We start from the raw sequence: 144,179 nt of genomic DNA, 5'->3' as shown, positions 1-144,179 counted from the left end.
GCCACAATTTTGAGAACACATGGTGCCCTGCAAGTGAATCCTGCAGCTGTAGAACGAGCAGGCTGATATAGCCTGTGCCCACTTGTAGTCAGGCTCCTTATGAGGTGCCAGCAGCGGTGAGACTTTTTGGAAAGTCTCCACCTGAGAGAAATCACACTGCCAGTGGCAGGACCCTATGCCCCTGTTGGTTTAAAAACTATACCCCAGAACTTCTAATAACTCGAGAGTCTCACAGTGCTCTGGACTTTGGTTCCCTTGTGTGAGAGTGTAACAATGGAAGCAAACAGATGGATCCCTGACTATAGGAGTTAATACAAGAAATAGGCAGAGCCGAGCAACACAATGCTCCCCTGCCCCAGCTCCTGCATGGTTCTGGCACATCCCTGAGGCTAGAGCCCTGATCCCACAGCATTTTATGGGGGCCTGCCCCTTGCACAAAAAGTCCACAGTGGACTTATAGCCGGGTCTCTCTCACCTTCCCCTCTTTGGAGCTGATTTCTTAGCGGAGCCTGGGATGTGTCAGGGAGAGACCTTGTTTTTATAACCTCCTGTTATGGCTGGAGGTGATGCCTCTGCAGTGACAGCTGGGGAGCAGGCTTTGATCTGGTGCATCAATGCCTCCTCTGGGAATTCAAGCCTCTGAGTCTTATTTGCCCTGGGCAATAGTCAGGAGGATTTCCCCTAAATAAAGAGCCATCAAACCTCATCAGCTGTCTTGCTATTCCTGTGTCACCACTCTTTGAAGACAGCATCTGCCATGGAGAGGTTAGCCAGAGAAATCTCTGAGTAAAAGCCCAGTGTGCAGCCCAAAGCAGCTCAGAACTAAGGGGACATGTCCTGGCATTGGCTCAGCCCCACAGCACCCCAGCAGCTCAGGGACTAGCAGCCATCGGGCCAAGAGCCCAAGTCCCAGCTAACTCTCTGTGGTACCATCACTAGGGTACCATCAGCAGGGTTTACCAGCATCAACTGGATCTCACACACCCAGGAAAAAACCTATGCAGAGCCTGCCAAGTCCTGGCAATGGGGCAAGTTGGGCTGAGGGTGTGGGCAAGCAGTTGTTTGATGCTACAAGTGGTCCCTGGCACCCACTGAGGCTGGGCTGTCCTGCTGTGGTGGTGGAGAGAGCAGGGCTTGCTTTTAGGTTTTGCAGCTCTCATCACTGCAGCATCCCAGAAATCAGAGGAACAGGGGCTGATGGAGAAACAGGGTCAGGTCAAATTCTGCTTCTGGCTTTACTACATACCCTTACTTTCCCTAACTGTAGAAATGCTGATAACGCCTTTATGCTTTTCATGCCTGTTTGGTTTCTGAAGGGTTGACCATGATGTTTGGAGGTAAACCGCTGTGTTATAATGCTGTTACACATACAGGTTGTTTTTCCTCTTCAGAGAAGCTTATTTCCAAAGACAAGGGAGTGGCAGGATATTAAAGGCCCTGTAAACTGGTTCACATGGGGAGCTGCAGACCCTACACCCAGTCAGACTGCCTTGCTTGGAGCTGGCTGTATATGAGAAGTGCCTGCAGTTTTGGTTACTTCTTTTGCACATCTGCTCCTGCAGACTGCTCAAGGCTCTTCCATATTTCTTTCAATCAGAGCTATTCTTTCACTGACCCAGGCCTGTTATTCACTGATGAATTGGATGCTGTTCATTGCAGCTTGAAATACTATTTTGCTACTCTTAATGCTTCCCATTCATTTTCTGTGGCGATTGGATTCATAACAGCAGAGATGCAGCTTTCATTGATACTTGATGCAGCAGCAATACCCTCAGCAAAGGCTTTTTTGTACATAGGCCTCCAAACCTTTCAACCACGCTATGATGGAAAGTCATAATGTCCCTTTTCTGCAATGCCCCAAGCCACCTGCAGCCCCTGAAAGAGCACATTGTTTCCCCAGTTAAAGAAACAACACGGGCAGTGTCTGCACTGGTTGCAAGGGAGGGCTCTGGGTAATCTCTTTTTGCCCTGCCCCAATCCTTCACCTCCCACCTCCCCCCATCCTGTTTGAATCCAGTTGAATTTCAGACCCGCTGCTGTTTAAAACTAAATGGAAGGATGTTTGCAGGGTGGGTTATTTTAGCTGCTAAATGAGCCTCCTGGTATTATGCTCCCAGGTGGGGCTGGCTCTCCTGGGGTGGCAATCCTGCTAGGACTAATTCCTGGGTGCTGGGGTTTTATATGATCAGGCACAGTTTTATTCTTGCTGTCTCTGGAAAACCATATGCCTCTAAGCAACTGGGGTGGGGGGAGTGGAGGTGGTTTTCTTTCTCCTTTTCTTTTTTATTTTCCAAAAAAAGCACTTGTGTGGGGAGAAGATGCTGCACTACCTTTTGCTCAGAGAAAAGGAGTCTGACAGCTTAGCACTGCTCAGAGACAGGAAAATTACTTTGTCTACTGAATATTCCAAAGAGATAAAATAACAGGGCACAATCAAAATCCTCTGTTTAAAAGAAGAGCTGCCTCACTCCTGCTAAGCCAACAATTTATTTCACTCATCTTTTGCAGAATAACTTTAGAGAAGGAATGCTGGAAATGTCTGCAAATGATTTCTCCTAAAGAAAAGGAAGATTCAGACTGTAATCCATGCTGGCAACCAGATTAAAAGTCTCTGCCACGACAGATACTGTGGGCATATCCTTGTTGGCCCTTGCCTGTTTCACCTACCGGAAAAAGGAGTTGTCACCTGCAGCTCAGCGCTGTCAAGCGCCACCCAGCAGCAACACGGCTGCCATTTGGCATGGTGTGATACCAACCCTTGCTTGTTTTGAATAAACAGAGCTATGTTTTGAAGAGAATAGCAACGCTATTTAAGAAAAACAGAGTACTTAAAGAAAGATGGATTATAAACTGAGCTAGAAAAATGTCAGAGATAACAAAGATAATCTCCAAGATGGCACACAGCAGCCCCACGGAATTCGCGGTGACTGGAGAAGTGGCTGGTGCGTTGTTATCCCAAGAGATACAGGGAGGTGAGCATAGTGCTTTGAGTCATGGCTTTTTCTCTACCCCACATTTTGACTTTCCTCCTTGCAGTTGTCTTGGAGAGGCTGGAGTACTGTAATCACCTCTGCATCTCAGGAGCGAGAGAAAGTCACCTTATGTGCCCAGCCCTTGTAAATATTCCCTGCCTCCTTTCAAAACCCATTCCTGTATTTGTGTCCTGTTCAGTTTCAGAGAAACTGATGGCACAGAGTAGGCACAAGCTTGCTCCCCCTGTGGTGTGCAGGGCTTGCGGTGAGGGGCTCCAGTGAAGTCAGGGTCCAACAGCATTGTCCTCAGGCAGGGCTGCTGCAGGCAAGCAAGGGTTGAGGCCATCCTGGGATTCCCAGACACAGTTCCTACTAAAGCCCTGCAGAAAAAAAACAACCTGGCACGAGAACAGCTTGCCGGGATTCCCCTTTCCTGCTATTCCCCTCGAGGGCTGAGCCACTTGTTTATCTTGTGGGAGAAGTCCTCGGCCACAGTTAGCTTTGCATATTTGATCCTGTCTGAGGTCATTTCTTCTCCTATCTGCAATATTTCTATTGCAAGAGCCTATAAACGTTTCATTGAGGTAATGCTTACAATTACTCAATGAACATATTACCTCTATTGTCCACATGATCTCGAATACAAATGTTGTGGCAGTCACCAATTGTTTGTGGGCTTAGTGACAGAGGTGTCAAGAAGCAAGTGCCAGAGCTGGCCATGGCTGCCACTTCAGAGCCACTGTCTGCAGAAGCTGTGGGAGCCAGGCATGGTGCTACCACCCCTACACCAAAGGCAGGGTTAGTGCCAGTGTCCCCAGCATGCCTGCTGAGATGGCTGCAGCCAGTTTTGGGGCATAAACCACAGCAGCAAGTTCGATTTTTTAAAGGATGCGGGACCCAATGTCTTCAGTTCCTACCGAGCAACCTCAGGGTTGTGGGTGTGTGGCACTCCTGAAATTCAGGCTGTACTTGAATGGGAAAAGGCAGAGAGACGTATGACAGGAATGATCAGAGACGTGCAATGCTATCTGTATGAGAGGAGACTGAATCAGTCAACTTCAGCCTAGAAAAGGGAGAATTTGAAGCTGCAGGTTGCAGAGTCTGCAACGTGACAAACAGCAGGAGGAATGGAAGCAGTTGCTCATGAGGCAAGAGCCAAGGGATGTTAAATGAAATCATTGGGCAGATATTTTTTAAGGCATAGAAGAGGAAGTCTTTTTTTCACACAACCATAATTAATTGGTGGAACTCATTGCCATGGGATGCTTCAGGTGCTGAAACTATACATTGGTTCAAAAAGCAATTAGGCAAATTAATGGGAAAGCAGGCTATGGAGGCCTGTTAGAGCTGCTGCTGCAGATGCAGCCTGTAGCTTGGGAAGTCCCTGAGCTGCCTAGTCCTGGGATTTGCAGGGTTGCATCAGGCTCACCCCACTCTTCCCCCCATAACCCCTACGGGCCAGAGCTGCAGAACAACTGCAGCTGTAGTGTGTCTTCTTTTCCCAGGGCATGCCGTGCCAGACTGGAAATACTTCTTCTGTAAGGATTTTTCTCAAATGTAAAAAATCAAAGGAGTTCTGAATATCATTGTGAGGTACTGGGAGGGAGGAGAGCTTGGCAGCACTCACTTGTCTGAAGTGCATTACTGTGGGAGCATAAATTGTCCCTGTTTGGAGAGCTGTGTTTTTGCCTTCCTCCCCCTTCCTGACTTTCATATGGGCAGCAGTGTTGCCTGATGAAGGGCAAGCTGAGCCAATAGTGTAGGTACTGACACAGAAAATGCTAGGCTATGGGGGGCAGCAGGACAGAGAGGGAAAACAGGGACATATTAGCTGCCCTAGCTGTGCCTTCAGCTTTGCTTTCCTACACCTGGACACCTTGTCCTTCCCCCCAGCATGCTCTGGTTCATTGTGGCATGTGAGAGTGACACTAGATGCAGGTGTAACGTCAAGAAATTGCAAGGAAACAGCTACCATGTATACACAATTGGAGAGAGAGTGAGGGATAGTCTGCAGGCTGTGATTAAAGCTCAGTGCATTTACATTTTAAATGCTTCAGTACCCAGTCAGTTTAGATAGCTTAACCTCTGAGAATTAGATAGCTTAATCAGACAGAAATAGAAGCTGTACAAAGAAGGCTCTGTGAAACCTCAGGGCTCTGGGTACAGGAGCCCCAAGCTCAACTTCATTTTTGTTTAATGCAGCAGTTTGCTAGGAATTTTTTAGACAAGCATAAAAAGTACCGAACAGATATATGTAAAACAAGACCTGTGATTTGTTTATTACATTAAAGAACACAGAGCTTTAGGATAAAAGGGTATAAAATAAATGCCATGGGAACCCAAACAGCAGCACTTTTTGCCTGGCACAGAGAGAGGTAGAACATGGATTGTGTCAGGTTGCCTCATGTGAACCCGCCTGCCTGAGGTTAAGAGATGCTAACACTGGCCCTGGGTCTGCCCTACCCCAAGGTCTCCTGCTGCTTTGCAAGGAGTCACAGCTTTGGAGCAGCTCTGGTATGTGGCCATCCAGACCCTCTGCTGCATGCAGCGCATGGGAAACCTGATGGGGTGTTTGCTGTGGCTGCAGCAGGGATCCCTCAGGGGCTACAGGTCATAAGGACACCAACTGCCCTGATACGGGGACAGTCAGTGGAATTGATCTACAGAGAATAAATCCAGAGTGACTCCAAGGCTATCGCAAACAAAAAATTACCTTTGGAAACTGGTCTTGAAAAACAACAGAGGTGACAGCAGGGCTTACTTGTGGCACTGCATTCCTGGGCTTCCACGAAAATTTCTGAGCCCTGCTGTATAATCTGGTCTCTTACTCCTGATTATCCTATCTCGGTCACTTGGAAAAGCTGTATTCACCCAGGAAAAATGCACTCGCCCCAAGGTGTGCGCGCGTGGGATTATTTACCCGTGCTCCGGAAGGGCAGAGCTGCTCCGCACAGGGATGGGCAGTGCGCGCCCTGCAGGGAAACCCTGCGCAGGCTGTGAGGAGACCATGCTCAGCCTTTCCCCCATTGGAGAACAGGCACTTACTTCACAGAACGGAGAGCAGTGGTTGTAAGGAGGGATCTGCAAGGTGCATGGGCATCTCTTATGATCGTCATGCATCTCTTTGTTTTGTTTTTGTTTTTTGTTGTTGTTGTTGTTTAAACTCTCCATCCTTTTAATATTATACTTCTTCCTTCATTATCCTCTGTTTATTCTGGGTTTTTTCTCTCTCTTTCCTTTAGTGATGCTTGAGAAACACCACAGAAAGGCTCATTTCAGGCACTCTTCCCCCTTATTCTTCCTTGCCCAGTCCAAGTGCACTCAGCTAGGTTCCTCTCCTTCCATTTTGCCTGTTTTCTGCTTTGAGGCTGGCCACAGGGTTTGTCTCTGCAAACAAGCCACTCTCGGAAGGGTGGTGGGAGCTTCTTGGGATGCAGCATCACATCACTACCCCCCTGCCCTCTCCCTGAAGCTGTGCTTTAAGGCCTGAAGCAAAGCGAAAATCTCTGCAGTGTCTAGCCCTAGCCAGATAGCACAAGGCAGCAAGGAGGGAGAGGCTAATCTATTCAGGTCATTAAGACGTGGGTAGAACTCAGCCTGTCTTAATGATCCCCTTTGAAATCCTATACGTATATAATTCATCTTGTGCTCCAGTGGATCCTGCCTGAAACTGGTATTGCAATTTTGTTTCCATGCATCTGCTTTTGTATTCAGTACTTTGAGGTAGTTTACATAAATGGGTGGCTTTAATTTGCGTTCCCATTGTAACTGCCTTGCAGCTGTGTGGGGTTAGGCTCCCTCCACCCCATTTTTGACAGGGGCAGACTTACTGAGGGTGTAAGAAGCCCTGGCTCTCGCTCACAGGCCTCGGTGAGGTACCAGCAGGCATGTGCTCTATGGCAGGGGATGGGACATCCCTACAGTGTTGCCTGCTCCGCTCTCACACCCCTCCTGGCTGCTTGAAGGATTCTGTGCCACCCTGACCTTGCAAAGTGGGGCCACAAAGGCTGTGACAGTCTGCATCAGCCTGTGAGGGACACCAAGAGCTGGCTGGGATAGCTTTCAAAGCTAACTGGCTTTATTTGTACAAGAGTTTGTTTGGTTTCCTTTATGAGTGAGTCTGAAGGATCAGATTGTTCCCAGAACATGCTTTCCAGGCTGACTGAGTTGCCATTAGCCATGACCATCCCCACAGCCAGTTGTTGGCTCCTCAGTCCCATTCCACACCAGCATGGAAATTGTGGCAGGGTGTGGGACTTCCGCAACATCTACCACAGCCTCATCTCTGATCTTGATTTGGGGTCTTTGGATGTGACCACAACAGATAACCTGGGAGAGGCCAGACAGGCCACTTGTAGGCATGAGTATTTCTACTGTTGAGAGGCACCAGCTTCATTTTGGCAAACCAAATAAGGCTTTTGCATGTGAAGGCAGAGCAGCAAGAGGCCTCCCTGACAGCTGTCGTACTTTCATCGTTACCTCATGAAAGGGTCCTAGGAAAGAGACACCATGTTGCTACCTGCAGGGCACCTCACACTGCTCTGACCAGCTTTAATTTTAGCAGCTTGACAAAACTAGGTGTATGTCTTTTATGTCTCCCCTTGCAGTCTGTCTCTGGAGGCTTCACTGGAGCTTGTGGCCTGGAGCCTGTATGCACAGTAGACGAACATGAGGAAACGACAGGAAGATTTATATTAATTCTACACTTTCTCCAATACTTAAAACCATTGCATTGATCTCAGCTCAAAGCTGAAACTTTCACTGTAAACAACAACTAACAGATGCTGGACTTCAAAACAATCTCTTGTCTGTCCTAAGAGGACACACAACATCTTGGTAAGTGCAGGAACCGGTCCTGGGGGTTACAGGCAGAGAAGAAGAGGCAGGGAGGAAAAAACATCATCACCATGTTTAGTGCTAAACCTGTGGTGAGCAGTGTCAATGGTAATATACATACAGAGAACACACATCTTTCTTAGCTAGATGTTAAAATCATCGTTAGAGCTGGCTGAAGAATTGATTTTGGAGTTTGGTGGATAAAGAGAAAACCTGAGACAAAAAAATGTTGTTTCTGGCAGACCCAAAAACCAAGGGGTCATTCTGTCTCCAGGCTATTCAGCTCTCCTCAGTGTCACCTGTAAGCTCAGCAGCAGAGTCGAAACAAAACTTTGACATTTCATCCTGGTGAATCTTCTCATGTGATGGCAGTTTTTAGACAGATTTTCCTCTCCCCCAGACAGGGAGCAGTGCTTTTCCTATCTGAGCCCTGGTATCCAAGAGCACTGGCCTGGCAGCACACCTACCCATGTGCCTGGCTGGGCTCACAGTTTTGGCAAGCGACTACCATGGGGCAGAGGCTGTTTTTACAGCTCCCTGTCCAGCTGCCTGTGCTGGGAGTCTGTGCGTAGGTAGTGGTTGTAGGGTCACTGTGCCCCGGTTATCCCCATCAGTGCGTAGACTCAAGAGATGCCACCTGAGCCTAGGCATCAGTGTGGACCAGTGTAAGCCTGTCAGAGGACAAGGGATTTATTAGTCTCTTTTTTCCCTGCATCACCTAGTGGGCAATTTCAGCCTTTCTGTTAGCAAGGAAGAGCAGTTTGCCCAATTCCCCAGCTAACTGGAAGATGCTGCTAACTGTGGCCATATGACAGAGATTTGGCAGTGTTAGCTGTCTTGCCCCCGCTGAAAGAGCCTCTCTTCCACCTTCTCCAGCACAAACCACTGTCTTTCAGTGAAAAAAGTTCCTTCCATTCAGCTTTCTGTATCAGTAAGTCCTGTACTCAGCTGTGCTCTGTTAGTGAGGGGCTCTGGGTGGAAACAGAGATACCAGCTCCCCTTGCGCAAAACCCCTGAACAGCAAAACTAATTTATGCTTGCTTTTTTTTATGCAGGGTCTCAGGGTAAGGTGTTGCAACTCATAGGCAGGATTGCCTCTGAAATGAAAGGTGATCTGAAACTGGCTGTGAGAAATCCTCCAATTGCTCTCTGCCATGTCTCTAGCACAGGTGACAAACCCCTCCTGCTCCCTTTTTATTTCTCTTTCCGCTTTCTTCTTTCATTTCTTGCACTGAGTTCCTTGACCACACTGTATGAACTTGTAGTAGGATTAATGTGAGTTGAAGCCTGAGGCTATATTCAGCTCGGATTTATGTCAAGAGGCATGGGGTCCATGGTACTGGAAAGCAGGCAGGCCAACAGCAGCTGAAAGTGCTCCTTGTTACCACGGGCAGCCTGGATGTGCAGGAGATAACATCAGTCTTGTGGGGTTGGGAGCTGGAGATCCCCAGACTGGACACTCACATGGCTTTGCCTCTGGGTCAATGCCATCCTGCCACCATCACCTTGTGTCTGCGAGAATGAGGGAGGATCTTCTTCATATGCACCATAAACCGAGGTTGAATTGAGCTTTAGGGCAACGTGCTGGCTGCTCCATAAACTCCTCCAGCCAGAGGAGGGCCCCCAAAAGTGCAAGGTGACCATGTGTTTCTTACAGGGCAGAGGCAAATATTGCAAACCCCTCGGGCCACGTCTGTGCTCAGGGCAGGCTTTGGCATGCTTAGCCCTGCCACCTGCATGCTCTTGCAGAGAGTCACCTGGACTGCCGGCTGCCCAGCCAGGGCACACGGGCTCAGTGCCATCTGTGTCCAGCTCCCTGAGCACTGTAGGCACAATGGTCTGGACTTGTATGAAGGTGCCTGAGTTTTCCCTCTCCCAAAGGTGCTCCAGCAGAAGTGGGAGTCCTGACCAGAAGCTGGTGTGCGAGCGTGCTGGGTGGCCGACGAGCCTCGGCAGGTCTCGAGGCAAACCTCCTTGGTGGCGCAGGCAGTGGTGCAATGTGGGGCCTGGGAAACGGAGCACTTCTGACAAGGAGGCTGTAATGTGACAGCGCCACACCGGAGCTCCCATTTGCTTAAGTCAGGTAGCACAGCTGAAGTTAAATGATGAATTACCTTTGTCTAAGGATGCCATCTAACTTCACCTAAAGCCCAAAAAGGTAGGGAAAAAAAAAGTTTTATTTTCCAGCTTCCCCAACATCAAATATCAGCTACAGTAGATACTGATTTGCTTTCTGAATTTAACTAACAAATTAGATTAGAAATAATTAAAAAGCTATCTCTGTTCATTACAGTGGGATAATATATGGCTAAACTCCTGAAAGTTATCAATCTCCTCACAACTGCTCACCAGGCACAGAAGGCCCATTTTTTAATCAGGCTATAATACTACATTTTCAGTCCTGTGTGCTCCTTGAGGCTTTCTGTAAAGCATTAGATGGTCACATCAAACTTTGGCGCCTGCATGTAGCAAGGCTCACTTATACTTCTGTTTATTAATAATGTGGCTACCAAAGGTCACCTGTCACAAGCAATTACGCAATGTGACACTGGTGACTCATCCCACGTTCCTGGGAACACCTTGGCCACAGACATGCTTTTGTGAGTGTACCACACCCTTTCTTGCAGGCTTTAACACACCTTGACTGCAAAGCATCTTAGTATTGTTGGCTTGAAAAAAGTGGTCCTCCAACTGGTTAGCCACTTGGCTACCATTATAGGAACCTACTAGTGTAGCATCTGCTTTGCATAATGTACCGCTACAACATCTCAATAGTGTCTGCCTGCAGACATTTGCCACCTTACAGAGCTGGGATGCAGAAAGCATTCATTTTGTAATAATCTTAAACTGAGGTTCCCATAATATGACACACTCATGGAATAAAGAAATTAAGAGATTGCTGTATCTCTATCTCTGTAAATATATCCACTTGATTAGGTAAATACAAAAATAGGCTTATTTTGGATAATACATTTAGACTTGAACAGAAACAGTATATTTGCAGATTCATTCCATGATTTGTTAATGACTTTTTTTCTCACATGCCCATGTAATTTGTTTGAGTGCATTGCAAAGGTTAAGATTTTATTCTGTTTTTACACTGGTTTCTCCGAAGTTTATATTGGACCCACTCTAATGCAGATTTAGCTAATCCCTATTCCCATTTCAACATATAACCTAAATAACGTTATGTTACAAGCTATGGTTGTGTTTGCATTCTGCTCCCAGCTCATTGAAGTCCACTGTATTTGTCAACAGATAATATGAAAATTCAGGTTGACAATATGCATCCTAAAATTTTTTTAGATATTGTAATTACCTGATTTGCTAATATATTTTATTTTTACCTTTCTCCCACTTTTTTTTATCTCCTCTGCTTGTAGCATCTTAAAAAAATTAGAAGCAGATTTCCTGCCACCATATTTGTTTAGCTATGGAAGCATTTTGTAAACAAGACCTGGCAGTGTCACTTCTCTCAAATGGGGTGTGCCAGGGCTGTGTGTTTCCACTGAGCCAGTTTTCAGCCTCTGAGCACCACTACCCATGCAAGATGAGAGTGACAGTTGTTTTGCCTGCATTATGATTGTTTCCCTGAAACTTCTGCTCTGTCTGGACCATAAGGCTGAGGGTTTATTTTATGATTGCTTTTCCCTGTATTTCTTTCTCTCTGTTGCACTACCCCTTACCAAGGAAGACAGGCAGTTTCGTGTCTAGTTTGCTGTCATTGGATCATTTGAAAGGCTGGAGAGGCAACCACAGGGAAAACAGAGATGCTTCCCACCTGTCTCCCAGGCTCTCAGGAGGCTGTTGATGAGCAAAAGTGTTTCACTAAAAGACCAAGAGCTGCCAGACTCTCTGTTCCCTAGATAATCAAAAGAAGGCATTACAGAGGAGATTTTTCCACCATAAACTGTGGAGCATGCAGAAGCCCTTCCTTTCATTTCCCAAACTCCTTTCTGGCTGCCAAATCTACACGGACTGACATCATCCTCTGCTAAGGGTGAATCAGCGTGGTTGAGAAGTACGGTTTTGCAATCTCTTAATGACAATTCGCCACAGCTTGTCCCTGTATCAACTGGCCAGGGAAATATTAGTGCCCAGTAAGCAAGAAACAAGTCGCAACCTGCGACTTGGGCAATGCCGCTGATGCTGCAGCTGTGCACATGGCCTGGGAGGAATTTTGTTGCTCAGCTCCATCTAGTGGCACTGGCTTGGGAAGGACGGCGGTGGCCGTGGGAGGGGACACGGCCCGTGGGGACGGTGAGAGTCCGTCAGGCGGATTTAATTACAGCTTTTCTCCCTTTGGGTAGATGCATGTGTAAGCGTGCATATCGCTGTGGATCTCTATTGTAATACATACACAAAACGGTGCAGAAGAGTTCAAATTATGCAGAATCACCAAAATTATGCACAAAGCCGCTCTATGTAACTCCTTGTTCTCCCGTAACTCTTTTGTTTTCTTTAGGGGATGTTTTGTGCAGTTGCTGCATCTTGTCTCAGCCAGAAGATGAGCTCTGGGACCACTAGTGGGTGTGCCTGAGTGTCACCTCATGAGACAGGTCCTAGATCCTGGGCTAGGGTGCTCCCTTCCCCTGAAATGCAGTAAATAATAATCCAAAAGGGGTGGTAAGGTATGAAAGCAACTAAAGCAAGCATGATCCTAAGTAGCAGTTAGGATCTGGAATCTGTTGGGGAATGTTTGGGCTGGGTCTCAGCTTCGATCCCAGAAATGCTGGATATGGAGTCACAAAATGCCATTTATTCCCGGCCAGGGATGGGTTGGGCTTCAGGGAATCTTGGAAAGTCAATTCAGCTTCAGGAGCCAGAATGGCTAAGATTCATGTCAAGCTGTTGGCAGGTTGTAACACTTTTTCTTTGAATTTTTGTATTTCCCATGGCAACTTAACATAAGAGAACCAGAAAGTGAGAGTGACTCAAAGCAATGGAGAAGGGATAATGCCAAAATCAGCAGGATTGTGAAAAGCCTATTTGCATTTTTCCCTAGGGATGCTTGTTTTTAATATAGAGAGGTGCTAAAACTAAAGATATTTGCTTATAATGACATGGGTTTTCTTAATGACATCCTCAAATAGGAATTTCTTGGACATACCACTCCATTTGGAGATCGGAGTGCATAGCAGGAATTCGCACTCCGCACTTCGCTGAGTAGAGGCATGTTTTGAGTAGCTTCGTGAGTCCTCAAGATCAACAAATCCATATGAAAGCAATGCTCAGCTTTTACACACTGCAGAACCTTTCAACTTCAAAGTGCTTTGCACACATTAACTCATCTGAGATGCGTTCCGTCATGAAACTGTTATGCCTTTGTTTTTTTGTACCACACTATTATTATATATATTAACCTGGTGCCTAGAGGCCCAGCTGAGCTCAGGGCTCTGCTGTTCATAGACAGAATAAGAAAACAGCTTCTCTCTGTATGAGCTCATGATCTAAAAGAGTGGCAATGGATGGGAAAGGAGAGAGAGGCACAGGGAAGTGAAGTACGTCTTGTGTCAATCAACCAGCAGCTTGCAGGGCTCAGGCTTTCTCACTTCAAGGCCGGCACGCAATCCCTTGGCTTCCCTGCCTCCTGTTAATGTCAAAGTTGGCAAGAAAGCCTGACAGCCATTTTGCCTCCAGATCCGAACAGGCTAATACAGACAAAGTTGTGTGTGACACTCTCTCAAATACTCTTTTGCCTGGGTTGTTTCCTTGTGGTCTCTTAATCCAAACTAAAGGTTAGTCTTATTGAAATCACTCTTTACACATCATATATAACTGCTCCCCCCCAGTTATAGTGTCCACTGTTTGTGACCTCAGCTGGACGACTCACACATCTACCTTAAAGGGCTTTGTATACACACACGTGTGCTGAAGTGGAGGTTAAGTCAGGTCTGACATTTCTCTGCTATAGGTTACCATTGCATCTGCACTGCAGTCTTGAGAGTTTGGGCACAGAGTAAATGGGTGGCTTTGTGAAATCTGAAATGCTGCTACAGAAAAGCTTTTCTAGCAGCTTAGATAGTTAATTTAACATTTTGAAGATAGAAAAGAACAGAAAAATAGCAAATATTATTACTAGCATTACTTAACATAAAGAATTTGCCCATGCCAGTGAGGAGCAGTCCCATGCACCAGTAAATTCAGAAATGTGCATCTAAAATGCTAGAATGCTGTGCAACCTGGGGCATATTTGGGTGGGCAAAATTTAAAAAAAAAAAAAGACACAGAGAGAAAAGAAAATCCAAGGAAGCCGCAAAATACAAATAAATTGATTGCAAACTGTATGTTGCAAATAATACTCCGGAGTCAACAGGTACAAGAGCATATGTCCAGATGCCGGGTATTAAACTGCCTACCGGTTTGGAGACTTGCTACCAGGACCCTTGAAGAAGGGGGACCATTACCTTCCCAGGTAATTCTGTGGAAAATCAACCCTGAGAATCAGGCAGGTCCTAGGGGTTTACTACAGACTGCAGACCTTCCTGTGGGATTTGACACTGACTAGTACTTCTGTGGCAGATCTCTGGAGGACGGCTCTGGGGCAGTATGAAAAGGTTGGCATTTTGAACTACCTAGGCAGACACTTTCCTCCTAGAATAATTTCCAGCATGTTTTGGAGTATTATCTTAAAATTCCTTTGAAACCTAGTTCATTGAGCTTATATTTTATCCTTGTACAAGGAAATATACTTGTATAAGGCTTTTTGGGGCAGAGGCTTGTTCTGCTTTTACCTGCCTAACATAATAAGGCCCCACCTTGAGGGGCCCTAGGCGCTGTCCTAATAAATAACCTCGAATTAATTGCACATTCATCTCCTTTAACCGTGTGGGAGGAATAATGCTAGTGGACCTTTTTCGTCTGTTGTCACTTTTCCAAAGTTTGCTTTGGACGTTCATGATAATTGAGGCATGTGCCATAGAACTTGCCCATGCAATCTATCTTGGTGAAGAGCTTCACTCCTGTGGCTTTTCTGGGGCATGACACCAATTTTAAAAGCAATCTTCTGCTCTGGTAACTCAGGTCATTCTGAAAGCTATCTGTCCCTCTGACTATCTGTCACACTGGCTTGTCAATTGAACAGACAAACAGCAAATACACAAATTATCTAAATTCTGGAGAAGCAAATAAATACTTGTAAAGATTTTGCTTCATTTGCACTTTGCCTTTATGTAATTTATCACCTTTCAACGTCTTGCCTGCACTTTTTAATTACTGCAACCCTTCCATCATTTTTGTAATTTTAAAAAAGCCAATTATATGACAATCTTGATTGCCTAAGAGTTCTAGTAAAACGTACACATGTGTATGTAAGAATGATTGTTCTTTCTTGCTTGTTTTTGTACCATTCACCTTTCAGATATCTGGGTTATATAATTGTTCCCTTTGGCTCAAGATCAAGTTTTCAGATTAATGATGGCTCTGCTGTAGTGCACTGGGGAGTTGACATATGGCTAATCCACCTGACAGGCTCTGGCTCCTCATTCCTTAAAAGCATGTGGATGGAGGATTTTCATGTTAAAACGGCACTGTCAGTCATGTATTAAGTGAAATCAAGATCCCGATCTCCATCTCTAAACCAGCATTAAGAACAAGTTCAGGGCTGGAACACAGTGCTACTGCTCTTGCAGACGGGCTTGCAGATATGTAGGAGTCTCAGCTTCCTCTGGCTACACTTAGGAATTCTGAAAATCAGACATGTATAAAACTCAAACCCACCTTTGTTTTCCACAAAGTAATCATAATCGAAAAACACCTTTTCAAGCCTTCTCTTTTCACCCTTTCTCTTATGTATGTAGGACATGATATTTTGTGTCCTACCTCCAGTGAAACCTTACCCGTCAGGCTTCCATGCCTAAATTTATTACTTACTGTTGCTTAATGTGTACTGAGACAGTATCCAGCAGAACCCTCCAGCACCAAAGTGACAACCACTGAATGAGTGGTCAATACTCTTTAAGGGGTGGAAAACTGAGACAAAAAAATCAGCTGAAATGTACGCTTATCTCAAGTGTGTCTTAATACAACACCTAAGTGTAAGGATGTGACTAGGTTGTGCCCTCAAGTATTTGCAGGAATACAGGCTCAGGTCCACCCACACAGCCCACCAAGCAATATTTCATGTGGGTATAAGGTATGTGTGCCCATTAACAGCAATTTGCAAGGGAGAGACCTGAATGCTCCTTTGCCAGTTGTTGTTGGGTCATTGATGCAAAAAAGCTAATAGAAAAATAGCTATTCAAAAAATGCTTCACAGATACCCCTGGTGGTGTCCCTTGAGATGGACAAAAGAAGACTATTCTGGAACATGTATTTTCATTCCCCTCTTCAAAGGGAAAATACTTGCAGAGTTCAAAAGACAAGTAGTAAACAGAAATGCTAAGAAAAATGCTATTTTCAGGATTTAGAAAGAGGATTCTAAAAAGCCAAAGGCTTTGAGAAGGTCTGAGGAAAATAATACAATTAAATTATCAGATCGTTTTGCAGGTAACCAAAAAAAAATACCTTGTCATAAAAAAATTACAGGACATATGAAACAAAAGAACTGGTAAACACTGAGATGCTGTTTTCCATGTGAATAACTATCAGTTCATTGCTATCAAAACAAGACATAAACAAAACTATGCCAAAGTGATGCTGTAGCATAAGATGGTAGAAGTATGTAGTGGTGGGGAGAAATAAGAGCAGGAAGTAAGGGTTTGACTTACTGGTGCTGCAGGTGGGGAAGCAGCATGGGGGCTGAGAATGCTCCAGGAAGGGACAGGGGGAATGGTGCACTTTTTGAGTGGAAAAGACAGAGAACAGGAGTCCATTTAGACCAAGATTGAAGTCTGCAGGTTAGCCATCATTAGATTTTATAGCTTAGTTCCTTCAGGTGTTGAGACTCAAGGGCTTGAGACATTGCATTAAAAACTGAGTTAGTTCACCTACTGTGAGCAGCAGCTCTGTGATATAAAAAAACCACATATGCTTTCATTTAGCTCATTATATCAGTTAAGTGGTTAAAGGAGGCAATGCATCCAAGGACATCTGAAGATACTATTGTGTCTCTTTGGTGCACCCACTTCAGTGTGGTCCTACCACTAAGCTTTGGCAGCAATTCTTAGAATAAAACTGCATTTATTTTTTTTTTTAATTAATAGCAAATTCGCAGGTCTAGATCTCACAGCTGGGGGTAGAGGAGAGGCTGCCTTTGACTTTTTTGTCAAAGTCGGGTTGCGGGCTAGAACTAAAAATGTTTTCCCTCAATGAATATTTGCTCTGTGGATTGATTTGACAGAAGGGGGAATCTGGGGAAAAAAACCCCAAACCCACACACAAAAAACCCAACCCCTCCCCAACCAAAACAAAACCCAAACAAACAACCCAACCAACCAAACAAAAAACAAAACAAAACAAAACAAAAACAACAACAACAACAACACACAAAACAAAAAACCCAAAACAAAACAAAACAAAAAAACAACTTGGGTTGGTTACTTTAGGCTTAGCAACACGCAGACTTTGCAACCTGCATCCCGCAAACACAACCCCGTTAGCCGCCCTGGCACCGATGCCCTGACGAGCCGCGATGGGCGACTGTAGCCTGGGCAATGAGAAAGGTCACGAAAAGCCAGCAAAGGCGGCCATTTCGCATCGCTTCCCGCTAGCAGACTGCATTCACGGAGCTCTTTAGAGAACACATTAGAGCTTTTTCTCCTCTTGCTCGTTAAGGGGAGAGAGGAGCCCGGAGAAGGGTTAATTAACCCACCCGGAGAAGGGTGGGGGTGGCAGGGGGCTGCAGGGATGCAGCTGAGCTCTATCCCCGCTGGCCTTGGGCAGCGAGTGGGGCTTTGCCGCTGTGGTATAAATGCGTCCAAAGGGGATTTAGTCGGCTGTTGGGGAGGTACTGCGAAGAAAACGCTGTTTGTTTGTGGCGGGGCGGGGGGAAAGCCCGGGGACCCCCTCACGGCCCGGGGCGGCGGCGGCCCCAGGGCGCCGCTGGGTGGCGCCAGAGGCCTCTCGCGGGCCAAGGGCCGCGGCGGTGCCCGGGGGCCATTTTCGCTTTGGCCGCGGCCGGGCCGTGTGAGGGCAGCTGGGCGCAGGGGTTTCACTGAGAGGCAGCGAGTGTGGGGCACACGGGTTGGCATGGCACGGGCTGTGTGTCTTTTAATATCAGAGTAAGAGATGAGGCTGGGATTGAGCGCGGATAAGAATCTGTGTTACAGCTGTTCGTCACGTGGTTCATGTGCCTTTCCCTGGGGTTTTGGATTTCTGCTTGAAAATGTTAGTTTTTTTCTCTCGTTATATGCATTAAAAAATGGTCATGCCTACTCACCAACCTGCTTAAAGGAGAAGGTATAAAGAAACCCGAGACTTGGTGGTGAGAGAAGATGAATGTTAGGGAGTATTGGTGACTGATAAAAGACCTGGATCTCGGCACTGTGAGCGAGATCCTGCAACTTCTGAAGTAAACTACAGGTGTGCACCACAGGCTGAAAACTGGTGCTTTTGGCAGAATTTCAATTTTGTTTTCCCCTTGATCTGAAGAATCAGACTAAAGCTTCTGTTCTCCATGAAGACATCCAGTCTTGGTTTGGAAACACCAAGCAAAGATTAAAAGTCTTCCCCCAGGGTACTTTACTTTTCTGGTTAATCACCTTGTAGATTACAATTTTGTCTGATTTCACAAATTAATTTTCTTAGCTTGAACCAGTGGGGTTTTGTGTGTGCGCATGTCTTTCTTTGCCATGTTAATCATCTCTCTAATAATTTTTATTTTCTCGTTTTGGAGGATTTATATCCTGTAGCCAAGTAATTTCTTTGTCTTCCTTTTGATAGCCCAAACAGCTGGAGCTCCATAGGCCTCTCCTGAAAAGTATTTTCTTGAGCTCTCACCTTTTCTTTGTGTCTCTTTCTACCTCCTCCCAAGTTCTTAATCAAAGACCTGAGAAACAAGCTTCTCTTCTCCTGCTCCCCTCCCCTACAGCACAGTGCAAAAATACAGACTGTACATGCTCGTTTTATTTCCTCAGATATGTATATAGTCTTATTTTTTTGTATAAACCCAAATTTTTTCAAGTTCTTTGTTTTATAGAATACACTGTTGTCTTGTGAGGCTGGTGTTTGCTGTTCTTACATTTATTGCATTGTGTTTGCTTGAGTGCTATGTGTTACTTGAGTTGAATTTAGTTATTATCAAGTTCTACCCTTTGTCAGTCTCAGTATGATACACATGTGTATGTATCACACATACAAACATGTACATGTGTTATGTACAGTTCTGTTTCACAGAAGAGGGAGGAAAAAACCGATTTTATGGTCTGTGTACCCAGAATGAAACCTTGCAGAACCCCGCTAGAAACTTAATTGATCAAGTTTCCCCACTATCTTTGTGAGTTTGACAGTTAGCCAATTTTTAATCCATATGTTGTGCTTTCATTGGTGTTGGATAAGCGCTGCCTTTTAAAGTGGAGTACCCTGCAGCACTGTGTCGAGTGCTCTATGGAAGTTTTTACACTTTTATGATAATCATTAATAATCAATCTCACAGGCTCAGAGAGTGCAATCAGGTTTGTGAGTTGGTGTCTATTTTCCATATAAGCGGATAGGCCAGCCCTACTTATGTTTCCATCCTTTCATCCTTTATTGATTGCATTGCATGTTTTTTACCATTATCTTACCACACATTGAGGGTTATAATTACTGAGGTCAACCCAATCTCTTCTTCAGTGAGTATCAGTACAATGCTGCAGTCTTCTGGCACATTCCCAGTTGTTTGAAGGGGAATCTCTTTTCAGCATAATCGGAAGAGGTATGAAATTAGATACTGCTCAGTGCCTAAGTCTCATGAGCAGCTTGATGCCAAAGGCCTGGATAAATAAAAAGTAATCATGACACTGATACTGTTCTGTCAAAGGTCCTAGGATTTGTTGATCCTCCAGAACGTGTCCTTAAACCTCCATTTGACCTTCATGTTCCTGTAAATTTTATACTCTTTAAAGCTGTAGTGTGGAAGGGTGAATACTGTACAGCAGTGTTTTGCACAGTCCCTAGCATGTATTGAAACTCCATTTTCATTCTTAGCAATTTATTTTATTTTTTGTGAAGAGTAACTGAAGGACTGTCTGTATCATTTTACCAGACTGTAATCTTTAACTGGGTTGTAACCAATTAATCTGACTAAGAGCAGACACAGTTATCAGTGCAAACAGCCATCTGTTCATATCCTCCCTTTTAGCCACTGTACAAAGTAGTCTGAAAAATGTAGAGCAGGAAAGAGAATGGGCAGATAAACTGGTCTCCAGAATGATCCTCTAAAGAATCTTATCTTTCTTTCCAACGAGAAAGGGATATTAATTGAATCCTCAAATTGCATTTGTGAAGAGGAGTTTTATAATTAATTTCTTTCTGTTTTGTCTAATTCTATGCAGTTGGAGCTGTAATTTTGCTAACTGGGAAACTTGAATTTGCCATTCCCCAACCCTACAGATAGATATAGGCAGCCATCTTAGATATCACAGTATGGTTAAACCATATCCATTAATATCTAAAAAATTATTCAAGAGTTTTGGAAGACAAAAGATCCACACATGCAAAGGTTTATTTAAATAGAGATTTTTTTTATTTTTTTTTTTTAAATTTGGATCAATTGTATTGCTAAACTGATGAGATTATACCCATACTGAGTCTCCTGAGCCATGTACCAGTGTGATGAGTGAGGGGGTTCCTCCCTCCTCATGGTTTTTCATGGCAAATGTACTTGTGGTTATACCTAGGAGTCTGGAACAGGAGCTGAAACCTTACTGACTGTAGACAGCAATTTAATTATTGATTGGAATGGAAAGCCACTTAACCATTGGTCTTCATAATGTGCTTGGTGAACAAGAGGAGGGGGCTCTGATTTCAGTCACACTGGTAATTTCTGGCTTTTTCATTTAATTCTGTGATACACACTGTGACTTTTGTGCTCCTGAAAAGAAAGAAGTGTTTTGTATGACAGGTGCTTTGTGAGCTCAAAGGAATAAAATCGTTCTTCATCCTCCCCTGATTTTCCTGTTATTCCAGTCCTAGCTTTAAGTCCTTCCCTGAAGCACAGACTCAGCAGCACTGTGGATGCAGAGCTGTGCGGTGACGTCAGTCAATTGTGTGTGCGTCAGAGCTCAGAAATGCAATATAAGCTATTAAATGAGGCTCTTGGCTAAATTTGTAGCTGCTCCCAGTCTATAGAACTGCAGCTGCTTTCTCTGGTGGTGATGTCCCTTTGGGCTTGCACCTGTACCCCAGGCGTGCTGCTGTCACTACTCTGCATGGAGCACCTATGGTGGTGGTTCCGCTCTGTCACCAGGTACAAAGCTGGTGTGCCCAGAGGTGTGTAATGAAGGGATAAGGGGCAACAGTGAAATGTTGCAAGGAGAGAAATTCCATTTTGATGTGGGGAAAAAAGTCCTCCCTGTGAGGGTGGCAGAACACTGGAAACAGAGCCAGAGACATGATCACTCAATCCACACTGAACCTCGAGTGGACAAGGCCCATGATCTCAATATCTACTGTGAAGTTGGCCCTGTGTGAAAAAGCATTTGGACTAAGTGACCTCCACATGTTGCTTTCAGCCAAAATATTTATTTATTTTTTTTTTAGTGATTCTTCTGCAGTCATTGGTACCCGTTCCTCATAACAAAGTTCATTTTTGCTATCTGGATGATACAAGTCAGTTTTTCACCCCAAGATGACTCAGAAGTGCCCTTATGTTTCTCCCTGAAATTTACCTTTTTTTTTTCAGGCTTCTCATCTTGGTGGCTCCATCTCAGAAGTTGCTCAGTAGTTGGATTCTTGTCTGCTTCCCCAGGTGTGGGGTAAGGCCTTACGCTGGAATACAAGCTATGGAGCATAAGGAATTGAAAACAACTGTTAAAAGAGGTGATTTTGAACGAATGAGTGTGTTCTTCACTAATGTGAATCTCCCATTTACTTCAAATTACAATTGTTGAATTAGAAACAGCAAACATTTCTTTAAGGTACCTAAGCAACAGCTGCTTTTCTGGTTTCCATGCTGGGAGTTAGTGGCTTAGGTAATTGGGTTCATTGCTATTTGGAGCATAATCAGCAAGCATTCAGCTTCCATACAGCTAGCATATAAAATTTGCGAGAACTGCATACCATGCATGTTCAATCAGTGTAAATCATTTAGCAGCCCACATAATGGATATCTGGCTGTTGGACTAAAAAATTCACTTGGTAATACAGGCAGATGAGTCATGAACAAATTTTCCAGTTTATAAAATTATTATATCCACAAGAGACTCAGAAAGCTGAACAGATGTTAGCTTTCCAGCCAGTAGAAGAGAAGATGAAATGCTGTTGCAGTATTTTCATGTATTCTGAGTATTTTTATTCGGTACCAAGGTGGCATTTTGCTGCATTTAATAATTATTACTGACAATAGCCCAGCTCTAATCACTTGAGGAACTGGACAATATTTTTCTGTTCACTGAAAGCTCATGGTAGTGGTGATCAGATGTAAACAGATCTGTCTTAGAAGTAAGTTTGCACCAGGGTTTTAGCAGACTCTCCACTGCCTGAATAGGAAGCTAGTGAATCTTATCTGTGCTTGAGGAACAGTGTACAGTTGCTGTGGAAGTCAGAGCCTTGCTAATAATTCCGCAGAGATTTCCTGGGATTAAACTGTCAGAGTATGGCCCTCATTTAGACCACTGACATTAGAATAGGAGTGTGTTGCCCAAGTATCAGCAGCTGCAAGGGATGCAGATGATGAACTTCCTCCTTGCCAACGGATGTCATGTCCCTAAACCTTTTCACTCAGTATCTCTTTGCCAGTCAGCAAATGCTATGAGCAGTGAAGCATAGATCTGAGCTCACTTTCTTTCCTTTCTTGAATAGCTCCTGAGTAACAGGAGAGGAAACACTGCCCCTTTCCATTGCATACCTCTCCTCTTACTTGCAATGTCACAACATTAAGGAATCAGCAGGGAAATCAAACATCTTACAACTTCTTATTTGAAATGAGACCTTGTTTAGCCCCTCTTCAGACAAAAACTCTCCTCACTATCAATTATCTTTCCTGAATTTCATCTAGATTCTCAGAAAATTTTTTTCTCTTTACATCTTTCCATCCACTCTCCCATGCTTGGATGTGTATCCGTATCACAGATGAAATGAGCGTGTCTTTGTAAGCAGGACCTTTAGCTGGTTTGTTGCAGAGAATAAAATGCCATGGGTCAAACTCACTGATTCTTAGTGTTTGCCTGGATTGAGTCATTAAGCAGAATTTGGCTCTGTAAATCCTAAGGAAAAAATGGTTAATTTTTTTTATGATATTTCAGTTGCAGGCATGGGGTTGTTGGGTTTTTCTTGTTTTGGGGTGGTTTTTTTTGCTTTTTGGGACACTGATAACTTTAAAACAAAAAGCACTTATCAGAGATTTTGAGTTATTCTTGAAAAGCTTTTGAAACTCTATCAGTTACATTAAAATAAGAGAAGAGTGTCTCTTGGGTTTTAAAATGTATATAGTGATACTCTGCACTTGTTTTCAGTCCAGACTCTCGAAGTACTCCATAATAATAGAGTTAGTGCTGCTGCTTCAGGAGAGGAATCCTGCTCCCACAGAAAAATGCAGTTATGGAAAGCTGCCTTTTTAATGCTGCCATGAAAGAGCAAAGCACTTTGCAAAGATCTGATCTCCCCAGACTCGAAGCTCTAGCTCCAAGTAAGATAAGAGATAACAGTTGCTCATGGATGTAAAAGGAGGAGGAGGAGGAATAAGAGAACAGGGATTATAGATCAAAGCTGTAACATTTTGCAAATCGTAATGTGAGAACCTTCTCTAGGTCATGGATCTTTTTCATTCCATTTGTCTCTTCTTCCTGACTAGCAGGTAGGGTTCTCTGTGCATAATTCTGTTTCTCCCTTCTCCCTCTACCCCTCCCTTCTCTTATGCTTAGAAACCCTTGTTGCAGGTCACGGTGATGTGAGCTGGCTGCTTAACTGCTGTACAGAATCAGGATAAAAAAAGTCCTTCCTGAAAGGGCTGAGGAGTGATTTGTGTGAATCTCACAAAATCTAGCCTCCAATTCAGTTATTCTTTAATGCTAATGGAAATAATTTCTCATTTACAGGGACAGACTTGACATGACAATCTGACTCAAAGTTGCCCTTTGGAAAAAAGGTAGGGTTTGTCCTGAGAACATTGGTATACCCAGCTGCTAAGAAAAGCCATCCTGGGGACTGACCTAGGCTGGTTGTAGAATCAGTTCATGCTGAAGTGTCTCTAGTATCTCTGCCCTGTCTTGCATTGTGCTACAGCTTCAAAGCACTGAGAAATAACAAACATGAAAGACTTTAGGGAGCTAGTGAAATTCAGCAAAGTTCACTAAAAATGGAGTAAAAAAAAAGTCTCTTGTAAAGCCATCGATTATATTAACAACCTAGCCATGTTTCTTCATTCTCTTTCTAGAGGCAGAACAAAGAAGTGGCATAGACTTTTATTCCAGAAAAAGTCATTCTCCAGCAAGACAAACAAATTCTTCCCAAACTTTGCTAGTGACAGAAGGCAAGGAAGGGTAATTGATGAACCATCGTGCAGATGTTTACAGAGCTGTTAAGATTTATGTGTGAAGTCTGTTCAACCCTGAAGATGCAGTATTTTCTGTAAGGAGGAAACTGACAGGTCAGTGGGAGAAAACCTTCTCAATTCCTCTTCCTGTCAGTGTAAGGTGGTTTGGGACCTAAGAGTGAACTGCAAATTACCCAGCTGCAGTTTGTCACTTCTTGGGGCAGTAGACTGCGACAGTTTTTTTCTATGGGATTTTTTTTTGTTAGAAATAACATGTCCAAGTCTATGACTGGACTGATACAGGAAGATAAAATCATCATGTACAATATACATGACATGAGTCCTGGGATCCACCATTTAAATATTGTGATGTTGAGGAATTACAATGTTTGTGTTGGTTAATTTGATGCTTTGTGTTTAGGTATTTGAGATTCCTGGTAGCACTACCAGGGACTCTGTTACCAGTCTAAAGATACCAATAGTCAGCATGAACTTTCAAGTATCAGGCACTACAGCTAAGGGATTTTTATGACTTTCTTCCTCTGAAGGTACTAAAGACCTTGAAGGAGCAATTTGTGGGAAGCCTTCAAATAAAAGGTAATAAAGTGAAAGGCTGTTTTACTTTCTATGAGCATGGGAAAAAAAAAAGGAGAAGAGTCTGTATTTTTAGGATACTAGAGAGAAACACAGTTGATAAGGTCTCAGTGTTTTAAATTAGTCTGGTGCTGAATATGTACCAGTTAAGTAAGGGAAAAGATATTATCTGTACTGAAGAAGAAAATCAAGCCACTCTTTAAATTTAGTGAATTTCTACAAAGTAGTTACATACCTAGTAAATCACTTTAATTTGTGACAGATAATGTTGTGCTAAAGAAAATGTAGTGGGGTTGTAATCGGGTTTGGAGGTTATAAACTTTGTGGGAAACCAGGCTATTAGGATAAACTTTTTAACTTGGCTCAACTTGTTACCCTGTGAGGCTCCTGTCATTAGACTGTGGTATACCAGGCTCCCTTGCTGAGTTGCCATCTTTTTACACCTGAAATGTGCCCTGCTCCTGTGCCTCCCTCTGCCAAGATATCCTATAGCTCTTTATTTGTAGACTTTTCCCTTTTTTAGACAAAAACAGGTTCATAAAGTTGACCAAAGTGGAGGGAAAACTTCCTGATGTTATGCCGTTATCGTAGTTTTTATTGATACATGACTGTCTTGAGACATTTTGTCATTTCTGTCCTGCTTTTTAAGGTTGCTACTTAACCAAGATAAACCAATATGCTAATTGAGTAGATGTTCTGACACCCAGATCAGCTTGCAGGATTCATGAGTTATTAGAGGACAGGTCCAAATCTGTCTGAAAAAGTCATTGAGATTAATTTGGAAGATGAAGCACAATTATTACACAGTACAAGCCAAAGCAAGGTGAGGTGCAGAGAGTTAGGCAGGGCTCTTACATCAGCAGTGAAACTGCCCACAGTGCAAGTGAGAGCACTTGCTGAGAAAGCAGCAGTATGCAAGTGCATTTCTTCTTGCACACAATTTGCAACTTCGTACTCAATGCTTTTCTAGGACATTCATTTAAAAGAAAAAATAGTTCGACCTAGCTTTGGGGGGGATCTTAATCTTTAGCGATTTTTCACTTGCTTGCAGGAGTTGTTTCTATGCAGATCTCTTATAATGGCACACTGGTTGCACACCTTGTGCAGCTCATGGCATATGGCCAACTCCACCTACTTTCAGGTCAACTTTGACTGTTCACATTATCCAGGAAATGGACTGCTGAATGGAGATTTTTTTTTGCTCTGTAAAGAGCAGAGGGTTGCATTTGAGTGTTAATCACATGTTCTGTTAAATTTGAAGGCAGGAGTTGAAGAGGAAAAAATGTGGTAGAAGGCTCAGCAATGTTGTTTAGCTGCTGCAGGATTCATACAGGATCAGAGTTCTGGCTGTATAGATCAGGCTAAAGGCCTAGACACCTTTTGGCCTTTCATATAGGCTGTGTTCCCCTCCTCACTCCTTCTGTTTCAGTCTCTCCTATTTTGTTTATTGCCAGCTAAGAAGTCTCACTTGCTATATATGCTGAATGCAGATTGTTTGAACCAAGATCTGCATCTCGACTAGTTCTATGAGATATCTAGGTCATGAAGTAATTAACAATTAAACCGACAATTCAAATAGAGAAGACCTCCTGGCATGAAGACATAATGCAAGTGTTAATAGTTCTTATTTCAAAAGCAGTGTTGTCTTAAAGCCATAACAGGGAATAGATGTCATTTAGGATACCTGAGTGGGGAAAAATTCTGAAAGTGAGACAAGAATTCAACTTAAAAGGCTCATTGCTGTATATGATAAGGGACCTGTACATGACACCTAGACGTTGCATACCTGACCTTTCAGGGGGGAAACTTCTGCCTCTGATCCTTGTACTTGGGTCACTCTAAATCAGTAAGTCTGTTCCCAGATGTATCAGTGCAAAATGAAAATAGGTGCCTATAGGATGGGAATTTACAGAATACTTTGAATGAATGATTTTTGTCTGAGCTGCTAATGCAGCTGTTTCAGTGAGGAGACTGGTTGGATTGTAAACCTTTTGGAGCAGAGGGTGTTTTCTTGTGTAAGAGGCTCCAGTGTTCTTCAAGGCCCCATAATCCTGTTGAAGAGTAACCTACAGTGTGTAACCTACCACATGCAAGTTGCTCACTTTTGTGGCAGTGACACACATGGAATTAGGATGTGGTGGTGGAGGAGAAGTAGTAGGGGAAGCACTAATGGCTTAACTTTTTACATGTACCTACTTTAGCTACTGATGATGTGATAACAAGGGAAAAAATGCATGAAGAAATATTTCTTCCTCTTTGTCTATAAATGTATATAACACACAAGATATATTTCTGCCTGCTTTTTTAAAATTCTCTGCAGCACTCTCTCCTCTGTGAGCATACAGGATTATGCATTAAGACAGAATTAATCCCTCATTGCGAAACACACAGGCTCAGCATTTGCCATGGCTTTGCTCTAAGAAAGGGATTCAGACATTGTGGTCTCTATCAAAGAATGGCAGATTCTTGGCAGAACTTTTTTCCATTTGTTTCTGCAAGTGAAACAGTTAATAAATCAATCATGCATCATTACTGGATTAGCAATCACACCCCCAAATACTAAGAACTGTTCACTCTTTCTCCTGAAGATTACCTTTAAATCCTATCAAGGGGCAAAATGCCTTTTGCCTTGCCTGGCATTAGCACCCTACTGACCTACAGGCAAAGTCAATAGTCAGTAAACTAGCTCTCTGTCATGGTGAAAGAACAGTGTGCCTTAACCAGATCCACCGTTTCTTAAGATGATTTGAGTTTCTCCTGTCAGTGCCTCCACTCTTTATTTTTTCCTTTGTTCTATTTTTTCCACCTCAGCAAGTCTGAAGCTGAACAGAAGGAAGTTTGCCACAATGAATCACTCAAGAGTCTGTTGTGGGGTCACACAGGCTGGGGGAGTTTTGCAAAGCTGAAGACTGCAGAGGAGCTGGAACCAAGAAAATGAGGAGAAGGTAGGCACTTAACAAGTTCTTTCTTTCTTGTTAATAAAGCTTATTTACCTCTTGTCTGCAGTGGAATGGGGTCTGTAAAACTGCCTGCTCCTCTTGGTCTGAAAGCTAAGAAACAGCACTGGAGAAAATTCATAAATTGATGAGAGAATTCACGGTCTGTGAGCTCTCCTTGTCTGCAGTTCCAAAGGAGAGTTACTTTAAGTAATTTAAACTTTTGGACGTACAAAATAATACTTTTATCTTTTGTTTTGAAATGCTCACCAATTAAATGGCTTAGCTCAGTAATGACTTCTTACTTTGCCTTATAAGCTACTTTGTGTTTATTTTCATGATGTTTGATTCGTTATCACTGGGATTCATTTACAAAAGCACTGGAGTATTATATGCAGAAAATATACAAAAAGTAAGATTGCACCTAAGTTATGATGTGTTTCATTTTTAAGGAGCAGATATTTTTAAAATATTTCGGTTTGAAACCTACAACATATAGATACCAAAATATTTTGAATAGTAATTTATATTCTTATAGTTTCATTATGTTTTACTGCATGGAGGATTCATGTTAATGTATCTGTTAAATATTTTTCTCATAGCCTCACAGGTTTTTTTGCTAACCTGTTATTAGATTCAAAGGATGGTCTGGAGATTTTAAATCTTCTTAGTATGCAGACAAAGATAACAGGATATAAACTGACAGGTATAAACAGTGATTTATCTTGAACACATACCCAATGATGCATGATTGTGCAAGTAACTTTTTCAAATGCCTCCTAGTAAATATGCAGCCACAGCATGTTTGCAGAGCTATGTTTTCTGATATGATCAGTGTGGTTATCTTTTGGAATGAACAGTTAGATAGATGAATGGGCTAGCATTCAGATCAGGGCTCACTATATCTGACTCTAAGGTGTCAGATTGTTTAATCCAGAACTGTTATTTCCTTGAATCACAGAATGAAGTCTTCACCAAAAGTTTAGTTTACAGTGTTTCTTTTCTAGAAATTGCAAACAAAAATAGTAGATGGAGCCAACATGAGAAAGCAAAGATGAGTGCAACTGGACAAAGAAGAGAGGTTAAGTGTTTGATCATTGAATTGAAAAGTAAGAGAAAATAATTATTTGAGTTGAATGGAACAACTAACTATGTGTAGGGAGAGAATCATGTAAAAAACAAAATCTGAGAGGCACCCAGATTAAAACCAAACTTTGGTTTGAACTAAGTCCTCCCTTAAATAAAGACCTAAATAGACCAACTTGCTACTATTTAGTCCTCCATCCTCACCTAGTACGTCTTCCTCTGTGGACAGTCTCAGCTCATAGACTGCATTGAAAATTCAGATTATGGGCTCATCATTGTGAATGGAATATTTTACTGGCTTTCAAACCAACTCTTCCCTTTCTGGTTTTCAAACTATATTTTTCTGGCTGCTTGAAACTCTGCTTCATGGTGTGTTCACTGACAGACCTGCTGCCTGTTTATGACTGATGATCTCCCAGCCCAGCAGACCATGCACAAGGTCCCTACTGCTGTCATGCCAAGCACAAAACGTGATGCAGGAGCCAGAGGGCTCATATGTTGTTTCTGTAATGCTGGGTTGCTTTCTTGCAGACTCAGATCACTTACTGCATGACATTTCATTTGTTCTCTTTGGGCTTCAGCTTCTCCTCAAATGAGGTAATAAAGTTTTGCTTACTATATAAAAAATGTGGAGGAAATGCAGTGTGAGTGCCAATATGACTATACGGCAGCTACTTGTGAAATGATGTGACTATTTTAGATGAAACATGATAAAGGAGATAGAAAGGTCTTAAGATAGTTTTCAGTCATTTTCTAAAGTTATGAAACCCTGTAGTGTTCAAGGCCTTGGAATTTTAATTTTTCTTTCCCAGGTGCTAAAACTTCTTGACTCATTTTAAAACGAAAGGGACGTTACACTATTTTTTTCCTAGCATAACTACTACTGTACGCTTGTCTTTTTAAAAAGGAAGGAATGAGATGTGCTGTGTAAACATTTGCATCTTGGCTTTGGATATGGCGTGCAAACATAGTGTGATGTAAGGAAAGGTCATTCAGAGAATAGTAGACTCTAAGCTCTGTGGTGACCAGGAAAATTTAAATTCAGTTCCTGCTTTGCCACAGGTGGTTTGTTGAGGTTTTTTTATCATCTTGGGCAAGCTGCTTTGTCAATAAGGTCTCTCAAGACCTAGGCTGCCTCATTACACAGGAGGCATTGTAATGATGAGTACATAATGAGGCAGCTCATGACGGTGAACTGCCTCAGGATTGCTCTGGTGGGAACCATTCGAGTACCTACAAGAGTCACCCCCTCTCCCTGCAGCAGGCCCTGCCCCGAGGAAGGTGGCTTCATATCTGGATAGATGATGAGTAGTATTTCATTCCCAGGCTAGCGTTCAGTGGGCAACAGGAAATCATGTGTCCACAAAGAACCAAATTTGAAATGCTGAGCCATGTTGGCAAGCTGGAGAAAGATTTAGTGCTTCCATCTTGTGACATATAGCGTGTACTCCATTATTTTTCTTCATTGTCAGTACAGCCTCAGGACACTAGAATCTTGAGCCATGACTAGGTTTTAGAGGTGCTCTAGTAATACAAACAATACTGCTGCCACTAACCAGCTTTTAATAGCGGTCTTCTCTGCAAAACCCCAAACCCAAGTTAATTACACAAGGCAGGGGAATGTGGAATTATTTCAATTAGACCAAGACATCAACCCTCTGTCCAGAAAAACAGCTTTAAGCACAACCATGCTAGAGAAAGTTCACTCTAGCTCATTAGAACCAATTGTTAAGATCACAGCCAGCTCCTGAACTGTCTTTTCAAAACTGTTTCTTCTGCTGGTTACTCTTGTCTGAAGAGCTGCTCTGCCTCTGCTTGATAGCATCTCTCTTTCCTCTCCAGCCAAGCTGAGACCAGTAGCTCTCACCTAATGGTGACTGCTCTCTGCACCGGCCCTGGCCTGGAAAATCAGAGTTTGTAAACCTTCTTTCATGCTCTTGAGATAATTGTGTGCTTATGTGCTGATTTGTTAGGATAAACATAGGTAGAGGAAAACATATGTGTGCCTTTCATTAGGGTTAGTAATTACAATTTATGGCACCTTCTAGTTCTTGAAATCTGTGGGACCAATATATATCTTATGTCCCAATAATATTTAAGTAAGCTCTGTCCGTAGAAACTGATTTTCCAGTTTTTCTCCTTTACTGGTTAGGAGTATTGAGCTGTTGACTTTGTTCTGCCTAGTGAGACCTGCTGGATTTTACACCTGCTACTCCCTCACCTGTTTTGAAATTAGTCTGGATATGACTGCTGTCACACTACCATAGCCAAGGACTCCTCACAGGACTGAGATTACACTTTTGAAACAAATGAAATTTGCAGTGACCCAAGTTACATCAATCAGAATGGAAAATTTTACTGCAGTTGTTCTAAAGGTCAGTACAGGATTAGTATTGATGAAATGTTGCCATCCACAATTTCTTAAATCTCCTAAGAGCAGGTTGTATCCGCAGTGGTATCTCCTTGGTCTCAAACAGCTGTGAGGTGGCAATTCTTGGGCTTTGAGTCAGTTATCACTTGTGATATCCCATTTCCTGAATGGATGCGAACTTTGAAGAAACAAGTACTGCCCAACTGTCCACAGCCTGTGGACACAAGAAACAATTTATCAGTTTGGCAGTGTTAGGAGCAGAGGAAGGTGATATAAGGCTGAAGAGGAAAATGACTGAAAGAAAAAAGAGACAGAACAACTTGACAGCTGCATGGAGATGAGGAGAGAAATAAACAACATGGATTTATTCCTTATGAAATGGGATAGATGGGATTAAAGAAATCCTAGGAAAGATATAGTGAGAAAATGTAAAATGTGCTTGTACGTAGTAAATATGTGCATAGAAGCAAGCGGGCCTGAGAGGAAAAAGAAAGCAAAAAAGAGAATATATCATGAAAAAGGTCTTGCTGAGCTGACAAAAGAATACCCCTGGAGGAGAGGAATGCAAAACTGTAAGGAATTGGATATTGTGACTAGCTTGAGGCAAAGCACAAAGCCTGGCAACAGGGGAAATGAAGCTCTTTGGAAGAAGGAAAAAGTATCTTTTCAAATAGAATACAAACTACATATATTTAGAGTTAATTTTAAGTCTTATTCTACTGAGAGTTGGTTGATCAGATATTATGCTAAATACTTATCTTTTCTTGGGTAGAAAAATAACGGAGAAGTTTAAAGTACTCCAGTTTTTTAATAGCTTTTTCTACAAGGTCTCATGTTTTTATTACCACCTCTGGATGGTACAGTGAATGATCCACATCTGCCACCCAAGAACTTGAATTTTCAGCAAGTCTGGCTTCCTTGATAAGGGTGTACCTGCAGTACAGAGGAAAGATGCCCCAGACAGCTTAAGGCAGGCTGAATGTAGTTATTGTTGCACTGTGGCTGAAACAGCACAAGCCTCAGTGTGTCCTGCATATGTCTAAGTAATGTTTGAGAGCTGAAACCTATGCTGTTGTCATTGCTCTTTTTTCATGTGTGCATCAGGTGCAGGACTATAGTGCAGATGTATCAGGACTGAACTTTGTAGATGTAAAAATGATGTCAACATTTATAAAAATGCATTCATTCATAATTAAGAACATTTAATGTTCTGTGTACTTGCTTCTGCTTTTCTACCCACTGATACAGCTTTGTGTCTCACTAGTCCTGATTACTGCCAGGAAACTATATGCCAGAGGAAAACATGCCATTTCAACAGGGCTGACCATGGAGGAAAACCTGAGCTCCTGAAAGTCTTCATTCACTTTAAATGGAACTCATAATCTGGGCAGTCTAATTTTTGTTGGCGGGAAAAAGAATATGGTAAAATGATCATCTTATTCTCCAGCGCAGTGAAGGTCGTAAAAAGAATGGGTTTGAAAATGGCTTCCTCTGTCTCTGTCTGAAGAATGACTTTTCTTTAGAAAAGGAGTTGCTTTATTCAACTAGGTTTTTCTTGAGACCAAAAAATTTATTTTCAGGTAGCTCAAACCTCTAGCATAATTGGTTCTAAAAATATCTGTTCAGAACAAGACTTGGAATATAACTTAATACTGTTTCAAGTAAAAGGGGTAAAACTCCAGTTTAGTCCTTCATTAATATAGCAAGTGGTGTTTTATGTTTTTAAAGTAAGTTTCTTAGAGTATTTTATCCTAATGCAGGCAGAATAAACTTTGTCAATTGAAACTGGTACATTTGCTAGGTCCAAAACACTACTGGAAAGTTACAAAGAGGAATACAACAAAAGCTAATTTTTTTTCAGGTCTTTGGAAAATCGAATTGTTACCTCTAAGGGTCATTGCTGGAATTTCAACCAAGTTAGAGAAAGGGTTATTTGTTCCTATTTCTGAGAAACCACATTTGATAAGCCTGTGGACTACTGTCCTCATAATAATCCCCTTATGTATTACTCTTGTATTTCTACAAAATAGCTCTTTAATGTATTGTCATGCCAACTTACTCCTTTCTATTGAGAAGATTTCCACATACAAATTATTCTTGCTCCTTTTGTTGAACAAACAAGCCCTGTGGTATAGCTTGTTTCATTTACTCACATTTACACATGCTCTGAAGGAGAAAAATCTCTAAGAGACACTGAGTTTGACCCTACCACTGCCTTTGTGTGATTGGTCTTAGAGACACAGGACTCTGTACTCAAAAGTGTTTGTCAAATCAGAATATTTAGCTAGAAGTGTTAATCTTCAGGCTCATTTTAAGAAATGCTAAATGCCTGCTGTGATGACAGGATTGTTCAGAGGAACACCACTACCTCTAATACTCAGTCTTTTCAATAGCTTAACTCTGGAACAAAAACATTAGGGCAGTCAAAGAAGCCATTTTAGACAAAAAGAAAAAGAAAAAAGAGTCTTATTTCTGTAGCACCTTAGTTCCCTTCAGTAGTGAAGTGCAACCAGTTTTTACCAGCCACCTTTGTAAACCCCTTTAAAATGAATGAATGGAAGTGTCTGAATAGCTGCTTTGTGTAGAACCTGATAGTAGCAAATGTTCCTACTGTGAGACTCCTACTACTAAAAGCAGTTTTAACGCACAGCCTGCTTGGAAGGCAAGTAGCAGGAATCTGGCCATTTGCAGTAGGCCAGACTGGAGATGCCTAAATATGCAAATTGGGATCCCCCCCATCTATGAGGAATATGGGTACAGCCTCCAGGTTGCATATGCACTGAAGATGGAAGAAAACTTGTTTCTCAGTACTTTTTCTGCAGGCCATTAGCATGGATCTGCTGCTGTCTTTTAGCCACCATTGGTATAGGATGTAGTGATTAAGGCTGGCAGGATATCAGAAAAGGGAACCCTAATTTTAATTCAACATTCTTGAAGACTGTGATGGCTCTGTTATTTGCTAGTCTGTAATATTTGTACAGTAGTGTAACAGTCATGGAGATGTTTGCAAATCCTAAAAAAATAGTCATGGAAATCCATTCTCTATTGTTTGCTATTGATTATTTTCCATGAAAGTTTCAGCCACCCACTCAGCAAAAAAAGGCAATGGTTGAAAAGCGTACACGTAACTCAGGCTGGTATGTCCATGAGCATCCAGCATCTGCAAAATGGGCCACCAGATTGTTTGGCAAAAGCATCCAGGGACAACATGTGTTCCTTGACAGTGAGAAATATTTGTGAATGACTGTGAATTGGAGAAGATCAAAACTGGTGTCAACTGGCAAATAGTATTCAGCCAGCTCCAACTTTGGCAATTAAAATCTCAAAGAAGCTAAGTTCCTGAAAGTGTGGAAATTAGTCTGCCTCTAGGGCACATGTTTGACATGAAAATAATGCCTCTTTTTAGTCAACCTTACATAGACATGCTAAGAACATTCAGTCCAACCAACATCAGAAGATAAAGTCTCATTTTCTGCTGCTGTGCAGCTTGTCCACTTGCAGACAAATGTCCAGCACTGTGAGACTGGAACATCAAAAGTAAACCTCACTATTCCCTGAAGGAATCCGTGGGGGAAAACATTAAAGCTACTTCAGTGTGGTTACAAGGTGCTTCATGTCAGTTGGATATTGAATCAGTGTAATGTTTCAGCAGTGAGGTGTAACAGAATCACAGAATCTTCAAGGTTGGAGGAGACCTTCAAGATCATCTAGTCCAACTATCAACCCAGCACCACTATAATCACTCCCAAGTCACATCCCCAAGTGCCATATCCGGATACCTCTTGGACACTTCCAGAGACAGTGATTCCACCACCTCTCTGGGCAATTTATTCCAATGCCTAACCACTCTTTCAGTGAAATATTTTTTCTGTTATCTAATCTGAACTTCCCTGGGCTCAACTTGAGGCTGTGTGCTCTTGTCCTTTCACTTGAGGCATGGCAGAAGAGACCAACCCTCACCTCACCACAACCTCCTTTCAGATAGTTGTAGAGAGTGATAAGATTTCCTCTGAGCCTCCTTTTTGCAAGTTAAACAACCTCAGCTCCCTCAGCTGCTCCTTACATGACTTACTCTCTAGACCCTTCACCAGCTTTATTGCCCTTCTCTGTTCAGGAAAAGTGATAAAAGCAAGAGGTTTTCTGTTTGTTTGTTTGTTTGTTTTCTTCCTGACAATGTAACTGCTGACAAATTAAAGACTGAGTAGAGTGTTGGAAAAAGGCATGTCATGTGCAGGAGGAGGTATAAGATGAAATCTCTGATAGACAAAGTTGGAGTTCTTCAGACATCTGAAATCATAGGGCTGAGGTAATGTGCAAGAAATGACACAAAGCCTGAAGAGTGGGATGCTTCTCAGCCTAATTATAAACAGCTTTATCTGTAGGCACATGAAGGCATCCATTTGCAGATTGAAGCTCCAGTGCTTATATTCATTACCAAAGAGAAAAAAACTTTCTGTGATGTTATGGCTTTTGTAATTCACTCACTTTTTTGTACAGAGACTGTCGAGGTGACCTGTTAGTAGGATATAAATAAGTACGCAGGTCTTGGGAGCTACAGTGCTTTTACCATACTGGATGTTCAGCACTGTGTAAGCACAGTATAAAAATCTGCATATCCCAGACAGGGCTGTTCTGTTTCTTCTTTGAATGTCTCATTGCTTGGCTAAGTTAATTTACACAAGCACAGCATGATCTTCCTTAGCTGCTTCCTTTCAAGCTAAGGGAAAACACTTGATAGAGGACAAAAAGTCTGATTTGCAGCAGATCAATCAAAGCAAATTCCATTTTAATTGGAAAATGTGGAGGCATTTCTTCTTATTTAGCCATCTTGCCTACCAAATTCGTGCCTTCTATCTCCAGCCATTTCAGCACAAGTCTCTTTTATGTTCTTTGTGTGTGTATGTTTAGAAATGGAAAAGTTTGTGTTTATTTTTCATACTACTGAACTGCTTTTGCTTAGATTTGATATCTTTTTAAAAACTAGCTGGAAATTACCAGCTTGAAGCATGAGTTTCAAAGCTCTTCATAACTGACACTGTAGAATTATCAGGAGATAAAGAGAGATGAAAGGAACTTTCAAGGGTAGTTATTAATTTTGCTTCTTACCTTTGAATATTAGTTACCTACGAGGACGACTGTTTCCATAAGGACTCCATGCTAGCTTTTTGGACATCAGACTGTTTCCCAGGATAGCATTCCATCAATAACTTCCTGTGGCTCACTTGTCTTTGTTTACCAGAAGCTACCTTACCCTCATTTGTGCTAGTGTGACTGACTTCAAACCTAGATCTGTGAAATGGTCCATTTAAAAAGGAAATAAAATACGTTTGTACTTCAGTAAGGCCAACACATTTTGCAGGTCTGTTTTGGAGTGCAGTCACACAAGTTGTTGCATTGTACAGGGTATAAACTTCTGCCAAGGGGCTGTGGCTGTGAGGAGCAGAACTAGGATATTCTGTTGAAGGAACAATGACAAGGAACAATGGCCTGAAAATACAAATTCTCTTTAGAGTTAAAAGGGCAGTATTCATGCCATTTCTGCAGGGAGTCCTCTGAGTATTTTCTCCTCTTACAATGAAGGAGATAGTCCCTGTCGTAGGTAATTCCAGTTTTGCTAAAAGTATGTTTCATGTACCTTTTAAATGTAGTAGAAAGTCATGACTGACTTCAGTGAACACTGAATCAAGTCCCAAACCTGTAACTCCTGTTCAACGATACAGGCACTGAAAGACTCTAATCAAGTGGATAGAAGCACTTTTGCAAAGGATTCCAATCATCATATAGCTCAGCCTGGTTCCTTATCCTGGGTCCCTCATCAGCATGACTGCTTTCATCTCTTTGCCTTGCTTTGCAATATCCTGAAGCATCATAAAATCCCTCAACCCCATGCCCTTTGTTGCGTATAAGCATATTCTTTGACAAACTGCCTGGAACAGACATACTTCAGCTAGCATTGAAGTCTACCTAAATAGGAATGTTTTGAGGTTGTTTTGTTGCTGTTGTTCTTGTTTTGTGTGGGAGGATGGTATGTTTGTTGATTTAAGATGTTTCGGGAATTTTAGAGACTTTTTAGTGGTGCATTTGGTGTTTGAAAGCAGCTGGATTCTTTTATCTCTAAACTTGGCAAATGAATTTATTCCACAACCCTTTGGCATTTTCCAGAATATGCTGCCAACCCTGACTTTTTAAAACAACTCGATTTTTTTGCCTTGTGCTGTCATCTTGTTACCCAGGTATTTTTGGTATAGAATAAAAGCTTGAAAACATATTCATAAAGTGGGCACATTTTAAAAAGAAGTCTGAGTTTTTAAAGGAAAATGGGACGAGAAACAAAGCCATATCAAAACACAGAGCTGCCGGGCATTTAGGATCAAATGTGGATCATCAGTTTCATGCTGTGGCGTGTAGAGAAATCTTGGAATTCACTTGTAGCCAGTAATTTAGCACATGGGAATTGTTTCTGTGAAAATCAAAAATCATGAAATATTGCTGTCCATGCAGTGAACACTGCCATTTTGTGGATCAGTTTTCTACGCAAATGGTTTTTATTTTGTTTGCATTGGTCTAATTCAGAGTTCCCAGTGAAATAGGAAGGAATCCACATTCTGAGCATTTGGAATGTCACCACAAATATTTCTGTTGAGTACTGTAAATGGAAAGTCCAAAATTGTTAAAAAATGCTTCTCTAATCAAACATGATGCAGAGTACATAGCTGCAACTCATGAGCCCTATAATACATAACCTTACAAACCTTTGGTTTTCCATTTGTCTGGATATTTGTGTTGTATTGATAATCTTGGGAAAGAGCAGTGATGGTAAGCAAGCTAAAAATGCCCCTAAAGAGGTGATGCATGGGAAATTTTGCCTGCATTGCAGTCTTGTTTACATTGGACTTGCAGTTGATGACTGCTTTTTCAGAGGGAGAAGTAACTCTTGCCATTGCTGAGGAACATTCAATACCAGGGGATGTTCAAAACATTTCTGATGCAGTTTAGGAATATACATGTACATATCAGGTTCTTGCTTAGTGCTGCCTGGCCCAGGTGGAGCACTATGTCATGCATCATTGAAGAGGTGTGGGTGATAACCACGGTCCTGGCATTCTCCCTTATAGGTCTCTTGTATGCCAGGATATCTCCAGCTGATGCTAATCAGTGGGAATGACATTTCCTCCCCACTGACACTGGACTGCCAGCTTCCCAGCAGGCAGAACAGCTTAGAAAAAGGAGGTCCTCCTAACCTTTTTTTTATTATTCTGTATGATTAATTGCGGTGGGGTCTGGACACTTGAAAATGGGTCCAGTAGCCCTGTCTTAATGATCATCCACACCCATCAAAGTAGAATGTTTTATTTATTGCCAGCTGACCTAAAATCCCTCATAAGATAAAAGCGGAAGGATAATATATTTACATAAGCCAAATGTAGACAGCAAAGTTAGTAGGTGCAGAGGCAGGCCAAAAGAAATAAAAGCAAATCTTGATATCTACCTTTATTTTAGCTCAGATTCAACTAGCAAGCAGTCAGAACACTTTGATGCTTTATGGCTGGGGTCCAGTTCTTGGACAAGGCCCACTACTTTGGATTCAAATGTCACTTTAAAAACTCCTATAGTTAGGGGTTACATGTATGTGATAAACTGGCCAAACTTTTCTTGGAATTCTGTTCAGATTCAAGCATTCCCTCTCTTTCCCTTCCTCTTCCTCCTTTCTTGTAATTCATCACTTTCTTAGGGCTCAGTTTAAATATTCTCATACAGGACAAGTAACAGTTCACCTTGCTGTAGAAATGCTGATGTGTTTCAGATGTTAACTAGACAGCATTCTCATTTCCAGATGAAATACAGGCTGTTTGCTTCACTGGACTACAAACAAATCATTATCCCATTGTGAGATAAGCATTTTTTCATCTGACTGATGATGCTCAAACCTCAGTACATAGCTTTTCACAAAGCCATAACCTTATACCAACAGTGATACAGGGTAGAGACACGTAAAAGAGATCAGAAGTTAGTACGTTACCAGTTCTTGAGGCTCATCATGCCAATAACCAGCATCTTTGGTGAGACAGTGGATTTGAGATTAAGGGTTCCCAGGCCTTGAGAAATCCAATGGCAAGTTATTTTCTGAACCAGCAGACAAAAAGGAAGGGAAAGGATTTACTATTGTGATCAACTTTTTAGGTGCTGTGTACAACTACAGAAACATTGTTGCCACTGACAGAAACACTGTTTTTCATGCTCTATTTATGCATGCCCAGGATAAAAGTAGATTCTACATAATTTAAGGAAGTCAGGGGCAGGGAAGGAGTGCTTTCATTTCTGCTGAGGAGAAGGGAATATACAAGTTGGTTTTTTGGATAAAAGGTGATTTTGCTGAATTATTCAGCAGTAAAGCATTCTCTCCATCCAGCGGGCATAAACGATAAGACTGTGCCCTAGTTTTCCAGTGTGAAGGAGTTGTGTACTGTAGTAGTGTGGTATATGATGGTCTTTTACAGAGAGGGTGTAGATCAAAGGTCAGAATGAAATGTGAAGACCCTCGACCACTACTTTGTAATGGCTCAACTTAATAATGTTACATGTGAGAACAAAAAGATTTCTTTGTATCAGTAGCTCTACTCTGTTCTTTATTACCGTATGTAATTCCAGCTACACCCAAGGGACTGAATATCAGTGGAACTATGCTAATGAGAGAAGAACATGAAAAACAACAACTATCTTGACTTTTTAGCCTATGTATACATATGTACTATTTTCCAGGTTTTTTGCATATGTAAATGCATATGCAATTGATTGAGAGTTGCTTAAAAACTGTGTACAGCACAGCATAAATGATAGATAAAAGAATCTTACGAAAAACTTGGATTTTGCCCATTAGTGTTTATTGTAACCTTTCTGTATGCAATGGAAAAAAAACTTTTTTACTTTCTCCTTTACTCTTCTTCAGACCATAGACCCACTTCTTAAGTGTTATGTATGAAAGCCCAACTCCACTGAGGCCTATAGCAAATATCCCATTGACTTCATTGAAACCAAAATTTTCCCCAATTTATAAAGTGGCTGAGCATTACTAAACCACACATGCCATAATGCACACCCAAAATGCCAGTGGTTTCTTCTTAGGGATTGGCAAAAATGCTGTTGCTAGATCACGGGCTATTAAACCAGTGTTTCTGTTGTCAGATATCCAGCAGAACCATTGTTGCTATGCAGAGGAATGTTATTAAACACTCCACTCCCAAAGCCATTCTTAATGTCAAATGGGAAGTGTACCTTTTTAGATGCTACTTTGGGGTTTAAATATATTTGCCTATCCACAGTGCTTTGGAATTTAGCTTTTATGAATACATGAGATTCATCTGCAATTGCCTAAAAATGTCAGTATTGTCTTTTAGCTTGGTTTCAAAATATCCAAATGTTGTGTATCAGAACAGTATAGGATAACCAGCCTCTGAAGATCTGTTATGCGCACCTCCAAAGTGTTTCTGATTTGTTTCAGTAGAACTTTCTAGGCATAGAAGTGTAAGAATTCTTGGTTCTAAGACTTTCAGTAAGGACAGTTAACTAATTCTGGTTACAAGGTATGAAACCTCTCTAGGAACTGAAATAATTTTGTATAGATCACTGTACATTACAGAAAGTGGTATTGTCCATCACTTCTGAATCGATGTTGATATAAACTGCTCAATGAAAATCAAAGAGTCTGTATTTAATACCATCTTTAATCAATATTGATCTGCCCAAGAGCTGAGCATCATTGCAGCCAGAGACTGGATCCCAGAGGAAACATGGAACTGTCATAATGGAGCTACTTCCAAGCAGTTTGACAGGACGTGTGAAATGGATGTAGATGCACTGTGGCTGACACATTTAAGACTGTTAATGTTTTGGGTTTTTTCTTGGGTATACTTTGATTGCCAAAAATTACAGGCCTTCTTAAAGATATTTTCAAACTAAATTGCTTTTTGTAAAGGACTCAGCTCACAGACTACGTTGTTCATCTTGTGTGTCCACATTTAAATGGATTTGTATGTTTCAGTCACTGAATTAGAGATTACTCCCTGCAGTGACTTAATGTAGAGGGAGGCTCCCTAAAGCTGTAGTTCTCCTTACAGTCAAAAGATGGTAGTACAATTTCTATTCCAAGCAGCCCAGCAACACAGAGCAATAGCTGTGCATCCATTGTTTGCACTTACAGGAAGGGATACAGCAAGAAAAGAAGGGCGAGGCTCTGTAGATGAGATCACAACAGCCAGTTGTTTGTCAGGCTGTGGTTATGACCATATCTTCTCTGGTAGTCAGTAATTCTGAATGAGGCCAAGATGGCCAGGTTTAATTGACTAGCACAGCCACCAAGACACCTGGTGCCAGAATGGGCATCTGTAGTGAAGGGCTTACTGAAAGGCTTAGGGGGTTTAAAGAACATGAAATGAAAATGCCCTTCTCATCATCTCTGATGTTTTCATAAAGGTCACTAAAAGCAACAACTGATGTAATTAAAATGGCAAATTTAATTAGACCTAACTATTGATTAGTTATATATATAACTATAATGTTAATCTCAAAGTATTTTATAGTGAGGTGCAGATAGTTCATAGCAAGAAAATGGTGCTTCTGTGGAAAATAGTACTAGAATTTCCTTAATTTAAAAGTTGCTGTGATCTGCTCAGAGATTTAGGACAGGCTGTTCCCTGAGAAATGAATGCTCTTCCCATCACATTTTATTTTCTAGGAATACTAAATAAGATGCTGATGCTAAAGAAAATAAAATATTTATCTGTTTTTTTCAGTAGTCAACAATGGGATTTCAATTCCATTTTGTCTGTAATGAATCCTATTAGAGCAGTTGTTGGCTCAGGCTTACTGCTGATTGCAGCAGAATCTGAAAAACTTATTTTACACAAGGGATACATGATGTTCTTCAGCAAAGTAGGATCAGTAAGAATCTAATATTCCCAGCACATAGATATTTAGATGCATATGGTGCTATATCTCAGCTGAGAAAGCAGGAAATGTGGTTGCATGCAGCCTGTGAGGAGATTGAGATGGAACGTTTGTATCCTTGATTAGTATAGTGAGTCTTTCTGTACACATTGAAATGCTACTGTGTATCTGCTTAGAAACAAGACTGATAATTTGAGACAAGTGCTCAAATACAAGTGCTCTGCTTTTAGATGTGTAATATCTGCTTCAAGAATTCCAGTTCTGCACTGCAGTGCCTGTAAAAATTGTGCTTGGTCCTAACAGATTAAGCTTAGGCACCAGAATTAGGCACTGTATAGAGTCAATGAAGAGCCTTAAGGCTCCTTATATAGCCATAAGAAAACAGTGAGTGCAGGAGTTTGTCCAAATTTTCTTCCTTTCAGGAACCAAGGTGCAGTTGAAAGCCCCACATTATCACATTTACCTACCAAGGAGTCCCTCATGGATGCCATTTACTGCAGCAGGATTGTATTTGGAGAAGGCAAAACAAGTAGTGGTATTTTTCAATTCTCTGGCTTCAGAGTGAAGAATACAAAGAGAGATATTGCCAAAAAAGCTGTGCAGATCAAGGCAGAAGCTCATCTCTGGAGTAGATATGAGAGCATTATCCTGCAAAACCAAGGGTTTGTTTTCTGTTCTCTGATTTCAGGCTCAGCCTGGGAGCAGGAGGAAGTTTGCAACTTTTAAGAGTCAAAATATTAGTTCTGGGCACTAGGATTATCTGAGATCTGTCTAAATAATTCTCTGTATTATATAGGAAAAATTGTTGTGGGAGCAGACTGACCTTTGGTTCCTTTCCACCAAGCCAGAGCATATTCACGTCTAGAAATCAGGAAAGCTCTGTGCATGAAAAAGGGCTTCTACAAAACCTGAAGAAAAGAAAAGATATTGCTAACATACATCGTTATAGCTCTTTCTTCCCTCTTCCAGTGATCTTTGTCTTAATTCATAGTGGTTTCTGCAGCATTCCAGTTGTCTCTGGGAATTTATTTTTTCAGGCATGTCATAGTGTGTGGTTCCTAAATTATAAGTAATCCACTCAAATATCTGATGTGGACTGGAGTGCTGGAAAAGATTGCTGACAAATGTTTCGAATGAGTGCTTTCATCATTTCCAGTCCACTTGGACCCCCACATGCCCAGAAAGTTACTCAATTCAGTTTAAATTGGAGGTAAAGCCATAAAGAGGTCTAACTAGCTGAATGCGTCACTCACATTGGAATATAATTCCCTTGGTAGATAATTTTGGTTTGTGTGTTTTAACTTGTTTCCTTGTATTTAACAAGTATAAAGACATTCCAAGTAAGTAGTGCTGTAGAAAGTTCCCTCTGGATGTTCCTGGAGTCTGGAGACATCCACTTCAGTTCAGAACTTCTAGGGCACAAATGGTGTCAGAGCAGGTGACAAAATGTCTCCATGCTGACTTGATGACTCAGGAGAGTTAAAGGTAGTTATTTCTTGTTCTTTTATGGTCTTCATGGTCTAAAAGGGCTAAGTGGAGAAGTTGTGAATGCTAGTTATGGTGATGGTGTCAAAGTACTAAAATGCAGGAAGAATAGGGAAGGTGGACAAGGCAAGGCCCAAAATGTTCTACCCATCAGCTGTTCATTTGTTTTGCAAATAAGTGATGTTTGACTTCCCTTTTCCAGATACATCTTCCCCTGTGTATACCAACACCTCATTTTCACCTGCTGTCTCTTATCCGTAGTCCCGTAGTAACTGTAAGCAAACCAAACAATTTTATTTAATAATAAATGCAGGGTAGACCACTTCAAACAGGACAGTGCATGTACTATGTTCCAGAAGCTTTTGCTAGATATATTGGCATTAAAATTTGTCCAAATGTGATTGGAATACCTAATGGCTGTTAAAGGCAGAACCTGCAGCACTGAAGAACAAGTTTTTCATGTGACTAAATCCATGACAGCTGAGAAGCCATGCTATGCCTCTCATATACAGTGCTCTCTGGCCATGAGACACATTCAACGGCACTTTTTCTCTCTTCCAAAATTATGTCAATAGATACAATCCAGATCTTAGCAGAGAAATATGGAATTTCAGATAATTTTCTGCCTGAATTAGAAACCCCCTGTTCTGTGGAAGCTTGCAGAATTGTTTCCACTTTTCAATTATAATGTTAGTGATTGTGTATGTGAATTTCCTGCCTTTCTGGATAAAGTAGTGAGGCACAGATGAGGCTATCACCTTTCATTTCAATGGGCTGAGGCCCGTTGTAAGAGATTCAATAAGGTGAAGTGCTGTGTCCAGCACTTCAGTCACAACAACCACATGCAGCACCACAGGGTAGGGGAAAAGTAGCTGTAAAGTGGCTCAGCAGAAAAGGACCTGGGGGTGCTGGTAGATAGCCAGCTGAACATGAGCCAGCAGCATACCCAGGTGGCCAAGAAGGTCGGTGGCATCCTGTCCTATATTAGGAATAGTGTGGCCAGCAGGACCAGGGCAGTGATTGTCTCTCTCTACTCGGTACCGGTGAAGCCACACCTTGAATCCTGTGTCCAGTTCTGGGCCCCTCATTACAAGAAGGACATTGAGGTGCTGGAATATGTCCATAGAAGGGCAACAGAGCTGGTGAAGGGTCTGGAGCAGAAGTCTCATGAGAAATGGCTGCAGGAGCTGCAGTTGTTTAGCCCGGAGAAAAGGAAGCCCAGAGGGGATCTTATTGCTCTCTGCAACTGCCTGAAAGGAGGCTGTGGCAAGGTGGAGGTTAATCTCTTCTCTCAGGCAACCAGCAACAGGACAAGAGGAAATGATCTGAAGTTGTGTGATGAGAGGTTAAATTGATATAAGAGAAAATTTCTTCACTGGAAGAGTGTTTAAGCATTGGAACAGGCTCCCCAGGGAAGTGGCAGAGTTACCATGTCTGGAAGTGTTTAAAAAACAAGTAGATGTGGCACTTAGTGCTATAGTTTAGTGGGCATGGTGGTATTCGGTCAAAAGGTTAGACTTGAGATCTTGGAGGTCTTTTCCAACTTTAATGATTCTCTGCTTTCTGTATTGTTAGAACTCTTTAATTTCAGATGGTCAGTGACAAATTTTACTCTTCTGTGTCATTATTTTAATGCAGCCTCCTGTGCTGCAGCGGTATAGATCCAGTGAAGCTTCTTTCTACTCTCTTTATTCTGGACATATAAAGCAGATCAAGATTGCTGGATAACATCCTTCTTTTGATGTTAAGTGGCAACTTTTCAAATAAGATCAGTTTATTTGGTCTGGCGATGTAACAGAAAATCTGAAAGCATTTGAAGTGTTCTGGATTGAAAAGGGAAATGCTATCATTGTATCATGCAGTCTTTGTGATTAGAAACTTACAGACCAACCACCCTTGTAGAGCAAGGAGAATCATCAGGTTACAAGCAGATAGTGGAACAAGGAGACTATTTTAGATTTCACACAACCTTGACATGAGCATAGACAACTCAGAGGGTTCATGACATTCTGATATAATAATGTTTGACTCAGTAAATTGGGGACCATTCTCAAATATTTCTGAAAAAAATCTTAAATGATGAGGAGCATGGACTTTTTCTAGGAAAAAAGGCAAGACATCCTTACTGGGACAGACTATTGAAGTCCTGTGTTGGCCTTTTTCAGGTCTGTTGATTCCTTTTTTACATCGCTCAGCCCTCTTTGAAACAGACAGACTTTTATTTAGCTAGTCACAAGGTTTATTTGAGGTGAAGCACCTTGTTTAGAGATGGTGCTTTGCATCTTACATTGTCATAACATGTAATTTCACAGAATAGTCTATGTTCCACTCTCCAGGCAGTTGAACATCATCTCTGCTTCTCACCCTTGGGAGTGACTAGTTCATTGGCCATGTCATGCAATCATATCACAAAAACCTTGGGGACTGTCAATGTTTAATCTGCCCTTAATGAAGCCTGCCAGATCAGCTTACACTATTTGTCACTATTTTCTGGCCTGGCTGCCAGAGCCTTGGCAACGATTTGTGCTTCTAAAACAAGGAAAGAAATAGGCAGGCCTGCAGTTGTGAATGTTAACTAAAATTGAAATCCATGAGAAACCCAGGCAGAAATCCACCTTTGATCTGTTTCCTGTGTGTTCTAGGCTGGGTGAAATCAGTTTAGTTTTAATCCCCATAATGACTATTTTCTTGGCTGAACTCCAAGGCAAGATCCATCCATGGACTGAGGCCAGATGTAGGGCCTGCCTGCTCTCTGGGGTAGACAAGAGTTCAGGAACCCTCAATCTGGAACAAAGTCACAATGGAGTGCAGGCTTGCACACAGAACTATGGCTTGTTAGTGACCATGCCCAGAGCCAGATTGTGTGTTTCTGCACTGAACTGCCCAGCATTTCTGGTTTATGAGTCAGTATGCAGATCTCTGCCAGCTCAGGTGGCCCTGCTCCCACATTTGTAGACATGGCCTTAAATACCTAATGGCCACTTTAAATTCTTCAGGCAGGAATGTCCGCCTTCAAAACCTGCCATTTAGCCCAGGTGTCTGGAGAAGGAAGCAGCAGCAAGGCTTGAACAGCTGGGCATCTCCCTCATACCTTGGCATGTCAGGACCGTCACAGAAGACACTCTGTGCCTGTGCTCTCTGAAGTAGTTAATCTGGCAGAGCTCAGAAAGCACCTGTTGAACCCCAGCAAAATAGCTCCTGTCATCAGGGGCACAGAAAACTGATTCTACAGCTAATGAACAGCCAATTACTGAGGCAGAGATTGGACTTTCAAGGTTAGTGCCTTAACCAACAGTCTGACAAAAGCTACGCAGTGGTCTTTGTTCTCTCCCTCTCTTCCTACCTTGGAATACCCTACAAATAAGGGAATGTTGGTTAAGCTTTTAGTAGATTTGACCCCAAATCTGTCATTTCTTGAGTACTGTAGTTGGCTCTCATCTCTTCCCCAGTCAGCTTTTTTAAGAAAGGGAATTTAACTCAAGAGAATGGGTATGTATGAATCCAGCATTTTCCTGTGGTCCAGATGAGGATACCAAGTTCATGGAGAGAGTTCTTAGCATTCACAGTAGATAAGCTGGGCAGCTCTGTGCTAATGTGCTGGCTTTTGTGGGTGTCATTCCTGTGGGTTGCTTAAGCACAGAACTCTTGGCAGGAGGATCTGCAGACTGCAAGGCACCTTGTGGTTAGGAGCTGACACCCCTGCCTGTGCCTCTTTGTGAATCTGTCTCTCCCTTTATTTACTGCTAAGATTTCTTTTTCTCATCCAAAGCATGGCAATCCAAGTAGATAGGAAGTAGGACTTTTTTCTATAATAGGACCATGAGAGAAAAGAGACTACAGTATCAAAAGCAATATAAATTTGATGAGCAGTCAGTACCCTTGAACAAGTAGCTTGTCTATGTAAAAGCAGGAGTAAAGGAAAAAGGAGTTAAGTGAGGTGGTGTGAGAACTAGAGATTTCTTTTGGAATAAGTGATGCAATATTGACACCTCTGTCTATCTCTGAGTAAAGCCATATGTAATATTGCGTTGCTAATATATTTTTTCATAGAACTGATGTAATGGTGTGGGAAGAGGTGGAAAACATATAATAAATACTGATGGAATGGGTGGAAGACATTTTAAATAACCACTGAAAGTCTTCTGTATGGTAAGCTGTAGAGTTGCTGTAATGTTCCATGATGTGTGCCAAACAATGTGCAGGTCATAACAGCTCAATTACATTTTTTCTGAATCTATTCACCAAGAGGCCATTATTGCAGATCTTGGGCTGTCAAGAGAAGCTTGGACTCCTAGAGTGAGCTAACTCCCTGCTGGGAGGAAAGTAACAGCAAGTTCACGGGTTACAGCTGCATCTCTGTATGCCTGAGTCCTGCTGTGAATGCAGATCTTTCTTTGGTTAGTGTAACTGCCTTCTCAGCAGTATCTCAACCAGGTCTCTTACAGCATGATCAGAGTTTGAGGTAAGAAATGTAAGTGCTGTATGTTAAATTACTGGAAGCACAGTGGTACTAGTGAAATGTCCACTCCTGAGGTTGGTACCCAAACACCCTGTCCTTTGCTTGAGGAAGCCACAGGTGTCCATGAATTGGAAACACACAGAATATCTACGTAGATAAATGGAGAGGGATCCAAGTTTATGCTGCTTCCACTCTGAGCTGGCTAGATGCTACTTAGCTCAGTCCAGAAGTCATGTAACCATGTTGGCTTTTGCTGTGATAGGCCTTTCTGTGTTGAGAGACTTGGCACAGCTATGAAAAATAGTTGAGCCTTCTCATTCTATGTCATATGTTTGTTTCTTTTTTTAAAAATAAGCTGTTAACTTCATCGCTTTACCTTGTTATAATATTCATTTCTCAATTTGTCCCTGTTGCTGTCTTTGTGCAATGTACTCTTTGAAGTTCAAGGTTTTACATAGCAAAATGTCAGAACTACATGAGTTTAAGTGACAGCTTAGCTCTTTCTAATCTGCTTATGAAATCTTTTCCTTTTATTGGTTTTCTTTTTGAATATATTGTCTTTCCTAGGGCAAATAAATACGTTTCACTAGACATTGTCTAATTATTCTGTAATTTTTCATATAAGATTAATTCAGAAGTGGATGTAGGATGTCTTATTGAAAATATTTCTACTTTTTAATTTTTTTAATTTTAGAAGGCAAAAGATTGATTGTAACACATTGTGGCTGTATGTCCTGTGGATAGAACATGAGAGCCCTGGGGTTCAAAAGTTAGAGGGGCCTGACTCCTGTGTAATGTTTGCCTAGGAATGTGATATTTGATAAATCATAAAAGTTTCAGTCATTTAAGTTTTAGACTGTATCCTGCTGATGCTGAACTTTCTCAAAACCAATTTAACACCATGCATCAAATCTCCTTTGTTTTTCTGTGTAAAAGAATATTAATGCTTTCACATCTTCATACAACATTTGATTTTCACATACAAAAAGGTGTGTGTGCACAGCCTCTGACAAAATACTGCTCTGTATGATCATCAGAGTAGATCTTCTGTATTACATTGTATTCAATGCAATTTATGGAGCAGTTTTCTTCTTTAATTTAAAACTCCAGGGACTTTTGCCCAGTACAGAGAAACCCCTTTGAGGGATTTTGTATTAGAGAATGTCTCATGACTTGTGGCACCAGCAAGTTTTTTGTGAAACCCTGGTCTTGAACACCTGCTTGGAGAAGCCAGATCCCAAATACCACCTCAGGCATCATGAATGTCATTTGTTAGAGTGTCTCCACTACACAAGAAAGGAAGATAAATGCTGTGGGGTTTGAAGCAATGCTTCATGCCTTCTTTGTCCCATCGGGAGAGCCCCTTTGCACAGGGGAGTGGAGCAAGACCTCACTAAAGTTTTGGGGAAATATTCTGTAGGCCGAGTACCCTCTCTTATTCATCTTCTAAATAGGAGTGGAGAAGAAAAATCAGTCCCCTATATATAATAATGTGCTTCATGTTAATAAGGGTTGCTAGGTTGACAGATCAGGAGAGATATCAGTCCACTGAGTCACAACACAGATATCTCAGAGGCAGGGTTTTAGTAAAGCTTCCCTAACAATATTGTTCCAACTGAAATCACCAATTTTGTGTAGAGTTAAACAGGTAGCTGTGCCCTCTTAATGGTTTGATTTGTATTACCAGTAGAAGGGTTATCTGCAAGGGTGGCTGCAGATAGGGGAGAGAAGGGAGACATCTACCTGCCCGTTTCACAACATCTGTGACGTGACTACCACTCCGTGTCATTCCCGACCCACCAGGTCTTCAGCTGCTTAGAAGGCAAAACTCCCTCACCCTGCCCAGCCCCATTACTGGGGCCCTTACATCCCAATGTCCCCAATGCAATCTGACAGACCTGCCCTGCCCACCATGACTGTGGACAGGTTTGTCTCCTCTGAGCTGAGAGGAAAGTCATATAAACAGCAGTGTGCCTTTTATGCTTCTGCTCCACTGCATGCTATGCCTCACTGACTCATGCAGCTCCTTTCAGGCACTTCCTCGAGTTTTAACACAGCATGATTTCATAGTGTAGGGTAAGTGACTTTGAAGCTGATCTTTCGGTTGTGAATGGGGTAGATGTAAGAGGTATTTGGGCTCACATCTTTAACTGAGGTCCTGGTTGCTGGAAAAATAAACACACAGGGAAAAGCTCAACTCTGCAAGATGTGGTATTGATTGCTACACTGAGCCATGATGTCAAGTATATGCTTCCCTTCCTCCTTGCTTCCCACAAGTGCTAAATAATGGACCTTCTTTACTGGCATTTACAAATTATTTTGTCTTTGTGACTGATGCAATGATATGCCCCCTACACTCTCATTTAATTCATAACACCATTTGGATTTTTTTAAATCCTATATTTCTAATGCAGTTATTAAATAACTATATTTCTTGCCCCCCAGACAGATCAGCTCTTATTTTATACTGAGAATTTCAGGGTCAGATTATTTTTAAAAAGAATCTAGGCCATATACATTATGTAAGGTTTCCATAGTAACAGTTTCTCTGAGGGGAAAACCGACTGTCCGTAGTTTCCACAGAAACCACTCCCCGCTGAGACAGGTGCCTCCAAGGGAAGTGAAGGGAATATAAATGAGAGAGAGAAAAAGACGCGCACAGATGTCATATGACCTCTGCGGCATCCCTGCACTGTTGCAAATTCAACTGAACACTTCTTTGTTTATTTTTAGTTTGTTGTTCTTGATTGCATGAGTGGCACCTTCTCTGCTCGTGTAAAGTCTGGCCACCCTTCCCTCACATGGAACTGGTTTTGCAGCTGGAGGTACGGCGATGCTCCACCTTGGCAGTGAACTGACCACATCAGATACTAAAGTCCAGTGCTCTAGGAACCACTGTGCGTGGGAGAATTTAAATGGTAAAAGAGAATTTTACCCTTTTTTTATTAACTTTTTTTTTCCTGAAAGAAGTCAGCAAAGACAAACAGGTATGGAAATATTTCCTTCCAGAGAGGAACTGGAGAGGAGGGAAGCTCAATTAATTTGCCAGTCAATGGTTTTGTTCTTTTGGGGTAGAAGGCATACTCTGCTAGGAAAAATGTATTCTGAAAGATTGGGATGTAGGAAAAAGAAATTAACACAAGTCCTAGGATTTGTTAACTGAGAAAAAAAAAGGAGAAATTTCTTTAATGTACTTTAATGTCACTGAGGCAAGTATGGATTGACATTTCTGAAATCCTTTTGTGCTTTTTTTTTCACAAATAGTGTTGATTTGTTTTATTTTTTTTTAAAGGGCAATAAAACCGTGACATTCATTCAAGGCTTAGTGCAGCCATAACTACAGATTAACGCGCTGGCTACTTCATCTTCATCCTGTCATCTCTCTGCTGCTTTATGGGGAAAGCAGGCTGACATGGTTATTAAATCTGGCAGCTGTGTTGTATGCACATGGGAAGCAAGTAGAGCACAGCATATAGAAAATGAGTAGCTTTCAGATAACAGCCTTCGTTTCACTGCTGCAAGACTTGAAAGGCAGCCTAAAAAGCTCTTTCTCTTCTTTGTAATCACCAGTCGCTGGATCAGTGCGCAAATATCACAAATACAGTTGCAAATGTAAGTATTCCTTGCCTGTGTGGTGCTTTCAGATTGCTAATTAAGGTTTCTACCTCAGTCTTCTGCTTGAAAAAGCAGAGAGATGAAAGCTGAAAACATCCTGACAGGGAAAGCTTCTCTGCAGTATTGTTCTGGCTTTCAGTGGAAGAGCTGCCGAGGGAAACGGATGCATGAAAGCTTTCCAGAGCAAGTAGTTTGTGGTTGTGTTTGTTGATTTTGGGGATATCTGCTTGCCATTTTGTCTGTGAGGGGAGAAGTCAAGCAAATGCAGGAGTTACTTATAGAGAGATGTTTTTCTGCTTAGATTAGATAGTATTAGATATACAGCAAGAAAGATACTTCAGCTGTAATAGACAACTTGTGAGCACATAGGGGAGAAATCTCCCCTGGTATTTTTCACCGTGAGTCTTTTCTTTAAAAATCCATAAATGCAGACCGGGACTTCTGATTCGGAAACTCAGCAGTACCTTATTATAAGAAATGCAAACAAATAGTCATCATAAGGGGCACCAGTAAGTCTGCAGCTGACCTGATAAGAACAATGAACATAGCACGGTGAGCAATGCATGTTTTTCACCAATCTCACTCTGTCTATACATGAAGATGATCTTTATCTGCTGTGTGGCATGATGACAGGATAGTAAGGTGGTTGGGAAGCAGTGGAGTTGAAGGTTTCTTGGTGTTGCAGTGATACTGTAAGGAAGAGAATTGGTATTTTTCAGTGTTTTTTGGTCTCGTAGCACTGAAGAAACAGCATCTTGGTTTTTATTCTCCTTTCTAATTCAAAGATTCTGTAGTGTAATTGTCCTTTCGAGTTTATGGCTAGTGAATTCTTACTGTGCTGTGAATGAATTCTGCTTATTGAAAACAGCTTGTGGTCAGTACCAAGTATAAATATCAGATAATTGCACAAGAAATGCAGGTTGCAGTCAGTTTGCTTCTGTTGCTGCGTCATGTTTCTTGCTTTATTTATAGGTTTGTTATTTCTTGGGGACCACTGCGGTACTGTAAACTTCTCGTGAGCCATGTGAAAATGTCATTTTCACAGTTAACAGGTGACTGCCATTAAGTGACTAGGGAGAGAGTATGTGTGTTATGTTGTTTGCTGCAAGAGAGGGGCAAACATATTAATGGTATAACCCCCTTGATAATGCTGCTGTAACACAGGTATGTTTGATCAATCTGTTGTTTATAAGCTTCTCTTGCAATACTTCAGCCTCATCTTACATATGTGTATAAATGCCTATCTTCATTTTGGAAAGTAAAAGGTAATTTTGAAGCTTCTCTTTCCTTCCTCTTGTCTCCTTTTGCCCTTATAGACAGTCAGAAATTCATAGCTTCTCTGAAACTTAGCACTGAAAATGGTCATTTTTGATGACAGCTGTGGAGCTAAGCTTCCCAAGCTTGAGTGGCAGTCAGCCAACTGCTGAGGCAAGTGGTGACCTTTCAGGACAATGTCTCTCACAAAAATGTCAAAATATTAAAATGGCAGACATCAAATGCCATGTGTGTGGGGAAGAGTAGTCAGCTGGCAGTCTTTCAGCTCAAGACAGTTAATCCACTGCTTGCTTGGATTAAACATTGAAAGTCCCTGCCTAAGTCTCTAAAATATAGAGAAATTATTCATATGTGTCCTGAATAATTTCAGAAGTTCTTCTTGGAAGATGTGGGACATGGATGGAAAATTTCAGGGGTGTTTTATTTAAAATCTGCTCAGACATCTTCCTGAGAGATATCCAGAAAGGCAGATTTTGGCCTTTAATTTTGCCCTTTGCATTGTATACCAGTTTTCCTCCCAAATCTCTTATCCAGAATGTAAATGGATCCTGATGAAACCTAAGCAAAGTTCATCAGTGCACAGCAGGATGCTGAAATTCTGATAGCATGTGCACTGACTTTTTAGGCATATGTTCACTGAATACTAAACAATCCCCTGCAGTTCTTGGTGCTGCAGCCCTGAGCTGAAACCTCATTTGCTATTACATGCATCGATGCTTTGTAACTTTCTTTGAAGGCACTGAGGTGTGAGCATTCCCATGCTCGCTCAGATACCTTTACCCCCGGTAACAGATCAGTGACACTGTGACAGGCTGCCTTGCTGGTTTCCCCCCTGCCACATAAATATTTTTGGGAGGTGTGAAACTGCCTGATCCTTTACCTTAGCCTATAGAAAAGCCAGGCAGTCGATGAGGGCAAACCTGTTCACCTGTTGATTGACCTCTCTTAGACAGTAAGAAGCGGTACACCAGTGACTGCACTGGACCAGTCTTGTCCAGCCAGTTTGCAGCTGCCCACTGTTCAAGAGAATTCTCAGTATTCTCCATGCAAAGCACAGGGTGAGCTGCCAACACAGGTAACCCCTGCAAAGTATTCAATGTTCAGATTTAATAGTGCCAAATCCATTGTTACTTACCAACATGCTGAAAAGGAATATAGTCCTTTCCAGTATTTCTTTCCCTTTTTCCTTCCCTTTCAAGATAGGAGTTCTGTGTCATTCCAAGTTTGTTTTCTTACTACAACCAAGCAACTTTTTGTAACTGTGTTTTAGTGTTCTTCAGTGCTACTCATAGAGGAAGTGTGTCCCTCCCCATCTGTCCTTTAAAACTGGGAATCCTGTATTCCATGACCACCTTCTCTCTACTGTAGTCATAGGAAAGACTAAGTCTCCATGTTGATCTTTTCTTTCTAGTTAGTGTTCTGTGATGGCTCCTCCTTTCTTCTAATTCCCTACAAAGAATTTTGAGACAAACGAGATAGGTAAGGACAAATTCTCATAAACATCTTAGAGAAATTTATCCTTCCTTCCCTTCCTTTACCTTTCCTCCACCTTCGAATTTCTATCTACTTTGACACAAACACTTCTGTGATTTGAGACTTATTAAGATGAAAAAATCTGTTTGGAAGAAAACCATTATGCTCATCTAGTTGAGGAATAAAAAGGTAACTAGAGTACCAATTAATGTAACTTAGCACAGCACAGATACCTAGGCTGAGTTTTGGATTTTGATCTTCAAACATCAAACCACATGTAGGCTCAATCTATTTAATCATCCCTGATAATGGCTGCTGTTTTCTGTGGGCTCTGCATGAAGAAAAAATCTGAGAAAAATAACAGCATGAGCAGTAATTTCTTTTAAATCAAATTATTCAGGACTTGATTATTTCCTAAGAAGCCGTGCAGTGTCAGATCATTTTATTAAATATCAGTCATTACACCTGATATGAAATTCTGACTTGTCCCCAGACTGCATAAAAGCTGTACTACAAAAACCTCCTTAGCACGCACTTAGCACCATTCTTGTTTGACTCTTCATCTGAATTCAGAACACAGAGGTCAGTAATATGTTACATCTGAATTGGTTGTCAGGATAACAGTTTTCTTAGACATGGCCTTGAAAACGCATGTAATTAAAATTAGAAAATGACATACACTTACTGTGACCTTATTTCAAAGTTGTCTTACTGATTCATTTGGAATGTCTCCCTTAGGCTGGTAGTGTTTAGCTATTAAGTTAATGAAGTATATTAATTGAAAGTAACTCAACTGACCAAAACATGACTATAATTACAAAATAGTTGTGGGCCACCAATGAAGATTCCCCTTAAAACCATTAAGACATTATTGTCAATTGCTAAGTTATTAAGGTTCATGATAAACTTAATTATTAAGGTAATAATATTCATTAATAAGTTTAATGAAGCATGTTTACCTTTAGTTATTTACAGATTCTAAATGTCAATGTTCATTATTGGCATGAGCTAGCAGCAGCATGACACATGGCCATCAGACAGTAACTGACTCATCATGGACCATGTGCTGTGATTCAGGCAGGTGAACAGTGGGGATCACAACATGGGATGAGAGCCTTCATCTGTATTTTCCGCAAGACTGATTTTTCCCATCACTGTGCTCCTTATCCAGCTTACAAGCAGATTTCAGGAGCAGTCCCACATCTGTTAAAATCACCTTTTCTGCTGCCTTTTGTTTGAATAATATGGTGTAAGGTACACAGTAGTTTTTATACCCGTAAACTAGGACTGAATCTGCCATCTGAAATAAATCAGGACAACTCTCTAGTTTACAAAGCCACATTATAATGCACTATTCCATGCTGAAGGTATTTAATTTTTTCAGTTTGTACACTCTTCAGATCATTTTTCACGAGGCAAGGCTGTAGCATGTGAATACAAGCTATAACTTAACTGAGCAAGGTAACCTATATAACTGAGCCAAACTTGTAATTATTCTTTCTGGAAATGTATATTGCATAAACCACTAGGATTTCTAATTGCCATTTTTATTTTGAAGTGATAAACCTAGTTGTATATGGAGGAATAAAAAACTCTAAAGGATCCTTGAAGTTCCGAGGAGTTTTTAATTTCAGTTTGAAACTATACTTTGCAATAATATCTCTTTTTACATTGACACTGCAACTTGTATCACTTTAGTGACATATTAAACACTAAATTTAAATATATATTCTGACAGCATTGCTTGACCCTTCCAGAAAGCAGTTGAAAGGATCTATACGAATGGAAGCAAACAAACTTGAAGGGCTGTTGTACTCATAAAATGTCTGTCTTTTTTTCATACAAGGAACAACGAGTAGAAGTCTGAAAGACTATTTGCAAGCATGCAATTAATCATAAAACCAGCTTGATCTGGATGGATAAAGCAGTGGTTTATCAATCTGGTTAGCTAGTACTTTGAAAGGATTTTGCAGAACTCATTAGTTCAGGAATATTAAGATGGGTGCCTCTTTTTTTATGAGACAATAATGTGATTCCCAAATGGATTAGCTAGAAGGTTAAAAGCAAAGCAATTTATCCCATGGTGGTATGGATTAGTGTTAAGAACATTCTGAAATCCTGTCCTATCATTCATTTATTTCAAAGCATTCTTAAAAGTAATGACCTAATTTTAAAGACAGTAGATTAGAAATAACCAAATCACTGCAGCTTCTTTGTCTTTTAGAAAGATAGATAGTCTTAATTTAAAGGCTTCAATACTTTTGAGTCTCCTTTACCTGTCTAGGGGAGTAACTGAAAAAAGTTAAACACTTTTTCTGTTCTGTTCCCCCCTCCTTCAGTTCAGTGGGAATTCACTGACACAAGGGGCTTTTTTAAATAATGAGAGTGTTTGCAGACTAATATTGAGCTACTTCTGTTTGAATGCCTTGTAATGAACCAATTTCCACTCTTCTGTGGAAATAGATTCACTGAAATTAGTGTCTTTGACTCTGTCTTAGCAGAGTAGTTCCTGCTGGAACTACTAGTCTTGTCAGGGCTAGGTTTTTGAAAGAGGAGGTTGACATCAACTCCCTTGACATTCTGAGTGTTGCCCTCTGACATACCTGAATCTGTAGGTTACTCTAGCTGTGTTAGAGTATGTGTGGCCTTCAGGTTTTAAATTAGTCCTTAGATAATGCTGAGACATTAGGTAATTGCTATGTAAAAGTAAAGCACTGAGGCTGAAAATGGATTAAAGAATTAGATAACTAACAGCCAAATTATTTTAGCATGTTTGGAGTTCCCAGGACAATATATTTATTAACCTTTGGCCAAGACATAGCCATCCTACAAGTGAACATAACTCATACTGCATATACTCATGGCAAATTTTTACTCCGAATGGGCTTCCAACCACCACTGTTTCTACAAAGTGGAATAGCCAAAGTACTCTTTTTCTCTATAAAATTAAGATTCTGTTCTTCAAAATGAGAAACAGAGAATTTATTCAGCTTTTCTTTTGTTTTTGAGAACATGTTGAGAGTTAACAGTGGTGCTTGTAGCATAGATACCATTGTATAGTGCTTATAATGAACACCATGCTATGACATCAAAGGTCTTCTAGAAATCAATAATTATTGATGAGAAAATAGATCATTATTTTCACTGTAATTATTAGGAGACGTGATGATTTGCTTTGGTTCTGACCTTAGTTGTTGATGCACTAAAATAATAATTGCAGCTAATTCCTTTTTTTCCATAAATGTTCATTTCTTGGTCAGCATCACAGAATGTAGGTAAGGGAGGACCACCATACAAAACACTTCTATTTCTTGAAAAGTGTGAGTTTATCCTTTTGGGGTGACAAAAGGTCACATCATTGGCTTAAGGTAATCCTTTTAAAAAATTATTCTGTCCTTAAAATGTTTTCTGAAAGGTTTTGCTTTCCTTTATTCTTGAAGGGGTGAGAGCAAATAGACATAGAGAGGACTTCACCTGATTGCAAGTCCTATGGAGAGCAGAAAGAAGAAAGTTCTTTGATGCTCCTTGGTCCTCAGCCAGCTAGCCCTTGGAGAAATCACAGCTGATGTTATGCAACCCTGATTTGGGAAAAAATGGCTTAGATCCTGCAGGAGCAGCAAACCCACACTACTCTGGCCCTATCATGTGGAAAGCTTTTTCCTGTAAATATATTTCCCCTTTCTTTGTCACTGAGGAAAGTTCGAGTGTTGTCAGAGCAAGAAGTGGCTGAACATCAGTATGTCATCATCTGTGCTTCCAGTGAACTATTTAATGGAATATTAAATAGTAAAGAGAGTGTAAGAGAGCCCTTCAGCTGATTGCTTTAATCAGGGAGGAGACTAAAAGTAAGTGTAGGGCTGCCTATCACACTGGCAGTGCAATTCTCTAGGTCAGTGGATTGCTGTCTCTTCACAGGACTATTTGTCAATGGGTTTGTGTACAAAGAAGTCCACAGTAGTTTGTTTATCTACTGATTCAGAACAGAAGCTCAAATAGCACAACTTTCATGAAGGAGGAATTGACAAAGAGTGCAGCTGGGCTGAGGATGGTACAAGAAACTCCATCCATCATTTTCCAAAAGGCACAATGTATGGCTTAATTGTTGCTACCAACAATTGTTGACCATTTTATTTGCTATAGCAAAAGTATGATCCCACAGAGAGCCAACTTGGAAAAATACAGTGACAGAGGAGTCTCTTTTTCCCATTCACTTGGCTTCATTCACTGAACAGATTCCACTGGTTCTGTCTGGACCAAGACCTTCCACTATTGCTCACCTGCAAAGCGCACTCCTTGACCACCATGAGCTCTTGAGCTGGCTAATATAGTTGCAATTAGGGAAGGAACAGCCCTGACAGTGAGGAAATAGTGTTAGTACAGTATGCAATAAAAAGAGCAATATTCCATATTGGGGAATTTTTGTAAGACAATATTTCTTCTGAGAGAGCTGCCCATGGGAATACTTCTCATACCAGAGAGTTTCCTTCAGTGCCTTGTGAACTTAAACTGTCCCCTTTCATTGAACTGGGTGTGATGTGCCTTGTTTAATATTGTTCTCTGCTGCAAGGTTTATATTTAAGGTATGCCACACAAACACTAGGAAAGGAGAGAAAGCAACATGCCTATATCACATAAAAAATTTGTCTCCCAAGTGAGTATGCATCGGGACACAGTGAAGTTAGTGTACATATTCATGAGATATTAAAAAATTCATTTTCTGGAATAAAACCACTCCCTATTGTTTAATATTCAGGCTTCTACTGCAAACCAGAGGATTTTAGTGGTTCTGAAATAAAGACGTGAATTTTTGTCATGCAAAGCAATCTGATTTTTCTTAGTCTCAATGATTTTAGCTGAAGTTTTTAATGAGACAAACATCTAGCATGAAAGATTTGACACTAGCCCCTAAATACTGTCAATCTATTAAATGCTGAAGCATGGTCACTTAATGGAGAAATATAAAATTACTATGCTTTCAGATCATCCTACCAAAATGCACTAAAAATGCACAGTTGACAACAAAATGCTGCTTTGGGCAATTATCATGGCATTCAGTACCTCTGTGTAGCAAGTTCCTAAGTATAGCTGTAACAAGATTTCTTAGAAAAAAAATCTGAATGGTAATTTATTCTGTTGAGGATCATATTAAATACCTCTGTGGGTTCTTCCCCTTCCAAAAAGTGGTACTGGAACTTGCTGTAGAGTCTGAGATTACTGTGGATGAGGAAGGAAGTGAAAGGCAAAAAGACTGGACCATCTTCAGTTTCATTTTTTGAAATGCTACTGGGAAAACTTGACTTTTTCCCTCATTCCCAAATTAAATAGATTTTTCAATCTGCAGAATATTTTCTTCCAGAGTGCCTGTGTCCTGTTATTTTGTATTGTGGACATTAATGCTCCTGAATCCTCTGCAGTATCAACGGATTTTAGGCATCATCATATCTAGGGATGCCAGTGGAATGGACTACAATATAAGCTTCCTTTCTGGCTGACTTGTGCTTTTTGCTGTCTTTAACCTGTCATTAAAATGACCAAGAAATATGGCTTTAAAGTAACTGCATTAATCCAAGCAATTGCTGAATTTTAGCAATTACATTGCAATTATCACAGCCGCCCTCTGTGCGGTCTCTTTCAGCTTGAACTTGAGTCAGAAAGCAGCCAAGAGCAAACAACAATCCTTTAAACGTGCCACATTGCTGACCTTGACGAGCATGCAGAAAAGCACAAGTGAATGCACACAAATTTTCAAGGCCTGCTGTTCATCCAAACACTGCAATATTACCTCACACAGATTTTTTTCCTTGCATGCGAACAGAATCACAGTGTGTGAGCTATAATTTAATACATATTGTAGCCTGGGTCAACACAAAGGCCCTGGTAGAGCACTGTGATGCAGTAGGGCAGCTGTGACTGTTTTAACAACATCAGAGGGTCCTCGCTCAAGGAATGAGACAGAATATTCATTACTTTTAAAGCAATAAGAAGAATGAAGGCTGGAAGAAAGGTTTTTTTAATATAAGTGTCTGTTAAATAGAACAAAAAGCAGACTGAGATGGAACTGATTTCATATTAATGTAAAAATGCTACATTTCATATTAATGTAGTGATGCTGGATCCAGGTTATAGAGATTATAATTTTATTTCGTGCTGCATACCTTCAGAAAACCCTTACTAATTTAGATAGCATTGGTATTGCTTTTTGCATATATGTTTTTTTAAAATTTATTTATTTGCTTGAGATAGAATATACAGTATCTCCAAGCTTGTTTGCTGGCTAGGTAATATTTCAAAAGACTTTAAGTTCCTTCCCTTCAGTTAACATTTGCAAGAAAACTATCTAGACTTTTTTGTTTTCAAATGAAAATATATAATTTAGTTGATTTTAGACTCACATTGAATAAATAATTAAATGTCATGTTTAATTCTTAATTCATGCTACTTGTGTATTAATTACAAGTATTAAAATTAATTACAAATTCTTATGTAGATTTCTCCCTGTAACTTACAGTTGCTGTGTATACATACAGTCATACAAATACTTCTTATGGAGAATTCGTTTTAAATATGTATATGTATTTCTGAAGCATTTTAGCATTCCATGAATTCCATTTCTTTTCAAGTCAGCGAGAGCATATTGAACAGAACTCCATTCTTTCAAGTATGCACGTTTCGTAGGTTTGCTTGAATTTTATAGGCCATACAGAAATTTGTGGGAGGTGCTTTCATTCTGAAGTGAGCCATTTGTCTGTACACTTCTTTGTTTTTCTTGCCTTTAATAAGAACCTTTGTATGCTCAGTCTGCTGATGTTGTCTGTTATCCATTTTCACTCAGGTTCTTATATGTGTGATTGACTCAAGAATTACTCTGGGATTATTTTTACCCCCAGTTCACTTTTCTTAGACTGCTATAAAATGGCATGACATAATTAAATCCAGATGTGGGGGTGGTTTGGTTCTGATTACATGACAGGTTTAGCCATGTGCTACTTGGATCAGGAGGACTTTTATATTTTGAGTTCTCCTGTATTGCTAAAGTGTGTAGTATCTTCTAACATTAAGGTCTTCTTTCCCTTTCCTACTGCTCAGAATACCTTTATAACAGAGCTTTGCTTGAGAACTAGCGTGTCCCTGTTTTTATAGGGAATAGGTAATCACTAGGAACTTGACTTGAGAACACCTGGAATTCATCAAAATTCCCTCTTACTACCCTGTTATATGAGGATATTGAAAACTTGGACTGCTGTGTTTGCTTGCAGGCTTCTATCAGTACACACCACTATCTTTTAAAGGCATTTCTTTATCCAGGTGAATGATTCTGACCTTTGTTGTGTCTCTGCAGTTTCAAGCATTTAAATTATTTAAGTATTTCTGCATGCTAGGTAACTAGCACATTTTCTCTAGGCTTGCTCAGTAGAAAGGGTATGGAAAAGATAAGTTGAGTATAGCATTTTTCTTGATATCCCCCTCCCTCCAATTCAGCAAGTAGGAATAAAATGCATGGGTAGTCTCATTCGAGGAGAGGTAAAACTCCTGATCCGCACTGGGAGAGGGGAGGGACAAGTCCCATCTGCACCATTAGGCGCAGACCACTCTGGCCATTATTCAATGGGGTGTGTATGTGTGAAGGGAGTTAATTCCTTTCAGTTCCTGGATAAATCCATGGCTGACCTCATTGATGTGACAGCGAAATCAGCGGGAGTTCTCATATGCTTGGCAGGAAGGCACATATTAAAGTGCTTTCTTTGAACCAAGGTCACTGCATTGCTAATCTGGGCATTTTTCCTGTGATGGGCAAATACCTCTTGGTCTGTGAGCATCCTTTGCTCTTGTTGATGCAGAGGTTTGGTTCTGTGCCAAGGAAGCAAGTGGGATATTTACTGCTGAGTTCAAGATGAATAGGGTTTCTAATGGGAGCATGAACCATGGCTATCTTGAAGGCAGTCTTCTAGTTAACTGTATTTGTTTGTTGTGTAACAGCAAGCTCTTTGCAAAAGAGTTCTTTTGAATATCTCCCTTGAGTTCTTCTGTGTGAGCAGGAACATCTCAGCTCACAGAGAATTGCAAGGAACTGGAAAGGTGATCTTTTTTTCTTTGTAAACAAGCTCACATTGCAAAGGCCATACCTAATAAGGAATTTGTCAGTTCCAGAGATACTGCTGGAAATGTTTATGCTGTTCTGTAGAAAAGCATTCCTTGGAGACAAGTCACCTTGTATTTTGAAATTAGGGTGGATGTGTGTGCTACTAGTGTCTGTAGCTCTTTTTTGGCTTTTTGTCAGAGTACCTGACACTCAGAATGTAGGTCTGCTTCAAAACCAAAACATTTGTCCTTCTGAAATATTTTTGTGGGCTCTGAAGCTAATCAGAGCCAAAGGGTGTTTCAGCACTCTTTGAAAAATCCCTCTAGAAGTGCATGAATTGCCCCCAAACAATAGTGGAATTTAAATGTCTCTAGATTCATTCACATAATTTAATAGAGAAATGCCTGTAGTGTAGTATAGCAAGGCTCAAAGTAGCTTATAGCCAGCTTGGGTATAGAAGCCAGTTATGGCAGCATGGTGCCCAAGACAGGCTGATTTGCTTCGCTTCTTGTCTAAGTAGGTTTACTATGTTCTACAACCCCAAAGTTAATCTTTGCCCACAGTGCATATATTTTTGGAGGTGCATCCTTTTATTAGAGCATTTGTGTTATGTTTGGAATAAGTGACCTCAGAGGTGGTAGGAAATTTTAAAAAAAACCCCTGCTGATGTAGGGGTTACCCTGTGAAATAGGTAAGACATAATATTACCACTTTACAGAGGGATATAAAAAATAAAATCACTAGTGCAGCTCTAACTAGAACACCAGTGATAGTCAGACATGACAACTGCTGATGTACATCAGCTGTATAGCCCTTGTTTTCTTTCCACACAGCTTCTAATGCTATAATTGTATTTTTGGGTACAGTTACCATTCCATAATACTCTGCTGCTTTTCCACTCCTGTGGAGCAGAGACACAAGTCTCCATGTGCAGTGTGCTGTTATTTACACTATTAAGTTCCGGCGCATATCTCCGTTTGATCTGATCCTTCGTGTAGCATTACTGATGAGGGTGAAGGAACCATGACAAGCCTTGAAGAGAGGCAGATTCTGGATAGGAAGCTGGCACATTAGGGGGAGATTCCAGCAATTGTTCAGCAGTGCAGGAAGGAGTAGTTGTAAACCTGACCTTTCTATGTGAGAGGCATGAAGAGAGAGGTGCTGACAGGAGTTGTTTCAGTTAAGCCATTTGGGCAGGGGGATACTTCCTATAGTATATGTGGCCTCCAGAGGTTAGATACATCCCCAGTCTTCTCTGGCACTTGCTAAACCTCAGGAGGCACCAGCAAAGGGTTAAATAGTTCCACAGTGTGTTGCTGGCTCTCTAATTAGGAAGTGGTCCAAGAGCTCAAAGTTCAAAATGCACATGGTCTGAACTGGGACTGAGCCCAAGTTCCCATTGATTGCAGCCTCATATGTTAGTGTGCTGCATCTGCACATGGTCTCTTCCCATTGCCATTTCTGACATTTGTTTTCCTTTTTAATATGAAACAATTCAGCTACAAAGTTTCACTTCTTTTGTCACTGTCTCAAGTCTTCCATTGCTTGAGCTTGTGTGCTTTCTGGGAATAATTTGTGATTCACTTTATAATTGACAGCAGGCCAGTAAAACATGACAAAAATCTTCTCACTCAGGTCCATTCTGCAGCATCTGTGGCTACTGCTGGAGAAGCAGGCCAAGTCTACTCCCAGCATCAGAATAGATATGAACTGGTCAGGCTGAGCCTCAGGGGACCTGAGGTTCCTTGTTGGCCCCCAAAAGGAGACACAAAGGACAGGCAAAATAGCATCCAGCTGAACTTGTGTTTTGAGAAGAAAGGACAGAGTGAGGCTGGGCTGAGGCCACAAAATGGGAAAAGTTTAAAAAAATAGTTTTAGCAAGCAAACAATAAAAAGTAGAAGCCAGTTGCATGGATAGTAATATGAAAGGGGACAGAGTCAAAATGTTAGGCATGGAGCCTGCAATCATATAATGAGGCTGCTGAATCATATAATAGAATCATAGAATATGCTGAGTTGGAAGAGACCCACTAGGATCATCAAGTCCAAATCTTGGCCCTATGCAGGCTACCCCAAGAATCACACCATGTGCCTGAGAGCATTGTCCAAATGCATCTTGAACTCAGACAGACTTGGTCTGAGTGACAGTGCTGTGACCACTTCCCTGGGGAGCCTGTTCAGTGCCCAACCACCCTGTGGGTGAAAATCTTTTTCCTGATATCTCACCTAAATCTCCCCTGACTCAACTTCATGCTGTTTCTTTGAGTCCTGTCATTGGTCATGAGAGTGATCAGTGCCTGCCCCCCCCCTTTCCCTCACAAGGAAGTTGTAGCCTGCACTGAGGTCTCCCTTCGGTCTCCTCCAGGCTGAACAGACCAAGTGCCCTCAGCCGCTCCTCATACGGCTTCCCCTCAAGGCCCTTCACCATCTTCATTGCTCTCCTTTGGATGATCTCTGAGAGCTTAATGTCTTTCTCATACTGAGGTGCCCAAACTTCGCACAATATTCAAGGTGAGGCCGCACCAGTGGAAAGCAGAGCGGGAAATCCCCTTCCCCAACTGGCTGGTGATGCTTTGCCTGATGCCCCCCAGGACACAGTTGGCCCTCCTGGCTGCCAGGGCACAGCTGACTCAGATTCAACTGGCCATCGACCAGGACCCCCAGGTCCCTTTCCACAGCACTGCTTTCCAGCATCTCATTCCCCAGTCTGGATGTACAGCCAGGGTTGCCCCATTCCAGGTGTAGAATCCAGCACTTCCCCTTGTTGAAGTTCATATGGTTGGTGATTGCCCAGCCCTCTAATTTGTAGAGATCTCTCTGCAGGGCCTCCCTGCCTTCAAGGGAGTCAACAGCTCCTCCCAGTTTAGTGTCATCAGCAACCTTACTTAGTATTCCTTTGAGTCCTGCATACAAGTCATTACTGAAGATGTTGAAGAGAACCCAAATATTTTGTTTTCAGATGCAGAAAACTTAAATATTTCATTTTTTTGCCTGTCAAAATATATCTCCTATCCAAATTTTTCCATAGGAAAACAAACTATTACTATGTTTTCAGAAACTTGCATTTTAATAAAATAAAACCACACCTTCCTTTAGAAAACACATTTCAGTAAAACATTTTAGTTCTTGCTTGAAATCAAGCAAGGGGTTACAGGAGCTTTTGTGACCTTGTGTTTAAGGATGACATGGTTTTGGGGGTCAGAGTTTTAATTTTCACCCCAGAATAGATAGTAGCTTCTAGGGATGACAGTCAGCTTTTTGCTTATGAAAAAGGTGGTGATTCTGGTCTCCACCTTTTTCCCTCTCCTTTTTCAGCTGCATGTGCTTACTATTTACCTCTGCTGGCTCTTGGGCTGCTTAACATGGCAGGGAGATGAGTCAGATCATTAACCTGTCTGAAAAACATACCCAGCAAAACAAATTTGGTCTGTGAGCTTTCACACCATTCCAGGAACGTGCATGAGAGAGGGGCAGGCCTGTGCAGCTGGGAATGGTGGTGAAGAGAGGGGGCAGGATGACCCTTTTGGTAAAAGTAAGTTGTTAAATCAACTTGGCCATTACACTTAGCTGGTGATTGGGTTGGTATCATTGGCAGTGCTGATAACAATTTTCCTACGTCATACAAGGCTTAAGGACAAAGAGGCAGCTTCATCCTTGGCATAATTCTGTTAGTAGAGTCGCAGGACTTGTACCCAGGGTGACTTTGTCTAAAGTGTGCCTTTTCAACATAGTCCACTAAATCAGCTCATTCTTGCTCTCTCTTTTGTTTCTTTATTTGTGGCTACACTGAATTAGCATCTTAAATAAATTGCCATGGGAATCAGAGATGCAATAGCTAGCTTGCTTTCTCTTGTGCATCTACAAACAGTCTTTTCATAGCAGTCTTTTCACAATCTCATGGACAGTGTTTGGGCACTTGATGCATATCCATCAAGGGCTTTTCATGCCTGTCCTGTTCCTTAAAATATAACAGTGTAAGGTGCATAACATGATATATGGTTGATGGTAGAAGATTTCTAGCACATATTATTTATATACACAGATGAAACATCCCTCCTTCTGGAGTGACTTGTTGACTATTTATTGTTCCTCACTCTCGTACTGATACATTATTTCTATATTTTGTGACAAGTGGATTGTAGAAAACAAAGAAGAATAGGTAACTTGATTTGATGAAGCAGGGCATTCTCTTCATAGAGGACAAGGTAAGAAAAGAGAGCTTTGTAGGAAGAGAGAAAGCTGAAAAGACAAGCCTTGTGATGAAGAGAGCTGTGGGAGTGGATCCATAAGAAAGAAGAAACTCTGAAAAGGCCTTGAAGTTCAGGACAAGAAAGATGGCTTTCATAGGGGTGTAGGCAATTTGGCTGTGGTGTGGAATAAAAGATAACCTCAATTGCTGAATTTTTTGTGGAAAACAATGCAGGTGCATTGGGAATAAGATCCAGGCTCACTAATCAAAATAATTAAAGTAATCAAATACTGTGATCACACAAGGGATCTCAGCAGAGATTTGCATGTTAAAAGTATTAGAAAAAAGCTCCGGTAAAATAATATTGTTAGTGTGCATAGCACAGAGTTAACTAAGTAGGAAATCTGGGTAAAAGTAAAGGCAGTGTAGGTTATGTACTTGGGTGGCAGCTGATGGAGCTGTGCAATTGCACCAGAATCTCAGATATCATTGAGGAACGTGCCTAGTATGTCTCACTGTGAAGAAATACTTGCAAATGTGACCCCGATACATTGTGATGCAGCTCTATATGCCAGAACTCTCGTGCAGCCTGTCAGCAGAAGCCCGAGAGCTGTGATATGCCTTCCCATCTGAACGAGGTGCTAACTCCAGCATCTGCTTCTGTGGGGTGTTCAACTCCATTACCAAAGCAGAGGGGGAGAGAAATTACTTTTGCCAAGACTACACAGAAATGAATGTAGTGTGATTGCACTGCTTTAATTTGACCCCAGAAAAGGATCTTAAAATTAGGAGCTGTGAAGGCATTTAATACAATATGCTAAAACACAGGGTGAAATATGGGACTGGAGAAAATCAGAAAGCTGAAAAATACATATGGATGCTTGTAAATCACTAACAGAAAGTGGTACAGGAGTCTGCACAAGCAAATAGTAAAAGCTGGACAGACTATAACAAGAGTAGGGTGCCTTTGGGATTGTGAGGGAGGAAGGGGTAGATGCTGAGAGAAGAATTAATCAGAAAGGTCAAAGAAAAAATGGTTAAAGCCAAAACGATGGCATGGGTTTTAAGGAGGATTTTAGTTATTTCCAAAGCAAAAAAAGAGCTCAAAGAGCCTGAAGCTTGAAGCACAAAGCATGATATTTATGCAGGGAGTTATTATAAAACACTTGATGAGAGTGATGTTGGTAGCAGACAGGCCTCACAGCCAAACTAGAGGCATAAGAAAGTAGGACAGAGCTGGGATGAAATGGGATCAGCAGCTGTAAGCAGAGTATTCAATTAACTAGGAACAATTCAGTTCAAACAAAGGAGAGAGGAACTTGGAGAGACAGGTGGGATCATAGATGGCAAGATCTGAGGCAAGATTAGCAGGAGCTTGTATTTCAGGGAGTATTCACTCCATGCAGTACCTCTTTTGTCTCTGTGTTAAGATCAGTAAACTGACAGAGAAATATTTGCTTCTGTGCTACATTACCGTTCCTTGAATGATGGGGGGCCACGGTGTAGTGCTGAAGAGAGGAGAGACTCAACACCTCCGCTTTTAACAGCAGTAAGTTGCTACATCAACTTGGTTCTCTCACAGAACCTTATCATAAGGTACCTCTGTTGTGACTCTGCTCATTCAGGGCAATCAGGACCAAAAGAATAAGCAGTTAAGATGGAGGTGAAGAGAAGCAGGCATAGGAGGATCAATGAAGGTTGGAGGGTCAGGTCATGAAGGTCAGGGTAAGACATTTGTGACAGAGAAGTGAGAAATGCCAGTGTCAGCAAATAAAGCATGTTAGGAAGGATGAGAGTAAGAAAAAGAGTGAAGAGAAGAAAAATCAGACTTTGCAAGTAAAACTTCTTTACAGTGAATATGAACTAGACTTAATTTTCAGGTTTTTTGTTCATTCGTTCGTATGTTTGATTGACCTAAAAGAAACAATGCATTGGAGATGCCTGCGGGCTCTCTAAAAGTGTTTGTATGAATATACATCAAATATGTGCTTTTCCTGAAGTGACCTATTGATTTTTTTTTCCTTCCACCTTAAGCCTTTTAATGCCTAGCAGCAAACTGTGGAGCACTGGCCCTTCCCAGTCAGTCCCCCTTGTTCCCCTGCTTAAGAATGAAATGCAATATCTTGAACACCCAGAATGCGAAGAAGCTAATCATTGGCTCGCATTGTGGCTGGCAGGGCAGACCCGCCTCTTTGGCTTGTGCTGACAAGCTGTTTATGTTTGTGCAAGGCCACCCTTTAACTCAGCCGCCCGATGGCCGTAATGGCACCAACTGTCTGAATGCAGGGAGCTAAATCTTCTGATCAGAGGCACAGCGAATTTCAGCCTCTAATACTCCTGCGTGGACTCTATGGAATACTAGTAAGTAGCTTTCTGTTGTCTTCTGGCTTTTCTCATAAGACTAAGGGCGTGTTTTAGCAAGGCAGGTAGGCGCTGTCATTCAGAGAGGCAGCTATTAAAGTATTTTCCTCTGTCTAAAGTAAAAGAGCAGCTACTTTGTATGCAGTGTCATGACTACAAGGACCACACGATTTCAATCTCAAATGAGACCTTCCTGGGAGGCAAAAGAGAAGAAGTTAATAGTAACACAACCCATTTCAACTTACTGGGTTATTTTTTTATATGTGCATATATATGTATTAATTTATTTAATCTGAATCTAGTTATTATTTTTAGCTACATTTCCCATATTTGATCATCCGGTCATATTTCAAACACCAGCAGTTTTTGCAAGGTCATGAGTATTGTGGTTTAGAAAACTGTGAAATGGCTAGAAATTAGATACTATAAAATGAATGCTCCCCAAAATGTTGATATGTGCTGTCATATTCAAAGATATACGCCTAGCAGTAGAAAAGCAAAGTTACGTTCAGAGATTTCAGTCCTCTTTGTTGAGCGCTACTGGGAAATGTTCAGAGCTCCACAGAGCAAAAGACTGCAAAGATGGAATGAGCTTGCATCTTTAATATGCCCTTTCTAATTTTCAGAATTTGAAATAAAATATTACCTGCTTGGACAGTATTCTTCAACTTAGTCCTGCATAGCATATATTGATGGACTTTTTATACTTTTTCTTTTACCATTTACACCAGCAAAGAAAATCTTAATGGCCCTGTTAGAGCTGACCACTATGCAGAATCTTAGAACTGGTCTGCTCCTGAAGTTTTGGCAAGTCTGTGTCTAGGTTTCATGTGGTAAGTGAGGCTCAGACTAGAAGATACCTGGGGGAAAAAAGTAGCAGTCACTGTAAATAAGTGTGTTCATTATTCCTCTTTTTAAAATACAGGAAAGTAAGTTTCAATCAGATCTTCATTAGCCTTGAGTCATGCCAAAAAAAAAAAAAAGCAAATCCAAAGCTAGACCTGATACTATATTCCTTTCAGCTTGTTTAACTTGCCCCCTATGGATGTACCCAATAGGGGGATGCACTGGGGGTTGTGCCCTCATCTCTGCTGTGCTGCTTGTGTTTTGGGGCTGTGCACAGCTTCTGCAGACAGCCCTGATGCAGTCTAGAGACCTTTGGCTCAACTCTCCTACTCATCTGTAGGATCTTAAGGACCACATCAGTGAGTTGTGAATTGCAGAGGGCCAGTCAAGCAATATTATGTGTGGGAAGCAGTGGCTAAGAGACAGACAAAAGCTTTCAAATAAAACTGGTTAGATTATGGGCAGCTATTGTACTTGGTACATTTTAACTAGGTGGGTGTTGATGCTGATGGTTGTTCAGCTCTGAGATTGAGCCTCCTCTACAGCAATACAGTGCATGTGTGGTAGTGTATGAACTAAAGCTAATTACAGCAATAAGCTGCTTCTGTGCCAGGCTGTGAACACAAGCCAGAGTGTTTCAGTGTTTCATTCGCTCTAAGTAGCAGATAGATACTAACCCTTGATTAGTAAAGATGGAAATGAAATTGTTTTTTATCTAGATTAAGAAAGCAGGATCTCAGTACTTAAGTAACAGTGAAAGCCATGAGATACACACCTAGGAGTTTTTGCTGTGCTCTCTCAGTACATAGTTAGGAGTAATCAATATGCTTACCACATTGTCTCTCTCTTGACTAAAGAAAGAACTCCCTTGCGCATCACGAGCTCAGCACAACATGGCTGGCTCTGTAGGGGCAGACTCTGCCTGTTTGATTTGCATCAGGGTAAACAGGCAGAAGATTAAAATTGATTTTTTTCCTCCTAGAGAGCTCATTTTGAAGATGTATTCATAGGGCTTGCTAAAACAAGGTGCTGAATCAACATCCTTCATTTAAAAAAAATGCTCTGAACTGCATAAGCTATAATTGCAATTTTTGATTCTGAGATGGTAGGCAGTTTGTGAAAACAAAATTATTTATTTGTACTCATTAATAGAGCATTCAGATGGCCTGGGAAGCAGATAAGCATATTGTCCTCAATCTACAAAAGAGGGAAATGAAATCTGCAAGAAAGCTGGAAATAGAACTAAAATCTGCTTCCAGGGCTGTGTTTTTACTGCGATTCATTCTCTTCCTCTGGCTCTGTAGGTGCACTGTATGTTGACTGCAGGATCACTTGCCAACACTTTCCTGTGGTTGAGGAAAATGCAGGCACATTTGTAATATAGCTATTGTTCAGTTGTTCAGCACTCAATGGAAGGTATTAATTTTGAGTTAACTGAAACCCTGAGCAGTATTTCCCAAATATACTTATGGTTACCAGATTACTAAGACTACCAGATTTCCCCTTCATTGCCCTTGAGAATGTCAGGCCAGCTCTCAAAGTGGATCGATTTCTTGGGAAAGAACAACTTTGAATTAATAAGAGTTTTGAGTTACTAGAGCTGTAATTCATGACACTGTGCATTTGAATTTTTAGTGAAAGCAGAAGGCTTCAAGGGTTATTTTCATCTCAGGTTTTGGACTTTTAGCAGGTGCTCTGCTGCTGTGTCCTACGGGCTTGACACACGTGAATTAAGGTTATGATAAGGGAGAGCCTGTGAGTGAAATACCTCATGTGCCCCCCTCCCATCAGCTTTTTGAGTCTGACCAGGAAACTGAACTGTCAGGTAGCAGGAAAAAGTCTGAAGGACTGAAAGAAGCAATGGCAGCCTTCTGTCAGGTTTGAATAGAATTCCTTATAAAATGGATCACTGTCAGTCGAACTCAGGTCTCCATAGAGATAAAGGCTGAGATTTGCAAAGAACCCCTCCTCAGCTTCCTTGGGTAAGTTGCCCTCTCTCTTAAATCTAAACCCTCTGACTACTATCCTCCATGCTAATATCCTCAATTTTTACCCATACCTATGAAAGCTTTTAAAATCTTTCATTTGTGGTTTGAGTTTTTCTTTTCCAGGTCCCTTTTCCTAGTTATTAGATCCTTTTCTAGGTAAGGGATATTGTTGCCACTAAAGTGGAACATACTGGTTGGTTCTAAAAAAATGAAAAATGCTAAGCATGCAGCCTTTTCTATTAAAAAAGAAAGAGCAGCAGGGCTGTAGTACCCAGATCTCACTCATACATCAAGAGCAGACAGTCTTCTTCTCATATGTGCATTTCATTTTGATGGTGTTACTTGGAGAAGGCACTGCACTTAGGAAAGAAAAGGATTGCTAGGCAGGTTATAGGTGCAAACTTCAGCCCAGGAGAAAAGAGGAGTTTCTCAACCAGGGATTTGCCACAGGGCCCATTCTGCAGGGTGACCTGAAATATAATGGAAAACTTGGGCCAAGGCCAGAAAAGGGATCACTTCCTATCTTCCTTGCTCGTGGCAGACAGTGAATTGCAGTGGCTAAGTGGTCTTCAGGTCTGTAGTGCCTTAAATCATCTGTATCTACCAGTGTCCACTGGTTTCTTTGACTTCTCTCCCTCCTGTCTGATTGATATGCCTGGCCTCCCTGCTAGCCAGCAATGCTGAGAGAAACAAACAGCAGTGTATTATGGCTCTGCTCTGCTCTTATGCTGGGAGGACGTTCCCTTGAACTCCATAGGCAAGCCCTAAACTTTCTTCTTACTGGAATCACTGGCTTACAGAACAGGCTGTCTGCATTGCTGCTTTGCTTTGATAGTGTGTAAAAGGCAGAGTCTTGCAAGCTACCTTCTTTTAGGGTGCATACAGGATATTGTATATTGTATAATATTAGCTGCAGCTTCTGGGTGGTCCACCCTGATGCCTCTCTAGCTCACCTCTCTCAGGCCCAGAAAACAAATTGTATCCCAGTATGTGCTCAAGTAGGCAGGAAATATTATAGGTGCCACCGCTTCTTCATCCATGAAGAAGCTTTTAAATATTTCATTTTCCTTCCTTTTTGCCTTTGCCAAAGGTCTAAGAAAGCAGCAATTTAAGCTCGTAGCATAAAATGTCCCTAATTAAGAGGGTAGCTTGCTGTGTTCTGTCCTGGTTGCTGCTGTCTAAAAAAAAATTATCATGGCTGTCATCAGCCATTTCCTCTTATCACTGCTGGTTCACAGCATGTGAAACTGAGAAGCATAGTATCCATTAAGATTCAGGAATTGTACTGCAGTTCCCTTCCTGAAATGAAATCATACTGGGGCTTGCTTTCTTCTTGACATCTTTCTTCTTATGCAGCATCTTCAGTTGACACCTTACCTAATGCTCCCTAACGTATGGTGTAACCCCCTAATGTACCTTAACTGTCAAATGTTGTTTGGTATAGTAATATTCTGGCATGGAATTCTTCAGGCCTTATTCTGGCAAAACTCTCACTAATGGCAATAGAAAGGCTGGTTACTTAAGGGCTGAAACGGGACTGTGAGAATTACAATCTTTTCTCAGATGTGTGGTTTAATTTCTGCTTCTGATTGGGTTGCTTAACTTTATAATGGTACCCTTGGCCTTCTTTTCTATTAGTTTTTGAATGTGTAAGAGCAAGCTGATAGGTATTTGATGATGTTAATATCAACTCCAGCATTGCAATAGCTGAACTTTCTGCATATTACAGTTTTCATTTGCATGCCTTCATGAGACCACCTGTCTAAAGAAATCTGCCTCCTTCTCTCCATTTTCCTATCACTTTCTCCTGATACCTCCTTGTCTCTCTAACTTTGTAATCTATGCTTGATACTCATGCTTTGTGATCCAGAGCTACATCAAAGCATTTTCTTGGGTCATAATGGCTATGGAAAATGTTATGCTGTCACACTAATACACAGGTGGAAAAATGCGAGCCAGGGCTACTGTGCTCTGGCTGCAAAAGAGAGGATATAGGAGTGGGAAGAGATGATCCTATGGATAGAAAGAGATGGGGCAGCATCTTTTATATGCAGAGGAGGTATGTAGATCAGGAGATTTTCAGTAGAGAAAATCTTTTTTCCCATCTGCCTCAAAGCCTTGCACAGCCTCAACCCTCTCAGACTTTCACTCTGGCTTTTAAGTGTCTCGTAGCCTGAGGCCCCTCATTATTAGACCAAGTTTGCAGCTCATGCCTGTATAGGGAGGGCATCTAGCTGCTCTATCATCCGTGCCCCCGGCCTCAACCACAAAGTTCACAGCCTCTTCATCTTTCTGCTACAACTCCTCTCCTCTCATCCTAGTGCCACCTTTTTTCCCAGGCCTCCCATATCCCATCCTCCTGAACATCTGTGTTGGAAACCATTTAAGGTGCTTGTCCTCCCTGCCTCGCAGTCCTTAAAAAATTCCCCAGAGCTCTTCACTCCTTGCCTTATTCTCTTCCTACTCTCTGTCTTCCTCACTACAGCCCAGTCTGAGAGACAGGGGCTGTTTGTTCTCCCCAGGAGTCTTGGGTTCTTCAATGCAAAGGCCTCAACATACCTTCTTTTACCTCTTTCTTCTACTTGAAGGCAGGAAGGCAGGACAGGTCCAGGATAAACCATGCAGTTAGTAGTCCTTTGTCTGCTGTAAGACTGGATAGCTCCAGGCAAGGTCAGAGAAAGACTAAGCCAAGAAATATATAAGCATGGTATATTTTTTTTTTAAGAAAGCATAGCCCTTTCTATTTATCTTGGCCAACAAAGTGTCCAGTATTCAACAAGTATCTTGTGAACCAACTTCAGGCCCAGAGCTGCTTTTGAACTGTTCACTGTGATTCTTCATGTGCTCATTTCTTTGTGTTACCAGTCACATGGTAACATTTCTGATTCTTGGATGAATGATGTTTTCAAACAAAAAGAGGGATTTGGACACATTACTTTTGGTTCAGAACTTTTCATGAATGCAGACATATGAAAACGTCCTACATCAGTGTTTCCTGGATACTTGCTTTTGAAAGAAAGCTTACTTATGTGAATGAAAGTTTTGAAAAACAGTGATACTGAGACAGTACAATTTTATAGGAGCCAGGGCTGGTGGTTATTTCGCAGAGTAGCAAATATGATTTAGGGCAGTACAGAGCAGAAGCATGAGCATGGGACAAACTGTATGCCCGTGTTTAAGGGACATGGTTGCCACAGAAGTGAAACTTAGAGCTTGAAGAGTGTGGGCTTACCTGCTGTTTCATAGTATATTTCCATAAGAAGCTTGAGCATTTGGCTTACAGTTGTCTTTCTTCCCCTGCTCTGGTCCATAACATCCCAAGTGTGTGTCTGCTGCAGCATTCAGTGGACCCCTGTGAGCTAATTCACCTCTCATAGCTTGCAGAAAATTGATACATTTTATCATAGAGCAGTTTTCTGTCAGGCAATCAACTGTATCTGTTCAGTGGCAGTTCAACAAGCTCTCAGTGCAAGGTAAGACCTGTGAGTGTGCAACCAGAGGGGAAAAGGGAACCTTTGAAAACAGTCTAATGTTTGTCTTTTGAAATTATGTTCTTCTGATATTTAACCTTCCCTGATGAAAACCACTATGACATATGCATTGCATGCTGTTTGCTGACTTGTCACCTAAAGAATACAAAGTATACAGCCATTAACTCCTGTCCTGTGGGCTTCAGGGTAGGAAAAAGGGATCATCATTCCAGCATACTTAGAAGGGAAAAGGCTGCGTTTTAATCCGTCACCAGTGCTCTCAGAATGAGCTCATGTGCCCTAGGCAAGCCCCAGTCCCTGCAGTCACAGATGTTAGTGAGACTTGATGAGAAAAAGTGGCTTAGTGTTATGCTTATTCTCCCTTTTTTTCTGGGGACAGCCAGGGGCTACTGCAGGCTGTAGTGAAAACAGCAGCAGCCACGGGGCTTCTCCAATGATGACATCAAGGTTATAATGCATTATGTTTTTGTCTGAGCTGCGAATTTCTTTCTGTGAAAACAAGTGATACATTATAAAGCAAAATACATGCATTATAAAGCAAAATATCAAAAGCACTGAAACAGCCCAATTCTCATCTAACAGTTGGAGCAGGCAGCAAAGGATTATCACACAATATTATCTCTTTGAGAGATCAGCTGACAATTATGTGCCTTTCTGGAGAGGGACAGGCTTTTGCCAAACTCAAGTCACTGGGCACCAAGCTGAAGTACTACAATAAAATACATAATGAGTCCAGACTGAATACAAGCTTAGCATCTGAATCCAGACCCAAGATGGCTGTTCCCTGTGCTGGATTTAAAGATGCTGGTGATGATTTATAATGTCGCAGCTAATTTGTCTTTAAAAAATGTGTTATTGTCAGTGCCAAAATCTGCCTTATTTTATGTCATTGACAGTGAGTGAACTGAAGCTTTGCCTTGGACTCCTCCAAGGGTAGATTTTTCTCAGTTTATCAGACTTGAGGTTTTTCAGTCTGTACAAAGCCTGCAAGCTTGTTTGCATCAGAAGAATTATCTAGGACTTAAACTATGACCGACTAGAAATCTGCATAAACATATTCGAAATCCTACACCAAGTGGTCTAGTGCTAAAATCAAAGGTGAACACATAGCTGTAGTGAAACCCTGGCTTGTTAATCTACTATCCTGAGCTTCTATCATTTAGGTAATTTCACAGATTCTAATCAAATGGCAAGGTGCATCCTCTACCAAACCCAGACCTTTCACCTGTCACTTTCTCAGTATTTAAGCTGCAAAGAACAGGTTGAAAAACAGGATGCTTTCACCTATACCTTCACAGTTCAGCACTCACAATACAACCACACTAGACTAGATGGGAGCAGAATTCAGGCCAAGAGAGATACATACTCTGCCACCTACTGTGCATTACAACCTGTCCATCACTGACTGAGGAGGGTCACTTTTTCCTTGCTTTAATGAACATGCAATGAAGTTTGAAAAAACCTTTCAAGAATCTACATACAAAGCTGCATAATCAATATCTAAGCTGCATCCTACTCCACTCTTGTCCTGCTAATATTGCTAACATAGTGGATCTCTGTGAAAAATCAATATGGAAAATAACAGAGTGGTTCTGTATCTGGCATTTGAAAACATCCTAAATGGAAGCATCTTTTTTTCCAAGAAGACAGATTGCTCCTAGGCGGTTGTTTTCCCTATCTGATCTGTTCTTTGTTGGAGTCTTTCCTATATGAAGCTTTCTAGAGTAAATTTTCTCACTGTTAAACTGTTGAATATCTTCCATCTCCAGTTTTCCAGAAAACTAGCATCCCTGTGCGATATAACAACATGGTGCTTGACTGCCTCAAAGGTCATGGAGACAAGAGTGTGAGAAAGTGAGCATCAAATGATGTCCTAGTAATATCCAGGCAGCATTGAAGGGACACACAGCTAGCCTGTCTGGAGGCAGAAGCTATCTATGGACAGTAGGGTGCTGGTACCCCAATACGGATGATACGAAAGAGGAAATCAATTTTGAATATAAAAAAAGAGAGAAAAAGATGGTGAATAAGTGTCAGGGAAATGAAGGGTCATTTAAAATCAGTCATCTATTTTTGAATCTTGAATTTTCTTGAAGTTTTCTTACAGAGTTGTTATTTGTGAAAGCTGCCTTTGATGTAAATTGACAGACATATTGAAAAGCACCTGAGAGATCAGTGTGAATTAATGCATTCACTCCTTGGAGGGAAAAAATATCTGTCAGCACAAGTATCAAAAAGTGGTTACTCCCACCTACTCTCCACTTTAACACCATGTCTCACCAAAAAATGCGTTCTTATTCAAAAAATAATAGTCATTCAACTCGTCTTGTACTGTGACAGTACAGTGAGGAGAGAGCATATATGCCTAGCAAAACCCACACAAGGGCTGCTCTGCTGTATCCAGTGAAATAATTTCTGTCCCCAGACTCGGAAGTCTGGTCTACCAGTATCAGGTCATTTGGTTTAATGGAAAGTATCAGTCCTGGTAAAAATGTGATGTAGTCAGTTCACCCCACTTGATTACTAAGTGGGAGAATAACTCAACTGTTAACAAACCCTGCTTACTACAGTTTCAAAAAATAATATTATTTGCTTCAGCTGATGTCTGTGCATTTCAAGTGTTTTGCTGCTTACTACCTGGATGGGAGAGGAGGGGAAAAATGCTAGAATGCAGGTCAAAGGTACACAACTATGGTAGCAGCTGAGCAGTAGGGCACATGAAATCTGTTCTCACGTACCTCTTGTTTGTGTGACGTGCTCTGGTGTCTAATAATAAAACTGAACTCATCTGTAGCCTTTTACATTGGATCACTGGGTTGTATTGTATTTCACTCATCTGGAGGGCTGCCTTTTTTCACAATAGCTGTAGGAATATAATACCTTTGAGATCTCTACCTGATGTGACTGAAATTATTCAATGGGTTATACAACTGTTGGAAGGATTTGTGACAGCACAGGAAAAAAAAAAAGAAAATGAATTTATAATTTCCTCCTTTGCTTCTAGTGATTAGAGTCTAGTTGTTTTTTGGGGTTTGTGGTTGTTTTTTTTTTGTTTTGGTTTGGTTTTTTTTTGGTGTTGTTGTTGTTTTGGTTTGGCTTTTAAATAATTCAACTGCTTTTGACTTTAACAGTCCAGTCATCTCATTCCTGGATCCAGGTACAAGATGAGTAGACAATCAGCACAATCCTAAGTGTGCAAAAATGAAAAGCTGAGCAAGTGACAAGGCTCAGGACTTTTAGGCAGAGTGTTTACAATGGTGTTTTTATTTTGTTAATGACTCACTGTACTGATTCACCCATGCTTTAGTGAAAGCTGCCTTGTTTAGAGAGTCTCACTGTTCAAACAGGGTAAGATTATTCCCAACAGAAAAGCTTAAAAAAGTCCTCTGGGAAAACTAAAGACTAAATAAAACTTGTTATTTTAAAGTAAAGAACATGCAGATAACAACCTTAGTTTTAAGCAGTGGTAAAACTTTTTTTATCCACCATAAAATCGGTTAAAATTGGTTTTCTGATTTTTTATTGAGAAAACATTATTCTTCAGTACTGACCGAAAAGCCATGAAGTATCCAAAAATATAGGTGACCCCTAAAGCCTTTGGTATATTGAATTTAATCAGGGCTCTAGACCTTTAAATAGCTGAAAATAGGGACTGAAAGTGACTTGGGAGTTTGGAGTCATGGACTTTCATGGGCTGCTTATCAAAATTTTACTTCTGATACTTTTGGTAAAATGTTCATTCTTGTAATGAATAGCTTGGATCACCTCAGAAGTTCTCTATTAAGCAACTGTCCACTGACTCTTATTAGAGAAAAAACCCACCTAAACGAAACAAAACCTATCAACACAATAGATTTGCTTCTCACCTGGAAGCTTTAGAGGATGTAAGTGGATCAGCATCCACTTCCCTGTTTATAGAAAACACGTTGTTCTAAATGACTTGCTAAACTGTTAAACGATTTCAAGTAATGCACTGGATTTCCCTGCCCCCTTCCAGAGAGGCTGTTTGTGCTGGGAGGGAGGGCTGTAGCGTCTGTTTGTTTCCACAGCGGCGGGGGAGGACCCGGCTGCCACCTTCTTGAGTGGTGTGTCGTGCTCTGGGCTGCTGGGGGCTGCCTGGGGGAGCAGTCAGGCATCTGCAGACGGGAGACCATCCCGGCATGGGGCTGGTTGTTTATTTTCAAAGCCTTTGTACCTCAGGTTACTTGTAAGGCTGGTGCCTGGGGAGTTCTGCTAAAACTGGACTGTGTATATTCCCTGGTTTGCCTGTAATTTCCAGCTTATGAAAACCAGATGGATGACTCAGTGCTCTGCAAGTTAGAGTAGGAACGGGATCTTCTGACATAAGAGCAGCTTTTACAGAAAACACTGAGTTAAGAAGATTCAGGCTCAAGCTAGATTGCTTCTTCCCTCCCCCCCTCTTTTGTCTATTTTTACTGCATCACTGGTATGTGTCCAAGGAAAGTCGGCCATATCATTGGGAAATACAAGGGGATAAACTTTTGACTGTCGGATCTCTTCAGGGTGAGAGACTCTAGAGTAAATTAACTGGGAGAGAGAGAATTAAAAGGAGGGATTTCTTTAGGTGAACTTTTTTGGTTGTCTACTCTGCCAACAGCAGTGTAAAATAACGAAGAAACTGCAGCAGTCCTTTCCCACTGACTTTCTAAATAATGTAAGTTACCCTTTCACACTCATCTCTAACTGTTCGTGTGTTTTTTCCGCTTTCAGGTATTTTGTGAGAGCAGTGGTTTTACAGCGGGCGAGCTCTTGCCAGAAGCTCCGCTGTGTGAATGAGTGAATTGCTTTGTCTTTCTTTTTCTTCTTTAAGTCAGGATGGTAGTGGGGAAGCCGAGTTTGACATCACCTTTCTTTGACAGTCGTGCTAGCTCGGCTTTAATGGCTGTCGAAACCTTTAAACCTTTTCAGTGTTTGTGCAGAAATTTGTTTGTAGTTGGCAAAAGACAATAGCAAATGTTTTGATTGAACTGTGCGTGTCAGGCTTGCTGTAAGAGCAGGCGTTTCAAAGGGGACTGTGTGATGCTATGTAAAGAGGACAGGATGTGACAAGGGAAAACAAATGTTTCCTGCTCTTTAATATTTAAAAGAAATAATTGAAACAGAGCCAAGGAGTTTGCCTAGGAAAGATATAGTGATGTTTATTCAAAGCAAAATAATGACTCTGTAAATCTGAGAGGACAATGCCAAAGTCTAATTAGGAGAGACACTCTACTTTTCACAGTTGTTAATTTTTTTGATTCTGGCAGTTGACGTTAATGTTGCCATATTCTGTTGTTGTGCTTTTTGTGAAGAGTAACTTGAGCCATTAACTGGTGCATAGCTCTCCATAGGTTATTTAGGTAGGTTGATTTACCCCCTTTTAGTTTATTTTACTATTTTCAAAATGCAGTCTAGGCAGATTGTCAGGCAGATTGATAGGTTTAAGTAAAAATAAGGGGTTATAATTAGAAATTATGTACCAGGTACTATACTAGGACAAGAAATAGACCAAGAAAATCGCCCTGAACTCAAACATTCATTAGGCCAAATCAATTAAATAACTATTCATTTATATGGGGACAAATGAGAAAATTGTTGTGAAAGTACAATGACTAAATAAATATTTCTTACTTAAGAAAAGTTGCTTTCTGTTCCAGCCTTGGATTTTTTGGTTTTGAGGGCAGTGGATTTACTACCTGGATAATAGTCTGTGGCCAACTATTGTGCTTTAATAATCAGAAGGTTTTTTCCTTAAAATTCCACATTCCTGCTTGTGTGAGAACTGAAATTAAATTGACTAGCGATACTAATGGAAGGTTCTAGACAATGTAAATGTTTTTAATAAACTTGAGAATATAAACTGTAGGGCTTAAAAAGCATATTAAGAGGTTTAGTTTGTTAAAATCTATATAAACTTATTTATTTTCAAGCTAATCCCATAATTTTCTGTAAGATATCTAAAGCCTGGAGTGTTTATAGAAAGAAGGTACCAGAAAGCTACTGTACCTGATTTTGGGACTGCATCATCCTACTAGAAAACAAAACTACCAGAAAGAGGAGTTCTCTGTTTCCAGAGAGCTTTTTTGGGGGGAATCAATCTGTTAGCTGCTGACAAAATGCAATAGGGCTTCTGTGCTTTGGCCCTCAACCAAAACTGCTTACCATAAACAAAAGGTTTCCTCAAACTTCTCAGCAAAGGATTTGACAAACTTGGATGGTGAAGAAACTCCCTGGTCTGACCTGGACCTGCAATGCCCAGAGTTTGGCTATAAAGAACAGCTTGGGGTTTTCTCCATGGAGGGTTCAATTCAGTCCTTGAGATTCATCCTTTTTCATGAGAAATGGCTTTGATATGCCTTTAATACACGATGTCTTTCCTCAGGGAGAAGGCTAAACAGAACTTTGCTTCAAGGAGCATCACTAAGACATGCCGCTTGAGGGCCAGAAGGAAACATGAAGTGGGTTTTATGACAGAACCAATGCTAGATTTGATTATAGGGTTTCTGGGAAGAGGGAAAAATGGAAACAATTATTTCAGTCATCTGGGAAAAATCTTTTGATTTCTTTGTGTAATTCATAAAGGGAGACAGCAAATGTATCTTTCCAGACACAGAATAAAAATTAGAAGTATATATATGCATAATGCCTTGAGGGAGGTGGGTTGTGCGTGTGGGTGTGGGGGTGTGTGTGTGTGTCTTAGAAGTTGATCTTTTTCACAGCATTGATTTTTTATGAAATCTAGATTTGAGACAAGCAGTCTCCATGGCCACATGCAAGGGCTGTCTGAATCCTGCCATGTCCGGCAGCATGCACAGTGTTTGGAAAATTAGACCTTACCTGGACAAAGATGACAGTACTGCTGGAGAATTTCCCCAGCCTGTATTTCTCAGGCAGTCCCAGTTTTAGCTTGGAGGTCAAGTTGTTTACTGGAAAATCCCAGATAATTGGTGCTTGAAGCCAGCATGAAAACATGCTGGGCCTGTCTTTGCCTGATAATGGAATTTCATTAATTCTTAAAAAAAGTAGGATTTGGACAGCTTATATAAACACAGTGATGCTCCTGATTCCTTTGAGGAAAAATGAGGAATTAAATTAACTGAAAAGGTTCTGAGTGTCCTAATGCAGAGAACTAAGTGTTGTGCATTACTATACTGAAGCTGAAATTTAATAATCTGCATAAAGTGTTAAATATACGCAGTTTTGCTGAAACATGTAATACTATGTCTAGATACATGAACTATTTATATAAAAACAAGGGCACAATGTACAGTAGGTTAGGATAAATCCTTGAGCCAAACGTAAAAGAATTTGATTTATCTCTTGGCAAGCATATTGTCTCATCGAAATTAAATGTGTCTGAGGATATGGTGTAGACAGTTTGAACTATTTTTTTATACACAGCAGCAAACATATATATTACTCCAAATAATAAATTCAGTTTATAAAGTATGTTCCTTAATATGGTTGCATTATATAAGGGAATAGCTGTTTAGATTTAATTAGTTGTTTTAAGGACAATGCAATATTCTGTATTACAAAGAGCGATTAATTCCAAAGCCCTAAAAATTTTCTCCTGGAATTTTGCCCATCCATATTTTGCAGGGTAACATATATGAACTTGCTCTTTTCAGTTGTTGAAGCAGACCAGTGACTGCCAGATTGAAATCCACTATTGCAGATGCTACACTTGGCAGACACCTTCAACCAAAATTAGATATTCTATTTCCAGAGAGCACAGGTTGTGATTACGTTTTCCGCTGATGTTTCCTGGTGAAAGAACAAAGGTGAACTAACCATGTGAAATGCATTGCATGAGCTGTTAAAAAAACAAGACTCTGGAAAAAAATCAATATTTGTTGAAAGGAATCAATACTGGAAAGGAAATAATTATTATTTAGAGGTTTCTGAAATACTGGAGGGAAGAGAACAGGGCTTAGCAGTCACAGAAATGGACTTTACCTCTCTATACCTCCATTTTTGATAGGTTAACTTTCAAGACACACTTGCTGCTTCTGTTAGAATTTGGCTTGCTCTTCTATTTGTTAGGTGACATGAATGGATTGGAGGCAGTCCCTTGGTGTGCTGTAAGGTTTATGTTAATGTGTCCGTAAAGGAAAGAGCTGCTTGGTTGCAAACACTTAAGATCAATTGGAAGAATTCCTGTTTTGTGCACAAGATTTCTTTTTCTTCCTCTTTATTTTTGATCAACTGGAATAAAGACCACCTCCCACTGAACAAAATTCAGGCTGACCTTTGGAGAAATGAAAATGGCATTTCATGTCAAATTTTCTGAACTGTTTTATTTCTATAAAGACCATGTTTTATTTCTGTGGTTTAAATAGCTAAATATTTTATGCCTAAATTGTAGCATTAAAAGCATTTGTCTTTGTTTTCTACCACAGAATCTCTAGACATTTTCTGTCCATAACCTGTAAACACATCTTGGGATTGCACGTCATTCCTTCTAATAATTGGGCTGTCTAGCTATATTTGGATTGGGCACTGCTTATTTAAAGAGGTGATTTTAGCTGGAAGTCAGTAATTTACTTTGATCACAGGAATAGCAGTTTGTGACTGGAATACCATACAGTGAAATAAATGACATAACATGCCACTAATGCACTGTGTGGGGACAGCCAAGGATCTAGTTGGCTGAGATGTCTACTGGCAACCAGGGAGCCTTCCTACTTGCTAGCTGGACTTTAGGGCAATAGCTCAGAGGAAAATCCCATACAAAAGGAAGACTCGAAATAGCAAATGGAATATAGTTCTTCTGGTGCTAAACAGGTAGATGTAGGATGTAGATGTTGGCTGGCTCTATCCAGCCACTATCTACTGCCACTAGCTAGTTGCAGTAGGGTTAAAAGAGGCACAGCTAAATTAAGAAGGATACTAATCACAGCCATGTGAAAAATGTTAGCAGCATGTATTCTGGCACTTCTTACGTTACATGGTGACCCTGTTAACACAAGCATCAAAAGAAACTGGTGCCAGAATGGCTATGATGGTTTACTGTTAAATATTAAATCTAGGCTGTAATAACTTTAAGAATATGCCCTGCCACTAGGAGAAGACAAATAACTTAAAAATTTACTCTAATCACATATATACTAAATGTTCCCCTGGAAGAACTCTGAACAACTCTGCTTTTATGGTCAGCACTTTTGCTCATGTGTAAAAGTATTATTCATTCTCTCTCACTTTAAAACCATCTGAATATTATCAGTTTTGGATGCATTTTAGAAGTGGTTAATTAGGAGGATGGTGATCTTCAGTCTTTATGCCAAGGTGGACACCATTTGTGAAAGAGTCAAAAAGATTGGAGTAGATGCAATTACTTTTGATCAGGTTTTAAATGCATGAGGTGAATGTTCAGCAATTTGCTTGCTCCTAATCCATATGGATTTATTTGTCTTAGTGTTATTAGTGTGCCTAAACATGTGTATGATCAGTTTATTTATGGGTGACTTTCTGTTCTTTTGTCATGGAAAGCTATTTGTTTTGTGCTACCATGGGCTTCTCTTCTGAATTTCTTTTTCTTTTAGTTCTGAAAACATAGAGTGACAATTCCCCTTTCTCTGTTATTTTTTTAATGAATTTTTAATGCTAGGTTTGAGAATACCCCTTCATTGAACTTGTAATTTGGAATATTGTTATTTCTGGACTGATGGCTTAAAGAAAAAGGGAAAGGTTCAGTCTCTGCAAAGATTTATACTCTGCTTGCCTCCTTCTACATTGAAGTTTAGTAGAACTTGATTTTTTGTTAGCTTGAAGTTGTGTGCTATCTACCTATGTGGTTTGTTAATTACTCGGGATTGATTTATCAAGGAAAGAGCAGTGTCTAGATTATTCTGAATGACAAAACTCTGACAAGAAAGAAAATATAAATGTGCAAAATACTCCTGCACCTTGTGCAGAACAAAACCCCTCCAAAGCAGACAGAATCTTCAGCAAATGTACTTGAAACAATTACTTACAGTACCACAACAACAAAAAAGATTGCATTCAAACTATTTTGCTGAACTTGGAAATGCTCTTGAAAAGATCCCAACAATTGTGGGTTTTTTGTTCCTCTGAATGCATTAATCTCTGTAGTGGTCTTTGAAGAGACTTAGTATGTGTACCATATTTAGCCCCAGCCATATTTGTCCCATGATCTGTATTATTAGAGAATTCGCACACTCTGGGAGAAACAGGACTTCCAAAGAGCAGATGCCAGCAGGTTCAGTGATGTCAGGTGTCTTCAAGGCCACTCTTGTTCTTCTGAGAACATCTGTAAGTTGCAAATCCTGTAAATCCTACTACTTTCAAATTCCTCAGGAACTACAATGACCCCCAGGAATGAAAAAGCATGACTGAGGAACAAGCCTCTTACAGCATACATAAACTCTTGAAGAGGAAAAACTACCATGATTTCTCTGCATTAGTGCAGCTTTTTGGTTTTTGGTTATTTTTCCTTTTCCAGTGAGGAAACAGTATTCATGAAATATCCTTCTACAACTTTCTCTCCTGTAATCCCTATATTGGTGGGAGTATTAATGTAAACCTTCAGGGATTAACTCCTGCAAGATAAGCTTCTGCAAGTGCTGGTTTGGTTTTGGTTTGGTTTTGTGGGAGTTTTTTTCTATCTTGAAAGCACATCTAATTTGATATTTAGAGCTTAAGTAATTGCACTGTACTGGAGTTAGGAAACCTAGGGCCAAAAAATCATGTAGAGCCACATCTTAATTTCATAGTATCTGAGGGTTGGGTTGTTTTTGTCATGTGTGTTCCTCTGGCACAGTCCTATGATATGGGTTAGTATGTGGTCTTTCCAAAGGATTTGTAAGTCTTACTGGACCCTCTGCAAAGAACTGTCTCTTTTATTATTACCTAGTTCTTAGTCTGCTCTGTGTAGTTTTGGGAACAAATGATCTTTCTGCATCTCGGTTCAGGAAACATTTTATAACAAAGAGATAAAATTAAGTGTTGCACCATGAAGATTTCATCCTGTTTATCAAATATGCAGTGATAATTTTTTGTCTTGTATTAAAATAGCTGAAAATAAATTTTGATTGTGAAATACAAAAATGTTCTGAGATACTTAATTCCTAATTAAAGACAAATAATTTTTCATTCATTTACAAAAGTAATCCTTTACTTAAAATCTCTCAGTGGAGATAAGTACAATCTTTTATTACACAGAAAAGAGAAGACAGTATTGGAGGACTGTTGTATTAGAACTGTACTACATGTTCTGTGTAGGCAGAACTCATACCTTTGCTTCTGCATTCTAATTAGTTTTTTACTATTCCCTCCTACAAAAAAAAAATAATAAAAATCCAGACTACACTAGGGCATGCAAAAAGGTTTGTATATATTAAGGTGGATTTGCAAAACAAGAGAAAGTGAGTAGTTCCATTTTCTGTGTTTGCACAGTCCAAAATTTTTGTTTGTCTTATCAGAAGCTGATACATTGCACAGTCTTGAATACAAACAAGCGTAAGAGCAGGAAGGCTTCTTCCCATATCTGACCTTTGGGATGAATTTTTATCTGTGCTCCTGAATGGTAGCCTTTACCCTCTGAACAACCATCATTGTTTGCCCTCTGGGATGTGCTCTTGCAGAAGCCCTGTTCTGAAGATATGCACCCTCTGGAGGGACCTCTGATGATGAAGGTGGGCAACTTTTAAATGAGGAGAACCAGGATAGTGATGAAGGCATGATTTCCCCAAGCTCTATGGCATTGCTTTTAGAATAATACAGAATACCTCTGCAGAGAAACAAGACTAACTTGACTCTTAAGGAAATATCACTAGAAGTACTTTTTTTGTCTTAAGGATAAAGTAAATTTGAAAAGATTGGAGGAAGTGGAGAGAAAAAGTGCTAGGTTACTGTTGTATTGTCTATGAAATGGTTCTCTGCTTGGGGTGATTATTAATCAGTCACCATTGTTGTAACTCTTCTTTGTATGACGTCAAAACAGGTGTACATGCTAAAGGTACTCTGTGGCCCTGAGTGGCATTCTTCATGCAACAGTGGTGCATCAAGGCAGATGTCTGATGGATTCATTTCACCTGACATCCCTAAATGGAAGGGCTCTGCGAAGTGATAGAAACAGCCCTGCAGAGCCACTAATGTCCATTAACTATGCCAAAAGGGAGTGGCTACTATGTCAGCTTCTGTGAAGTCTACTCTGAGTAATTTGAAGGTTTGTCTGGGTCAAATCAAAAGTAAATCTAGTCTAGCCTTATAATATGGATGGTTGCTGACAGCAGATGCTTACAGAGGGGCGGGCATAAGAATAGATCAGACATGTCATGGTACTCTTCAGAATGCTCTTACATATTCAATGATTTGTGCTTCCAGTTCTGCTTCTGGTAGAGGTGGTGTCTTTAATCAGTCTATTCACCATGAATTTGTCCTGCTCTCCTGGAATGACTGTAAAATATTAACAACTGTAGCATCCTGGGCAATGGGTTTCACAGCTCACAGGGTGAAGAATTATCCAGTATATTATTGGTATCAATAAAAGGGGTTTCTCCTCTGTGGTCAATAAAAAGGAATAGTAAAAAACAATAGATATAAATTGTGAATAAAAAATAAATTGTGAATAAAATTTAACTCAACAGCAGGCTCCACCTACCAAAAACCTTTCATCAGGCTTCCAGAAGCATTTCAATTATTTGAAATATATCCTAACAACTGCTTACTGTGATATCTGAGTAAGAGGAGTTTAGTACCTGAGGTAGTGCAACCTTTATGTCCTATTTGTAACTGGTTTTCCACTAGCATTTCTCAATTACTTGTAACAGCTGTGCTCACAGCTGGTTACTTTACATACACCTCTAATGGGTTTTATAGTTTACTACATATAATCTGTTTCAGTAACAACATGGTGCATCCTGTCACAGTCATCACAAGGACTTATGTCTAAGGTCTCAGGCAGTTCTTACATCCACTCAAGGAGTTGGCAAAGGGAAGAGGATGGTAAGATCTGCTCCTGTTCTCTGACTGTAGGAGATTCATGCTGTGTAAGCTGCTGTCTTGCACCTCTTTCTCTACAGAAATAGTCCTTATCTAAATTAATGACTGGCTATGAAAACTTATTTCATAGTTTAGAAAGGTACTTGGTGTCACAGATACAGTTAGATGGCAACAGACAAATTGTGTGAGGCATTAAGACGTGGGCTACCTATGTTTGCATAGGACTTTACACTGTTTTGTGTAACTGGTGCCTTTCATAGTGGGATTCTGGTACTTGAAAGAGATTTCTAGGTGCTATCAAAATCCAAATGAAATTGTGGCTGATGTAAGACAATATTGTTCTTAGCTATCCTGATACCAGTGTTTTTTTCCAAGTGCTTTTTCTATTTAAAAAGACACATGCATCCATATGGTTATTGTTTTCTATAATGTCTCCTAATTTGCTTTTCACATACATAAAAATGTACTGGTTTTCCTGTAAAGTAAAATGGATGCATTTTCATATAGAAATTAATTTCCTGTGTATCCCAGTTCATCCTTAAAATTGTGTATGAGGGGTTCTGCTTTCGTCCTCTTTCATTAGCTGTTGTTTTGTAAGTTGTGATGTCAGTAAAAAAGACTGATATTCATGCGGGAATATATGTACAAGGGTCCTCTGAGAATGTAATTTTTGTAGAGTCTGACCTACATCAGTGCTGGGCATTTGCTTACAAGCAGCCTGGCAATGGCCTGTAGGGAGGGGCCTTGGGCATCTGGCTTGAACCTGCCCTGTGTGGTGAGAACCTGGAAGAGATGTCTAAGAGAAGGCTTAGAAGAGCTGTTTTTGAAGATGACGGATGAACGAAGACAGCTTTGTGTCAGATATAAAACCTTGTCCTGCAAGGAAAACGCTTGAGGAAAACCCGGGCTGAGCCAGAGTAGCTGCTTGGTAGGCCCTGAGAAAGGGCCACTAGGACTGTCTGGAGATCCTGCCCGCTGAGGAGTTTGGTGGCTTTGCAGGCAGATGGCACATCTTGCTGTGGCTGTGGTGAAACTGCTGGGAATTGATTCATATGCTGGGAATTGATTCATTTCTGCAGGCAAGGCATGAGATATAGAGAGCTCTTCATCTCTGCTGTAGAAAGGTTTCAGCTTTTTCCAATAACAGTTCTTTAAATAGGAGTGCTAGCATGCAATCAGCAAACTAGTGTCCTGAGGACTGGAAAGACGTGTTTACTGGGTGAAGTTCAGCCATTGGGTGTTTCCAAGTTTTGAAATGCTGGATCTGACTACTGGGAAGTCAAATGGAGTGACCCTGTGAGTGTGGAGGTGGAGGACACAGCGTCACAGCTGGCACACTCGGGCTCTGAGCACTTTGAGCTCCCCCACACCCCCCCCCCCGGGAGCTGTAGATGGCTTTTGCTACGGTTGTTTGGTCTGTTCAGCTCCTGTGCCTACAACCATTGTTAAAATCCACAGAGCTCCTTTTGCCAAGGTTGTCCTGACATTGTTTCTCAGTAGTGCTGGTGCTGCCAGACTACCTACTGCACACAGCTACGTGTTTACCGTCTTGCTGTGAAAGCTCAGTATTGTACTTTTGCCAACATAAAGAGCCTGCCTGGGTAAACCTCTACCTGCCACTTAACACTTGAGCAGGGATTCTTCTCAAAATCCATGGACAATATAAATTTTTAGACATATTGCTGTATTTTTGAAAGATATTTTGGTTCAGTAGAAGGCTTGGCAGACACAGAAGGTGACATTGCTGCTGGGCTCTGGATAAGAAAATGAGGTGAGTACTGTACAACAGCTAAGGCAAATATGGAGGTGCAGCAACCAATTTTTCATATTTTAAACAATGTAAGTGCTGCAGAGGATGTGAACCTGATTTCAGCCCGCTCACATGCTGGAGCAGGGCTCTTCTTTCTCCCTCCTTCTTGATCCCTCTCCCAATATGTGTTTTTGCACTAATATGTCTTTCACTTTATGCCTCTATTGTTTGCTTTTTTAATGCTTAGATTCCATCTGCTGTTTCTTGCTGTGAGACACCTAAGTTGTTTGGGGTTTTTTTCTCCCAGTTTATGTTCCATATGCTGTATCTGATGGGAAGTGGGATTTTAGAAGGCTGCAAGAAAAAAATTCTAAAGGGCTGGCAGTCTCTACGTTAATTTTGTGAAGTTACATGGCATGTGGCGATTGCTGGGTGCTGCCTTCTCCCTTGCTGATTTGATGTTTGTGCCACTTCAACAAAATCCTACTGAAGTCAATGGAAACAGAAGCAGAGGAACTTTTCAGTGGTCAACAGAGAATATATGACTAAGCTCCAGCTCCCCTAAAGGGAGAGTTGCAGTGGAGGTGCAGTGTGGGGCAGATCCGGAGTGTCTCAGGAGGTAGTGGAGGGGATGGTCTCTAAGCAGTTCAACCTTCACCACACAGTTCAGTACCAAAAGCACTGAGCATTTGCTACTTGCTTTTACTTTTCTTCCCATTGCTCAGCAAATCTGAAGAAAACGCCTAGAGCATTTTTAAATGTACCTTGTATCTAAGAGTGTGTAGAAAAGACCAGGGACCTGTTTCCAAATAGATTCCTGCTCAGCCTCCTGCTTTTTTCGTCTGCTGCCTGTTTTCCTGCACCTGGAGGGGTTATCAGTAATTAGTATGGAGTCTCCATGGAGCACTTTTATTTCAAGTAGCATTTCACAGCAGATGTTTATGGAAAGCAGCAGTGTTTTGATGTGCAGTTTTAATTATTTGTCAGTTCAGCTTGGTTTTATTTGAGCCTGCATACCTATAAAGGCTGAACAAAGATCTGTCAGTGTTAACAAAACAGGTAGGCCTGGAGAGTCAAAAATGTGCAGTTGACATTGCTGATGTTAACAGTACTGGGTAGTTAGTTGGGGTAGGGTGTTTTTTTTGCTATAGGTGCTCTGACTCACTGCTTTGGATGGCAAGTGTACAATTTAAAATCCTTTTACTTATGACTGCACAACATCTAGCCCCTGAAATAATTACTTGGGCCTACCTCACTGCAGATTTTTTCTAGGAGATCACCTGAGAATATGACATTTTATTAAACATGGAAAGGGCCCTAAATGACTGCTCTGAGGCTGTAATTTAATCTTATATGTGACAGTTTTATCCTATCATTTCCCTTGGCGTGTCCTTTCCCCTTCATTTCCTACCCTTTCTCTCTGAAATCTCATTTGATTGGGAATTTTGGGTATTTGACTGGGGATCTGTGGATGTTCACTGCAATGCAAGCATTGTCCTTGCACGTGCAGTAAATTCAGTGTGCTCCAGGTGTGTTGGAATTTATTGTGCAAGGCCCTGACCCAAAATGAGGTCCTGAAAAGCTCAGACAGACAAATAGCCCAGAAGTAGGTATCATATCTCAGTTGGAGATGACTGTGTGATCACAGGAGCTCTAACCTCTCAGTCTTGTTCCTTGGCATGTGCAGGGCAGCCCCCAGCAGGCCCCCTCTCCATCCAAGAACAAGACATCTGGGAGATGGGGTCTGTGTGGATGGAAGCAGGACTATTCACCTCCTAAGGGTACTGGAGAAGGGAGTACTGAAGAGGTATGCACAAGTTGTGGGGATGGGCAGAGAGAAGAAAAGTGGGTGTTAGATGCCAGCCATAACCCTCTCTCTACACACTGGAGTATACAGCATTAGTATACGCTGATGTCTTAAGAGGTCCACCCTCTTAAAAGCTTTGATTACAGACTGAGGAAAGGAAAGAGGAAAAAGGAACAAATCATTAAACATGTAAAGCTATTAAGCAAGGCTTTAATTTATAGCAGTGTTTCTATTCCTGTTATTCCTGTGCCTTTAGAAGCTGAAAGCTTTTAAAAGGAACTTAATTCATCACATTTGCATCTGACAGTGGTACTGAAGGTGAGCCCATTGCCGTGCAGAAGGAATGGCAGAGTGCAGAGCTTATTTCTGATGACCACAGTGCCACCTCAATGGCAAATATCCAAAATGGGAAAGAGAAAGAATAACATGGAGGGTAGAGAAGCAGTTTCTGTCTGGTGCTGCCTGACTTGCAACTTCAGTGGTGGAGAGAGGCAGGAAGCACAGTCACATCAGCCAAACTTAGGCTGGCTGAGCAGGGAGGCCAGGCTGTCCCAGCTGGGCTGCAGTTGTGCTACAACAGCTTCAACCTTGGCAAGCTAAACTAGGCGTAAGCAGAAAGTAGAAGGAAATAGAAGAAGGTGGCAAAGGCATAGGAGGATGGGTGCTGGGGGTGCTGGGAAGGTTTCCAGCAGCCCAGCGTGACGTCCCAGGCAAACCTTTCAAGTTCTTTGCCTCCCAGGCTATGACAAAGCCATGTGTTGGATCACAAGCTTTGGGAAAAAGCATCTGCTCCACTGGATCACAAGATGGGGGAGTGACCACAGCTCAAGGCTGTGGCTGGTGGGGAGGAACCAGGACCTAGCAAGGCTCCTTTTGTGGCAGACGTGCCCTGTAGCTACAAACCCACAGTGGGAGGAAGCTTTGGCTCTTTCCAGCTAATATAAACTACAGACTGGACTATTGGAGAATGTGGAATGAGGGCTGGAGGTTGCTGGATCTGCATGGATACACTGCCACACTAGGGAAAGGTAAAGGCCACTAGTTCATGAAGATGACTAAGGCCCCTTGGTTCCTGGTATGGGCATGGTCCTACAATGACAGAGCTTAGCTGTTTCACCCCACTTGCTTTTCTGGCACCAGGGTCAAATTAAGGATGGGCGATGGCTGTAAAAGCCCATCCTCTCCTGTATTTGTGTTCCTAAACTAATCCTCATTTCCAGCATGTTGGCTTTGGGTAATTGATTTCTGGTCTCTCCCACCTCTGACTTTTCAGTCAGACTTCATTGCCAGGGCTGTATTAGCTGGTCATTTAGTTGGAGCTAACCAAATAATTTTTTTTTCTGCTGACATTAAAATCTCTTTTCAAGAGAAGGCTGAGTTAGACTACTCTCCCTTCAGTGATCTGTAGTACAGACTTTAGTTCAGACTTTAGTTCTTAACTTGGAGTGATTGGATGACTTATTTAGGGAAGGTCATATCAATATCTACCTATGAACTGTAAATAAAACTGTGAGTTTTTTTGGTAGCTTACTATTTATGGGCTCCCTAAGAATATGAATCAGGTTGTGTTTTGAAGAAGGAAAAGAATAAATTATTCAAAAACGTGGACATTTACAGGGGATGACAACAGGAGCTACATCACTCTTTCACGGCACTATGAAAATGGCATGTACTATGTACTATTTTCTCCAGAACTTACCTCACTAGTCAGCAGTGACACAGATAAGTCAGCAGCAACGATGAATGCAGCAAATTTATGAGGGAAAGTAGCCTGGTTTTTTTAAAAAAAAAACCACCAAAAAACCAACAAACAAAACCAAGTACATAATGACCACCCCCACTCCCATCTCCCAACACAAAAGACATACACATACAATAAACCTATCTGAAAGAGTCTGGTTGTAACGGCTATGGGGGTAAAGTGCAAGATTGTTCACTGAGCTGTGAATCCATTTCCTCTTCACTAGGGAGAAGGAACCCACATATCAACATGTAACAAGAAAAATCTCAGGAGAAATGTTATGCATTTTGTCTCATTTTCCTTGTCATTTTCCAAGCACGTTTTTGTTTTGTTGAAGAAGTAGGATTATTTGTGGAGTATCAGCTCATTGTCAGCAGGCAATTCTCAGAGTTAATTATAAGAGAACAGCACTTTGAAGCAATCTCACATTTGGAGGTGTAGATCCCTGTGAGAGTGGCTGCAGCTGTGACTCCTGCAATCTCTTCTGACCATGAGGTATGTTACGGGATCAGTTCTGTTTTGAGACCTGTGTAGTCCTTACTACTGACCACATATGGAAATAGTAATTTGAGTAATACTTGTCATTTTGGGTTAGTGTACGTAAATTTGATGTGTGAAATGAGCCAGGGAAAGCAAGCAGCTAAGTGATATCTGCATGCTTTTGTTGTAGAGTCTTCCACTTCGGTTCTGGGGATGCCACTCCTGAATTTTCTCTCTTGATTTTTGTTTTAAGTGTGTTTTTGTTCCAGTGTTGGAAAAAACCCACTCCTTGGATCTCCTTGTTGTGGGAGTGAAATATGTTGCTTGCTCTTCGCAATAGGGATTCTCTAGACAGTTTAAAAAGAAAACAAACTCCAACTAAACATAAAAAACCACCTCTCTAAAAACATGCCTGAAATCTCTGGCCTTTTTTAAACTGTGAATCCTGCTGTGCAGATGCTTGCTGTTCCTGAATGTTGGAGCTAAAATGAAACATACCTTGTTCTCTCTCTTTGAGCAAGTTCAGCACATGTTAAGGGAATCAGAGAAGCAGTATTTTGGCACAAGCACCCCAAATCTTAACACATGTACACACGCTGCCTGATGTTTCATTTCAGGTTATAAACTGGATTACAACATGCTTTCACCCTGTGGGCATTGTCCAGGGAAACCAGACTGGATCTGTCTGATGCATAAAACCAATCTGGCTAAATGATCACCAAGTGGAAAGTAAAGAATGTACACAGAATTTGAATTTTTAACAGGAATTTAGATTACATTTCAGTCATGCTGAATGATTATTAATACTATTTACCCCATCAATTCAAGAATGGAATAAATATTATATTCTGGAAACTGTGCTTAAATATCTTATGGCAACATTTAAAACTTCTCAAATAACTATATCTGCCCTAATTAAGTCAGGATAGCACAGACAGTATTTAGGCTGCACATGTTTTCTTCTTGATGCAAATGGAGCTTTGTGTCCTTTTATTTGTGGGAAGCTTTGTTAGCCTCAGTTAGCTGAAATACTTGCATATGATTTGTTTTTTTCAAAAGAAAAGATACACTGTATTTAGAGATGCAAATACTACCTTGTCTGCAAAACCCACCAGCTGTTATACTGGAAGACAAAGCTAATTCTATGTTGCTTTACTTCAGTAGTGTCTGTGTATTCACAAGCAGCTTTTTAACAACCTTCTCTGCATAGCTGAAAAATAGCAGGGACCAAATTTCTATTTGATTCCTTTGGTAACAGCCTAGTAAAATCGGAGTTGATCTGTGATTTTAAGAAATATTTAAGCAAGCAAATATATTGACTGTGAGAATATACCTTTTTTTTAATGTTTGTAGAAAGGTTGAACAGTGTTAGCTTTGATTCTCACACTCCTTGAATATGAGTTTACTAATTGCTGACTTGAATATTTGACTTGAGTCTGAGTCAGGTCAAATATGTGGTTCTGTAGTAGAAGAAGCTGCTGCTGGTTTGTGTGTCAGTAGCACAGCTTTCTGAAGAGGCTCTTTGCTTCTGCTTTAAACATCTGGGGAGACAAAGAGTGTTTGTGGGGTCTTTTGTTGCTGCTGAAAGTTGGAGCGGGGAAGAATTACATTCCAAGAAACACTCTGAATCTGGAAAAATCAGGGTGGAATAATTAAGTACTAAGCTTTATCTTCTTTATAAACGAAAGTGCTTTCGTTTCATCTGTGATGGCTCCCCTGGTAATGGATGTTATGTAATTACTCTCCCCTTCAGAATTAAATCCTTTTTCCGATTTGTGAGTAATATTTGCATATGTATTTCTTAGCTGCATTGACATGCCAGATGCACAGTGGTAGCTGTCTCCGCCTGCTAATCCTGTAATAACATTCTGGTGACCAAATTCAATGGCCCTGCGCGGAGTCTCGGAACAGCTGATTGCTGAGTAGGGAGGAAAAAAAAATAACCCAGCGAATCTGGTTGCAGCTCTCTGCTGCATCCCCATCCCACAATCCCTTGCACCATTTGCTGCAGTCTTTCTACACAGGCTGAGTGAGAAAAAGATGTGCTAAATAAAGATTGATTGGTTTGAATCCTGAAGGGGTCTCCCACTTGTAAATGACCCCAGGGAAAAAAAAAATTCACGACGACTTCACTGGGCCTCCTCTTATTCTTCCATTTTTTCTTTCCACCTGTCCTCTTCGTGGAATGGAGCGTCATTCCTTAGAGCACAAAATCTGTTGTGCATCTGATAATGACTATGCTGTGATAGGGCTTCTTAAACAGTTTTACGCGTGAGGCTTGAAATATTAACAGATGATGGTTTGTTCGTTTGGATTACTGCGGAACTGCAGCTCCGTCCCTGCAAGGATTTTATCCTCAGCACTGCACTGATTAAGCTATTTTTCTACAAAGATGGGTAGGTCTGAAATGCTCAAGTTTGCTCAGTATTATTCCTGGTGGTTGCTGCTGGGTTGTTCCTTCTGTTTTGGCCCCTGATCATTCACTGCACTTCTGCATGCTGTAAGAATGAAGAGGGTTGCTGTGTTTTAAACAAGGCACTAAGCTGATTGCAAGAGTGGGAGAGAGAGGAATGCAAATTTAGCTTATCAAGCCTTTTACACAAGTGGACTGTGTGGTGGTTATGATTATTAATTTGTTCAGTGTGTTCTGTATTGGCTAATTTTGGGGCTGCTGCTAGAAATGGCTTGAATCTGTTTATTCCTAAAGACTGTGGACAGGTGATCTATCTGTTTTAAGGACTTTTAAGCCCTAACTCTCCCAGTCCTTGAAGCAACATTATTGAGGTTCCCCACCCTTTCTTACGGCTCTCGAGGCCTAACTGTTCCTTTGGAAACGTTGCTATTGGAAACCTATTCATTCATAATACATGAATAGACCCTCTGGGTTGTGAACACCATTGATAAGAAGAGGATGAACAAGCTGCAAGCAATTTTTTCTCCTCAGGCTGTACTTTCAGGCTAGTGGCACCTCTGGCTGGGTGGATTTCAGTGATAGCAGTGTAGCAGCAACACAGAATTCTACTCTTTCAGGAATAAAATCCTGAGAACCGAAGAATTATAAGTTTCCCCAACGTCTTTTTGTTGGCCAGGCCATGGAAACTAATATAGGATTTGATAACTATTCAGGAATTCCAGAGCTCATTTGAAGATACCTGTAGGAAGGGTGCACTTTCATTATTATATGTTTCTACCTACCTGAAACAACTATTCTGGAACTGTTATTTGTGTTTTTTCTTTTCACCCTTTTCTAATGCTAGAGGAAGTTCCTTTCATATGGGTGGGGCCGCACCCTGAAAGCATGCATGCATAGTGGGGCAAGGATTTCCACTAGCTTAGAGAGCCATTGTGTTCTCCTTTCTTTGCTGTATAGTGTATTTTGAATGAAAAATGATAGTCATATCTCCAAACAGAAGGAAAAAGAACAATGTTATTTTTGGGGTGGCTGGGAAGATAGCAATCCTTGAACCTCAGAGGAATGACAAAGGGGTACATTTCCTGCACTTAGCAAACCTGAACTGTGTGTGTCTTATAGATAAATGGGTGGGAGGTTATATCATTTTTGGTGCAACATTTTATAAACCTTTGGCTTTGCATGTTTAAATTATGAAGTGTAACTATATTGAGAACTGATACACTTATTTTCAAAGCTCGTGCTTCAGCTACTCTTTATTAGCTTTGAGACACTATGAACCTCTGAAAAGCATCAGTTTCTCAGCTCAGAAGATGCTACTAGAAAAAAGAACATTTTTCTTGTAAAACTAGTGTTTCTTTACAAAATCCCTCACTGCTAATACATCTGAAACTTAGTCTGCTGTTTTGAGGAACTGCTGCAAGCATAGCAGTAAATCAGAAAAAATACTGTGGTGAAATTCAAAGGCATTGTCCAAAATGTTCAGCTTTTCCTCAAATAGTCTGATTGTACAGTTACTTTCATTGAGTAAATACGCAAAATCATCCTTCTCATAAATACATCATCAAAATTGCATCAAAGGTGGAGCTGGCTCAGAGAAGCTGCAGAATCCTGCAAATCCCATACTCAAAAATTTTTTTAAATGAACCACTTAAGAAGTTGTACCAGGTAATGGCCAAAGCCACTAATGTATTGATGAATTTCTATTTCCAGGTGCATGTTTTAAACCTGATTTATGTGAGCAAAGTGAATAAATGACAATCATGGCCTCCTGCGTTTCAGACAAAACACAGAATATTAAAAGCACTTTATTTCTGAGTCTTTCATGGTTTCTTTCATTGACAAAGCTTAAAGCATGAACATTTGAAAAATAAAGTGGCTGGCATGAGCTAAGAATTACTTGATCTTACAGTGAGATTGGGGGAACGTAAAAAACTAAGATGAAGATCAGATTAAGTCAATATTAATATTTTCAGGCAGCAGAAATTTTTCTTGTGTAACTGCTATTTTCTGGTATAGCTCTACTTGATAAGCAAAAATACCTGGTTGCTAGAGAACTTTCTTCTGTTAAATGACAGGCAGCATTCACCAGAGACCTATTCTTTCATATCTTAAGTACAGTTTTTTTCCCAGTAGTCTGTGTTCAGTCTATAACAAAAAAATTATACCATTTGTGTGTCCAATTTGGAAATCGTGCTTTCGATAAGAAGTCATCCTGCTTCTGATTATCTTCCCTGTTTTGTATGGGTTGCTGCCCCTAACATTTGGGGAGGGAAAGTGGGAGGCAAACACAGCTGTGGCAGTGGTGAAATGAATTTTCTTTTGAAACACATCACTGATGTTCTGCATGTTATGCTGCCAAGTGTATGAATATGTTAATGTGTATTTGATTGTCTGCTCTTTCTACTCTGTTTTCTAAAAGCTACATATTTTGGTTCCACGCCTTGTAAAACCATCTTTAACACAAGCTTGTAACATGGTTTCCTAATTGATCTCCTAAGGTTTATTATGTGTGATTTATGGCATTTAAATAGGAAAAATTAATTTGGGTTTATGTAATACTCACATTTTATCTTACTATGGGGAAAGAAATTTAAAAAATTATTAAAAATTATTTAAAAAGACATGAAAATATTATCAATCCTGAAATCATGCATTTTTGGGTCATGAACTCATATTTTATGAATATTAAAACAATTTTTACCATTGCAGTTTCCCCTTTATTGGGAAAAAAAGGAAACGAAAGGCCCTGCCTTGAGTGTTTTCCATTGAATTAAATGTCAGTTACCACTGTTGGGTTGTGAGTAACTTTATGCTGCTGTATTTGCTAGCATAGAAGCAATGACCTAGGAACCTGTTATTGGGCAAATCGGTATAGCATGATCCATAATTACTGTCGTTATGCTAGAAATAGCCACTTGCTCAATGTAGTAAGTAAACTATACCAGTATGGCTAAATACACAGCTCAGCATGGCTCAGGTCTGACAGATTAGTGTGCCATGCATTCAAGCATAGGAAGAAGATCTGATGTAAAACTGATGATAAAATGCTACCCAGGTCATGCAAATAATTGTGGAATTGAGTGACCTTTGAGTGTGATCAGCACAGAGGCAGAGGGCTTATTATTTCTGTCTTGGAAAGCCGGAACTGCCCTCAAGCTAGATCTCAAATTGCCTGAAATGGGTGGCTAAAAATGGTAGAAACTGTTTAGGGAAAAAGTCAGACCCTCAGGAGTGTACCTGAAGTGAAGCAGTCCAGCTGGGCTTGCTGCTCACAGAGCAGAGGAGCCCCTGTCAGCTGGGGGTGCGGGAGGACTGTCAGAACTCGGTGCTGTGACAGAGTCGCTGTGATCAGCTCCCTGGGGAGCGAGCCTGTGCCTCCCAGCACTCCAGGCTGCTGGAAACGCTGATGGAGAGGAGTTCTAGCTGGGCCACCCTGCCAGGGCCTCTGCATGCCAGGTTTTCCTAAATTATTTTAGCAGGCAGTTCTCTAGGGGTGTTTCCTTCCTTTTCCTTCTGTCTTCTCTTTCCACGTATTAATTCTGTTGGCTATAATCTGTACCTCCAACTGAAAAGAAATTAAGTTTTTCTCTCTCGTGCCTTGTGCCAGGACAGAAGGTGTTCCAAGCCTGCAGTTTTAATTCTGTCAGTCGCTAGACTTTTTTCTTACCCTTTTATTTCATGCTTTTTATGCCAGGTTATGAAGAGTCTTTAGTCCTAGAAACGTGATTCTTACTACAACTTCTACCTATAATACCATTTTTCTTGCATTTATAATTTGGATGTGCTTCATGTATCGTTCCCCCTAACTTTGCTGAATCTCAGCAGCTATGAGTTGCCTCTGTTTTGTTTCTTTTATCGTGAAGATTTTCATTTCACCTGTCTCACCTTTGTTGCTGATGCAGAATTTGAGCATTCCCTTCCCAGGGGCTGGCTGGTTCTGGAGCTTTCTTCTTGGAGGCTTCTTGGAGTCCAAATCTACCATATTTTTGGCAATACCGGCACTGATAAGTGAAAAAAAATTGTTAGGTGAACCATTTTCAAACTGTGATGCAACCGTTTGACTGGCTGGTGCAGTTCCAGTTTAAGCATTTTTCCAACAGTACTGTAGATGTAAGAAATCTGATGTTTGTTAGCACTGACTGAGCCTACTGGTCCAAGAACATTTTTATCGTGGGATTTCTTTAAAACCAGACATCCCTGTAACTCTTTCAGTCCAGAGGCAGCATGCCTTTCACTATTTCTTCTCACGCTGAGGTGGTGTAGACTTGGTGGACTGTTTCCCAGGCTCTTATTAGTGATAAACCATTTTAGAAGTTTAATTCTTCACTGTTTTGGTTTTATATGGAAATATGAATTCCTGCATAAGGATGAAACATAAGTGAATTAGTAACTGATTTTTTTATTTCATGGAATTTATAAGCCATTTTTCTTCTTCTTTTCCCCACCCCGATCCAGCAGTGTGCAGGGTAGAAGGGAACAGGACCCATATGTCAGTGGTCTAGGATGGCCAGTGAAGGCTCCAACATCCCAAGTCCTGTGGTCCGTCAGATTGACAAGCAGTTTCTGATTTGCAGCATATGCCTGGACCGCTACAAGAACCCCAAAGTACTTCCCTGCCTGCATACTTTCTGTGAGAGGTAAGTCCTTTCCTCATGTGGTGTCTTGGTATTTGTGTTGTGCGGCAAGCATGGAACAAGGCATCCTTTAGTGGAGGGAGACTTTTCTCTTTACTTGTAAAGGACATGTTAAGGCATGATAAAGTCTGGGAAGGCTGGAGAGGCAGGGCTGTAGGAAAAGAAATTTGTATCAGGCAGGAAGAAGAGACAGCGGTGAAATATTTGGAATACAATCCTTTTATGCAAGAGTAAACAAAAAGTAAATCCAATTAAACTAATGAATACAGTTACAACAATGTGAAAGGTGATGACAGCCAGAATTTGGACCTCAAGTTAATGGTCTCATATTTATCCCGATTAGCTTATAATTGGAAACAATAAAGAACGTTCTTTGTTGATTTACTAAGCCAAGAAATAATTATCCGATCCTTTAATGTCCAAGCCTTAGACATGATATATACATTATTAATAACCTATGATTAAATGTCTTCATTATTCTGCAGCTTGGTTGACTGAAGTGGAAAAACTCTATGAAAAGAGATGTGATAAAACAGCAACCTGCCTTTTACTGTGTTCAGCTGAATGAACTGAATATGCATAATGATGCTTCAGTGTTGTATTATCCATCAAATGGTGGGGAAAATACAGCATCTGCAGAAAAGTTATCCTGAAGAATTAGTGGTTAGAGTTCTTTATCTGATGATGAGATGCAACTCTCTGTGGATTATATATTGAATGGCAGGAGAATTTTAATAAATGGTATGTGGTGTGAACACTTATTTAATTTAGGAGATTTTCACCTCTTAGTTAGAATTGTGGTGTGTATATCTAACTTTGCACAGGGTGCAAGAAAAACTGTGGATATCTGAGTGTGTCAGATGAACTGGTCTTTTATAGAAGAGTAGGATATCCTGGCATTACAGAAGGCAACAGTGAAACCCTTGCTGAAGTTATTGGAGACGATTTTCACCATCATGTGTTAAGTTTCCTGACTTCAGTTCATGTGTGAAACCTAAGGTCAGCTTCTGGTTTTCACCATAATCCTCTTATGTTGATCTGGTTATGGAGAGAGGCTGGAAGAACTCTTCCAGGGTACTGCTGAGGTGCAAAGCCTAAGCTCTCCTTTCACAGAGCCTTTACCAGGGGGTCAGGAGGAGAGCTGCCAAGGAAGATGAAGAGTAGTGCAACTGAAGTCCTTGGAAATGGATAAGAGCTGTGGAGCTGTGTGAGGTCACACTCTCTCGGCATCTCATGAGAAATTTTGTGTAGCACTGCTTCCCTTGAGAACTGCATTCTGCAAAGCTTCCTCTGCTAATAGGACTATACCGAATAGAGTATATTGCAACTATATGTTGCATGCCCAGCAGGTGTTAAGTTCATTTTCAAGGCCCAAAAAGTGGCATTAACTGTCACCTAGGCCAATCTGCTGCATATTGTTGATCACAGAACTTTTGTGTCAGATTTATATTCTGTGAAATTTATTTTTTCAAAAAAATCCCGACACGAGTCCCACCTCCTCCCAATTGAACACAAACAAAAATCTCCTCCGAAACTCCTCTTAACATAAACAGTGATAACCTAGGATGTACTTCCCTATGTAGTAAAGAAAGCTGTGTTGGTTCTGGCTAGCTGCCAAATAACTTTCCTAATTGAAATAAATGAAAAAATGTCCCTTGTTTTCATTGGGACCATGTTTTACCTCTGAAATACTAAACCCACAAATACAAGTTAATAAAGGAGATTCTGTTGAAAAGACAAGGATCAAACACTGGTTAGTCAAAGACACAGGCTCAAATACTTGATGCAACTTCATGTCTGTCAAACTTTATCTGATAGTTCATAATTTTTACTGTCCTGTGAGCAGGATGCTGTAGATGTCTGGCAGCATGAATCAACTGCACAAAAATCTCTAAAAAAGGCATTTAACTCTTGGAATAATATCAGCTTATTGAACTTTTTTCATGTGGCAGAGGAAAAAAGGTTTAGAGGAAAAACAATATTCCCCATAACCACTTTTACTTCTGAAGCCTGTAGATGTACCTTTCCTTTTATAATTAGGGGTAGCACTATTTTAAACTAGTTCTTTAACTGAAGGAAGTGTTCTTTTTCCTCTCTGATGATACTTTTTCTTTCTCTCCCCTTCCACCTCCCTTTCCCATAGGTGTTTACAGAATTACATTCCAGCCCATAGCTTAACCCTTTCTTGCCCCGTGTGCCGCCAGACCTCCATTCTGCCAGAGAAAGGGGTTTCTGCACTCCAGAACAACTTTTTTATTACCAACCTGATGGATGTCCTGCAACGAACGCCGGACAACAGCATTGAGGAGTCCTCCATCTTGGAGACTGTCACTGCTGTTGCTGCAGGCAAACCACTCTCCTGCCCCAATCATGATGGAAATGTAAGTGAGACGACCTCCTGTGATATGTACAGGTATTGATGTGTGCTGATTTGTCTGGGTTCCATGGATATTTTGTTCTAAAAAGATAGCAGGGGAAGTGGAATCACACTAATTCTTTGATTTTATGATACGTCAACAAAAGACAAGTGATTTTTCAAATTAACACAGATGTTCTTAGTGGAGTGTCTTAGAGTAGTCAGGATATTATTTCATCCTCCCAGTCATCTGGGATGATACTGTTTTTTAGCACATTTGGTAACAACTGTTGTCCTGCAAGCACTGAACCTTGTGCCTTTACCTCTTTGGGTTGGGTTTCCCTAGCTCTCTTGCTTGTAGCATCAAATATTGCTGTGGGAACCTGTGTGTTTGCTTAGACAATATGTGACAGGGAATTTACAAGCTTAACTCACCTGCACATTTAGGCAGTACCAAAAGGTATGTGAACATATTAACATGGAGCCAAATAAGAGTGATCTCTAGCTGAGGACGCTTTGGGTCAGCACAGGCTAGTAACGGAGAGCTTCTATTTATCTGCAGTGTTTTGTGCATCTCGCGTATTAGTTTTTTGAGGCTGCCTTTTTTTCCCTTCACCTACTCTTTTAACCCAACATGTCCCCACATACATCCTCAAATCATATCAGTGAATTCATTGGCAAGTACCCCCAACTGAGTAAGTGTTCACAAATTGATGCCAGAACAGCTCTAACTCTGCTTACTTCACAATTTTCAGTGTTAACCTGTGTGACTTCATGATAGGCATATGAGCTCCTGATTTATAGCTAGGCTTATGCAAACATGTAAGTAAACCACATTACAAAGCTCAGCAATGCTGTGTTGCATACTGACTGCTGTGCTTCTATGCAAGTTAAGAAATATGTACCAGTAGTTTAAGACAACTTTCTGGGGACTGTTTTATTTGATACTCAGTGTATGTATATTGTATAGGAATAATTTGGCTGATAGGTAACGATTACTGTAACAGAGGAATAGCTCAGTTTCCTCTCCTTTGCTGACCTGTGGGAATTAGGTGGACTTGTAGAACTGATTTGCTGTACACTCTGGTTAATGAATAACTGGTGTAACTTTTTTAATGTGTACTATACCTGTGTTTGTGTAGTGGTTACTGATTAATAAATGCCTAGTTTTTATTTGCATTCTATTTCCTCTCTTTAAAGTGAATCATAGTTCTTTTTTGACATAGCCACTGTGATAGGAGCCATCTGATTGTGAAATGCAGAAGAAAAATCAAAATGAAGGTGTTGCTTGTTTTGCATTTTAAATTATCAGCTGATTATTCTTAAGGTGCACTTAGAAAGAAATGGTTTGCCTACAATTAAAAATATGCCACCTTATACCTCTTGAGAACTCCTTTCTTAGGGAAAGGGGGATTTGTAAGTCCTCTAAACCAAACTGACTTGGCTTGCCTTGAAACACAGCATACCTTTTAGGATGCTAATAATGTGTGATGGGAATATCTTCTCGCTTCAGTAAGTATCTGGGAGATAGGAGTTGGGGATAGGCTGAGGATTACTCCAATTTAAAGTTTTGTGGAATTAGGAAATGAAAAGCTAAATGGCACACATTAATCCTTGTGATGGGAGGAGCTGAGGTAAGCTTTGGGGAGAGCTGCTTGAGGCTGGCCAGATGGGTCTGGCTGAAGGGCAGGGTGCAGAGGCCAAGGTGCTGGGCACCTTAGGCATCACTGAGGAACGGATTTTGATGGCTTCATAGGTACAGAACATGAGGGCACTGCATGGCAAGTAAGTTAGCTATTAGGAAATGGTTCTTCACACTGAGGGTGGTTGGGCACTGGAACAAGTTCCCCCGGGGAAGCGGTCACAGCACCAAGCCTGACAGAATTCAAGAAGCGTTTGAACAATGCTGTCAGGCATGTGGTGTGATTCCTGGGGCTGTCCTGTGCAGGCCCAGGAGTTGGACTTCAATGGTCCTTGTTGGTCCCTTCCATCTTAGAGTATTCTATGATTCTGTGATTCTAAATGCCTGGCTGCTAGTAGCTTTTCAGGGGGATTTAGGAAGTGAAAGGGGATTGAGCTGGTAGCTGGAGAATGCCTTTGCAGAACCAGCAGTCATTATGCATTGAATCCTCCCTCCATTAATTTCTACATATTGCTTGCAGTAGGGTCAGACCCATTGTATTTTTACCATTTGCATGAAGTATATTTCTTTTAAATATTACCAGATTTTCTTCGTATTAGCTTGGAAATAAGTTTCTGTTTAAACAAGTTTTTTCAGTCATTTGAGCCATGCTGGATTTAAACCTCTTTGATTAAAATCACATAGAAACTGATGCACAGATATTTTCTTATTAACTTACCTGTCTGCTTGTAATTTAACCTTCCTCAGGCCATGTAGGTTAGATATTTTCCCTTTCAGTTGGTCTCTTATTCCCGTCACCCATATTTTCCATATGTGTGTGTATTCTATTCCTTCTGTGCACATCTTTGTTCTGTGTGTTCTTATGAAAAATGAAACTTAGCTTGCAGTATCTTAACGTGAGAGATGGTTTCCTGTGCTTGAAGTATAAACAAATGCTTCCTCATATTGACCCAACACAGAGCACAAATGTATGTTCTTGTAAGTCGGGGTAATAGGGCACATGTGGAACTTTTGAACCTACCAGAAGATTTTTACCTTCTACCTACACATTAAAATAAGATTGGCTTTATTCTCAGCTGCTAAACACGTGCAGCTCTTGTTGTGTATAAGCATCCTGGATCCTAACATTGATCCATGATCATTTAGGGGCAGCTACAGCAGCCAGGACAGGGAAGGCTATGAAATTCTAGCTCCATTACTTCATAGTATGTAATGTGTGGTGTGGACTCTTTGCAGTCACCCATCCTGAAAAATTCCCTGCTTGGGTTTTATTTGAATTTGAAGTGAAAACCAGCCCAGAGTTGAGGATCCATGCTTTTACAGGGGCAATGTATTTTCTGTCTATGGAGCGTAAGAAGAGAGGATACACAGTATTAATTAAATGCTCGTAGCAAGAGAGCATGCCTTAGCTCTGACTAGCTTTTTCTCAAAAGATCACAGTATAGCTTGGCAACTTGACAGGCATAAGATTTTGTTTAAAAAACACTTCCTGAACTTGTGCAGGTGTTGCTTACTACCTGTATGCTTCTCTTGGAAAAATAAAAAAGCACCTATCCTTGATATTCCGATGAAGTGACTTCATACCATACCTTTTAAACCCTTGTTTTTTCTCCTCACCTCTGTACTTCCCACCATGTCACTTACTCGTGTATCCCATTAAACTGTAATCTAATTCTATTCTGTACTCTTCAATATTCAGTGTGTCATTGAGGCTAAATAAAAAAATGCAGAATATCAGGGTTAGACTCTTAATGAGCATTAGAACTAATAAACTGAGCTCACTGCTGGCAAAATTTTGTTCTGCCTCACAGGGAACGTTTAATATAGGTAGGAAGCAATAGTGTGACCGATACAATCATATCTGAATTGGAAAGTCATACAAGGGGTTTGGGTGGTTCACTTCTATGTAAGCATATTGTTTAAGTCATGACAGTCTTACAAAAATATTCTAAAAATTTGCTTAAAGTTTTCAAGTTTACAGTATGGGTAAGGCAAAAGCTATGACTAGGCAGAGCTTTTCTAAATTTTATCAGATATCTCAAATGTACCCTCAGGTGATTCAAACTTATATTCTTCTAAAAGCTAAGGTACATGCTAGCCCTGGGACAGAGGAATTAAGCATGTGTGTGTGAGATGAGGAAGGTGGGAAGCACAGAGCCTTTTTCTCTAGGCTGCTCTTTTAATTCAAACAAATAGAAAGCACAAGATGAGCAATGTGATTTTAGAGAAGTGGGGCTTGTGATTGGTGAGAGCCTTTTCCTCAAGACCTGAACTTTGAAGGGCTGGAATTAGTGTGTCTTGACTTCGTGTAATCTAAGTCAGAAGTACTTGCATCCTTGATTATGCAAATTTAAAAGTTTCTGTAAATTCAGTTTAATTACTGTAGTGAAGATATGCATGGGTCTCCAGTTACATCATTGTGCTGAAATATGCTGGTCTGGTTTAAGGTGGGAGTTAGTGGATGGGATTTCAGAACCAGTCACATGTCTTTACAGCTGATGGGAATGTTCTCATTAAATTCAGTGAAAATACCGCTGAAGCTGGTATTGGATGCCATAGTATATCCTGACCAAGAGCTCTCTTCAATTTGGAAAGGAGAGGTTCAGCCAAATGTCATTTTTTGAGTTATTTTGTAAAGCAAACCTGTTATAATGAAAAGCTTTCTGGGAATGTCACAAACTGTGATACCCATGTTGGGCATGGAGGGGAGAGATGAAAAGCCAGCAATACATGTCTGTCTGTAGTTAGACATTAGTCTTACCAGATTAAGAAATGCTAGAAAAAATCTTAGCAAATCAACTTATCTAGACACTTGAAGCCTGAATTGTATTAATATTAGGTTTTCCTTCTCCTTCAGCTATGGCACAATCAAAAAAATATAGTGGGAAATGAAAACTCTCTCAAAACATTTTAAATTTGACAACTATTTCTGTGCAGACATACACATTAGGTCTTTGTGGTCTGCTTGCTATTACCATTCATGTTACTGTATTACCATATGTGTTTCTCTGGTGCATGAATAAAGAGGAAGAAAGTTGTTTGGGCTAAACTTCAATATGCTAATGAAATGCTTTCTTCGTGATATATGTGGCTGCATAATAATGATGTTTATTATAGGGTGTTCAGTAGGAAACAGAAATATTAAATTATTCTAATCACTGTATCCAAAGATAAAAATATTGAATAAATAAAGGGCTTGTTAAAATATCCTGAGCCTAAGCATTGTATTATGAGGAGGCAGAAAGATGAACACAGTTGGACACTCATTCAAAATAAATGAAATTTTTTTGTCTGTATAAAAAGACTTCAGAGTTTCCTAAGAAAATATTCTTCCTTTTGGTTGTTTCTGCTTGCAAGTTCTTGAAGCCTTTGAAAAGAATTTAAATCCTAAACTCTGCTTAACTAATTTCCTCTATGCACTGTAAGAACGCATCACATCATAGTGCCTACCAAAGTAACTACCAGGCCTCGGGGGATCTATTACCATGAAACTGCTAAATTCACAGTGACTAGAGTAGTGTTGATGAGGATTGTAATTGTTTAAAAGGTCTACTTTTTTTTTCCCCCCCTTGCTGATATATTTGATGTTACACAGGTTCTTTGGAGCAACTTTTAACTTTTCTCTGAAGGGGCTTACACAAATGGCCGACAAATGACTAAACCCTCATTGCATGTGAATCCCATATCTTGTGAATTGAGATAAGAGGGAAGAATGGGAATAAGACCAAAAGGAGCTTATCAGAGGCAAATCCCTATTAATGCTAATAGCCACGTGCAAATCATGGTTCTTGCTTCCCCCTCCTTAATTCTCAAGATGCCTTGGAGCAGCCAGCTACTTTGCATGGTACTGTTACAGTTTCCTCTGCTCACCTGTAAACAGCTGATTCTACACAACCACCTCACTGTCAACCAACATCTCCAGCACAACCCTCTTGTGTGAGATATCTGAGTGCTAGAAGAGCACCAGCCAAATTATTCAAGATTCTCATGCTGTGTTCTGAATGCAAAAGAGCTGCCAAGGTCTTCCTTTGAAGCATATACTACAGGCTTCTTTGTATCCTTTTAATAAGCCTAAAATGCTTTGTGCCCAAGGACTTCCTAGCTGTAAAAGGAAGTCTCATGCTGCATTTGCATATATGTGCATTATTTTGACTAACTTATGATTTTGGGCACAGCATTTCTCTCCTTTCCCTTCATGAATATATTCAGAATTTGGGGTATCTATTACATGTAAAGATCTATTTTTATCTCTAGACAGCATCTTACTGAGAACATAACAGGTTCAAACAATCTCCTCCTCTTTCAAGTGTAGATCAGCATTCCTATTATAATCTCAGATATGAAGTTTTGATGGTTTTAAGGGATTAGTAAGGGATATGGAGATTTTCCCCTGCAGCAGGTTAGTTCACTTAGGGTGCTTTTCCTCTAGCAAATAAACATGCTGTTTGGTGAGTCCCATCAAGTTTATGTTCCACCAGAGGTTCTGTTACAAAAAACAGCCTAAGTTTACACTTCCTTTGGCAGAACCTCTGGGAAGACTAAGGATCAAGTTAGTGAGGGTACTTGAATGCCCTGCTTTTTTGAGTTGTTTCACAGAGTACTTAAGACAGACACCAAAACTTACTATTACACAGTATAAAGATGATGTTAGGACCAGCACTGAAGTCCAGCATTGTTCACAGGCTGCTGTTCTGGTAGAATAAAATTCATTTAAACCAGCATTTTAATATGAAATATGTAAGAATAACAACCATCTTTTAGGCAGTAAAGTTTTAGTGTCTAAAAAAAGAGAAGCTTTGTCTCAGAGGTTGGATAATAACAGGAGTTCAAGACCCAGTAAGATGTGCTTTGAATTGTGCTGCTGCTGCCATGTTTGAATGTAGAGTTGTGCACTTTTCCAGGTGATGGAGTTCTACTGCCAGTCCTGTGAGACAGCTATGTGCCGGGAGTGCACAGAGGGAGAACACGCAGAGCATCCCACGGTACCGCTCAAGGATGTGGTAGAGCAACACAAGGCTTCCCTCCAAGTCCAGTTGGATGCTGTCAACAAAAGGTGGGGAGACTCCACTGATTATTTTCCATTTTCAGTTCTATCTCTGGCTTCCTGTGTTAACTTGGGTAGATGTTTTAGTGTGCTAGTGCCATAGTGAGGCTAGCATAAAAAAAATCCATTGAGTGTGATGTTAGAGAAAAGAGCAAAAGATTCCTATGTGTCTTTTGCAAAACAGAGGCCATTAGAAATGCAAGTGTCCTCCAAAGAAGGGGCATAAAATGTTAAGGAGAAAACTACGATCCAGTTATGAATTTAATGATTGCTAAATAAATAATACTGGTTGCTAAAAAGACTAGTACAAACACTATGGTGCCAAAAAGGCTAAAAAAAACATGAAAAGGTGAGGTAGATCTAGTTATATCTTCTGGAGTAGATATCATGTAGCATAAAGGTTGGAGGATCCAAGGTTTCATTGTTGGTAGTGCCTAAAGTCTAATAGATTTGCATAAGGGAGGGATTATTTTATGAGACCACACCCACTATGTGGTTATAAAAGAAATGAACTTACTTCTGGGAAATGACTGAGTTTAAAGACAGCCTGCTGATTAGAGAGTTTCATTAAAAGATACCAGGGCAAGGGCCAATGTTTAATGACTTTTGAAACAGCAATCTTTGTAATGTAATTCCTCCCTCAGGCTTCCAGAGATCGACTCAGCACTTCATTTTATATCTGAAATCATACACCAGTTAACCAACCAAAAGGCTAGCATTGTAGATGACATTCATTCCACTTTTGATGAACTCCAGAAGACTTTAAATGTGCGAAAGAGCGTGCTGCTCATGGAACTGGAAGTGAATTATGGCCTTAAACACAAAGTAAGATGCATGTTTTGTTTCAGTGAAAAGCTGTTAATTTAATCATCCAGTTTTTACAAACGATGCAGGATGCCACTTTGACAAATTGTGTCTGAGATCTAGAGAATAACTTTTTCGGGAAATCAAGTGCTGCAGAACCTCACTTGTTGGTGCTCAGCCTTATAAGTGGAATACAGACCCTGCCTGGGCAGATAGCCCTTTGTGAATGGTGTGTGAGGAGGATCTAAAATGGCCAACACACTAAGCAGACCTCTACTTAAAGCCAACATGCTGATGTGCAAATGACAGTAAGGGAACACCAAAGGAAAGTCTGAATTCTTGGGCTACAATCGTATGAACCCCTCCACGAAGATACAGACCAGACAATTTGTCCTGAATAACTGAGTAGGGCTTCCTGTTATGCTTCAAAGCACTGCTTTCCTTTCCAGTACTTGGTAACATATTGCATGTTAGATGTCATCAGTTGGAACACATTAAGATTGGAGGGACATCTCACTTTCTCAGGGGAATGCTGAGAGCAATAGATTACAGAGCTATATTCATACTTTTACTTCCTATCTGGATGATTGAATTTTGGGGTTTACCACCTGTATTGTAGACTAAGCTGCAGAGGAGGAAAACAGAAACCTGTACATTTTTACAAAAAGAAACCTGTAGCCTGGTAGGTAGGGTTTTTGTTGAGGATTATTAAGTCTGAATCAGGAAAATGAAATTATTTAGTCCTTGTCTTCCTGGGCATCAGTTGTCTGTTTTATATAAAAGAAAAATTTCTTCCCTCAAAGTAGTCTTGAAAAGAAAATAACATCAACAACTGGAGTTTCAAGAGTGCCTGATAGTATTGGCATCTTTGGTCATTCTCTGCCATTGCTGAGCAGCTTGACCATCTCCAGATGTCTGAAGTGGAGGAATGTTGCATTCCTGGATCTGGAATAGGCTTGATCATTAGGAAGGTCTTGAACTGCTAAACCTGTGAAAATGGAGGAATTCTAACATGCGTACAAGATGTGTACTTTCAGAAACAGAGGGAGCCCAAGACCACTGGGGCACAGAAGTTAGTCATCTCCAGAGCTAAGCAGCAACTGAGAAGTTTTAGCATCAATAATTTGGACTCAGATCCCAGGTTCATCTAAATGTATTCAAGATATCACACAAACGTACTTTCTTAGCAAACAAATACACATTGGATGTGTACAAAGTTTACACTAGATAGAATATGATGTTAAATTATCTTATTGTTGCTGAAAGGGATTTAAAATAGTTTAGTAACTATTTTGAACATTAGAGAATCTAATTTTTGCAAAGTTGCACATAAGCAGTAAAAGAGGCATCTCCCCTCTTTATATTTAAAAAAAGCAGTTGAAATTGGATTTTACTTTTGAAGGAATAGTAGTCCCGCAAAATAATTCAAACCCAAATCTTCAATCATTTTGATCATACTTTTCAAAAATGAAAAATGAAAGATTGGCACTTTACTAAAAGAAAGTTGGCGGTTCAGTTTCCAATGGACTGAAAGAGGCCTCGTGTAAAATACTCAAAGTACATTTTAAATAGTATTTATGTTAAGATTTAATATTTTCAATCTTTGTAATGAAAGAAAACTATCTTGAGAAAATATTGGTTTTAAAACATAGCTGCAAGTTGTCTTTCTCATAAGTTTGTGATTTCTTATCCCAAGCATATGGGGTTTTGTCATATTGGGAAATTATTAACTATGCACTCTCTTTAACTACTTATGTCCTTGAATAAAGACAAAGCAGATTACAAATGCCTTGTATTGAATCCTGAGAGGTTTATGGATGCCTAGAAAAACAGATAACTTGAAATTTCAGTGTAGTCTTGACATTTGTTCATTCTGTTTTGATTGCAAAACATTTTGTGTTGTTATCACTTTTCCATATCAATAACACATGATCTTGGATTTTCTCCAGTGGATGAAAAGCTGAAAGCTTTGTAAAACTTAGGAAAAAGTGCCCTTATCATGCAGTATGATTACATAGTGTGTCTCAGCAAGGGAAAAGTGTTTCATAACAATAAATACACCCAGTCTCTAAGTTTACTTTAAAATCAATTGAAATATTTCAAAAATATTTCCTTTACATTCATAGTCAAAAAAAACTCCTCTCTAATCCACAATAATGTCTGTGCCATAGTTCTCTGTAGGAAAAACATACCATGTGTGTGACTGGGTACTTTAGTTTGAGTATTTTATCAGTGGAGAGTGTGGGGGGCAGCTGGAATGTTTTCTTGACTGTCAGGAATTTTTCTGCTAGGTTGTTATAATTCAGGGATCCTTTTTCCAAATCATTGCAAGAATGGTTTAAAAAAAAAAAAGGTTAGCCTTGTTCCCAGCCCACACCTAACAATACTGTCAATACTGTTTTAAGGATTTTAGACCGAGGGCCAAAATTAACCCTATAAAAGAAACTCCTTCATAGTCTTAAATATAGAGTAACTATTTGCTGACCACCAAAATTTCAGGCTACTCAATCCAGCTCTTTCCAATATCCACAACCCATTCTGTATGTTTTACTTTCCAGCCTGCTGGAACTAGGGAACCAACTTCCCTGCTTCTACTGGGGAGAATTTTCCTTTCTTCACTTATTTAGTCCACGAGTCACACTTTTCCTCAGGATGGATGTACATACAGGCCTTCTTGTCCATCTCCATAGAAGAGTAACTCACAGTTTCCTTCAGCTCTGAAGAAATGGTTTCAAGAAGTTTCTTTCAGCCTGTCTTATTAATGGGCCTGATGAATCCAAAATATCTCTGCCTTTGTGCACACAGCTCAATTGTCTATAACTATCTCATTAATTGTGACTGCTGAAAGTTAGATGGAGCAGGTTCAAGCTTTTAGATTTGTTGTTGGGGTTTTTTTCTTAAAAAAAAAGAAGAGACAAGACAGGTGGGACAATAATTCAGTCTAGTGTGGCAGTGGATCTGTGAAGCCCTGAAGACCCAAACCAGGGTACATTTTTTGTATTGCAGCATTATATTCTAAATATGTGTTGGGGATTACTGGGTACTTTTTCTAAGAAGTTCAAATTAAACTCTAAATTAATGCACTATAAATTTGGTTCTACAAAGGCCTTCAGATATAAAGTATGCTACATTTTCATAGGACAGTCCTTGTAACATGATGCTAATCTGGTGTTTGGTAATGCACACAGGTCCTCCAGACACAGCTGGATACCTTACTTGAAGGGCAAGAAAGCATTAAAAGTTGCAGCAACTTCACAGCCCAAGCCCTCAACCATGGCACTGAAACCGAAGTGCTGCTGGTGAAGAAGCAAATGAGTGACAAGCTGAATGAACTGGCTGAGAGGGACTTCCCACTGCAGCCCCGTGAAAATGATCAGTTGGACTTCATAGTGGAAACAGAAGGCCTGAAGAAGTCCATTCACAATCTGGGTACTATTTTAACCACCAATGCTGTTGCCTCTGAAACAGTGGCCACAGGCGAGGGACTGAGGCAGACGGTGATTGGACAGCCCATGTCCGTCACCATCACAACCAAGGACAAAGATGGGGAACTCTGTAAATCCGGGAATGCTTACCTCACTGCTGAACTGAGCACGCCTGATGGGAGTGTAGCAGATGGAGAAATACTTGACAACAAAAATGGCACTTACGAATTTTTGTATACTGTTCAGAAAGAAGGGGACTTCACTTTGTCTCTGAGACTTTATGATCAACATATCAAGGGCAGCCCGTTCAAACTTAAAGTGGTCAGATCAGCAGATGTGTCCCCTACCACTGAAGGGGTTAAGAGGCGTGTTAAATCTCCTGGCAGTGGCCATGTGAAGCAGAAAGCTGTGAAAAGACCTGCAAGCATGTACAGCACTGGCAAAAGAAAAGAGAATCCCATTGAAGATGATTTGATCTTCAGAGTAGGTAGGTGATTTTGCTGCCTGTGACGTACTTAAAAGTAGTTTAGGGAAACTGGATGAAAAAGTTAAATTATTGTAAAGTTAAAGGTGTAAGTAGAGCAACCTGATGATATCTTTAGACCTCTTGACTTTTGTAAATTTTGAAAGCCCACACTTCTGGAATTATGTTTGCAGCAAATATTTAATTGGGATTTGGATTTAACAATGCATACATTTGATTTGGGATATTTTAAAAACTGGTAATATTCTTATTACAAAGCTTTTGGTATGGATTAAAGTAATTTCAGCTTGTAATTTCTGCTTCTGTATCCCTTGCTTCTAGTGAGCAGTTTCTGGCTAAATAGCGATATGGTTCTGGTTTGGCTTTTGTTGGTAGTGGTGTTTTTTGTTAGATTTATTTTTTAGCTATTTTCTCCAATATGCTACAAACTCTAGAAGTTTTCAACATTTTCCAAAAAGTGCAGTGCCCTTTTTTTTCTCTTGGGATGCAGTCATGACCATGTGCTTTATTTTTGAGTTGTACCTCCTCCCTTTCTTCACCAGTCGAAAAAGGAAGATGAAATAATTAGAACAAGAGCTATGCATGTTTCAGAGTTTTTCCTGATTAAACCTCTCAGAGTGCCGACATTTGGGATATATGGATTGCTATTTTTTAGAAAATCTGAGCTGAGAGTAATATTTCATCCTATTACACGTTCAGCTTTCAGCCACTCATTTCACACAATGACGCTACATAGATAGAGATGTTCCTCTGGGCTTCTGTGGGCTTATGTATGCATCATCTGAAAGGTCTCAAGCCATTGCAGCTGTAATTCTCTAGTGTTTTATACTCTTCCACAATATGCAAAATTATTGAGACAGGTAAGACTTCTGACATTTTCACAAGGATTTCCTTCATGGATTTAAGAGTTCGTTTGGTTCAGCTCACTTTGAAAAGGTTTGGTTCATTTGTTGATGAGGTAATATAAAGTTTATCACTCTTTTCCAACACAACTATTTCTATTTTGAACCCATTGTTGAATTCCTCTGATGGTCTTGGCCAAGTCTGGATCTGTATTTTAAACTAGGCAAGATAAATCTTATATTGGGGCTGCCAGAAGCTCATACAGCTGTGTTGGAGAACCACCCTGCAATATTTCTCTGGTCATCCAAGTATATGGAGTATGCTATGGTATGTGCACTGATATATGGGCTTTTATGCACAAGTAAATTGATCAGCTCCTAGTAGGAGATTGTTGTCCTGCTAGTATTAGCAAGAGATAGCATTAACACAGCATTAGTACATTTCCTTCATGGGGAAGTGTGCATTGTATCTTCTGCCAATTCTGTGCTATTCATGGCTTTTAAAGTGGCATGTGGTTCTCTTCAGACATTTTAAGGTCATGTTATTGACTTCACATTCACAGATTTGTGTAACTCATTATTTACGACAACAGAGCATTTCTTGCATCCTCTTTTTCTGTCTCAATAATTTATATCCTCAACCTACTTTTTTTAAACAGATGCGATCTCTAAGGGTGTGTCCATGCAATATCTGTGCAGCATATCCTTATTCTATACAAATGAAAACAAGCATGTTCTTATGATATCTAGAAAATAATTGTTGCTCAGTGGTTTTTTGCTACCTCTACAAGTGGTAGGAAGCACTAAGTGAAAGGGAAGTCTCTTCTTCATTACCCTGCTTTTGTGCCTTAGACCCATGCTGAGCAGAGGTGAGGGATGTTCACAGTGTCAGCCACTTCCACCTTCCCTGGTAAATCTCTCCCATGTCCTCCAAAGGAGGGTTAAGAGACATGGTTGGCATCAGCTGCTCTGTCCAGGATTCCATTTTGTGTTCTAGCTCTGCTGTGCTGTGTACTTTGGTACTTTTTCTCTTCTGGCACTTTTCATGACTGAGTTCTTTGACACTGTTTAGCAGTAGTGGTGCTATTTCCCACTTTAACTGCTTTTTTCCCTTCATGCATTTATAGTTGGGATTAGCATCAGATACAGCCAGATGGAGAGTTGGCCCTTTGCTAGAAAGTACCATTTTCCTTTTCCTCAGACTGTGTTTACTTGTCTGTTCAGTCATGTAACTGAGCATCTAAGTTTAGCTGGTACATTTAATGTATAAAAAAAAGAAGTGCCTTTAACAGTACCTTCTGTCAGCCTCCTTACTAGGCGTGAACATCATCTGGTCTGTTATCAATGCTAAAGGCAAATAAGAGCCTTACTGTGAATCTACTCCACATAAAAACTCAAAAACACGGCCTGTGTAATAATAGCTTTAGTGCAGTTTAGAAAGTAGGCTTAGGGGGAGCAAAGGGATTCTTGATCAGGTGTTTTGCAGAATTACAAAAGGGGGAAGGTTGGAAGGGACCACAGTGGGTCATCTGGTCCAACCTCCCTGATGAAGCAGGGTAATGCTAGAGCACATGGCACAGGATTGTGTCCAGATGGCTCTTGAATATCTCTAGTGAGGGAGACTGCATAACCTCTCTGGGCAACCTGTTGCAGTGCTTGGTCACCTGCACAGTAAAGAAGTTCTTCCTCATGTTCAGGTGCATAAGGCATTCCTGTGCATCAGTTTCTGCCCTTTGCCTCTTGTCCTGTTGCTTGGCACCACCAAGAAGAGCCTGGCTCCATCCTCTTGACACCCTTCCTTCAGATACTGATAGACATTGATGAGGTCCTCTCTCAGTTGTCTCTTCTTGAGGTTGAACAGGACCAACTCTTTAAGCCTTTCCTCATAAGAAGGATGGTCTAGTCCCTTAATCATCTTGCAGCCCTCTACTGCACCTGCTCCAGGAGCTCCATGTTTCTCTTGTACTGAGGAGTACTGGACATGGCACTGCAGATGTGGCCTCACCGGTGCTCAGTAGACTGGCAAGATCACCTCACAGTGGTGACAGTGCTCTTTCTAATGCAGTCCAGCATACCATTGGCCTTCTTGGCCATAAGAGTACCCTGCTACCTCATGGACAGCCTGTTGTTCACCAGGATTCCCAGGTCCTTCTCTGCAGAGCTGCTTTCCATCAGGTCAGCCTCCAACCTGTACTGGTGCCTGGGGTTATTCCTCCACAGGTGCAGGACCCTGCATTTGCCTTTGTTGAATTTCAGATGGTTCCTCTCTCCCCATCTCTCAAGCCTGTCGAGGTCCTTCTGGAAGGCTGCACAGCACTTTGGGATATCAGCCACTCCTACTAGCTTTGTTTCATCAGCAAACTTGCTGAGGAAGCCTCTACTGCTTCATCCAAGTCAACTGATGAATAAGTTAATACTGGAGGACACTGCTAGATATAATCCTCCAACTAGACTCTGTGCCACTGATCATGACACATTTCTTTAATTGTCTCTGAAGGCTTCTGCCTGAAACTCCATATTGGATTGTTCTTTTTGAAAGGAACAGGGCTGGCTCTAAGTATATACTTGTTGCATTTTTACAAGGATACATAAGGGGACAGATAGGGATACGCATCTCCTTGAAAAAAATATGGATTTTTCCAACTGCAGTTAGCCCCCTTGGGTGGATGGTTCAGAGGAACCTTCTCCCTGTAGCAAGCAGCATCTGCTTCCTCCTCTTTCCCCATCCCTTCTCTACCTTTCCGGCAAGGTCCTGTCCTGGCCAAATTACAGCCTGGCTAAGGGCATTGGAGAAGAAAGGGATGTGTATGTGGAGTCATTCCATGTAGTACAGATGTGCAGAGGCCCCTCTGACACACTTTAATCAGTTTTTCTTCATTCTGTGTTTCAGAACTCTGGAACAAAACCATTAATAATTAGTATGAAATAGCAAGATGTTTTCTATACAGAATTTATATTTCGGTAGAAATAGAAATGCCTGGTAAAGGGAAAATAGGATTTCCTTTTCCAGTTTATTAGCTCAAATCCCTCTGATGCTTGTCATGAACTCTTTATAAGCTTGTGGTGGCCACTGTGAAGTTTGACCAGGCCTACGTTGCATTACATTGCAGTGATTACCTGTACTGGACGGGGGGTAACAACTCTGACATCAGTTGCTGGCAAAATCCCCAGCATGAGTCTGATGTCCTGACAACAGAGACCTGGCCTGGATTCTACTCTTATTATTCAAGGTTTGGCTGCTGTACCAGCAAAGAACTGTTTCTGAGGTGCTCCTACCCCTGGGTTTGTGGATACCTAATCTGTGGTGACAGGGGCTCTGCTGCACAGGCAAGTCTTGGAAGTGGCCTTGGCCAAGCTTTTAGGGACAGGTGCTGTGTAAAGCAAATTAATACAAATCAGACCATCTTCACTACCAACAGTGTGTGGGCATATCTGCCAGAGTTCCTACTGAATTATTCATTCCTCTTTAAAGGTTACAAACACTGTGTGCCTTCAACCAACAGACTGATTGATTTTAAAACTTGCAGTTATGTGGGAACTTGGATTAGAAACACTGACATTTGTTTTACAGCAAGCACATAGCCTTAACAATTCAGTGCAGTTTTACGACAGAGCCTTTTGGTTTTCAGCTGTATCTATTATGAGATGGAGCATCACATCCTTGTAATATGTAAGATTTGATTAAATATCTTTTGGCACTCTGAGGAAAAAATAAAGGAGGCTAGGAAACAACAAAACAACTCCTTGACACCTGTCATGCAGTATGTGTGTAGGTCTTTCCATGCTGTTTAGTTTTATCCTTTTTTTCAGTACCACATAGGGAAGAGTCCAAGAAGTATTTGAAGTGTTGTAGGCAGGAAAGAAATGGTATGTACACAACAGGTTATGGCCACTCACAACCTTTAAAGTCTTCCCAATAATCTGTAATATTTCTGCAGTTCTATTTTGTCTCTCTGAATCTACTCTCTTCCTGCTGGAGGCAGTGACGTGTTTTTTCTTTGTGTTTTAGGAACCTGGGGAATATAGGTAAGCAAGCAAGGAGGTTATTATTCATATTAGTAAAACTTAGAAAGCAAAAACCATTCCTTCTCTTACTGTACACATCAAAAATATACACTGTACAACAAGTTTGTTCAGATTCCCAGCACTCACAGAGCAGAATCTTATTGCAGTTACATGATGTAATTTTTAACATCTCCTGTGATGCTAATGGGCTTTTAGATTATTTTTTCCCTTCTTTCTGGTGACATTCAATATGGTCTCTAGTGTGCAAGAATAAAAGATTGAAAATATGAAACTTTTTATGTGTGCTAGGTTGTCTTGAGCAAAAAAATGCATACTTACTTTGTTGAAAGCTAAATTAATTGGTTTGTGTAGGCTATGCTCAGTAATACCAGAAGGAGTTAGATAGGACTAAGACAAATCTGGTTATTATCTGTATACAAAAATGGTATAAAAGGAGCTATTCCACAGGCCACAGGCCTGCTTCCTAATAACTCTGTTTAGCCTTCCCCCTTTGAAAACTCTGCTGTCCTCTCCCAATCCCCAATAGCTTGCCACAGCAGTTGCAGTAAAATATCTGTCTTTTCCTCCTTTGTGCCCTCCAGTAGCTCAGAACAGGAGGGAGATAAGGCTGGGCAATGACTGGCATGAAAGATGCACACTTTCATCTCCTAACAAGGCTGCTTGGGAAACACTGGAATGAGGATTCCACCGGTTCCAGCCCTGTGCCATTGAAATGTTAGTGCCCCCCTAGGCTAAGGAGAGATAGCTGACTGCCCATAACAGAGAGAAGACAAAGCATGGAGTGCCTTGATATAGAGGTAGTATCTTGCAGTAGAAGATTTTCTGAAGACTCTCTCTCAAGCAGTTATGTTCATAAGGAAGAAAGTTCTGCTTCCAGAGGGGAGCTATCATCCTTTGGTATTGCAGAGTCAGTTGCAGGAGCCTGCTTTTCTAGAGGCTGACATACTTTACTACAAGCCTTCCTCTCATCATCTGAAGTGCCTGTGCTTGGCTTCAGATCTTTGCTGTCATAGTGAATTATTCAAAACAGAAAGTTCAAAGTTATCTGTTTTCCTCTTGAACATACGTTGGGAAATAAGCTGTGTTTCACTAACCTCAGCTTTCTTATGCAGAGAAATTTGTGCCACTGCAGAGAGGACTGTATAAAGACCTGTGTGCAAATTAGGACCTGTGTGATAGGTTTAATAGCTGCAAAGTGCTAAGTACAAGGACATTTCATGAAGCTGAATTTCATCTACACACTATGCTAGTAAATTGCTAAATTTCTTAAGCTTACTATGAAATGTGACTGTGGCATTCCTGGGTAATTTCTTCAGTTTTTCCTTTGATGTATATTAACAAGGTCCCACTGAAGAACACTCAGTAACTCTTTATATAGGTCTCTCTTATCTTTAAAAATGAAATTCCTTGACTTTCAAGAACATTTTTCTAAGGCTAAGGACCATACATTCCATAAAGTTTGTGCTAGTTGGTTCCAGATGCTCTAGCTTATGCATCCTCTTTTTTAACAAATGTTTTCCCTTTACTCTCAGTAGTAAAAGGAATGTTTCTCCCTTTTCTTCCATTCTCTTTGGCTAAAAGGCAAAAAGGAAACTTATCATTAGCATATGGTGGAAAAAAATTCCTGCATGTATCCCTTGGGCACTGCTTATTAAAAGAATACACAGAAATGGCTCAAGAATGGGTAATATAATTGGTATGTAACTCACTATTCCCTGAATACATAGTTTCTCCTTGCAGTGCAAAAATTGAGAAGCATTTGCCTTGTTTAGAGGATGGAGCAGATGGAGTTGAAGAAAATAAGTCTTGAAACAAAGGGACATTCCTGCAGCAGCAAGTACAGAGAAATTAAATGTTACTTGTTAGCCAGTGACAGGAAATATGAATCCCACAGCCATCACCACAGAAGAAAGAAGACTTGTTATGAGCATACACATCCCTAATGAAAGCCAAACACAAATTAGACCTAATATATATGTCTTATATTAGACATCACAGTCAGAACAGTTTTAATCATTGAGCTCCAGGATATTTTGGACTGACTAAAATAAAATACAGGCTTTTCAGTTAATACACAACCAGTGAATGCTTGTAAAAATATTTTACCAGGAAAATCAGCACTGCATCCAAGTCTTGGAAAGAACAGCTTATAGAGTTGGTTGTTGGTTTGTGGTTTTTTGTTTGTTTCAAAATTCATTCATTCGTTATGAATAACCTTAGAGTCTAAGATCATAACTGCAGTCTTTTCTAAAGACCCCTGAGCCTCTTTTACAAACAAATCAAGAATTTGGCTATCCTGTGTTCCAGGTGTATTTTGAACCAGCCATTTTGAGGCTGATCTTTTAAAGATACCTGTTTGCTCTGTGATGCTCCTTAGAACATCTCAAAACAGACATCTAAGTAATAAGCCACCTAAACTTACTGAACTTTCATGAAAAGTTGACATTTTACAACTCCTTATCACCTTAAGCCATTGGGGAAACAACATATAGTTCTATGTAAATCACTATTGCATTTGTCCTGGGTTAAAATGAGACACTGCTTTATGAAACAATCTAAGGTCTTTGCAGAAGCACTCAGTCTTCAGGTGATGGTCTTCATTGGCCCACATGTCCCAGTCATTGAAAGCTAATTCTTCATCTGAGTTTCCCTGCTAAGGGAATTTTTAAAGCCTATGACTGAAAACTGTTATGTTTATGAGTAAATAGGAAACTTCCCTCTCTTGCAGTGGCCCCATCCAAAGTGATATGTTTTAGAGACTTAGCTGATTGTACTAAAACTGTGTAATCTGTGCAAGTTCTTATCTTAGCCTCTGTCCATATTTTCCCACAGTAGTACCCCTTTAATTTCCTTCTCAGTTGAATAAAAATCCACAGTTTAAAAAAAGTCCATCACTTAGGAAAAAAACTTTTACTACTTCCCTCATGCAAGAGGCAATTTGTGAACACTGATTTATGAAAGCCAAAGAGGTAATTATGTTGATGGCATACACGCTGAAGAATATGAATAATCCCTTCTTGTAGGTAGAACTGTGGATCTGTTACTGAGATGGTTCTTTGAAGTTGTAGCAGTGATAAGAACTCTTCAAAATAGAAATCTTTAGATCAGGAATGTAATAATTGCATGTGTTGACGTTTAGGTCCTAACTGATTAGTCCTGTCTAACCTGATTTCTTATGTGCTTTGTGTTCAATTTTAGGCACCAAAGGAAGAAACAAAGGGGAATTTACAAATCTTCAAGGTGTAGCTGCATCTACAAATGGAAAAATATTAATAGCAGATAGTAACAACCAGTGTGTGCAGGTATGAGGATATGCCACTTTCAGTGTTTTTCTCCCTGCCCCCACACCTCTGCCTTTTTTGTAGTCCCAGAAAGACACATTTTCTACAATTCAAGCAGATATAGAAAATACAAGGGAAGCTCAATTTGTTTATCATCCATTATCATTCTATCTTCTTGACCTGCAGCTATCTTTTTCAGATGTATACTATATCTAGTATGTATATCAGAGTTTATTTCCTCTCCTTATGATGTTTGGCAATGAATGAAAATAAAGTCATGCAATAATCTGGAAAAACGCTTTTTTGTAAATATAATTTTACATTGTAAATTTTTTCCCCCGTGCTTTCAAACATAAATCTAGGGTAAGGTGCCACAAATATAATTTCTTAAGGAAATACAAATAGAAGAATAAACATATAGATGTAATTTTCAAATGGCTTTTAGTGTACTTAATTGACTTTTCTGTCTGATATCATGATGAACTCTTTTCTGTGGTAGCGCTTCTAACATCCATAATTTCTTGGCTTCTGTAACCTGTGTGAAAATCAAGCTGTTTTTTCTTTTTTTGCTTGCCATGCATCTTTTTTACCATTAACAATTTGTCATCACTCTTCAGGCTGCCCATGTGGTAGCAATGAACACGGCAGCAGCGTGTGGCTTGTTCTTCAGTATGTGAGAACCAGCAAGCCACATGCTGTAAGAACTCATTTCCAGGCCTTTTCAAAGAGACAAATATTCATCAGCACCCTCACGCTTCATAATTTGCAGCCACTTCAGAGGAATTTCAGTGTCTAGTTACCTGGCTTGGGGGCACAACCAGTGAACTTATTCCTATGTTTTCTACAGACTTAGTGTTTGACTGTGGCTGAGTCACTCAGTGCCTCAGTTTCCTCATTTGTAATATGGGAGTAATACCATTTCCTACCAGCTGAGAGAAACATTGTGAAGCTTAATTCACTAAACCTGTTTGGAAAGTACTTTGAGGTCACTGAAGAAACAGTGCAATGTAACTGCAGAGAATTTCTGTATTTTGAAATTAGGGTTCAAGTGCAAGCTTCTTCTTAAATTAGACATATCACTTTCAAATATAGACTATGTAAAAGTGCTTCAAGTTACCAGATCTCTTCCTGACTATAGTCATTAGTTCATTAGTGACTTCTAAAATCTAAGCTCCGAGAAATAGATGATGGTAATATGGAGACTTAATTTTAAAACTTATGTTTTCTATTACAGATATTTTCCAATGATGGTCAGTTCAAAAGCCGTTTTGGCATACGAGGAAGGTCTCCTGGCCAGCTGCAGCGGCCAACAGGAGTGGCTGTGCATCCCAGTGGTGACATCATTATTGCAGACTATGATAACAAATGGGTTAGCATATTCTCATCAGATGGAAAATTTAAGGTACGAGTTACCATGTGAACTCTCCTGAGCTTTCTCTGTCTTCCAAAGGAATGCAAAGTAACATTGTTTTTCAAGAGACTGCATGTAACTTAGTCTAAATTCCATTGCTGTGATGTGGAAACCCATGACACAGCCATGTTGTATAATTAATAGGAGGAGATCACAGTTGTGATGCTAATCTTATACCAAGTAGAGACAATATGTTCCACTTTACAGGTCTGCATACTAGGTGCTTGGATTCCTTTCTATAACTTATGGTCGAGGATAGCTAGTGCCATCAAGTCTAGTTGGACTAGCTCAACAACCTTCATGTCATTAGTACTCTGATTGTACAGAAAGGTGTGCGCAGATATGTGTGTACGCAGACAAACACAAAATCTTATGAGGAGTATGTGAAGCTCTGCACTGACATATGGAGGAGAAAAAGAAGGTAGCAGATTGATGATGCATTCCTCCACTCCATGTGTATCAGCTAATAAAGTGTCTAATTCATGTAGGATTCTGTTGGTAATCAAAGCAAGGAAGGGCAGTTCAGGATGTTGTTCCAGTTCTACAGCACAGACAGGAGTGTTTAGGTTGTGTGATTGTGCGAGGACTGGAAAAACTGAAATACCGTAATAATGTCTTAGGTTTCAGAAATCAGAAATTCTGAGGAAAGCACACCTCTTATTTTCATAGCACCTCTGATCCCTTTAATGGGAGTAAATTAAGATGGCAGCTACTGCGCTGTATTTATGGTTGTCAACCTGCAGTATTTATTTTTCTTGGTTCAGGTGTAATTCCAGAGACAAGTAAATGTTGCCTGTATTTGATGCTGTTCTCTGAATGCATGTTACCAAGTCTGGTGGTGATGCTAGAAAGAGCCACCTATAGCAGCAGTTAGCAGTACTCACTGCTCATTGGGATCATGGATCTGCAGGGAAATTTCTACCGTTAAGTTCTTAGTTCTAGAGTCCTACTTTAGAGAGAAATGACCTATTTGGCTAATTTTCTGGCAGTCTAATGAGTAAAACCTTGGGTCCTGAGCTGCTCACGTGTGCACCAAGAAATGGCCTGCCTTTGAAAAGTCTTTGCAAAGTGACAAATGCTATAGCAAATAGGAGATAGTGCTTGTATAGTCCTCAGTGACCTCCATCTGAGAAACTGATGTCTGTGCTTTTAAAAGTATCCAGATCATGTATAGACTTGAAACAAAACTAAAACAATACTAATATGCAATGCAAGTGTTAAAAAAGTACAAATCACTTACATTTGCAGAGAGTATGTGATTTTCCTTGTCAACTAATTTTAAAAATGTGCAGCTACACAGGAAAATCTTGGGTTTGGTTGAAGTCCTTGAATGAAATGGAAACACCAAAACAAACCCAAAGAAAGATGTAATTTAGTTAAGAATCCAAATACACTGAATATCCTAAGTGTGTTTTAAATAATTATTAACATCTTTAATGTGAAACTGGCTTGATCTGAACACAGAGCATGGAGGGCTTGTTTTCCTTCCTTCTCAAGACATGCTGTAAATCCAGCATTTTGGATGGTGCCAGCTCTGGAGGAAAAAACTCTGGAGAAGTCAGGACCCTATGTGCAATATACTACCAGCAGGGACAGAGGTATTGAATAAAAAATTAATTAGGAATGTTGTTCCTCTGATGTGAAGCCTAGCTTTATTTTAGTCAATATATTTGTTGGATTGCAAAAGCTATGCAATATTGGCAATATTTTTTGTGATTTATACAAGTTAATGCATTGGACTTCATAGTTCTTGGAATTGGACTGATTAAATGAGACATGAAACATCAGTGTTATAAAACACTATTTTTAGATTGAATGCAATAAGCCATGTTTATGAGAGAAAAAAAAATGTTTGCAGAAGTATTTTCTATATGGAGGATAGGCATAATCATATCTTTGCAGTAACTGGGTGCAGGGCAGATGGCAGAGCACGTGCGTGGGGAGAGCAGGAGCAGGGCAAGGGGAGCACCGGGATGGAGACAAGGATGGGCACTGGGACCAGGTCCACACTCTGGGGAGCTGTTCTGGGAGAAGTGGATCCTGTATTGGTGCAGTGCTGGTTGAGGGGGATGCTGTACTGCACGCTGTGTAATCAGTGAGCTGTGCTGGGGGACAGGGGTGGGGGGAGCACAGGGCCTGGGGGAGCCCTGGGGGGACACACACAGGGTTGGGAGGTTGTGCCCACCAAGGATAAGGCTGTAAGATGGTGCATGGAAGGGATGGAGCTTGGAAGGGATGGGGCTTGTACTGGGCATGATGGTGCAGGGCCAGGAATTGGACTCAATGGTCCTTGTGGGTCCCTTCAAACTCAGGATATTCTATGATGGGGTTATATAAAATATATTTGAAACACAGGACATAGGTATAACAGATCTAGCCTGTGGGAACTGGGCAAAGCCTCGTAATTTCTTGTGTGTTGGCAATGGTATTTCTTACAGAGGCTTTGTCAGATTAAATTGGGCAGCACTTGCTAAGATAACAGAGAAAGAGAGAGAGAGAATGGCATTTCCCTTCAAAGGACTGTGCCTGCAAGTCATTATATAAGACCTCTGCAGGTGGCCTGCTAGTTGTTAACTCAGCATTATCAGGGGTCTCTTTGGAACTTAATCTAACCATTTCTGATGTTGTCCCCTTCCTTCTGTATTTACTTACACTTACTGTCTTAGTGGTATTTTAATAGTCATGTGAGCCAGAAGGCAAATTTCCCTGGAGCCAGGCCCAGGCATCTCCCTGCTTATAGCACTGGCCTGACTCACCCCAGCAACCTCCACTGCCAGGCAGAAAAGTGTCACCTTCCCCAGTTGCTGGCAGCAACAGAGACAGAGCTCTGTTTTCTCAAGGCTGTTTTAACTTGCATAATGCAGAGGTGGACAAACACTAATCTAAGGTTGCACCAAGACACAAGCCTTTTAAAATGAGAGGCTGTATTATCGTGGTAAAGACTCAGATAGGGTCTTAGGATTTGGGGCTTCCATTTCTGGCTATGCCACAGATCTCACAGGTGACTAATGATCTTCCATTTCACTTCTCAGTGCTCTGTTTTCCTCATCTCTAGAAGGCATATAGCAGTGCTGGCTTCCCCTGTCAAATACTCTGAAATCGCTTAAGAAAACTGTTACAGCAGACATATCTCTAGGCTAAAGAGAGAGCACGCGGTGAAGCAGTAGCTTCTTACCAGTGTGGTGTTCAAACCTAGTGAAGGAACTGGACAACAGAGCCAAGACAATGACTTCTAGTCCTCTGAGAATTATTTTTCTCCTAGTCTTGAAGAGTTATGTATAAGATAGCTGGTATCAAACAAACAGGGCTGCAAGTCAAGATCAAGTTTAGATGAGCGAGAAAAGATGAAAGGAAACATTTTATATGTCAGACTTTTTTTTCTTGTCTCATTAGAAGAATTAAAGAAAGAGCTATTTGAAGCTGGTTGCATGTTCAGATAGCAATAGGTAGTGTGGTTAAATGGTCACAGTTGAATTATGGTGGTTACGTGAATGATAAATTCATGTATTGTGTGATACTGCAGTGTGTAACAAAGCTCTATATCCTTATTAGGAAAGTTCTCAAACAGGGAAAGATGGTATGTTGAAAGTCTATAATTAATTCCTGACAATCGTGAACCTTTCAGACAGCAAGAAGATTGGTAGAGTTAACCTTAAAGCCCAAACACACTTACTTCTACAGTGGAAAAGTCCTAAATTTTACATAGGCTGGCTGATTTTTTTTTTACCTCTAGGAATATCCCACACTAGAATATTTTCCAGCCTGGTAGGGTGACTTTATAAACACATATTTGAAAAACAGTCTAAATTCCTAAGAGCCTATAAAAGAAGGGACATAATGTCCTTGACTGAATTCAATTAAACACATTATTTGTATTATGGGTTCACATGATTCATTATACTGTATTCATTTCTAATGGCAGAAAAGTCTGAAAATACTTCCATTCATACAGTTAACAGGAGTGACTGGGTTTCATAATGTTCTGTTCTAAATAATCAAACCTATAATTCTAAGAAACCTTCTGAAATAAAAATATACAAAGAATATGTTCAGCCAGACCCAGTAATGTGTCGTCAGCATATTTTGATCTAAACTGGAAACAGAGATTTTTAGTAAAAGGCACTGCAAACTCTAGCTGGATATACTTTATTGCTGCCTGCAAATTATATTTTAAATCCTGGTCCAAGGCCAGTGATTTTTATTACTCTTCTCAGCACTGAGTGCCCATTAATGTAGTATGTGATTTATTCATTTTATTTTTCCATATGTGTTTATATGGGCAGGAAGTCACTGTACTCACGAGTCTGAGTTATTTTTCCATAGGAATCCTGGAAAGATGGTAAAGAGGTGGTGCAATGTACAAGCAGACAAACACACGGACATCCCAGAGGAAAGAAGGGAATATGACTTAATCACCCCAAATGAAATAAATCTACTGATTTGCATTCGATTTATGTTTTTGCTACTTTGTTGTTATGCAAACCTGAATACATTTTGTAGGTCTGCTGGTATCTTTCCCCTGGTGAACACAAAGTAATTTTTAATAGTTTCTCCTGGGAATATTTTAGCATGATTCAACTAGGTGGATTTTGCCTAAATATTTAGCAATTTTTAACCGTGTATGCACTTGAACATAAAACAGACTCATGATGCTATTGTTGGCTGATCATGGTCTTGAAGCTGCAAGATTTACTCCCTGGAGTTTTCTTTATTTGAGACTGAAAGAGGTTGTATAGTGACTTGGTACCAGACATGCTCAGGGAGCCCAGATGGTTTTATTTTAGGACAGTTCCTATTTTTACGTGCAATCCCACCTATGAGAATGTACCATGGAGTAGGAGCATGGGACTTACTAAGGGTAGTAGAGCTCCTTCTGTTTGCTTTGAAAACATTAGGGACATCAGAAAAATGAGTTAGGTAATAGATATTCTTCGTGCTTTGCAATCTGTCCCACCTTGATAGGTTCCACTACTACTCATGACTTGCAGGAGGTAGAGGAGAGGGGCAGAGAAGTCAGAAGTAGATGTGGTAGTTGTGGATGTGGTTCAATGGTGAACATGGCAGTGTTAGGTTAATGCTTCGACTCAGAGGTTCTTTCCAACCTAAGCGATTCTATAATTCTAAGCATTGCTTGTTCTGTGTGGAGATCCGTCCCACTCTGCAAAGGCAATGCGGTGAAAAATGGCCCTGTTTCATAAACAAGATGAGTATTTTAGTATCTATGTAATTTAAATTCCAATAGAAACAGAAAAGTATACTCTTCACCAAGATATAGACCTCTCTTTGTAGGTCGTGTCTCTCACAAATTACTACAGGATCTGAAAGTTCTGGAATCCATAATTTCAGCACAGCCTGTCTGGTGGATTGTCTGTTCAGTACAGTAAAGATGCTGGCAAGAGACCAGACTTTTGAAACCAACCACAGATTTCCAAATCTGTGTATCAATTAAAAAAAAAACAAAACCAAAAGCAGGACACAAGTTGCTCCATTCCAACCCAAACAACCTTTTTTAACTGAAAGGTCAAAACTCAACTGATTTTATGTAGATTAGAACAGTTTATAGAATCGCTGCCTAAAAAAAGAGCAGAATGGTGAAAAATGTGGAATGGGTTGTGAGGTGATCCTAGAATCTTCTTGGGTATATGCCCAGATAGTTCATGGATTCTTTGAAGGCTTTGTCTCAATTTCTGTTTGCTCTGTTGCTTAGATCCTCTTCTTAGATCCCCTTCTTTTTGATCCTCCTGAAAATTGGTTCTAACATTTTCTGATTTGACAGCTCTCTAACCTTTCCAAATAATCTACTCTGTGTGAGATCCATCTCATCTCCACTGAATGTTTTTCCACTGAAATATTGTATACAGTATTTGTTGCTGGTTATGCTGGCAGATGGTTTTGGTAGTCACAAGGCGTATTTAAAATGATGGAAATTATTTTATTTACCTATGACAAGAGCAAGCTTTGATTTGTTTAGTGTTTCAAAGATGAATTCATTTGCTGGTTGGCAGCATGATCCTCTCTCCTTTGCAGTTTTCAGCTGACACTTCATGTGTCTAAGCAGAAAGTGAAGCAATCTGATGTGGATCTGGTGGAAGATAGAGAGGTTAGCCTGAGATTTAGTTCTGCTCAAATTCTTTCCGAGAGCACTCAGAAGGTGCTGGTGTCTCATGAACCCAAGAAAGGGAAGAGAAGACGTCATAGCCTACATCCCACCCACCTCTGATGCTCTAAGAGTGAACTCTGACTGCTTTGAATACAGGCAATGATGGAGGCATATTTCCCTGTCCATAATCAGGTGGACTCAGGTGTTGGACTCAGGAATAGAATGCAATAGGAGGCAGAAGTCTTTTCTGATTGTCTGCCTATCCTGCTGGTACCCTAATGCTGGATATACAGACATTTCTTGACAGATGCTGTAGTTTGTCAAGACACACATGATTGTGTTTCTTTTGAGTTGTATGTTTGGACTCAGTTGCTGAGGTGGCAGATTTTTCACTCTAGAAAAGACGTATATAAAGCAGTCTTTATTTCAGCTGAAGAAAAAATTATGAAGTACACAGTAAGAACTGATAAAAACAATTGCTTCCAACTGTTAATGACAAAAATGCCTCTCCATCCTGCTGTGTGCCTGTAATACAATCTTCAAAATGTACTAACTAATTTCTACCATGCCAACATATTCTCCTGTTTTGTATTTTCCCTTTTAGGCCAAAATTGGGTCTGGAAAGCTCATGGGCCCTAAAGGTGTTTCAGTGGATCGTAACGGACACATCATTGTAGTGGACAATAAAGCATGCTGTGTCTTCATCTTCCAGCCAAATGGGAAAATAGTCACCAGGTTTGGTAGTCGAGGAAATGGTGACAAGCAGTTTGCAGGTACACTTGATGGTAATATGTAAATCCCCTTTTCTTGCCTCTTCTGCTCACATTTGCATGATGTTTGAGCATGTTGAAGATGCTATATCCTACTCATTTATCCTCTGGGGAGAGGTTCTACTAAACATACAGCTCCTATTCACTTCACCATTTGTTTAATTGGTCAGGAAGACTGCAACATCTGTTCTGCAAATGCAGCTGTAACCGGATTGTTTTATCTACCTCTCTGTGTCTGGAAGCATTTCAGATCAGTGATCCAAGAAAGACTGATCTTAACTAGCATTTTATAAGTGCTTAGTAATGCCCACACTAAGCTGTTCATGATAATCAGCTCAAACACTGTGCTTTGTATTTCCAGTGATCAGATACACATAAACCAATGCCCCAAGTGGTAGCTTCCCACTCATTAGAAAATGAGTGTAATGGGATAGTGTTAAGATTGAGATCAGGAAGACACAGTTATGCAATGGCCGATGTGACTTCGGGGAAATTGCCACTTAACTGACTGCTTGCACATGGTGTCTTTCGAGTAGAACATGCAATTAAGTTTAAAAAGAAACCCAACTGATGTATTTTAAGTGAGAAACTGTTCTTTCAAAATTTGAAATGAAGATGCCAAATTACATATGCAGGTCACTTTGCAGGTGTTGGGTCACTTTAAGTATGTAGTCTGATTGGTCTGATGTTCTGACTGGTTCACAGTATAAGAGAGGCATATAGCAGTGGTATAACTGTTTTTATCTTCATTCTCTTGCAATGTCTTATGGCATAATATATATAATTTATGAGCACTTTGGCTCTAACACAGCTAGATTTTCTGGGTATCTTGAATTTCTTTCATTTTAAAATCTATAAGAACACCTCCTGAATATAAGTGTGCAAATACTTCCTAACAATGCATTTGAGAAACGTATCACCTCTCCTTGCTTGTATGCAACAGAAAACACGTCAATTCTCCATACTCAGATCTTTTCATTGTAAAGGCTTTCATCTGTTTTATAGGTTACCCTGATACACTCTGAAAATTGAAACTGAGTTCTGATCTGTTTAATAACTCAAAATGGAATGAAGTATTTTGATTTGGGGACTTGCCTGTTTTCAAGCTACCATTTGTTTATTAGTCAAATTTGCACACATAGTTCAATACACAATGTAAACCAAAAATGCACATTTTTCCATGATAATGATCTTCTATGTAACTTTTGTATTTATCCTAAAACTTGTTATCTGAAATGCTTATATATGTGAGCACAAAGAGCATAGAATATTTCAATTAAGACTTTACATTAACATTTTTGAGAACTATTTTCAGTGTATACACCATTTTATACCTAAGCACTATGTGTTTTGAGTTGTTAATAAGCACATAAATCTCTGTATAGTCATATGTATACAAGAGAGGGAGAAATGAACAATGCTTTTGGTAACATTAGCTGACAACTGGTTGAAAAAGAAACTGTGTTTACAAAAAGCATCCTGGGCTTTAAAAAAAAAAAAAAAAGAAATAAAACTACTCCTACTTTGAAACTGGTATTCCCAATTTGACTGTTATTGCTCAGAAGCCAAACATAATATCCTGGCAGGCTGAATTTATTTTTTTTTTAATTTAACAATACTTTTTGTTTTAATGCTACTGTTATTTTTTTTTTATTTTTTTCTTCTTCTGCATTGCAGGTCCTCATTTTGCAGCTGTAAACAGCAACAATGAAATCATCATTACAGATTTTCATAACCATTCTGTCAAGGTACTGTCAATTAATGGCAAATTGGAAAGTTGCCATTTTTATTTTATCATGGTACTTTCTTGGGGAATATTAAGTATTGTTAAAGCCAAAGAGATCAGACTCCATATATATGAGCTTTGAGATAAGGACATGTGGTGGTTTCACCTTGGCTGAACACCAGGTGCCACCCAGCTGCTCTATCCCTCCCCTTCCCAGCCAGACAGGGGAGAGAGTAAGGTGGGAAAAGAAAACAACATAAATCATGGGTTGCAATAAGGCAGTTTATATTCATGCAAAAAAAGAAAGCAAAAGCAGCGTGCGCGTGCACAAAGCAGAAGCCAGCAGTTAATCTCTACTTCCCATAAGCAGCCATGGTCGGCCACTTCTCTGAGAAGCAGGGCTCCAGCACACATAATGGTTGTCAGCAGGCAGCTGTCAGAGACAGTGAGTGCCTCTGGTCCTGCTCCTTGCCTCAGCTTTTATATCTGGGTTGATGTCCTATGGTATGGAATACCCCCTTGGTCAGTGTGGGTCAGCTGGCCTACTTGGGTCCCCTCCCACGATCTCGCCCTCGATTGAAGAAAGAATGTTACAGTGCTGATGCTGTGCTCAGCAGTAGCCAAAACATGGGCATGTTATCGACACTCCTCTAGCTACCAATGCAGAGCACGGCACTGTGAGGTCTGCTATGGGGAAATAAATTCCAGCTCAGCCAGACCCACCACAGGACAGCATGTTCAGAGAACTTTGCATGCAGTGCATTTCTTAGTGAAGATATAGTCCTTTGCCTTTGGTGTAGCTATAATGGCCTCTAATTCAACTGCTCAAACATAAGCTGTACCTGATATAAGTAATTTTGACTTAGTTATTAACATTTTATTAGCACTTTACCAGCACTTTACCAAACCTGTTATTGTCCCTATGTTCTGTCCTATTTTAAGAGTCTGGTAACTGCTTTTGAATTTCCCAGTAAGAGCTTTCCACATTTCTAGCTGAACAAAGTTATAACAAAGTAAAGATACGTGACAGTCTTCAAATTCCACACCTGTAAGCTTTAAGATTACTGGATCCATTTACAATCAGATCTCTTAAAAACTGTGTAACCATTGGTTTTCATTCAGTACCTCCTGCATTGGGCAGAACTGGCCACTAGTCCTTACACCCATGGGAAGTCCTGACTCATGGCCTGTTAAAACAGTCATGGTAAGATAGAGAAGTATATTCGTTTGTCCCAATAGTAAACCAAAACAAGGATACATGTGTCGAGAGGTCATGTGTTGGAAAGTGTATAAGAAGGAGATAAAGGCCATTTCAGAAATTACTCACCTGTGCATGTTTGTTCTCAGGCATTCCCTTTCAGACGCTTTCCATGTGTGCTCTTTTTCCCTCCCTCAACATGAAGCAGCATCAGGTGGACACAGGCAGAATGCTGTCCTATCTGGGTTCTCAGGCCACATGCATCAAGTCCCATGCACCAATGAAATGCCTGAGATTTCACCTAATGGATGCCTATTTTGATTGAACTCAAATATGGACCCTCAGTTCAGTTCTTCACTATTCATAACTGCAATGATAAATCTTACATATTCACCTGAAATAGGAAGTTGCTGCCTAAACATAGACACTTTCATGTCCTGAGCAGTGCTGAACCATCTACCTTTTGAACAGCAACCTTGCTTGCGTATTGTTTTGGAATTTGTGAGGAAGTAGCAACTCATGGTTTGGATTACAACACAGAAATCAAGACTGCTGCAGGAGCCTTAAAGCAGACTGTTTAGCAGCAGGATGCCTATGATTCCATAAATTACCCCTCCACAAGCATGGCTTGCCTGGTAACAAGAATGCCTGGAGAGGCTTAACAACAAGGGCAAACTACAATGAAAAAAAAGCAAGTGAAGACATGTAAGAAGTGTGGCATCTTAGCAAATTTATAATTATTACATTTCTAATGAGAACAGAGTGTTCCCATCTGTCTCTGGCATGACTCAGTGGGATAAACACGTTATTTGTTACAACTGGGTGCTAACTGGAGAAGATTCTTATTTTTGTAGTGCTGTCTAAATTGGTACAGATAACTGTTGACACTCTGGAGAGCAAAGTGTATAATCTGGAAGCAGAGTATATCTTGTTTTAAATAATAAATTAATTTATAAATAACTAAATAAATTAATTTCACTCTTCTGGGTCCCAAAGCCTCTTCCTGTCACCAGTGTTTTGAATTAAACATGCTCACTCGGCAACATTATTCTTCCTCCCCCATTAACCTCCAAGCATGTTCCTTCCCTCAGGCATCTTCTATGGAAAATCCTGCACAATGCAGGCTTCTCTCTCATTTGGTCACTTTAACCCAAGGAGACAGCAATACATCTTTGCCTGTTTTTTTCATTAGTTGACTTTTTTTCTATTTTCTTTAATCACCTGAGGCACCAACCAAGTACGTAATTAATTTCCCTTCCCAAATGCTTTTTCTCTGTTCACTGTGGGTGTTCAAGAACAGGATGATTTCCTCGGATCTTCCACCTTATTGGCACTTGGCACTTGTCAGGTCTTTGCATTTTCTTGTGCAAGCCACAGTCAGTCTCTAAGAACACAGTTGGACCTTGTGCTATAGCTGGGCCTGAGTCCAAAGTGGACCAAAATATTTTAGAAATGGCTATGGTATTATGTAAGTGACAAATTCTGTATCTCAGTTGGTCCCACTGGTGCATTCAGGTCACTGACACAATAGTCATTGGCCAGTTCCATCTTTCTACTGTCTAAACCTGTTACCATCACAGAGAATTCAGTTTCTGATCTGTCCATACAGAGAGCAGCATGCCATGATTCTCAGTGTGTGTTAGATTATGGAAGTCAGAGAAGGGTGTATCTACTTCGCTGTGTTTCAGTTCTACAGAAACACAGAACCTAGTGCTGCATCTGCCCTCAGCTCTTTTTAATTCAAGATGGGCAAGCTGTAGAAGGGTTCTGGGGCTCTTTGCCTCTGTGTTTGAGCTGAATCAGATGTTAAGTGGGAAGGGAAAGACTGTACAGTGTAATGGAGCTGGAGGGAGAGATGGATACCTTTTCTCCCATGTTCTCTGTGTGTGTGTGTGTTCCTGGGGAGTCTTCAATTCCTACTGTCATTGGCAGGTGAACTGGTACTAGTAGAATACTAATATTGATGCGATGCCATATTCAGGTTTATGTTTTAATCCATACAGGTATTTAACCAGGAGGGAGAATTCATGCTGAAGTTTGGATCAAATGGAGAAGGAAATGGACAGTTTAATGCACCAACTGGAGTAGCTGTAGATTCTAATGGAAATATTATTGTAGCAGATTGGGGAAACAGCCGAATACAGGTAGAAATTTCCATATTTCAAAGGTGCTTGATTAAGAAAACTAATGGATTGATAACTCTGGCCACTGAAGTCTTCAGACTGCCCAAGAAACATGATGGCAAAAATTAGAAGTGATGTGGTTTCTCGCCTTTTATATGCCTCATTCCTGGCCTGTCCACTTTTAAAATTGGTGGTGTCAGATGATAGGCTTTCCAGTGTGACTGCTAGCAATTCTGATGGTCACTGTGACCAAGGCTTTTGTCTGCAAGTAGTTCCCCAAAAGCTATTTGATGACTTATGCAACTTGCAAGCATTGCTGAGATGATAGTAATTTATAATCACCATAACAGAAGATTGGAGACATGGTGGAAAATATGAAAAAGCAAATGACCTGAGGCAAATGCAGCAGATTTTTATCATCTTTTTAAATATTGAGAAACTATTCTGCTTTTAAGTTATGAGAGTTGCACTCTTTTTATCTTTCAAGTGCTAATCACAAGGTCTTCTTATTTGCCAAAGAATACCCAATAAATAACTAAGTGTATGTATTATTTCCACTGAATACAAAAATGAGGGATCTGCCTATGAGTTGTTCCCAGGAAGCACTATCAACAGGGTAAACAAATTCCCGTTTTTTTCTGTGTGGGAACCTAAGTGTCAGGCTAGCCACGACAGTAATATTTGTTAGGAAAACAACACGTTGGTTGAGTTCCTGATTGAGTTTGATTTATTGTAGTTGCCTATTTTTAGAACAAGGAACAGCCAAGGTGCTTTTTATTATTATTATTTCATTGTGTGTTTAATTCTTGCCAAAGATCCTGATAGCTTTAATTAGCTCTTTTTAACAAGAAATACATTTGTATATAAACTTGCATATTATGAGATAACAGAACAGATTTTGCCCTTGTTTGTTCTAGTGTATGTCAGCTGTTTCAGAGATGAGAAGTATAACAGTATAATTGAGAGCAGACTTGTGTCCGCTATTTTTCTTTTTTATTCATAACATTTATTCTGTGCTTTCTCACCCTCTAAGGTTTTTGATGGAAGCGGATCATTTTTGTCCTACATTAACACCTCTGCTGACCCACTTTATGGTCCCCAAGGTCTGGCCCTTACTTCAGATGGCCACGTCGTAGTTGCAGACTCTGGGAATCACTGCTTCAAGGTCTATCGATACTTACAGTAGCAATGAGCTCTGGAGCTGGATAATCACTCACCCTTAAGAAAAGACTGGTCCTAGAGATCCAATGCAAGATATCTCCTACTTTGAGTTCATTTTTAATAATGAAGGAGTCTCTTATGGACTTCCTGTGATAATTTCCAAACTTACCTTGTTTACATAGGACTTGCACCTCTTACGTTTCTCACTGAACTTTTTGTTGCAAGGGTTAATAAAAAAAGTCTTCTTTCACTGAATTCATAAAGACAATGTGAAATTAAACACAAACTGCAAGCTATGGAACTGGAATTAACTAATTAGGCAAAAATGAGAAAAGTTTGGGAAAAGTCCCCAAAGCTTTTTGACGACTGCGAAAGGTAGCTCCTGCTCAGACCTTCCAAATTTAAAGAAGTATCATTCTTATGCATTATTTAACCCAGAGGTGATCCTGGGAATCTTCTAGATCTCATTATCATGGTAGGTATTACACTTTTAACATTCTTCAGTCTTACTATCTATAACAAGTAGGTCTTTTTAGTATAAGGTTAAGTCTCACAAAATCCGTCTAGCTCTAACTGTCAGACCTAACACAGCTCAACGTTTAGCACTATGAGGATCAATGCAAATTCCCTACTCACGTGGAATTAATGAAGGATTGTTTCGTATGCTTGTTTTTCACTTTTCCTCTTGCTCAGTGTGCAGGAAGGACTTTGCAGAGACTGGACATTTCTAAAGCTCTGGAAAAACTTAATTGTAGCGATATATTAATGGGAATGGAATTTCTGTATAATGACAGACCTTTTGACACCAAACTAGTTCATTAGGATCAGGGTTATTACAATGTCAACTCAATTAACCTCATATGTGCCACTCTTTCGTATGTGTTCATTGCCATGTTTCCTTGAGGCAACTCATTGTATTAACCAATAAAATAAAATGCAGCATCACACAGGACAGAAAGCCAGAGAGGTACCCCTGTGGAGGACCTACATTGTACAACCAAAGGAACTGTGGAAAACAGAGGTTGTATAGGAAAGCCAAGGGTTACCAAAGCTATTTGTTTTTATGTGAGAAAAAAAATACAAATAAGAATGAATTTGAACCAATTCCTGAAGTCCTTCATTAAAGGGAATTTTGTTAGAGGACAAAATAAGGACTGGGAGATTTGTTCCGATTTGTTTGTATGTATGTATGTATGTACGTATGTATGTATGACTGACTGACATAAAAATAAAAAAAAAAGTAAATGTGGGTTATTTCAGCAAACTGGAACGTATGTATGACATTTGACAATGGCAGTACTCTGAAAAATGTCCCTCCTTCTTCTGCCAGATCTCTCTTCTGTGTTCTTTGTTAAAGTATTAATTTAACTGGAAATGCTTACAGTCATAGTTCTGTTTTTAATGTTTGGTTTGTTGGAGTTTTTTAAGTGTGAACTTGTCCTTTTTAAAGTAGCATTTGCTTTATTATTTCTAAATCCAGTGGTCAAGGGATAAATTGCTACTGTAGCCTAATGTAGATAGAGTGGTGCTCCCTCTTAAATCTCATTTGAGAAGCTGGTGAGCTTGCTGCCAATGCCTACAATGGCCTGGGAAGTGCTGTCTTTCTTTTCTCATTTTTAGGCCTTGAAACAAAAGGGCATTGGGTCAGAAATGAGGGAGTATTTTAAGCATGTCTTCAAAATGCAAAGAAATCTTTGATAAAATTACTTGTTAAAAGTATTTGTCTTATTTCTAAAAGGTTAAGGTGGTTGTTTCAATGAATTTGAGAAAATTAATGGTTTTTTTGTAAAGTTGCATTTGACTTGTAAAAATGCAGACCCCAAGGTTCTTAAATGGGGAACTTGTCTGGTTTTTAATTCCTTTTTCTTAAAGATATTTCCTTCTCTTTCCCTTGTTTATTTTTTGCACATAGAACCAATGTATGAATTTTCATGCAAATATAAGTTTCCTTATTTCATTGGAATAAATATTTTGTGCATGAAGCTTAAGGTTGGACTGTATAATGCAGCTGAGAAACTGATGGTAACATTTATGGAATATTAAAACTCAAGTTTGTTATTACCAAGAGAATGAAATATCCTCTGCTTGAACTGAGTTTGTCCTAAAATTCTGAAGATGGTATCTCAGTCATTACACAATAAACTGTCCTATCAAAATTTAACAAAGTTGTAGATCAGATTTTCATTCTAAGTGTCCTTATAAGCAACCTTCTGGTAAACAAACAATTTCTGATATTGGAAGGTCTTTAAATGGCACATTTATTAAAGAAGACAAGGTGCGTAGCATTTTAACTTTATTTATTAGCAAAGAGAAGGGGTTGCACAGATTCTATGAGATAAAAACTTTAAGAGAAAATGAAACGTGCTGTTGCTGTCAGTTATTATATCTAGTTCCAAATATGGATTTTTATAATACAATGTTACTAAACTTGCATGCTTACCGTAACTCAGAAAACATCGCCAAATCCTCTGCTTTCAGGAACTTTGAGAAGCATAGAAATCAGATCCTAACCTGTATATCAAAACATATACTTAATACTGTACTATTTCATGTACACACTTTTCTTCAAAAGCTTTTCAGTCCCTTTGGTCCAGCATTGTTTAACATGATTTTATATAACCCTTGTCAACTCAGTCCCTCCTGATGAAATACGGAATTCTGCACACAACCCTGTTACAACCCAGCTAAAAGCTACTAGGGAGTTTGTGGATTTTTTCTTAAAATTGAGTAGTCCTTTTTCAGGGCTTTTAGACATTATCACCAGAGAAGCACCTGAAAAATGTCACTAATTTCGAGTTCCTTCTGATAGCAAATGTGGCCAATTACGATTTCAAATTCAGTGGCATTCCCTTCCAAGGTCTGACCTTATCTGCCTGGCACTGGGACACTGAGAAACACATTGCTTTTACAGTGTGCTTCTGAAGCCAATTTCACTAAAATGCTTGGCTTACAAACCTTACGAAGAGCCACCAAAGCAGAAATTCTGTACTAAAAAACTGGCAGATTTTTTTCCCATCTAATTAAGGGAACGTCAGAATTGCACTACGTGGTTTGCTGAGTTGTTAGCATTTATTAAAGGCTTTATAGGCACGCTGCTGCCAGACTTCAGGTATAACCAAATGTTCCCTTGCTGTCCCTGGAATGCTAATTGACTAGCAGCACAGCATGAATGGTGAAAGTATGTGCTTCATTTAACTAATCTTCAACTCAAAAGTAATCTCAAAAGGTTATTAGATCTTGTGTCATTTGGAGCATTTTAGGACAAACTAGCCAACTGCATTTTCATTGTTTTGTGAATAGAATAAAATAAAAGGATCTGTTCAGATAAATCCAATACAAGCAGTAGGAGATTTTTACATAGGCTAAAACCAGCACCAATGTAGCTGAAAAAGAAATGGAAAATGGTTTAGGCACGCATTTGCCTAATGAAGGTGGATAGTTATTTATTAGTACATGCACATCTGCTCTGTAAAAGCTAGAGGGCTTTTGATTTTATGTCGATATTTTTTATAACTAAGGATCTAGTGTTGCCATGAGAACTATAAGTGCCCAATATGTTCTGTTTGTTATAAAGAAATGACTTTCAGTTGTGGGGGACAGCTTGTTATGAAATCATGATGTACATGGAAAATTTTCTTCAATTGTGAGCAGTGATTATTTGTGGAAAGTGTGCGAAAGGTATTTGTGCTACAGACGGGGAAGATTCCTAACAGGTCCTGTTATTTCTGATACATGTACAGCACTTCAGTTGATGTTTGTGAGCAACACAGCCTTAACCCTAACACTTTTGCTTTGGCTTTATGACATGGGAATGTTCCTTCAGATGCATAGTGCAGCAGCCCCTGTTAGAAATCTCTACCAGTTGATATGCTGCAGCTTTCCAGTTCTAGGAGTGAGTGGGTTTTTTTTCATTTTTTTTTTTTTAAAGTTTTTGTACATTCCATCTTTGTAAGTCAATCTCATATGTTTTGTGTATATGTAAGCCTTGCACTCTCTTGAAACTCATAATGAAATATTCTTCTCACTTTTTTTTTTTATTGTTGTTGGGTTTGGTTCTTTTTTTTTAATCCCTATGAGGCTAAATACAACCTTTTTCTCCTTAAGGTCAAGGATGAAAGATGTGTATCAAACTGTTTGTGTGTGTGTGTGTGTAGTTTTAGCTTCCTGTGTGCCACAGTATTCTTGATGCTTTAGCCAACGATTAAAAAAAAATTACTCTGTCTTGGAAATGTAGGAAAACCAGAGTCAAATGTGTACCTTTACCACGCACAAAAATTTCAGATAATAAAAATAAAGCTTGTTTCCTCCGTTATTTTCATGGTTGAGGATTTATTTCTGATATGTCTCATATTCACTGTCTGTAAAAGTAGCCCCATAATGCAGGAAGACAGGTAATTTTTTCCAGTTTTTTTCCCTGACGCCACAGGTCACAAGAAAACTGATTTTTTTTTTTCATGGGTGTTAGGCTTTTACGTAGACACAGAGGAGGAAGGGACTTGAGTTGTTCTTGGGAAGAAGGTGGAGAGTTGGAGCTTCCTTTTCTCCTCCTTTCCTTCTTCAGTCCAATAATCAAAATTAACATTTTCACTGGTGGCAATAAGATTATGAGTCATAAACTTTTCCATTTGCATCACAGAAGTATACAGTACCTTTTAGCTATGCCACGCTATCATCTTTCAAGAGTCTGCTGCAGAAAATCAAATATAAATTATTGTGGAAGAACAGAAAATTTGCCTTAGGAGTTCAGTCTGACTGTTCCTGTAATAACAAATTTTCAGTTCATGTTAACTTTCATTTTACATAGTACCTATGTCTTCTTTGTCACTGGTGAACTCTCCAAACCTGAATCATTTGAGAACTCAGTGTGATTGGCAACCTGCTCACAAAGATAAACAGAATCTTCAGATGTACCAATTCCTTGTTCCTTAGGCTGAAGTTTTCTCTCACATCCAGCTGTGCTGCTCTGCAGTTAACTATCCCCACAGTTTTGCTGACAGTTAATGTGCATGCTGCCTAATCTGGACCAGCCAAAAGTATCTCAGTGACTGGAACAATTAATGTAATTTCTGTGGACAGATGTTCTCCCTAGGCAGGCCCCAGCTGTGCTGGTGGAATAGATACCTACCACTTGCTACTCATTTGCTACGTCCAGTTGAAGACCACTGCCCCTCTGATCTGTTGGCTGAGCTAGGCGTGTGAATGACTTGTTCTTTCAGTGAAATGCCTAGTTACCAAAACGCTAGTATTTAAGCAACTCATCTCATTGCTAATATTGGTAATGCTTACTTCAGCAGCTCTGCCTAGCAAAGCTGTGGAAACTGTCAGTTTTGGAGGAGGGCCAGCTAGCATTTCTCACTGGGTTAGATGTTTGTAGGGAGAACATCTGCTTACAGTCCAAATGCTCATTTGAGGCTGAAATGAGGCAGCAGATGCTGCAGAGACTGGCCTGTATGGGATACTCATAAATCATATTGCTTCCTGATAACTGGTCACAGCCCATGACTGACTGCTTGGACCTCAGAGAAGTTGGTATGACCTCCCATGGGTGAGCATCTCTTAGAGCTCTCCTTGTCCTCCATGGTTAAGCTCTACTGCTGTCAGTCATACGGGTGTTGTGGGAGGCAGCCACAGGACTCAAAAGGCTTGCTGTTACACTTCTAGAAATAAACTGATCTGCTATTCAACATGAATTCTTCCCTTCTGCTGAAAAAAATAGCTCACGTAATTTAGAGACTGTGCTATGGCACATATGGTATGGAAGGAACAAAATTAAAGTAGGACAATTTTTGTTCTCCTACTTCCTAGCCTTCCTGCCATTGTCACTTTAGTGTCCTTTCAAAACAGAATTTCTGAATGTCATTCAACTACAGATTTGTAAGAGCAAAGTGGAGGGTACAAATTTCATCTCATCCAAGCATATTTTAACACTGACGAAGCACTGCATTTTGTCTAACTCAGGAACAGTAAAAAACTATTTTGACTGGTATTTAAACATCTTGATCAGACACCTAGCATAGAAAATTTAGCCCAAACTGCTAAAGCTTAAGAAAATCAAGGAAAATGAGAACAATCTTCTAATAGAAAGGTACAGTTATGAGTCCACCTTCCACAGTGTTTCCATCCATTGTCTTGTTTTTAGAATCATAGCATATGACTAGCAGTTTTGTGAAATACCACATTTAGCCATTCTGAAGCCAATTAAAAATGTCAGACTTTTATGTATTTTAGGAATCATTCATTCCACTTTACCCAGTAACAGAAAACCACCCTCAAATGACACAGCATGAGATACTACTGTGTGTTCTCCTTCTGTTTGAGACTTCTTTCACCCCATAGTCTTTCAACTAATTACTTTTGAGCTGGTACTGCAAAACGGGGGAGGTGTTAGGGAATCTCTAATTACAGAGCAAATTCGACCCAGTAATGTGGCCATGAAAAGGCT

General features: G+C 40.4%; 1 protein-coding gene across 18 annotated transcripts; it reads left to right on the top strand.

Annotated features, from left to right (window-relative positions):
• Positions 1-50,872: 50,872 nt before the first annotated feature.
• Positions 50,873-142,049, top strand: TRIM2 (tripartite motif containing 2). Of its 18 annotated transcripts, none has more exons than XM_018071605.2 (13): positions 50,873-51,153; positions 51,528-51,847; positions 101,169-101,347; positions 103,488-103,725; positions 110,244-110,395; positions 111,031-111,211; positions 114,379-115,102; positions 123,166-123,269; positions 124,483-124,650; positions 131,364-131,544; positions 133,207-133,277; positions 136,457-136,597; positions 137,610-142,049. In XM_018071605.2, exons 3-13 carry the CDS (start codon positions 101,214-101,216, stop codon positions 137,760-137,762), a joined length of 2,247 nt encoding a protein of 748 aa, XP_017927094.1. In that variant the 5' UTR covers positions 50,873-51,153; positions 51,528-51,847; positions 101,169-101,213; the 3' UTR covers positions 137,763-142,049. The 18 variants fall into 18 exon arrangements, with proteins under 18 accessions (XP_017927094.1, XP_017927174.1, XP_017927081.1 ...); XM_018071685.2 differs by having other exon boundaries at positions 101,166-101,347; positions 131,364-131,532; XM_018071592.2 differs by having other exon boundaries at positions 101,166-101,347.
• Positions 142,050-144,179: the final 2,130 nt, after the last annotated feature.

This window comes from Manacus vitellinus, unplaced genomic scaffold (assembly GCF_001715985.3).
Source record: "Manacus vitellinus isolate BGI_N305 unplaced genomic scaffold, ASM171598v3 scaffold_0_pilon, whole genome shotgun sequence".
Classification (NCBI taxonomy): domain Eukaryota; kingdom Metazoa; phylum Chordata; class Aves; order Passeriformes; family Pipridae; genus Manacus; species Manacus vitellinus.
Note: the sequence above shows the minus strand (reverse complement) of the source record. Positions and strands in the feature narration are given on the sequence as shown.

Excerpts from the sequence above, each read along its gene's own strand:
- TRIM2 (XM_018071636.2), top strand. The coding sequence starts at position 101,214 with ATGGCCAGTGAAGGCTCCAACATCCCAAGTCCTGTGGTCCGTCAGATT. Across the intron at positions 101,348-103,487 it reads CTGCATACTTTCTGTGAGAG|GTGTTTACAGAATTACATTC; the intron begins GTAAGTCCTTTC and ends CCTTTCCCATAG. Across the intron at positions 115,103-123,165 it reads TGATTTGATCTTCAGAGTAG|GCACCAAAGGAAGAAACAAA; the intron begins GTAGGTGATTTT and ends GTTCAATTTTAG.